Genomic DNA, 121,896 nt, shown 5'->3' with positions numbered 1-121,896 from the left:
AATCCAAGATTCAGCCACCAGCTACACAAAATCCAGTTTTGAAGAAAGAGTGACTAAAGCAGCACGTGAGCTCATTTCAAGTCATACTGGAGTAAGATGAACAAGTAAGTGCAGTTGTGTCATCTGCCACGCACAGAGAAAGAGGAACTTGAAACAGAGTCAAGTAGAAACACCATCCATCAAGATAAAGCCCCAATTATCCCTTTTAAATCCAGCAATAAAACAGAGTGCATTTTTTCCAGGAAACAGAGTGTACAGTACCCGTGTGCAGCATAAAAACATTTCACAAATAATGAAAACATCCCTTTTGAAAATCTCAACAAAAATAGATCCCATTGGGACCAGACTGTCAGTGCCTCCCAAAACAAGGCAGAAAAATCCAGCCTATAAAACATGCCAAAGGTGACCAGTGAGCATCCCACTAAGGGCTGAAACTGCTGACTGCTTTATTTACTGAGAAAAGGAGTATGACATTTGTATTTAAAACCCCAGGCACCATGTTAACAGGTTCAGCTCTGTTCTCTCCTGACAGCTACTTAAAAAGACATCTATCTGTCCATGGGGAAAGGTGGAAGCAACATCTCCTGGCTATGCAGGGCAATCCTGCTGGGCACCAGGACAACAGAACTCCGGGAATTCTACTGCACTGACCCAAAAGCATCATCTTGCAGCCCAGAAGTTCTCTGCTGGTCAAATTTCTCAAGACAAGTTGCTGACAGCAAAGCAGCAGTGTTTCTTTAGAAATTTTTTCAAGCCTAATGGCTTATGAATGAGTTTGTCCTAAGGGACTGGTGTACAGGCAAATGATCTAAGCACAATATGAAGAGCCAAATCATCCATTTATTGGCCACATATCTGGTGTAAGGAGGAAAAAGGGACACTTTGATTTCTATTTAATTGTGTCTTCACACTCTGCTTACAATATGGGAGAAAAATTGTCCTAGCTACACACTGCCCTCCCTCAGCAATATTCAGCTTTTAAATAATCTGACATTTTGATTCTGGAATGAAAAAAAATCTGATTTTAAGAATTGTGTGAATAGTTCTGCCTTGACTAGGCAGTTACTCTAGGGGCAAAAGCAACCAGCCCCAGTTACTGAGCTCTGCTTTTCACTGGAGGCAGCTCCCCCTCAGCACCAAGGGGGCAGGTGAAGTCACAGGCTGTGCCAACTCAGCTCTCAGCCTACAGAGCACATCCTGCTGAATCCTGCAGCTCACAGCTTTGGAATGGGCAGTCACACTGGGCCGAAGGGACACTCCAATAATTCCATTTAAGCAGAGTCATCCCTGTTCATCAGAACCCAATAACTGCATCCTTCCTAAAGCCATTCCTGCAGCAAGCACCTTCCTTACTCACATGCATTCATGGGCCAGGAGCTTCCTGCAGATGGATTTGAACAGGACATAAAGGAGCAGAGCTGCACACATCCAGCTCCTGCCTGTGCTCCTCCAAACACAAACACTCTGAGAACAGGCAGAGTGAATGAATGCAAGCCAGCTGAAACTCAGCACTGATGTGATGCAGATCTTGAGCCTGATGTGAGTTTCCCCACACCTTTAATGGAAAGTAACATAAGCCCTGCTACTCAAAGTGTAAAGCACTGGCCTACAGCAAGTGGCTGATTGGGTTTTATTACCATGGAAAATTAAAATCAGCAGTTCATCCTACTGTGAGTCTACTGATGGAACTAAGATGCCCCACTGGTCCTTTTCCTTTTCTGTAATAAAAGCACACAAATCCCTTGCCAACTCACCAAATTTTCATAATGTCTCATCCTGAGCATCTGTAGATAGTTAAAAATACAAAGTCAAGCTCATAAGAGTTTCCAGAATGCAAACACTGGCAGAGCTATGTTGCAGTCCTCTATTGATTGCAGTTTCCTTAGTGTGTTCTCTAAATAGATGTTCAGGTAGCAAAGCAAAAGTCTGCTGACAGGCTCTATGTACATGGCCCAATTGTTTGCTAGAAGAAAAAGGAAATAACTTCATACAATAAAGAAAAAAATAAAAATCTGACAACCCAAATATAGAAAATGCAGAGGCACTTTCTCTTTCCTTCCTTATGTCCTATAGCCTGCCTGTAAGAGAAGTGCAAAATAATTCAGTTTTCTGACATCTGAAAAAAGGAAGCATCCAGGTTATGCCTACAGAAGTTTCAGCTAAAGCTTTGGAACAGAAGCTGACATTGGTTTGCACTCTGGACATGCCCACAGAAGCCAGACTGCTGTGCAGCCACGGACCACGTGTCCAGAAAGAGCAGTTCCCTCCCTTTTTAGTTCATCACTTCTACTGTTCAGGCTACAGAGGTAGTAAAAACAAAAGCAAAACCAACAACAGTGAAACAAACCAAAATAAACAAACAAAAACTTCAAAAGGAACCACACTCTTGCTATACTGTACATTCAGAACCCTGTGGCCACATTGTTGTCCTAACAATGAACAAATTCATTAAAAATCTCAACATTAACACACGAATGTGCAAAGAACACATTCCAAAGTCAGTGCTGTGGTAAAGCAAGTGTTCATCCACAGGGAGGGCAGGGGATTCTGTGAAACATCAGGAACAGAAAGGTTATTTCTGGCAGCCTACATGCGAACGTAAACAGGATCCGTTTCTCCTTTTAAAGTTCCGTGCCAACAGAACTATTGAAATGTCATTTCCCACAAGAGGAGACTTTTCTGTCATCATTAAAAAATACATTAAAAAAAGGGAACCATAGAGCAAGAGACTATTGTGTTCCCAAGCTGGCAGCTGGTAAAGTAGCCCCTGTGTTTGCATTGGCATTTTGCTCCAGATGTTGTCTTCCTTCTGTTGAAATAGAAAAAATTGAGGCTGACACACACTTTTAGGTCACCAGGGCCTCAGTTTAAGTTCATTTGGCTTTACTTGCTAGAGAAGAAGGAGCATGGTTTTGTAGTTGTGCTTCAAAGGTCCACTTCAACTTGGCTGCTCCTCAGTTTGCAAACTGCTGGTAGAAGGCAAGTTTGACCCTCTCAATGTGATGGCAGAGTTTAATAGCTGGTCCAAGCTTCAAGTCCATGCACTCCTGAACAGTGGGCAGGGTCAGCAGCAGCAGTGCCTGGCCATCGATTTCCTGTCACAAGACAAAAATTCCAGAGTGACTTTGTTGTTATTCTCCCTGCTCCTTCAGGTTTGACTCGCTGTAATTTCAGATTTGTGACCGTTTGTGAATTAGATGTTCCCCAGGCAGCTTAAAAATCTCTCTCACACACAACAAATTAACTCCTTTCTTAAAATGCCAGCTCAAATCCACCAAGGCACAGACTCTCAGGAGATTCTACTGTAAAAAATACAACCCAACAAAAAAAACCAAGGGAATTTCATGCAGAAAGTAATTTTAACCAAACACTGCATCTTTCTAAATAAAAAATAGAAATAGAAGTTCCACAAGGTAAAGTACATCTGCAACATCCACCACTACAAACCATCCCAACCATTAATTCTAATAGTACAGTTTTAATAGACACTGTTTTTATGGCTAAGTTTAACACCAAGATGCAAATAAAATGTTGACTTTTGTCACGGTGCATTGTTGTAGGCATTATTTGTAGTTTTAAGATTCAGATGCTCTGCAGACCAAAATATCCTCCCCCCCAGTAGTGAGAAACCTGAAAAATTCTGGTCATTCCCTCAACTCTCATCTCTCAAACTGCCACAAATTGCCCAAGTTGTTTATTTCCTCAGAACCCTATTAAAAAAATTCTTTTTCAGACTCCTTAGGGGATAAGAAGTCAAGTGACAGATTCAACATTCAGCAGCCAGAAAATGATACCTGATCAAGGAAAATCCTTGCCAGGGGAGCACAGTCAGTGGATTTGAGGAATCGTACCACATCAGCCACGCTCCATTCCAGAGGGTTACTGTCCAGCTGCAGCTTTTCAGCAACTTCCATCTTTATGTCCTAGACAAGCCAAAAGAATTCCAAAATATCACATATGCTTGGTCTTTATTACAGTCCTATGAATCAATCATTGTTGCCACATTTCTCTTCACAGAGAAAAGCAAGGCACAATTCTTCCCAACAAGATATCTGGGTTTCACATTCTCGGAACCTCAGAGAAAGAAAAAACAATTCTTATCTTATTTGCTGTGGCTGTATTGTGCTAAAGTAGATGCAGTATGGAGATTGTTTACCCAAAGTGATGGTGTTTTGTGTCCTAGGCCTATCAGGGCCAAGAGTGTGTGTGTGTGTGTGTGTGTCGGAACTATTGGGTGACAGTCACGAGATTCTGGACAGTGTGTGCAGAGTTGAGTGCATAGCAGATTCAATTTAGATGTAATGTAACATAGTGTAATATAATATAGAATAATATAGTATAATAAGGTAATTAATTAGCCTTCTGATAAGATGGAGTTGTCCTCGTCATTCCTCCCTGCCACGGGGATCCCTGCAAATAATATAAACCATAACAAACATCATGGATTTTAATTATTCTGTAGAGTTTTCACAACACCCTTCACAGGGAAACAGAGAACACACACATTGTGGTTAATACCCCCAGGATTTTGGTGCTTGCTCAGCAGGGAGTAAGCCAGAGCAGAAATCCACATTCCAAGTTACCTTTGGCGAAGGAGGTTTGTTTTCATCATCAGAAAAGGAGAAGGTCCTGAGCTTCCTCTTCCTCTTGTCTCGGTCCTGAGCCAGGGAATGAGACAGTTCACTCTGGGTGGGAGAGGATGACAGGGATTTCTTCTCTGACACCTCTGATTCTTCAAGCAGCTCATCTTGGTGCTCTGAGGTGCTGTCCTCAGTCAGAGACTCTTCATCCACCTCATCCTGGTCATCCTCCTCTTCTGCCCCACTGCCCTGAAGAGTTAGGAGAAAAGAAAAAAGGCAGCTGTAACCCTGAAGTTACAAGGTTTGCTGTTTCAAATGAAGCAGTCAAAGATCACATCCCAGATCCATGAGCACTGTCCTACCTGGGGAGATCCAGCTGGAGTGTTATCCACAGACGTGGAAGAACGTTTTTTCTTATGAACAAAGAAATGTTTTCGTCTCTTCCGTCTTTTATTTGGTTTCTTCATGGCGACTTCCAGGTTGCTGTGGCCGCCCGGGGGCCGACCTATCCGCTTGTTTTTCCGCTTGCCATAATAGTGTGCTGCCAGGACAGAGGGAAGGAGCACACTGCTGAAATGCACCTTCAGGGTGTCACTAGTTATGCCTGCCCCTCATCAGGACTGGAATATCAGTAGAAGGACACTTCCCAATAGGAATTCCAGTTCTGCAAATCTTCAAAATCACTATGTCTGTATTTTCTACTTCAATTTGGTTTAAGGAACGAGAGTTACTGATCAATTTTGTTTGCCCTGTGAAGATTTACTTCCTCCATCTCTGGGAAGCCTCCAAATGATTCTGTTTTATACAAAACTTATCAAAGATTTGGTCCAATTTAACAGCGCTTTTTATGATGATTTGTAGTTTTTAAACATGGCCTTAATGCACTGCTTGTTCTCACAGTGTCAAATGGTTAAAGCCAGCCTACAAAACCCCAAAAAACTAAGAAAATAGCTTGAAGGTGTTGCATTTTTTTCCCACAACAAATCAATAAAAGTAATTATAATGCTACTTAAATTACAACATTAGTCAGTTCTTGTCCCAAAAGTTGTTTTAAAAAGACAAAGTTTTAATCACACAACAGAAGTTAAGCCATGGTTCTACCACTCAATTCAGAATTAATTTTTTCTCCCCTACACACTGGAACACAAATATTTTGTAGGCCTCTCTATGCAGTGCTTGAGCTGCTCCTTCTGGTGTAAAGCCAACTAAAATACAACACTCCAAACTCCACCTTGGTGTGGATCAGGGATCTACTCACTGTATTTTGTCTTTGTCAGGACAGAGCAATTCTCTGAACACTTATCCAGCACCATCTGAGGGCCAAAGAGGTTTGGGCAACATTCCAGCTTGATGCAGGTTTTCCTGCAGAAGTCTGCCACCCGATCTGCCGTCCTCACAACCTCCACGGTGGCACGGTAGCTCTTGCCTTTGTACCTAGCAGTGAAAATACAGGCATAATTAGGAATCTCCTAATTACCAGGATAAGAGGATTTCATTGAAAGGTGTACAAAAATACTGAGATGAAACTGAGAAAAAATATGAGGAATTATGAACTTTATGGACTGCCAAGTCCAGGAAACAGGAGCTCATGTCTCTTCTGTCAGATCCCCAAATAAAGAAAATCCACCACAGAGGTGGCTACAGTACCAAACACAGCAACACTGCCCCATCAACAACTACAAAACACCATCTGAGGGGACTGCCCCAGAGTTCAGATATTTTGTTTTCTTTGTTCACAGATGGTTTGCTGTCTCTTTGCTTTTATGGGACTGCAGAAATGCCCACTGTGGCATGGATGGCTGGTTCCTCAAACCAAGGCTGAAAGCAGCCACTGAGCTCATTCAGGTAACTGCAGACAGCTTTTGGCGAGCCTTTCTGTGCTCATCCTATGGAGACAAGGGGACCACTGCCACATTTCCTATCAGCTTTTGTCCAACTGCTGAACAATTCCCTGGGACAGTCACCTGCATGACTCCACATACTGCTCCTGTTTGATTTAAATGAAGAAATTGTTCCTTTTTGTTCACCAAACTTGCCATTACACTGAAAGAGCTGCACTGTACAATATCTACCAGAGCTGCTCAGCATTTCTGCTTTGCCCTCCCAGCACAGCTACAAGCATGTGCTGATATCTACCAGATATGTTTCAGGCCTGCAAGTACCTAGGTAATACCTTGAAAAAACCAACTGTATCATAATAGTCCATCACAGATACCCCTAGTGTTACTACTATGGCAAAAGAAAGCAAACAGCAACTTCAGCTAGACTAAACAAATATTTTTTTTCTTTATTCCTCAGCTATACCTTCTATTTACACTAACCTTTGTCATCTTCCTATTGCCCAATTCAGAGCAGTCCTCCAATATATGGAAAGATGTCTTTTTGTACATGAAACTGATCCAACAAAAGAATTACTGACATGTTCATAATTATCTAAGGAAGTGTGCAGTGGCACATTGGGAAAATCTAATCTCTAATATGCAAACACAGTGACCTAATTACAAAACCATCCCTAGACTATAAAGGAGTATCTGGACTTATCAAATATATGCAAATATGTTCACTGCTCTTTTCCTAGCTGTAAAAGTAATCTTGCAAAGAAGCTTCAACCCAAAAAGCTCAGCAGGAAAACTGGGAGTGCTTTAGGGTAGACTGCTCTAGAAAGCCATCCATGTGAGGCCATTTCAAAGCTTCTAACTTTATTTCTGAAGAATCTTTTTCAACTAAGAAATTTGTGTGATAATGCCTGAGAAGCTTCCCAAGCAGTACATGGTTTTGCTTTAAAACACTGATAATTATCTTCAGGTGAATTAAATAATCTTAAATCTTAAAATAATCACCCAGAGGTCTGTCAGTACAATGTTGTACCAGTGCCACACCAGTCTCTAGCTGCTCACAAGCCTGTAGCAGAGTACACTGCCATATTATGGAGCATTAAAATCACACGCACTCCACCAGAACTCATAAAGACATTTATAAAGAATTCAACACTTAATGGCTGCTGGCATCTTGATGTGCTCTAAGCGATTTTTCCTTCCCTGAAATGTAAGCTAAAGCACAGCCTGCAGAGAACAGCTACTGGGCCTGAGGAGCCAGGGAACAGGACAAGAATTTACTTGGCTTTTAGGGTCTCTCCATGGCCATGCCAGGCAGCCTCTTCATCCAGCTGCAGCTCTCTCAGGACACGGCTGGGTTTGTAGGCAGCGTTGATCAATAAAGTGAGAACCTACAGCACGGGAGGGAAGAGCAGGAAACATGTGTAAGTTATTTGTACAATAAATCTGTTTTAAAGTGCCAGGGCAGAATAGGAAATTACTCCTATTCATCCAAATTATCTAGCATCAAAGCACTCATTCACAGCAGGATTACAGACACCTCCTGACAGTGCCAAAACGAGCACTGAGAGCAGCCGACACTTTGGGCCTTCCCAGCCCTCAGAATTCGTCTGCAGAGTCACGAGTGTATCCAGCAATTTCCAAGTCATTGCCCTTGAATTACACATCACTAAATTAATGCCTGGGGCTGAGAACTCCCAAACTTGCATAACCTTGGCTAAATCTGAGCGATTATCTTAAAGATTGTGTGTCATGTGAAGTTGTGCCGAAAAACGCTGCAGGATTTTGCTGCCTACTAACAACAAAACCATAGTGCAGAATCCTAAACTCTCCTGTCTTGCTTCCATGAACCATGATAAGGTCTCTATTTTAATAAAATGATAATTTCTTGAGTACTGTAAAGTAACTTGAAGTTGTGAATAACCTGAAGTTAGTGGGGGACAGTACAAAATGTGCACTCTAATTGTACTTTTTACGCTCACTGTGTGCTTATTCCAAATCATTCCCAACTGGTTGCATAACAACCTTGACATTACAAATTTGCAGTTTTATTGCTGCTAATGCAGCAGTCCAGAAATCAAAGAGAACTATTAGGTATAATGTAAGCACCAAACTCTAGGATCCCTACAATGAGCAAGACTCACAACTGAAATGTATACAACTGAACATACTGACTGAACTTTCAGCACTACTCAGCACCTGCACATCAGCAGGATTTGTGCACACTTTCTGCTTTCAGGCAATGAAGCAGAATAAACCTTCAAGATTAAATGAAGCTGCCACAGAATTTCACATTTGCTCTTTTGCAGTTCTTTCAATAAAATACTGAAATAGGCAGAAAGGATAGGGTACTTTTCTGCATGCAAAATTGGCCCTTTTTCAATAGTCTGCTTGATTCTTGACAACCAGACTCTTGTTTTACAGCATGTCTGCCAGAAAATCTTAAAGCTCTCTCCCCATTAAGATACTTGGTAGGGAAGGTAAAATTCCAGGTATGTTAAGCCAATTCTTATATATAAAGTAATCATTTCATGACAGCTCAAGTGTGCATATCCAGTTATATTCCAGTCTTGGGAAATTTCCAGCCTCTCAGGTCAGATAATAACCACCTCATGATCTTTTTTGAAATTTCAGAAAAATAATTATTACATTAAAGTATCTGTAAATTTGCTGTGAAAAACATTCTGGAGAAGAAGCTCTCTGGCATTAAAGAATGGCTTCCTCCTCCCTCAGTTACATTAAGAAGCCAAACTGTAATTTCACCTGATCTATGCAAATTGTATCCAACTTATAAAGCACAGATAACTCTTTTCATTTCCCAATTACTGAATGTAGTTTGCCATTTTGACTAAGAAAATCTGTATTTCCTCTGTTTTACCATCAACAGTGCAAACCGTAAAGGAATCTTGGGATTATCTCCAGCTAATTTCTGTTAATTAAAATGGAAACATTTATTACAGCTATAAAAAGACACTAACTCCTTTGATTGTGGTAATTACAGGTTATACTGTTTTAACAGAAAATAAAATTCAGCAGTAGAAGGCTGAGTGTTACTTAGATAAATGAGAGGCTTTTACTTTTATCAGCCATTCATAAAACCATTCATGATTTATACTTTATTATATGCAAAAAGACACTCCTTACTTATCATCAGCTTAAATTTCTGAATTACCCATCTGTAATTAGACAGATACTCTGGTGTTTAAGATACTCTGCTATTTGTAGGCCTCTCTATGCAGTGCTTGAGCAGCTCCTTCTGGAGTCAATCACAAAAGAAACTAAAATATAAAATAAAAGATGTCCATCAGCTCACCTCCTTCAGCACCAGCACACAGTTCCCAGGTCCCACGGACTGGGGCAGCTCTGCAATCCTGCCTTTGTTCAGGTAAGGCCCCGAGAAGCACCGGTGGTTGAAGTAGATCTTTGGGCAGCAGTACTTGCCGTTAATTACCACTGAGAAGTGAGAAAATGAGAAAACAAACATTGAAATCACACGCTGCAAATGCCCCAGGAAAGAATCTCGCAGTAGGTAACAGTTTATCTGCTGTAAAAAAAGGAGGGGAAAAGTTTTGAATGACAGGGATTTGAGGTACTTTCTGTGTCACGTTTGCAATGGCACCATTAGTTATTCCCCGTTGTCAAAACATTTTTCATACTTCACACCCGTGCTTGCAAATTGTCAAGCTGCAGTAAATAAAGATGGTCATGTATCAGAAAGGAAACATTCCCTCCTGGCTAGTCTGCTGCTTCATGGTACCACACCATGAAGAACAGCAAAGACAAAGAAAATCCCAATTTTTTGGTAGCAGAAGCAGTTCCTACACAGCAATTACAGATAAATTTTCTCTCCCCCAAACTTCTGCCATCAGAGAAACTGGCAGTTATTCTCCACTGTTTATCCTAAATTGCAGCATCACATTGTTTTGAATTTTAAATCCTTTTCCTTTGATTAGCAAACAAAAGATTCAGCAACTGATAAACTGACCTTTAATGAAGTGACATCAAGCTCTCTGAATCTATTTAATGGTTCAGCATTGCTCAAAATTCAAGTATTAATATATATTGCAATACAATTATGTACAAAACCAATATTGTTTTACCCAGTAGTGTTCTAGTTTTTCTTAGCTGAGCAACACTACCACTTAAAGACTTTAAATTCAGCAGTTGAAAACTGGCAGATAAATAAATGAAGTCAAATTTACATTATGACTCTATTAAAAGCCGATTAAAATGATAAACAAGGACACATCATTTTTATCTCGCTTTCAGGGAAGCTTCAGATGTGCACTTCACTGTACAGAAAACAGCAGAGGAGGAGGCACTGTGTTGCCAAATGGATGGATCTGTGTGACTTTCACCAGCAGATGTACTTATTCATCACATTCCTTCTTGCAACAGTTGAGAAAATTATTAGATTTTGCCATCTGGCACACAAAGCAGTTTGTTGTTTGAATTGGTTTTGTTTATCACCATGATGAAGTTAACAATAAAACTAGAGAGATCTGCTTCCCAAAGCCAGAATCCAACAACTCTGAGCACAAATACAGCACACCTGCTTCTCCCACATTATCAAACTGAACAGGTGACAACAGAAGGTCACCTGCATGGTCCCAATGAACATTCAGCTTCACAGATCCTCTGCTGGATGGGCAATGTTCTGGTTCTTACAGGATATTGCCTTTGTTAGCCTGACCTGTGATCCAATACCTGAGTCAGAAGAGTTCAGTTCCTGGTTCTTTAGTCCATCATGAACTGTCCTTGAAGATAAAATTCTGAAATTGAAAGAAGGAGGTTGGGAAAACTGACAGATAGTCATGACAGTCACCTCTCTGTTACTAAAGCACCACAACACTTTTTTTCCTCAGCTCCAGCCTTATTAACCTGCTTTTTAGACCTCCCCTGTTTCACAATGACATACAGAAACTACCAAATTCCATTTGGAAAGGACTTCTGTCCTGCTACAGCCAGCAGCAATCCTCCCTTGCTTGAAGTCCCTGGGCCACCATGGTGACAGACACCTCCCAAAGCTGCCCACAGGAGTTTGCATCCCCTGACTCCTCCTAACTTCACATTTCACAGCACAGGCAGAGCACCCTCACCTTATGCATTCTGAAAAAGCTGGCTTTGAAACAAAACACAACCAAAATGACTCCAGTACTCTGGTAAGGATCCCAACTGCAAAACATGGGGGAACAGACTGCTCAGTATTTTAGGAGCAATGCAAACACTGGCAGGACTACTGACAGCTCTGGTGTTTGTAAAGCTGTAAGAGTCAATAAAGCCAACTGTGAGCATTCCGTGGAGCATTTCTGAGCAGGCTCACGAGACTGAGCTCCATGTGCACGACACAGTTTCTAGACTCATTGTAGATATTAGCAGAACTCTTCTTTCTGCCTGCTTTGGGCCAAATTTAATCTGGGAAGGAGCAATTCCAAAAAAACAAATTCCAGGCTTTCTATCTCTTTACTGTAGTGCAAAAGGTCTTTCTGAACATCAGCAGAATCTACCAGCATTAACACAAATGGAGTGTGGAATCTCTCAACCCTCAGTACAGCACTTTTGCAAATCTACATCTTCCCTAACACAGCATATTTTCCAGTTGAAAAATAAAGAGAAAAAACTCAACAAAAAACAACAGCCAATAACCTGTTACTTACTGTTTCTCTGGTTGAACTACTGCAATTTTTTTCTGCTTGTTTACTGAAAGAAAAAAAAAGAACAAAATATGAGAAGAAATCAAATGAAGCATCTAGACTAAGATATATACATACATATATATATATATATATATACACATATATATAAATATATACACATATATATATTGGACTCATTTCTTTAAGTTATAGAGCAAAAAGGATCTATGTTCCCATCACTGCAGTGTCAGACAACTGACCCAGCTGCACGAGAAGTACCCTGGTCCAAGTAATTTGAAGAGAACCAGAAGGTTTACTTCAACTTCTATTAAAAATTCTTTAAATCAAGCATGCACATGCCCAGTTTTCTATGAAATTTTACTTTCTGTGCCTCTTTATTTGCATCAGAGCCTCTAAACCACCTGTACTACTAGCCAAAAAAGGAATGCCATGCTTTCTTTTGCAGCACCCAAAGGTTATGTTCTTTGGCCCAACATGTCACTTTACTGGCACAGTAACTTCAGCACTTTAACTTTGAAATGGAATGAAATCAGCTGGTTAGAAACACCAATGACTTCAGCCAGCTGCTGTTCAAGAACACAGTGCAGCAACCAAATCAGTCATTTAGGTGATGGGTCCACTTGCTAATTCTGGCTTTCACAACCAGGTAGTAAAATAAAACAAGGTAATGCAACATATTATGCCTCATCAGCAATTTCATGCTTTGGCCCCAACAAACTTCTGGATTTTTTTTTCAAATCATCTTTTATCTAATTAGGATCCCCCCCTCTTCTTCCTCATCTGTCCTTGGCAGTGCAAGTGGATTAATTTCTCTTGCTTTGACTTGCAGAAAATAACAGCTCATTTCAATATAAAGATTTTCTTATTAATGAACACTGAAGAAGTTCTTCAGTTTCTCCAATCCCATGAAACTTTAATAAACATGCCTCACTAAGCAGTTGAGAGAAGACACTTATTCTACCTACTAGTGTAGTTAAAAAGGTAGGGTTTACTCTTCAGCACTTTGTCACTAGGGACCATCACCACGTGGCCCATTGAGAAAATCAGTTTCCTTTATTTTGACTCCAAATGTGCACACAATCCACACTGTTTTGTTGTGGCATTAACATTTGCACAAGTGCACAAGTAAAATCAGCATCAGGGTCAGACACATGGCAAGAACAGCTCAGACAGAGGTAAATGCAGAGCAGGGGAGGTGTTCATACACAGACAGGATTTCTTTGTTAGGCCAGTGGATTGTCCCCACAGTGTGCAGGGGCCTCAAGCCAGCACTGTGGGGTTTGAAGTTGTAGGGCTTCCAACTGGTCCCAACAGCCAGGGGAAGAGTTGTGCAACACACAGATCCTCAGTGCATGATGAATGTTTCCAAACTCAGCAATGCCAGCAGTAATTCTGCAGCAATTTGCTCTGGCAGGTCTCAGCAGCTCCACCCCAGCACTGCAAACAGAAGAGAACTGGTACCTATTGCTTTGCGAGGAGGCCTGAGCTGATATCCATTCGTCTCACACCAACCCACTGGAAATATATTCATTGATTCCACACTCACTATACACTCAGGGACAGGTTTCTTGGAGCCTGTTCAGTTCAGAAAAGGAAAAATTGAAACAAGTCATAAAACCTCTAATTTGGTTAACACTTGCTGCCCGTTTGTTAGTGAAGCTGCTTTGATTTATGGTGTATCTGGAACACAATAACAATCATTTATTCATCCCCTTTTACTGACCAGATTCTTTCCTGACCTTATTTACTTCCTCCTAAAGGCTGGAGATGGGAATTTTCCTTCCACAGTTTAGCAGAGATGCACAGTGCATAGCAAGTGAATGCTGATGTACTTCCAATCAAGAAATGGGATTATATGGAGAACAGCTGACACAGGCTTACTCTACCTTAATGAAGAAACTTTCCTTCCCTAGGTCTGGCCAAGCCTTGCTCAGAATGCAAGTCACTCATCTGTGAAACTGTCACAAGGCCCCTGCTTCCCACAAGGCCCTGCTCAGCACTTTGCATGGTGCATGAGCCCAGCTCTGACACTGCAATGCACAAATGACATTTTGGGCTTAAATAAGCAGTGCCAGCCAAGGCAAACTGGAAACAGACAATGCAAGTGGGTTTTGACTATGATTTCATTGAGGAATCAGTGCCTTGCTGCCCATATTCTGCACACAGTGAGTTTGCTCCAAATACTCCTCAGGTTTGGGGATGGCACTAGAAGCAAGTGCAGTGATGGGCAAGCACTCCTCTCTCCCCCAAACCAGCTTACCCTCCAGCTGAAGCCAGAGGTATGAATCTTTTAACTTGGTGACTGTAGCAATGCAAACTTCTTCAGGATCAACTGGGTTCACAGCCTCAAGCTTCATGTTCTCTTTAAATCCATGGTCAGAAGTTAACTAGGAAAAAGCCAGAATACTTCAGTAAGGCACCAGTTGTGTATCCAGGACAGGATATGAATATCCATGAACAGGAGCAACACAAAGCCCTCAGAGCCTGAATAACACAGAGATACTCAGACAGAGGAGATTTCAGATAATTAGCACAGTGTAAACAAGTAAGATATATCAGGAACTACAACGAATTTAAGTTACAAAAGGCTCTACAGACCTAGCAAATCTGTCCTCAAAAAATAAGGATGCTCAGGCTCACTGAAAGGATTGAGTGCATTCTCAGCAATCAGAATTTCTCTGCTGCTTGCCACCTGAGTGATAAGTCCGACAAATAGTCTGACCAGGTTCTCTATTCTATCATGTTAACTTGGAAATCCACTTTACGTATGCAAATAACATTCCTGCCTCATCTGAGCTCTGGCAGGCAGAATAGGAAGCTTTCTTTTCATTTTACATTTTTTGGATAAGTAGGGTCTTACTTTATTCACCAATACAGTTTGCATTTATTTATATATTTATAAAAATCCCTAAAACATAAGAATAGGTATTTATCCAGCTCTGGAGCTCTTGAATTAAAGATAAGAAGTACCAGCCAGACAGAGGACTCTTCTTCCCAGAGCCACTCTGCAATGTAATTACAGGATCAATACATTATGAATTCTGGAACTAGCCTCCAGTGATCAACTCTTCTCAGAAAGGGATAATAAATTCAGTGACCTGCTCGAAGATGCTATAGTTTACAAGACAGAACAAGGGCAACAAGAATTCATAGCCAGCAACACTGTCTTCAAAAACTGGTAATTACTCATTCTAATTTCTCCCTCTAAGCACTGCAATAGCCCAAGTATGGTAAATGGAACTGGAAGGCAGGTGTTAATAGTACCCTTTCCTGCTTGACAAGGTATTGTGCTTTGGGGGACAGCATTACTGTCACTGAACCAACAAAAGCCCAAAATCTTGCACGTCCTTCAGGCACTGGTTAATGCAAAATGATTATTTGGTACTAATCTAAGATGACTTTGTATTGATTAATACAATAGAATTAATTCAAGCTGAAAGGATGGAAGATTGAAAGAGCACCCTTAGTAAATGAAAATAAGGTCTATTAAAAGGCTCTGTTTCCACAGTTACAGGAGTGACAATGACTGATGCTGTTCTATGTCTCTTCCACGGACTCTTACACATCTCAATTTCACAAAACAAACATTTATTTTCAGTCTGCTTTACCATAACTGAAACATTTGGTCCACTGCTTCCCTATCTAGGAAGCTGGCATGCAACTATTTCAGTTCACTCTCATTTATGCTGTCTTATCTCTTCTGCCTCCTGAGTTATCACAGGTAAAGTGTTAAGGTGCTCAGATGTGTCCAGAGGAGGGCAACAAAGCTGGTGAAAAGCTGGAAGGAATGCCCTGTGAGGAACAGCTCAGGACTCTGGGTTTGTCCAGTTTGTTTGTCCAGGAGGATGAGGAGTGACCTCACTGCTCCCTGCAGCTCCCAGAGGAGGGGATGTGCAGAGGGAGGTGCTGATCTCCAGGGACAGGATGTGTGGGAATGGTTCTGAGGGCACCTTCAGATGGACACTGGGCAGCACCTCTTTACTGAGAGGGTGGTCAAACACTGGAACAGGCTTCCCAGAGAGGGGCTCAAAGCTCCATCCCTGGCAGTGTTTGGACAACACCCTTAACAGCACATTTTAACTTATGCTTAGCCCAGAAGAGGGTCAGGCATTGGATTGGATAATTGATCACTGCAGGTCTCTTCCAGCTCAAACATTCTATTCTACTTGGAAAAGCAATTAAAGTAAGAAACAAAAATGTTCCTGTCCCTGGAATCAGGGTGTCACTGAGGCAGCAGAGGAGATTTTCAGCAGGAGAACCTTACCAGAGGGAAGCAGCTCTGGGGAGCTGCCTCGGCCCCGCACTGTTTGAGGTAGTCAGCCCAGTCGAAGTCCTGCCCAGGGTAACCTAGGACAGCAAAGAGCCAAGGGTTAGAGTTTAACAGCTGAGACTCATTTCAAACCCACCTGATACAGAGCCTGAGATCTGCTTGAGTCACTCAGGTTTGTGAACTGACTTAGGGCTTCAGGGAGCCATGTGAGGGCAGACCACTCCAACCTGAATCATGAATCTGCCAAGGAGACAAGGGCAGCAACTGAAACACGGGAAAGCAGTTTCACCCCTAACAGTTTCACAGAGTACAGATGAAATTCAGGAACGATTTCTGCAACTGCTCTTGTGTCAGCTCTGAAGCTATTTTTTTAAAACAGAGCACTCAAAACGTGCACAATATCAACACACTGCTCTCTCAAAGACATGTTAAATGCTAAGTCATTAAAGAGAGCAGTAAGATGTGCCAAGTGCCTCATCAAGTCTGATAACAGCTGTAGATCTGCAGACATCTGAAGGTAAGTGTCTTAACAAGGAGTCCATCAGGAGACAGAGAATCCTTCCAAGAAAAAATATATTCTTCTTGGGGGAAATACTTGGCTTCCCTGTGATCTAACAAAAAGCAAATAACTGAAGGGAATGGGGCCCAAAAGCGTGCTGCCGTGTCAGTTTGAGGCTGGCAGTAAATTAGCAAGGACACAAGTGCTGCACTTATTCCATTCCCCTTAAAGGAACACGTTAAGAAATCAAACAAAATTTGAAACCCAGTGTATGAATATAGCATTAACATGATGATCTAAATTGCAGAGATCCAAAATTTCCCCCAGAGCCTCCTTTTCTCCAGGTATCCCCTGCTCCCTCAGCTGCTCCTCACAGGGCTTGGCCTCCAGCCCCTTTCCCAGATCCATTCCCTTCCCTGTACATGCTCCAGTCCCTTAATGTCTGTCTTGTAGTGAGAGGCCCAAAACTGAAGCCAGGGTTTGAGGAGAGACCTCACCAGTCCAACCTAACTTATTCTGTGACTCTTCCTCAGAAAGGGCTGAACCACGGAAAGACTTAATTATTCATTTTTCTCAGTTTTACCAGTGCCAGTAGAGCTCTTGAGACCTCACACAATTCAGAATGACCACTATGTCCAGAGAAATGAGAACAGAAACTTAAAATATTTGTCAGTTCCAGTCACATGCCTATAAAGTGAAGATTTCACTTTTCACATGCAAAATTTTAGGAAATGCTGGTCAGGCAGAGTCACTTTTCACATCTTATCCAAGCAAAGGCAGGAGACAAACATCCTACAGTCTCTGCTCCCCTGATGTAAGGAGCAGCTGAAACAAAACAAAACTCTGAATTGTGAGGTGCCAAGTAAGAGAGCAGACGACCAGGTTTTACAGTACCACTGACATTTCTAGTTTGAGAAAATGAATAAATATTTCAGCAGTGCAGGAAGACTACCCTGTTCCCTTATGTCCTGAAGCAATGTTTCAACAATCTGCAACAGTGTCTGATGGGCCATTGGTCAAAAAAATAGTTCATTAACTTCTGAGTGATAAGATAGCCTAAAAATATTACAAAATGTTGGATAACAATGTTCCATTCTGACCAGAAGCAAAAATCCAATGCAAATGACTACAGGCTTCTGATAGCATGTAAATTAAATCTGAAATCAACATTTCTTTCAGGTCTGGAACATTCACTCCATCCATTCCAGCATTCAGGCTGTTATGCATGACATCCTCAGCCTCTCTCATCCTCCCAAATCCATGCTCATGCCCTGGAAACCTCAGTTCCCCAAACTCAAACCTCCTGATTTTCAGAGCTGGATTGTCATATTCGTATTTATTGAAAAATCCCCTTCACCCAGGTTTTTTCTCCTGGGAAGCTTAGAAGCCTCAGAGAAAAAGGGAAACAATCCCATTTGCTTCTCCTGCGTTTTGCTCCTTCAGAATGTGTTTGGAGATTGTTTCATTGGATTCTGGTGTGAGTTGTTTTGATTCTTTGCCCAATCAGTGCCAAGCTGTGTCAGGACTCTGGAGAGAGTCACAAGTTTTCATTATTATCTTTTTAGCATTCTGTAAGTATCCTTTCTGTATTCTTTAGTATAGTATAGTTTAGTATTCTTTAATATAATATAGTATAATAAAATAATAAACGAGCCTTCTGAGAACATGGAGTCAGATTCATCATTCCTCCCTTTGTCTGGGGGCAACGCAAACACAACACTGGATCTTTGCTGTGCTGCTCTGTCCATGGCTTTGCCAGGAGCTGTGAGGAGCAGAGGTGAGCAGGAGGAGGCTGCACAGACATACCTGGAGGGGGGCTGAGGTGCAGCCCGTTCTTCAGGCTCCACTGCACCGGGAAGATGCCGGCGCTGTTGAGGTGACAAACGTAGCGCTGGCTGCTCGCGCGCTCCGCCCGCAAGTCATCGATTTCTATCATGAAATATTTGTCATTGAACACCTGCAGTCAGCCAAAAGAGAACCATGGGCTCTTGTGAGATGCAGATTCTGATAACTTTAATAAACAGCAGTATTGCCTGATGGAAACCCTTTACCTTGAAATACCAGGAGGGTTATGAAAAAATAAAAGAATCTTTGGGTTTCATAAACCAGCAGACTCATCTGCGTTATCCAGAAACTTAACAAATATGAATAATAAAACAATGTCTGAGCACTTAAAAGATAAGGTGACCTAGCGCTTTAGGGAATTTTCTCATGAAAAATGCACAGAAATTAGCATCTGTGGTCTTCCTACTATTCTATAACAAACTGCTTATTTCAACAAGGCTGAACTGCATCCCAGGATGGACTATCACAAATAAAACCACTACACTCTTGAAGCAAATAGAAGCAGGACAAGCAAATAGCAAGAAAAGGAATGCCTGATCATGTTGGAGAGTTTTCATTTCAACTTTGAAACCCCTCGTTTGGAAATCAGGCCATCTAAATGTCATGTGTAATGTAAGGTTATGTCACAGTAATGACATAACCTTCACAAAATCAAAACCTCAAAAAACTATCTCCAGGTGGATACTCAGATTGTGAGGGTATATACCCTATTTTAAAAATATGGGTTTGACAATTTTCATCGTTTGATATTTTGAGCTTGTATCTTTATGGAACTTTTCCCCTCCACTGAAATCCAGTGGCTTCAGCACCAGCAGCTGTTTGATCAGGCAGCCTGTCCCCTGAGGGAGACATACAAAACACTTCATTTGGAAACTAGCTCAAGATTTTAAGATAACCAGTTAATGAGAATTCCCTGAGCACTTAAGAACAGAAGTAGCAGTAGAAGTGAATCTCAGCAGGACTGGTTTAAGAACTCTGGTACCTTGAGAACTGTAGCAGGAGAGATAACAAAGGGAGCCATTGGGTCCACAGCTTCCAGCTTCATGCCTTCAGAGAATGAGTGCACTCCAATCACAGGTTTATCCTGGAAAATGATGTGTTGCTCTGATTACCTGCCCTCCTCCATCAAAAAAGAGACATACCTCACATATATTAACTGAAGAGGATGAGTTTTTAAGGAGTTTTTATCAGTTCATTCCAAGAAATCAACATGTCTCAGTATCAGCAACTTCTCTGAATGACAAGCCCAATGATGCCCTGAGACTGACAGTTTTTGATGAGTTTTAGGGAATTGAGTCCCTGTGACTTCTTCCTCTGCCATTCTCCACAAAGAAGCAAGATTTGATAATACAGAGGGGTCTCAAAGGTCGATATAAATGTTTGGAGGTTTTCCCTGTAACCTTTAGCACCCATCATGAGCTACACTAAATGAAACTATACAGGCCTCCATTTTCAGACTAACAGAAACCTGCAGAACAGGGCTCTTGCTCCAGAATTATCCATATCTCTGTACCTCACCCAACAAATTCAAGAGCATCAGCACCTCTACTTCTACTTATGGGTCCAAACAAAGCTGAGAAAAATGGACTAAGAACCAGGACAACTAATGACTCACATAAATGTGATGGGTGCATTGTCTAACTTACCAAGAATTTATACCAGTATGATTATTTTCCCTTATAAATACATTTTTAAACCAGAGAGAAAAAGGGAATAAATTTTAAAAACCAACAAAACAAAACAAGGAAAGAATTCTGGGTGGCTGACTTCCCTGAATCATTGATCAGGAATATACCATTTCCCATGCTATCATCCACAGCATGAAACTACCTTAAAAAGATCTGTAGGAACAGATGACTCCTCTTCCTCCTCTTTCACCTTCTTCAGGATCTCTTGCCAATCTGCTTCACTCCTCAAGGACCTAATGGCTTGAGGAAAAAGAAGGAAAGAGTGAGTAGTCATTTTTCTTCTTTTCTCTCAGAACACATAGCAATAAAGTTTGATTTGTGCCCCTCTAAACTGCCAAATTCTTTATCCCAAGGTTTCCCCCCACCAGGAAACATGTTACTGGCAAGCTCACAAGCCATCCCTTTGTGTTTCTGCCACTTTTTGCCTCCCTTCTCTGATGATCTGCCCTGACATGGACACGCCTGAAAGATGTGTCAACTTCTGCCTCTGCTTCCATGCACTTGTTCCTTCTTTTAAGAAAGATTTTCATATTTTTAAATGGTATCTAAATCAGTCCAGTAGGCTTGAGGGTCTCAACTGCAAAAGCTCCTGCTGAGTAGTACTCCAAAACCGTAAGACTTTTAACACCCCAGGAAGATAAACATACCAAAAGTAAGCAAAATCATGAAGGCAATCCCTTCCTCACTTCTTTCCTTTGCACACACATGAGGAAAGTTTTGACAGGCCAAAAAGCATTTAGAAGAAGTGGGTGCAAAGTCTCATAGGAGTATTTGTGCCGTCACCTACATTTTATTAGGTACAGGACTTGTCAGATCACACAGATTATGTGGGCACCATGTGCACCCAGAAGGACAATTCAAAGCACTGAAGCAGCAGCCTCTACCCTCTGACCACAACATACAAGATCTGTGTTTTCAAGTACCTGAAGGTGGCTGCAGGCTGTATCCATGCTGAGCTGCCCAACCCACTTGGTGAAGGAAAGGGTCCAAATAGAAGAGCCACTGGTCAAATTTGTCCAAGTCCTCCAGGCCCTCATAGCGCAGCTTGAGCCTCCCGCCGACGTTTTCCACCACGGTGACGATCCAGGCTTCCAGGGAGTCCCGGGGGTTCTGCAGCTCCAGGCGCGAGCCGGGCGCGATGAGATCCAGTGGATTTTTCCCTCTGTGAAGCTACAGAAAGAATACAAATTATTCTGTACAAGAGAACAAAACAAATGCCATACTTCCACCTCCTTACACACATTCTGTCTGCATAAATAAAGTATGAGCACAGAAGCACAGAAATCCATGTCCCTTCCTAACACAAGCCAGAAGTGACAACGTTCAGAATTGCTGGTGTTTGTGTCAGAGCTTCTGCACTGCCTGTAGACACAGTCACACATTTCACTGAAGTCCTCATTATCATTTGCAGAGACATTATCATTTATATATTCCAGGTTTGAAGGAAACATGAATAACCTCTTTCTACAACTGAGTCATCCAGAATACAAAGATGACTAGACAGAAACATACAGACAGAATTGTTAGCTGTTATGAAGGTGTCAAAGGCATTTTCCAAAAACCATTATGCTCTGTGCTTTACAACCAGACACTGATATAAGGTGCCGATATTGTTTTAAGTGCAGAGCGGGGGATATAAAAAAATTGGTTCTTCCCTTGCAAAGATGTAATTAAGTGAAACAATAATATGACTGTTAGTGAAAAATTCCCAAACAAACAATTCAGAGTGAAAGAAGTTAATTGAGAAAGGAGACAACATGAAAGCCAGATAAATAAAGCATTATTTTTTTAGAGCTGTATGGAGGAGGAACAAAACAGGAAGAAGACTGAAACCCTAGGGAGCTGAAAAAGGTCTTTCTTTTACCAGGATAAATGAACAACCCAAACCTGCAGCAGCAGATATGTTTCAGAACAACACTATAAAAATTAAATACTGTAAATAGGAAACACTAGAGAGTGGAACTCTAGGGTCAACAGCATATTACAATGATTCCTAAACTTAAAAAGCGAATTGAACTGACAATTCAAATAAGGTCCCCTTAATGATGAAGGGCAAAGCCAAGACAAAACCCAGCATGCAGCCCCTTGCAGCACTTACCCCCTCCAGCAGGTTAGCAGGGGCACTGCAGGCCCCCTTCAGCACCCGCTGAAGGAACTCCTCCTGGTCAGGTATCTTGTCCTTGATACCTAAGCAAACAGTGAAAGAGAAAGACAGTGATTTTTCCTGCCAGATAAAGATTATTCAGACACAACCTTGCACTGCCTAATTCAAGAGAATCTGCCACACACCAGTAACAACTTAAAACAAAGAAATAAAACAAAATAAAACTTAAAGGAAATGTCAAAGCAGTAGATTTTGGTGGTGATGATTAAGATAACCACAAGCCTCTGTCACAGGATTTCAGGAAAACACAGCACATAACCTCAGCTTGTCCCCACAGCAACAGCCCCTGCACACCACAGCACCCACACAGGCTGCCTGCCCGGCTGACACAGGCCAACAGCACCTCTTGGTGTGCTCCCTGTGTCTGCACACAGAGCTGGTACCTTCAGGCACTTTGAGAATCTTCTTGTTCTGCTGACACCAGCCGATGGGGTGCAGGTCAGCAGTCAGGATGTCGCACCAGAAGTCGGCCTTGCGGTCCTCGCCGTAGCCGTCGTAGCGCAGCAGCAGCAGCTGCCCGCACGTGGTGATGATGGTGGCAACCCAGTACGTGTTCTGGTCAGACTTGACAGCGACTTCCAGCTTCATGCCAGGGGCAAAACCATTCTGCAAACTTGTATCTACCTGAAGAGGAAGAAGATCATCACATCTGAGCACCTCTCAGAAAGATTGCTGAATAACAGAGGGAACAATTTAGACAAATTCATTAGCAAAAAAACTCAAGCCAAATGCCACCCAGCCTCTTCAGAGAAACAGCCTTAGCACATTATGGGACCCAAACTGCAATGCACACAGAAACATTATTAATGAAATCTTCATTGCATTTCAAAGTATCTTTTCAAGCTTAAAGAAACACTGAGCCTCTCATTTTCTGCCCTGGACAATATCTTCCCCCATCACTGAAAGACTTTCCCACTCACAGCTGGGCTGGCAATCTGAGCAAAACTAAAGGTCAAACTCAGCACCACAACTTTGACTCATTGTGTTAAATTGTGTCATTCAAGGTCTTTGGACTAAAAGCCTATTTGAAGTACATAAACATGCCTTAGGTAACAGTATCTGTCTCTTCCACCATGCTCATCTAAGAAGTCACAAACCTGCACAAAGTGCAGAATAAGAATTTTTAGCCTCTCTATGCAAGAACCTAAACAATTCTATATGCAGCACTGTTACATAAATTGCATGGAACATAATCAGTCTGTATTCTTCATACTTTGACAACAATAAAGCACCAGACACTGGGAGTGCTCTGTTTGTATGTGGGTGTGCTGTGTGCAGGTGACCAATCTGACTGCACAGAACTGAGACACTGGAATGGAAGACTTAAAAGAGAAGACAACACCTTAAGTTTCTCACATTCCTCATTTCTCCCAAACCCCAAAACAATCCCAAAAGAGCAGATGGACCCTGTTCTGCTCTCTCTAAAGAATGGTCTGATCTACACTTAATTCCAGGACCTCAGTCCTAACTAAAACTCTGACATGTCAATTCCCCATTCTCAGTTGTCTGTAACTCATGTTTTCTTTCTTTATTAAAAGATCCCTCTTTCCTCTTTGAAACTACTAAAAGAAAGGCTTTCAGCATGATGTAGATGGAGCAGATATTTTCTGGGGTATTTATTCCCAGTTCTGTGCTGACAGTTCAGTAACTGCCATAGCTATTATAGTCTCATCAGCCAGCACATACTGGTTTGCTAAAAATAAAACTAAGAGAACTACACCAGAAAGAAAAGCATATGCCTGTGTTAACCGTTCATATCCTTTGGGTTAATACCCTTCACTTAGAGAAATTTCTTCTTAAAAACCTAATCAGCAGGACCCAATACCTGCAGGCATTTTGAAGTGGTATTATAGAGGGTGTCTCTTCAAAAAGACAGTTGTCTTGCTGACAAAAAACTTCATGTTCTGATTCCTGAGAGAAAAGCCTCGAGCTCAACGCATCATTTGAAGAATTGGGAAATCTGTGCTGCTCCCTTTAGCTGATCTTTCAGCACAGCGTCCCGGCAGGCAGAGCAGGTTCCAGCAGAAGCAAGAACAGCAGGAGGAGCGCTCCCCGCAGCCAGAGCCTTTGCGGAGCCCCGCGGCCCTTCCCAGAGCTGCGTGCACAGAGCGGTGCCCGCAGCCGGAGCCTTTGCTGAGCTCCACGGCCCTTCCTGGAGCTCCGCGCACGGAGCGCTGCCCGCAGCCGGAGCCTTTGCGGAGCTCCCCGGCCCTTCCCAGAGCTCCGCACACACGGAGCCTTTGCGGAGCTCCACGGCCCTTCCCAAAGCTCCGTACACAGAGCGCTCCCCGCAGCCGGAGCCTTTGCTGAGCTCCGCGGCCCTTCCCGGAGCTCCGCACACACGGAGCGCTGCCCGCGCCCTCTCCCGGCAGCGCCGCTGGGCTGGGGGAGCACCACAAACTCCTCCAAGGAGCCTCCCGGGCCAGCCAGGGCGGGATGGGCACCCTCCAGAGCATCTCCTCTGGAGCAGGCGGTCCGACAGGGCAGCTGAGCGGGCCAGGAGCTGTGACTCCAACCCCTGTCCCCGCTTCCCATCAGGAGCTGTCACCAGGCTGTGCCACAGCACAAGCCAGAGCCAGGGATGCAGCTCAGTTCAGGGGAGATGATGATAAGGAACAGATAAAAAGGATTAAGAGCGTGCAAGAACACGCAGCAAACAAATGTGTTCAGATGATACTGAAGACCAACTTGTTTTTCATGGTCACATAAGTGTTATAAAGGGCAGAAAGGAATTTAAAAAGAGCATTTGGTTCTAGAGGAAGGGTATTTAGACCTGGGGGGATAACACCACTGGCATTCATTACAGCTCATTACAGTTCTTTTTTCTGCTACATTTTATGCCAGTCACTTTGATCTTGATATTGTTTAATTTTTAAAATGCTAACAAATTAAACATTAGAACACACTTAATTTGAGAAATAGCTTAAATTCTTCAATGCGTCTTACTCATAGCAAGGCAAAACTCTCAGAATTAATAAAAAACATACAAATACAGAAAGTCACCTCTCCCATAAGCAAGTTCAGTGCTTTGCTAACAGGCTGTGTAAGCATGGATTACACTCCCTTAACCTGTCCATGTATTCTCCTACAACATGAGTTAGGTATTTTTCACCCACAACTCACAATGGGAGCTCGCTATTTCAGTATTTAAAAACAATCAAACTAAAACCATACATTTCCATTTAAAAATGCATTCATATTAATTAATTTATCATACATGTTCGTTTGCTCTTGTGCCAATACTATTTTTCAGCTCAGAATTTTTCACTCTGTTTCTTTGAGAGTAAAGCTTGCTAGCTTTCCTGATGTTGGATTACAAATATATGTCATTCCTAAAGTCAAGAAACTAGGACCACGGATTTGAGCTGGAGGGAACACAATCAGCAGCACAGGCACACCAGTACCAGTACTTGCCACTGACAGCCACTCACCTGATGCACCCTGAATCACACTAACCCTGTCTCAGGGCTGCCACTCTCCACTGGGAGGCAGTGAGGCTCTCTACTCCACCTTTTCCAGCACATTACCTTCCAATGGACCACAGAAACCCCCAGCATGTGCCCTTGCACTCCTGCACTTCTTTTAACAGCAGGACTATGATATAAATATGCTCCTCCCTCTGCCTGTCAATTCAGTGTCAGCAATAAAGAATGTTATGCCAGGCTTATTACAGAGAAAATCAACACTGGTCTCTGGACAAATTCTAAGGAGCTCTGGTAGAAAATACCCAAGAGTTTCATTCTGAATGTGCAGGCATCTATTTCCATGCTCACTGATGACCTCCTTGCAGAGGTCCAGGCCCCCTGACCCTCAGGGCTTTGCCCAGACCTACTCACCACTCTCCATCACAATGTCACCTCACCAGCACACTTGCACTCAGTGTTATTATTATTATTAGTGAGTGTTCCTCACTAATAATAATAACAGTACAAAATGTGGAGGTTTTTTAAAACCTAATCGTATTTTTATCAACCATGGCCACAGCCACCAGACCTCACACTTGACGCCCCTGAGCTGGTGCAAGTGCAGTGAGTCTTTCAAAGTGTGTCTGCTGCTAATTAACCAAATCCAGCTACAATATTAATTCAGTTGGCCACTGCTGTAAAGCTGGCATTACAATTAGTTATACAGTGTCCAAGTTATGATAGCAGACCTCTTTAAGAGAGATCCAATGAGGTAAACCACACCAGAGGAGACAGACCATTCCCTGGATTACTGCAAAATGCCATTGCTCTGGCTCCATGCTGTGCCCTCAGTGTGAGCTGCATGGACACCACCACTCTAAGCTGGCTCTAGCCACAGTCTCAGTACACCCAGGAAAAATGAAACAAGCACAGTCCCTTTCCCTTCAGAAATTAATTTTTACTTTGAACAAAAAACTTACAATTACATCCCAGTGTTCTAACAGCCTCTGTGAAGTCTATATTTTCTGTGTATCTTTACTGCTAACACAACTGACACATTTTAACAGACTATTTAATAATCTTAATTTCTCCAGGTTACCCTTGAACTCAAAATGCTTTGTGATCCTTCACAAACAGACCTCAGGCTGTTTTCCTGCTGATTTAAGTTTCCTCATACTGAAAGTCATGGTGTTGGACCCAAAAGCCAGAGCACCACAGGGTGTCTTCCAAGCAATGTGTCACACACAGCCACCAGTCTGGCAGTCTGGAAGGTGCTTTAATTGTTGGAAGAGAACCAACAGGTTTGGACACCAGCTCTGTACAGCTCACCTTCACTGACAGCCCTGTACAAGGAGGCAGATTTCACAATCAGGTCTCCCCCAATGGGACAGTACTCTCCAGGACTTCACCAGCAGACATTTAAGATGTCCAAGGGCAAAGACAAGGGCTTATCAAGACTTCATCCTATTCATTAAGCCTGTGATCAACAATTATCCTAATCAGTTTTCTAACTACTACAGTCAGGTGTTTGGCAGAGCTGTTATTTTCTCCTTGCCTCCCTGAGGTCTGCCTTTAAAGCTTTCTCTAAGAGCACATTTGAATTCTGCTGCTCAAGAACTAATTCTGCCACCAGCTTTCTAAAGCTACTCCTCCAAAACAGTTGTCCAGGAGCAATCACCAAAAGAAGAAAGAGACTGGATATTTTGAGCTTCTTGAGAAAAATCAAGCTTATCTTCTGGTGCAGAAAAGACCTTAACTCGTTAGATTTCAGCATTTCTGGGTGGGGTCACCTTGTGCTATGTACAGGGGATGAAGACAAGAAACAGTAATAAAAAGGTTAAATTCTACATTTCTCTATAAAAAACATGATTCTAGTTAGTCTTCCAAGTTTGAGAGCAGTAACTCATTCAAAGAAACCCTAAACACTTCATGTATCAAAGAAACAATTCAGGAGATGCCAAGCACACACACGCTCCCTTACTCACATGTTTAAAAGATCCATGGGGGGCTGCAGTTGCTCCTGTGTCTTCTAGATACTCATCCCAGTTGAATTCCATTTCTTCCACACTGGAACCAGCATCTGGAAGAGAAGCCAAACACTTCTGTGGCTTTAGGCTACTACAAACCACAGCAAAACCCACTTTGATTCCAAATGACTGAGTACACAAGTGTGCAGTGATCACATTTCAAGGAATGAACAACATTACTTGGCCTTTGTTGCCTGTGAACAGAACTTATAAGCTGGACTTTGTGTGGAAAACAGTGAAATCTTGGGGATTTTGATTTAGCACAAATTTGCTTATGATTTGTGAGAGGGAAACGAAGGCAGAAGAGCTCTGTATTTATATCAACAAATATGAGAGACTCACAACTCCAGGCACACTGGACTGTTGGTGTTTTAAATTAAGAACCACCCAGGAAAAAGCAGTACCACTAGTAAGAGATTTGAAAAGAAAGTCTAAAAAAACCTTTGAAATATGACTGTGCTCTTTTTAAAGTCAGATAGTACACATTTAGCTGTTCTAAAACACCAAAAGCAAAGAGAGGGATTCAGGGTAGTTCTAAAGAAAACAACTTGAGACATAACTGAAAAAAAGTCCTTTCAACTTGGTCACTTTGAAAGCCCAGCTTGTAAGGTGTAACAGCTTCTTTAGACCAAGAAAACCTCATTATGGGATGCATTTAAAACATAAATGTGCTAAAACCACTCAAACCACAGTTCAAAGCTCACTCAGGCTGTTAGGGAAGCAAGCACCTGTAACAAGCCACACTACAGATTAGTCAAATTTTCCATTATTATTGTCAAGCTTGTACTCCAGCCCTGGTCTCCCCTTCAGTTACAGCTTGGTCCCCTTCCCTGCTGCTTTCCTATTCCTATTTTCTCCAGCACACACATGTACCTACTTTGCTAAAAAGACACCAAGCCAGCCCAGGGTGGATTTCAGGTCCCCTATTTGGTTCATTTTTCCTGCAGGAACACAGTGGGATGGCCAGTGAGGGTCCCAGCCTATGCAAGCAGCATTTTTAACCTCAACACACCAGGTTCAGGTTCAGCAGCAAAATGGGGTTGCAGTGACAGCACACGAGAGCAGAGCTTTCATTTTCATTTTCAGGCTTGGTTCCACCATCTGCCCCAGAGCTGTGAATGAACAGAGCTTTTCCCCCCCTCAGGACCAGGAAACCTGATACCTTGTTTATATTTGAAAACAGAGAAATCTCTGTGTATCACAAGCCCAAGGAGAGCTCAGCAAAGGTTACAGGACACTGGCATTTCCTACACCCCGTGCCTTTCCTAGGGCAGGCAGTAACTGATCTTCCCAGCAGCAATTGAGTAGGAAACATTACACATAAAAAAATAAATTAATTACCACCACGTGTCCTTATCAGCCCCCTGGACACGCTAACAAGCTAAGTCAGCTCTGGGACAATTCCCAGTCTTCCAATAGAAAGGAGCAAATATTTGTCCAAAAGTCTGAGATACAATAAATAGACTAAAAACCTACAGGTCTTGAGTTTAATAGGTTCTTTTAACCTTCAGACTGATGGTTAAGCTCATCTTTGACTTTTCATTGTGACTCTGGGTGTTATCACTTCCCAAAATTTAAAAATGTACATTCAGTTAGCTGTTGTTTGCTGATGACATTATCTATCTTAAAGAGGCTCTTATCTCTCCAGAACCCAACTTTGTCTGTTTTTAACCAACCACAGCTGGTTATTTTGGCCTTTCATAGCTCAAAAGGTTCACAGCTTGAATAACATCACCACTTTTAAAGGATAATTTTTAACTTACTGAAGAAATTACCTGAAGAAATAAATAAGAAGTTTTATTTTGGAATTTTTTTAGGAAATAAAAAGTTAAGACGCAGACCACAGTTTTTTGCAAATTAGGGTGGAGCCGATCAAAGCTTTGGCTGCAAGCCATTCTAAGAAAAACAATTTCATTACAAAATGTTGTTTAAATAGATTAAGATTTCTCAACTAATTTAAACAGAATTTTAGTTTTATACAACCATAAAAACGCTGAACATCAGAGCTCCAGAATCAAAAGGCAACAAGAGTTGTCAAAAGGCAGCTCTGGTCAGTCAGGCGCAGGAGCGAATTCTCATTTTGCTCCCACCCAAAGAAAACCATTTCACCCTTTGCATCAAAAACCCCCCTGCAGCAAGAACCCTACTCCCCTCGAGCCCCAAAAGCCAGTCCTACATGGGGTGACACTGCTCGAAGGGAAGGGGAGCAGAGCAGAGCAGGCAGAGGCACCGGGCGGGCGCTCGGAGCGGCAGCGCCCCGGGAGCGCCGCAGGAGCCGCGGCTGCTCCGGCCCCGCACGGCGAGGCCCCAGCCCCGTTATCATCAGATAACCGCCCAGGGGCACTTAAGCTCCTTAAATGAGCCACAGGTCACTTCACACACTGAAAGGGTCAATTAGTAACTTCTGTTGCCACTTAATTGCTACAAGGAGCTCCCAGGAAAGCCGGCTCGCCTGCAGCTGCTCAGCGAGCCCCGCCTTGAGCTGCGGCTGAAGCAGATCCCGGCTGGGCAGCCACGGCAGCTCCTCCTGGGCCCTGCCGGCTGTCCCACACCCACAGGGTCTCTCCGTGCCACGGCAGCTCCTCCTGGGCCCTGCAGGCTGTCCCACACCCACAGGGGCTCTCTGTGCCACGGCAGCTCATCCTGGGCCCTGCCGGCTGTCCCACACCCACAGGGGCTCTCTGTGCCACGGCAGCTCATCCTGGGCCCTGCCGGCTGTCCCACACCCACAGGGGCTCTCTGTGCCACGGCAGCTCATCCTGGGCCCTGCAGGCTGTCCCACACCCACAGGGGCTCTCTGTGCCAGGGCAGCTCATCCTGGGCCCTGCAGGCTGTCCCACACCCGCAGGGGCTCTCCGTGCCACGGCAGCTCATCCTGGGCCCTGCCGGCTGTCCCTCTGTCCGTGCTCATCCTGGGCCCTGCCGGCTGTCCCACACCCACAGGGTCTCTCCGTGCCACGGCAGCTCCTCCTGGGCCCTGCCGGCTGTCCCACACCCGCAGGGGCTCTCCGTGCCAGGGCAGCTCCTCTGTCCGTGCTCATCCTGGGCCCTTCAGCCCGTCCCACACACCCACAGGGGCTCATTCCGTGCCACCGTAGCTCCTCTGTCCCTGCTTATCCTGGGCCCTGCAGCCTGTCCCACACACCCAACGGGAGAGGTAAAACCAGCGACAACTGCTAACTCTTGTATCTGAGTGTAAAACCTCAGCCTCCTTACTTTCAAAGGATAATAGTAATCCAATGGTTTTAGGAGCCGCTCATCTTGGTGCAAATCGAAGTGAAAGTAATGGACCTCTCACTAGTCCTAAACACATTCATACTCTTAACCCTATCAGCCCTCTCCCCACCATCCTATTTCCCACTTTTATCCAACAACCTCAAGAACAACCCCAACACAATTACAAACACAGTCAAAACCTCCTTAATCAGCCTAATCCCAATAACAATCTACATCCACTCCAGAACAGGAAGCTTCACCTCTTTCTGAGAATGAAAATTCATCATAAACTTCAAAATCCCCATCAGCATAAAAATAGACTTCTACTCCCTTACCTTTGCACTGTTCTTCCCCATTGCACTGCTTGTATCATGACCTATCCTACAATTTGAAACATGATATATGGCCTCAGACCCCTACATTACGAAATTTTCCACCTACCTGCTATTCTTCCTAATGGCCGTACTCATCCTAATAATCACCAACAACCTATTTGTCCTATTCACTGGCTGAGAGGGAGTCGGAATCATGTCCTTCCTTCCAGTGGAGCTCTCTCCGTGCCAGGGCAGCTCCTCTGCCACCCACCTGCTCATCCTGGGCCCCGCAGCCTGTCCCCCTCCCAGAGTGGCTCCCTCTGTGCAGTGCTGGCCTGTGGTGAGAAGGGCTCAGCTTGCTCCATCCTGCACAGCACCCACAGCTCATCAGCACAGCCAAAAGCTCACTTGGAAACCAGCTTTTCACAGGAAAAACAAATAAAACCCTCCAACAAACCAAACCCAACCAACTCAAAAACCAAAGCCCCCTACCCCCCCAAAAAAAAACCCCAACAAAAGACAAATCCCTATCCAACACTAATGGCAAATTTAATACTCTTACCATTTTCTTTTAGGGAGTTTCCTTCAGTCAGAGGGATTTTTAGAAACTTCTCCAAAAAGCACCCACAACTTTTTCTGTTCATTTATTCATAAAGCTGAACTCAGCTTGTGTTCACACTTCACCAAGGTTTTATAGCTGAGGTGATCAGCCTCTCACTTCCACCACTGGGTACAGAGTTGGGGAATTTTCCTCCCTTTTGGAGGCTGCCCCAGCTGAGGTTTGTGCTTAGCCAGGGTTTGAACCATCCTGTTTGCTGCTTCTCACAAACCTGCCCCAGCACCCCAGGTTATTGAGCACAGCTCCTTCTGGAGCAATGTGGAGCAGGAAAAGCTCACAGAGTAAAGCTCCAAGTGAAAATGTTGTATGAGGATTCACAATGAGAGCAGTAAATCAGCTTTTTAACTGTGGCATGTGGTAGGACTACACAAAAAAAGGAAAACCCCCCCCAAATAAATCTCTCTTGTTCAACATCGGAATGCAGAAGCACTCCAAAGGTGCAGCAAAGGACCATCTCTCTGCTAAGGCTTTCAGAGCCAGAATCCAATCACTTTTCTGATTTTATTGGCAGGACAGGGGCAGCAGAACAGGCCCTGCTTAAATCAAGCCTTTGAACTGTTTTGCTGGCAGTTTTTGCAAGACCCCACTGCACAGCTCCATCCTCACAGGTTGGCAGAGCCCTGGACACTCAGGACCAGTTTAATGAAGCCACACTCCTGAGGGGCCATAACTCTGCATTAAACACCCTGATCAGTCTGAGTTCAGAATGTTCCATAAGACCTCAGACATTTTCAGCAGAGGTTCTTGCTACTGTGAGAAAACTTGCAAATCAGTGTGACAGATGACAACAAGCAAAACCATATTTAATGCATTTGATTCCAAAGCACAATTTATTCATCTAATTCTGCAAGGGTGTACATATTTATGCTCTCTCTTTCTCCCCATATCCTTAATTGCTACAAGCCCTAAATAAATTCAGCTTTCTGCTATGTGGAGACTTATTTCTCTGTATTAGACAAGATGACTGAGCAGCACATTAGCCCAGAGGCAAAGCACAACTTTGGCAAAGGCAGGGGAAGGAACCTGACACAATTCCCATTTCTCTGGCATTGCAATGCAACCAGTTTGTGTCAGAAGAACTTTCAAATCAAGCTAACATTTTCTTAAATAAAATCAGAGAAGTGTCCTACAGAGAATATTCATCCACTTTGGAGGTGAGAAAATTCTTCATATGAATATCAGTTTTTCCTAAGCAGGTGCATCACTTCCCATTTGTCCCTATTTCTACTGGCCTTAGTGGGAACACTCACTCTTCCTGAATTTTATCACAAATTACACCCTGCTGCTCTCTGATACATACAGGTAGAGAAAGAATATGGAATTATACCATTTGGACTGGAGAATGTAGTGAAATATTAAGGAAGTTAGCCCTTAAAAATATCTGAAATGGAAAGAGTCTACACTAGGCTGTTCTCATCTTTGGATTTGAGCTAAATTCTCACTGCAAATAACTTCCATGCATTTTTAATGTCATTTAGTTGAAGACTGTCACATTGGACATTTAAGTACATCACAATTGAAGGTCTTGCAGACTTCAGTAAGGCTAACCCAAAGGTTTCTCATCCTGAAATGTAGATATAGTTCAATCTGATTTTAATAACAGTTAATCTTTTTCATCTTCACCAGCTGCGAGGCCATGAATAAATAAAGACAGGTTGGAATTTCAGGAGTTGAAAAAGACTGTGACATGAATAAAAGTTGTCTTTTCCTCTCATAGCACAAGGGAGCATCACAACCAGCAACCCTGAGCTCTGCCTGGGTTCTTGGAGCCAGAGAGCCTGGATGTAAAACCAGAAAAGCAGAGGAGAACCTCCAGAAGCTGCAGCAAATTATCAAGCGGAAGAAAATTACACCAGTCAAAGAATATGAAAGCAATGTTCCAGCAGTGGTTTGGACTAGTGTAACTCAAAAGCACTTCAGAAAACAATATCAGAGGGCACAACAAAACCAATGTGCTTATGCTTACACAGGTATTTGCTGGGAACTATCTCTGAATGCAAGTAGAGCTCTCATCATTTATTGTTTGCTCTTCAGCCTCCTGTACTCAAACCTGGCACAAAAAGATGCTCAGGGAAATAGCTGCTGAGTAATTTCAAGCCAGTATCAAACCTTTCCTCAGCTACTCAAAAGCACACAGTGAGAGAGGACTCTCTGACCTGCTACTTTTTGAGGAAGATGGAAAAATGTCAATAAAGGTTTTTAAGACTGAGGGATGTGCTATCACAGCCTGTGGACACACCACTGCTGACCATGCAAGCAACTCCTCACTCCTCCTCTCCCTTCCTTACACTCTGTGACAGAAGCCTGCAGTATCCACCAGGCAAGTATGTGCATGTGCCAGGAAAAATTCTACATCCACACCCATGATGCCTTTTCTGGACTATTTGAGGATTTAACATTGACAACAACTCGACTGACTTGCTTAATTAATAATCAAAATGCACATTCCAGCATCATAAAGCAGATGATACCATTCTCCTAAAAAGCACAATAGATTAAAATTATGTTTAACATTTCTTCAGCAACACTGACAATTAGATTTCCATAAAGAAAAGGCAGTAAAATTACCAATAGTGAATTATCCTATGAGAAGAGGAGCTTATTGGACAAGTACCAAAGGAAAATAATACTCAGATAAAATCTTGATCCAATTGTTTACACTGATAATCACAAATTAAAATTTGCTTTATATAAAAACTGTGATAGGTAGGGACCTTCTCAAAGAAAAGGGACAAGCCATGGCAGGCAAGACACAGCAAATGCATGGTCCCAACCCCACATTTCAGAACTGTTTCAGAAAGCTGCTGGTATTCTCAGCCATCCCAGACTAACACTCTTCTGGCCTGGTGTTCCAAGGTGATCCAAAACCTGAGCTGATTTGTCATAACACATCACTCTGCAGGAGTTTTGGTATTGATATCACAAGCCTATCAAAGGGGACACAGCAAGGCAGTTCAGAAAAACGGGACTACAGAAAACCAGATTACAATTGTAGCAAACAGCTTCAGTTTTGTGACTTTTCCAACCAGCACCAAAAGCTTGCCAAAATATTAAGAAAATGATGAACACTAGGATAGAACTAGGTATTAACCACTCTGAAAGAGAAATGCTTTAAAATAATAAATGTTAACACCACCAAGCTTTTCACAAGCCCATCTCACAGTGGTACCACAGAAAGGAAAGTCGCAGCTTCTTGAAAACACAACCACCAAGGTGGGCCAGATTTTGTTTCCCTTTTAGCCAGTGGTACACCCTGCTCTGATGCAGAGCAGTAACAAACACAGCCATGACAGCCCCAGAGCACAATCCAGAGTCTGTGAACCTGGAGCCTCTCCCTGTGAACAGCACCAGGCACCGAGGGACACTCGCTGTGCTCATCTTTCTCCCACATTGCTCATGTTTTCAGAGAAGCTGGCCAGGACTGTTACCTGCATCATACTGCTGTTCTCCATTCATCTCCACAGGAGCCCAGAGGCTGTTCCCAGCAGCCAGAAGCAGGGGGGTCCGAGGCTGTCACTGTTGGGTGGTCATGAGTCACCTCCTGCCTTCCACAGCAGACGGGACATTCAGGAAGGGAGCCTGGAAAACACCTGAAAGGAACAGCTGGGTAAGGAAACCTTCATGGGACCTTTAGCTACTTTTAAGATAGAATCCTAGAGTGGTTTGGGTTAGAAGAGAACTTGAAGATCATCTCCTTCCAACCCCCTGCCATGGGCAGGGACACCTTCCATTCCCCAGGCTGCCCAGGTCCCATCCCACCTGGCCTTGGACCTCACCACCCTCACAGGAAACATTTCTTCCTAATATCCAATTTACAAACCTATTCCTGTTAGCAATTAAATAATTGTTTCATTATGAATGCTCAAAAGTAAGTAAAAACAGGACTAAAGCAAGCCCACCAATTCATTAGGAGTGAACCACAAGTTTTGTTTCTTTACAAAATTCTCCACAAAAGCAAAGTTGCACGGTAAATAAGAGTCTAGGTAACAAGTTTCTTTAGAAATAACACAATTTGACTGACATCTTTATAAGAATCAAAGAGATGAGTGGTCACAAAACCAAGATTGTGGGCTTGAAAATTCTTGTAAGAAAAAGGTAATCTTAAAAACTCTTTGCATTCTTGTTGAATGTCTGTGAAGCACTGGTTTTATTTAAGTGATATACCTGAAATAATAGAGAAGACTAAAAATCAGGTTCTAAAAACATAGGGTGTGCTTCTGAAATGAACACATTTTGAATAACAATGCTTTATAAAAAGGAAGTCCTACACATTTGAAAAGTCTCTGATTTTGAGTTTTGTACAGCTATAGTGTCTATGCAGGCTACCTGATAAGCCTTAGAGGTACACAACACTGGTAGCTTCCTTCACACACAAATAAATCAGCAAACTTGAATGGAATAAAATATCCAGCAGCAGTGCTCAGTCATGTAGGAAGTTCAAGTACAATCAAAACTACAGGCAACTTCAAAAATTTTCATTAGAGGTGAAAAAAAAATTTAAGAGTAGCAAGAGTTATCATTAAGAGCTCCTATTGAATGGCAGCTTAATGCCACAAAAATCTACTGTGCAGAAGATCCTAATAACTTTTATTCATTACAGCTTCACAGGAATGCGTCTGGAATGGAACCCAGCTGCCAATTTCTGCTCTATGCCTCTAACCTGCTCCACTCCAGCTCAGAAAGTCTGTGCTCAGCATGCAACTACAAGGTCACACATTAACTCCCACCCAGCTCTGCCTCTGTGAGAAAGGCACTGAGGAATTTAGCACAGGCTCCACTCTCACTCTGCACTGGCTCCCCACAGTTGTTGCAACCCAGAGGACAAAGCAGAGCAGGGCAAGGTAACTCAAGCATGTGTCCCCAGCCTATCCTCTCCCTGCACAGACTGAGCTTCCATCTATTCCATCTTTTATAAAGGGATGCTGGAAGTGGATGTCACTGGCACGATGCTCAGCACACAGAGAAGAACGAACCAACAAAACACTTTTTAATCATTAATCAAAACATGTCTTGGTAATGGCCTGTCCCAAGTCTATCAGCTGTCACAGTGCTAAGCCAAAACAAAGGCAATGCTGTGAGCAAAGCACATATTCACAAGTCTGAGGATATGCCACTGCTTTAGAATAGTGTAGCCCTGGCAAAATATACTCAGAATTAATTGCAATTAAGCTATTTTCAGTTTATGGGATACAGTTCTCAATTAGCTTTGACAACTACACTATGTGACGCAACTACACTTTTTTTTTAAACATGAGAATATTTAGGACACCAGCCTCCCTACCAAACCCCAAAACAAACCCACAAAACCAAACCCCAAGCACCAAAGAAGCTGTTGATTTAGAGGATGCCAAACACTGGCAGCTCCTGTCGAAGCTGATTGATATTCTGCCCGAGTCAAGTTGGGTTGTTACTCAGGATTTCATAAGCAGTTGTGGTGTTTTATGTACACAAAATTGAGAGCACTTGCAATTAGCACCCACCATGGCTGTTGCTTACAGTCTGGCACCCCAAAGATTATCTTTTGATAAACCTTGAGGGAAGTGGAGCACAAGTGCTGCTGGAACAGAGCTGCTTTGGAAATACTTTGGACTCTTCAGCCTCACTTCTGCATTTCAAATCTCCTTTCAGCACATGAAATATTCAGATGTTAGCAACTGGAGGCAGCATTAAAAACAGTTACAGTTCATTAAAGCCAGATGGCTCACTTGAATATGAAAAGAAATCAAACATAAGTTGGCTGTTGAATTAAAGTAAATCAGCTGGTGTCTGAGGCTTCATATCATTTTAAAACAAAGGCGCACCAGACAATGAGGACAGGAGCTTAGGACGGAGCTCCAGCAAGGATCGGGTTTCAGTGAATTCCTTCATGCCGAGGCACCCGGTAAAAGCTATTTCAAACCGTGTCCAGCATGGAGCTGCTCCCGGCCGGGCAGCGGGAAAGCTGTGCGGGACAGGGCAGGGCAGGGCAGGGCAGGGCTGGGCTCCTGCAGCACCCAGAGCCTGCTCTGCTCCAGGGCAGCGCGGGTCCCTGCCTTTGGTACTCTGGGAAAGAGGGCAGGGCAGGGCACGGCTCCTGCACTACCCACAGCCTGCTCTGCTCCGAGGGCAGCGCGGGTCCTGCCTTTGGTACTCTGGGAAAGAGGGCAGGGCAGGGCAGGGCTCCTGCAGCACCCAGAGCCTGCTCTGCTCCAGGGCAGCGCGGGTCCTGCCTTTGGTACTCTGGGAAAGAGGGCAGGGCAGGGCTGGGCAGGGCTCCTGCACTACCCACAGCCTGCTCTGCTCCGAGGGCAGCGCGGGTCCTGCCTTTGGTACTCTGGGAAAGAGGGCAGGGCAGGGCAGAGCAGGGCAGGGCAGGGCAGGGCTCCTGCAGCACCCAGAGCCTGCTCTGCTGCGAGGGCAGCGCGGGTCCTGCCTCTGGTACTCTGGGGGGCGGCAGGAGAGGGCTCAATGTCCTCTGGGTCCCTGTGCCCATTCACCCAGGCTTTTTCACCTCTAGAAACAGCTATCATGCGTTTCCTTGGACGGGAAACAACAAGTGCACTTTTTCTAAAGACATTTGTAACTCATTTTTCTCTAGGACTCACGGTGGGCCCGATCCTGGCGCTGCACAGGACGGGGCTCCAACCACAGAGCACAGATTCCCCTCAATCCTAATTCCTGATGCTGCCGTGCAAAACCCACACTTCAATTGCTCTGCTTCTATTATTGCTGCAGAAACCAGCCATTCCCACAGCCTCCAAAAAGCCCACCACTCCAACCAGCTTTTTTAAAGCTTTTTTCTACTCTAACACCACTACAGTCAATAATGAATTTAGGTCTCAGCCGGCCCTTTTACTACACAAAGATGAGATAGCGGCTCCAGGGGAAAGGGGAGCGTGTTGGAATTGAGATTTGTGTGTGACTGGGTACTCACAGGCCACACAGCTTATCAATGCATGAGCAGAGCTAAGGCAGAAATGCAGCTGCATGGAATCCTCTGCCCTAGGAGATAAGCCAGGCCCAAAACATCAGCCCTTTGGAGAGCACATCTGCACCTGCTCAGAGGGCACAGACTCCAGCCAGCCTGACTGAGACTCTGCCACTCCTCGCTGGCACAACAAAGTCAAAAATGGAAAGGACCTTCTTGGATGACAACTGAGTGTTGTATTTAAAAAAAAAATAAAATTTACAGCACAAAAAGAATCTAATGCAATAAACTATTCGGGTAGGAGCCAATTTAGTTTTAGGTTAAACTTAAAACGTGTAGCACTTGATTCATAAACATTTTGGAAATGCATTCCAGCTATACTGGCGAGTTTCATATCACTCTCAGTTAAGTGTCTTCAGCACAAAACAAGATATATTGTGCAAATTTCTCAACCAGAACCAAAATCAACAGTGCTGGAGAAAATTATTTTTCAAGCTATTTAGTGTGAGTTTCATTCACCATTTTGTAGCAGTACACTTGCAGTCACAGAAATACCCAAACTCCCACCTTAGGGTCAGTACATTTCCTTAAAACAGCCCCATCCTTTTGGGGAAAAAGCCAGAGACTCTGGCTAAGCACTGCTGCCAGCTCTGTGGAAGGACACAGCTGATTACCTGCCACAGCACATCAGCAACCAACTCCATCAGGCACAATGGCAGATTTCTGCCTCCTTAGAACAAAAACCTCACCCTTGAAATCAGGGCTGAGAGAGGCAAAAGCAAACAAACATTCAGAAGAGCATCTGGTGCAGGAGATCTTTAATACCTGTGAAAGAACAGGAACAGTTTAAGATTCCCAGATCAGGTGTCTGCAGGATCACTGCTGCTGCACTTGGATGGGCAGCTCACCAAACCCCAGAGCTGCAGGCTGTGGGAGACACCAGCACAGGGGTGTTCAAAGCCACCAAGGCTTTGCCCATCTCCTCTCCCTCACCTGAGGGATTTTAACTCCAGTGACACATTGCAGGAGCAGGGTGGGCACAAACGCAGCCACATGGAACACGACTCATGTTTTCTCATTCAACAACCGCATCAACTCTTTTGTCAGACAGGACATGAAAAATATTTTCTTGGGAAGTAAAATATTATTGCACACACTATGTATCTATGCCCTTCCCTCTTGCTCCATCCTGCTGCCATTCTCTCTGCTGGAGCCCTTGGCAGAGGTCCTACTTCTCCAAGAAAGGGTCTCCCGAGTCCCATACTTCATGCAAGCTCCTAGTTCTCCAAGCTGTTTAAAGTCAAAATAGGGTTTAAGGCTTTCCTTATAATTTTGTCTTCTCTTCTTTAGTCCCTACCAGCTGGAAGCCTGGATAACATTTCAGATATTTTCCAACTTTCAGTTGTATAAACAAAATAAGCATTTCACAAGCCTTCCTAATACCTGATGTCCCACAAAAAAAAGACAGAGTGGAAGACTTCTTACAATGTCCAATTTATGCTGAAATTCCAAATTTTCAAGCCATTGTAATTGCTATTCTGTGACAAGAAGCAAAAAAATCAGTTTGGTTGTTTCTGTAGGGAAGAAAACTACCTGTCACAGAAGCCTTGACTCAGCATTGTTAGCACACTCCAGATCCTTCCAAGACCTGCAAGGTCCAGTAAGCAGACTACGGATAGGCAAAATAAAGTTTGATGCCTCTATAACAAAGTAATAAAAATACTACCAACTTCATTAGTCACAGCTGCTGAAGGAATTATCCCACCCAATGTGGAGAACAGAAACCTTTGGCTGACTTGCAGTTTTTAAGGCATTATTTTTACACACACAAATGAAACAGCTGGTCTGTGAGAAGCAGCTTATTTGCTTGATACTGTAAGGATTTATTAAATACAAACAAACTACTGAATCACCTTTTATGCAGGTAGAACCACCATCTACCACCAAGGTAGAACATTTCCTTTAAGTTGTCTTATCTGAACAGCAATATTCTGCTGGTAGCTTTGGGCATGAAGATTATATATGTATATAAATGCAAATAGGAACTATCACCAGAGTTAATTCACTATTAAAACTTGCTATAATTTCTCTCCGACCTGCACTGAAATCTCTACTCACAGACCAGTAGCCCTGACAACTCCCTGCTGCTCCCATTAAATCTGTTTTAGCAGAACTCAGGTTTATCCATTCCATTGCAACAGCAATGCTGAGACTCCTCAAAGAGAAGTGCATTTAAAGAACACACCTTCTGTTCTTACCCTCCCAAAGCAATTCTTGTAAGATGTGAAAGGGGCAAAGAATCTGCAGAGGAGGATGCAGGCCATCGCCAACATCAGCAGGCAGGCTTACAGAGCAGTGTGGCTCTGAACATGCCTCACACCTTCCACATGGAGATAACCACAAACAAGCACCCTGCAGAGGATGCAGCCTGCACTGCACCACTGCACTGCAATAGGAAAGGGATTAGTTCTATTCCAAGGGTTTATTCAAAATAAAAGGCCTGTGTTTGTGACAGCTGCCCTGCACTGACCCAGTGTGACCCATCAAGGTGGGCAGAGCCAGCAGAGGCTGCTCTGCGCACACGGAACCAGCAGAGCCCACAGTTATTGACAGGGCTGAACACTGCTGTCCTCCGTGCACAGACACACCCAGGGCTCAGACAGGAGTCCCAGCTGTGCCCCTGCCCCTCCTTAGCACACAGGACAGGGTGGCTGTGTCACCAGGACAGGGCACGGGGAGGCTGCACCAGGGAACCAGAGCCCCTCAGGTCAGGTTAAACACAGCAAGTGCTGGCATTACACAGTCAGATAAACAGAACCTCACAGCAGACTGAAAGGTTACAGCCTGGCAGTCCTTTCTGCCTTGAACATGTGGAGGAATGTACATTTTACTAGCATAAATATATTTACCAGAGAAAGGAGTATCTATATGGCCATGAAATGGAACCAGTGCTCCCGCCTTTAACTCCATTTTCATTAGATCTATTGTACATCACAGAAAAAAATAACAAACCCATTTAACAAAATTTTGCTGATACCACACGTGATGTTTATCTTTTCCACTTATATTAGGTCAATTAATATCTGTTTTCCGACCCTGACCCCTGTCTGAAGTTCAGTGGCTTCCAGGATTTGACTCAGAGCCTGGATCTGCCTGACCATCCAGGTAACACACCTAGAACTGGGAAGGCTGGTTAATAAATCCTGAAACACACAGGTCCAGCTCAACAAATTACAGGATCTGACTTTCCAACCTGTGCTGTGCTACCCAGCCAGTAAAGCAATTTCCATTGGATTGCAGGTTAAGTGCAGGTGGGAATGAAACAGTCACAGCTCTATTCCCAGCTAATTTAATGCCACTGGACAGAGAGAGCACTGACTTGACAGGGGAATAACACACAACAGGGTGTCCCAAAAAGTTCCCTCATGTTTCTAAGTGGTTGCAAATAGGAGCTGCTAAATACAGTTTGCCTCTAACGTTTAAGATAGTCAGGAGTTCTGTTTCTTTTTTAAATGCAAAAATCTTCAGCATTATTCTGTTCTCTTCATCTACTTTCATGGCATGCAGATTACAAGCACGTTGGGGGTTATGGGCCAAATAAAGAAACCACACAGAACAGATTGCTCTGTTTTCATTGTTGATTTTTTAAATTCATGTCCTATTGCATGAATATAACTGCCTGAAGTTACAAGTTGGAAGAGAAGATGAAGGAAAAAAGTGAAGTTCCTGCTGCTACCAAGTCCCAGACAACAGCCTGGCAGCTTCTCATCCTCCTTACGAAGACAAGCAGCATGAACAAGCAAATATTCTACCAGTAAAATGTAGTATGATTCATGGTGAGATAAAATAGAGTGCTCAAATGGAAAGAAACTGACTTCTACCTCTGGATCTGAATCCCTGGTGCATGTAAGCATGGAATCCCATGGGATACAGTGATGGGGAAAGGGATGCTGCCTGTGAGGGAGCCATAGGCAAGAGTTATCTGCCAGCGGAGGAAGGAACCCTTTACAATCCCTTTGAGGAGCCTATCTACTATGTGAGAGAAAAGAGTTTTAAATCAAAAAGTACCTTCACTGCACATACATCGGGGCAATTAACAATGATACAAATAAATCTCTAAGTACCCAAAATATGAGGATTACTGGAAAAACCTCAGAACACCAAGTTTGGAAACTAATTTCAGCCTACAAAGGATGTCAGGCCTGCAGACAACATAAGGTCAATGCAATCTTCACAAAGTTACAATAAATGGTTCCCTAACACTGCCATGAGATTGATTTGTTCAAACAAGTCTTTGCTGCCGACTCATATTCTGTGCATGTGTTACAGGAAAATCTTGGAATAAAATCTGAACAGGACACTCAGCTTGGCTCAGCACCCAAGTCACATGAAGGGAAAAAAACTCAGCCAAACTCCCAAATTCTTCCTTGAAAATGAACTCCTGTTTCAGAGAACCAACTAATGGATGTCACCACTGCAGACAATACAACAATTACAGGAGAAGACTGGTGGGGGAAGGAAGGTATCTTGCAAGTAAGACATTTAAGAAAAAAATCCATGACATAAAATGCCTTTGGCATGTAAAAGCACACTCCCACTCGTTTCCTTCTTTTGTCATGCCATTGAAATGGCACGATACAGAAAAAAGTAATATATTACACTAATTTCTCATCCACGAGCTACACTCTGAAAGGGCAACGCTCCCATGAGTGATAACCACAACCACGGGACAACTCAGATTTGGGTTTAGAAATTGACTCAGTTGTTGAACTTTATATTCCTGTTTTTAAAATACTGGCACTAGGGGAAAACAAAGGGAGTTGAATTTCATTTATATTTCTTTGCATACACGGATCATCAGGCCTTGTTCCTTGGACAAACAATCCATTAGTCAAATTGTCAGTGGCAGGCTGGAGTGAAAATTAAGACAGAAAATAACTTATTTCAAAGTTTGCAGTTTTGGTATCATATAATTTCAATCTAAGTAATTTAACCTTAAATAATTTCAATTTAAAAGCCCTTAATCACAGCATCTTTATTTGTTTTTATGCCCACTAGTGATATTTGAACATAAGGTCTGTACAAACAGATGCAACTGCAAATCAAACTGTCCAAGAGACAGAAAACCTATTTTAACAAGCAGTGGCACTAAAAAAAACTGTCCATGATTGCAAATAAAAGCTGCAGAAGCAAATAGGACACAGTTTTAGCAAAAGCAGTCATCACAACAAATCAAGTTGGATCAAAACAGACTAAGAAGTCACAATTTTCCTTACAAAGAAATTAACTTACTCCTGCATGGCCAGAACAGGGCACTGAATAGGCAAATAAACAGGGAAAGCCTGTGGTGCAAAGTGCTCTTTGGAAAGTAACATCCGAGGTCACTTTTCCTAACAAGGATGCTGTGGCACCTACTAGCAAGAAGATGAACAGGAAAGAGGACTCTAAAAGGACTCTAAAATGTGACAGACAGCCACACCCAACACACACTGACCCCACTCTACAAAGCCACCTCATCACCAAGCCCATCAGTGCTCAGGCTTTGCTCTCAAATGCTGAGAAGCTGCTCTTCATTTCAGATGAAACCCAAATAAATGGCACTACAGATTTTGAAGAGTCAGGTCTGGGGGCCTGCCCTGTCATTTTCCTCACAAACCCACGTTTCTGAGCCCAGCATCACTCCTGGACTTGAGGTTTTTACTCAGGTTTTCACTGTCACAGCTCAATCTCACGGGTTCATTACTGTGCAAGGCGGGTCTGGTGACCAGAGCAGCCCTGGAATGTTCCCAAGGGCTCTGCAGGCAGCAGGGGCCAGCACCAGCACAGATAGCACAGATCTGCACAGGGACACAGAGCCCTGCTCTGCCAGCCTGGGGACAGGAGTGAGGACACCCCTTCCTCATCCTCCTCCTCCTCCTCACAGCTCCTGCAGCCTGGCACTGACCCACCCTTCCCAAAGCCCTCCCCCAGCACTGCACAGAAACAGCAGCAGCACAGACAATTAAACAGCAGCAGGTCTCACTCCTTCTGCAAGGATTTGTTCTCTTCTCCTCCTCCCCAGCAGAGCTCAATTCAATGCATGTTGCCCACACACCATCCAGATGTTAATCCTTGCCAGGACTGCAGTGGTTTCCTGCTCACAGGCACTCCTCAGCTTGAAAGTCAAAACATGACTGTCAATTATCACCCTAAAACTGAGGGGAAGCCAAAAACAAAACCACAATTCTACCATGCATGGGTACCACTGGGGAACGTACCTCAAAGCCTGTGTCCCTCTGCTCAAGCCTCCAAATGTGACTATAAGAACTTCTAATTCCATTTTTATTAAATAGACTCACTTTCCACGTCAACCACTGAGTAAAAATTATCACCTCAAGTCAGAAATTCTAGATGAGGCAAAATTCAACTTCCTACAATGCATAATGAAAGATCCCTTATAAAAACATGGGCTGAGAGCAGGTTATCCTATATCCTAAATTTCACCTAAATTTCTTTCTGTACAAGAAGAAGCCCTCTGGAGCCTGGGTTCAACAGATCTTTTCTTTGATCCCCAGCCTGTTTCATAGGTCTCCCGTGCACTCTTGAACACCCCCTGTGCTGTTAGCAGGAGATGCATCCTGACCTGAGCTGCTCCATATCCTCCAAAGATAGCATCACTGATGAGGAAGCCTTGAGCATAATCACCTCCAACTAATCTAATCTGAGTTACTTTAGGACTGATAGGACAAGATTCCCCATTCCAGGGCAGGATCTATCACTCCCAGGTGAGACATGATAAAACTGCAAAGGAAGTTATATGATTTCCCTGCAGGTGCAGGAAAGCCCAAGGTATGCCTGTGTGAGCATCTGGCAGATAATGCTGGGGTTTCAGAGTGTAACAGCAAAAAATGAGTGTATTTTCCCTGATGGTGACAAATATGAGTTTACTGACACAGCTCAAATGCTAAAAGCAAAGCCAGTGATACTGAGTAACTAGACAAAAATATCTGAATTATTTAGTAGACAGTGCAGAAGCACCAAACAAGCCAAAGTAGGATCTGACCAAGAAAAGAACAAGGAAAAAAAAAAAAAAACAACAAAAACCCAACAGCTATTAGTTTCCTGCTGGAGAGCAGAAACAGCTGACTGCAGGATTAAGACAGCAGCCATGGCAGAGAGGAGGGTGAGACTGCATGGCCAGGGATGGTGACAGGCAGCACTGCTGCTTTCTGATTGCCAAATACTACACTGGCTAAGCTGCAACATGAGATAACATCCCCAGACTTTGTTTTTTTCCTCTTGGACAATCTTTCTGAAACACTATCTGAAACCCCGAAGTATTCCTTGGCTAGTATCAGAAAGGAATGGAAAATCCACATTTCAACCACTCCTTTTAATAATCCTGCAGAGAAAATCCTGACCAACTGATCACAGCTAATATTTCTTCCTCATTTAACTTCCAAAACTCTGTCTCCTGCAAATGGCATTTTATTTATAGCAGTGGTATTTGCTGTATAACTGATTGGGGAAGGCTGCAAATGAGCATCATTGCATATATATGGAAAACAATGATAAAGCAGTCATCAAAAAGCTACAGAACATTTAAATATTCAAATAAGGCAATTTGCATAACCCCCCACCTGAATTTTAATTTTACAAAACCTATTTCATACCTTTGTGCCATAGGTGATCTGTGCAAGCTACTTCTTTTCCACAGAAAAATGGCACCTCTCACTTTGAGATGTGTCCAAGTGCTATTAATTTTAATTCTCAGGGTGAAGGGTAAAGGAGGCTTTGCCATAGGAAGAGAGGTTATTTTTAAACTCTAAGTGCTCAAGGCAAGAAGGCAAAGGTGAGGATGCTGATGAGCCCCAGTAAGGCTGCAGTGGCACTGAACTGCATCCTCACCCACCCAGCAAAACCAGGTTACAACCTGCAGCTCTCTAAAGTGGGAGCTACCAAAATGGGAAGGAGAGAAAAACAGTGCTGTGAGGTAAGGGAGACAGACATCCCAGCAAATCTGCCTTTGCAGTGAGGCAAGGACTTCCAAGGGAAAAAGAGGATCAACTTGTGGGGGACCCCATAAAGAAGCAGCTTTTACCAAGCAGGTCAAAAATACGTCATCATGAGCTGGAAGGCTAAATTAACACCTGGCAGCTCTGGAGCTGGGATCACTCAGAAAGCATTTAAAAAACACAAACACAATGCTCTTGCAGCCTTGCAATGCTGAAGTCATTCAATGTTCTCATTGAAAAACTCTACCTTTGCACTTCAGATGCTGCAAATGCAACAGGTAAGGGAGATCAGGAGCTTTTCTCATTCAAACCTTACTCTAAAATCTGCCTCATTCAAGATTTCAAACACTTTTTCTTTCCATGCACTTTTAAACATTATCTCACATGTGTTCACTCAGTGGCATCAGTTATTTTTTAGCATTTTTGAGTGTGGAGATTCACTACTGCCTTAGAAACAGCTCTGCTCCATCCTTAGTGCTGCTTGGATTATAAAGAGCAAACACCAGAATATTTCTCAGACAACAAGATCACTTTTAGCACCACTCAATTCCCTGACCACAGACACATTAGGTCATAAATATTTAAAGTAGTATCATGCCTGAAAAACTTAGATTTGATAAGAAAAGCCTCAAGAAGGAAAGGGTGTTAGGCTCTTCCTCCTGGTACACACACAGCTGGGGAGAGAGGGAGCGAGAGAAAGAAGAGGGAAAAGAGGGGGTCAGTGAAGGAATCACTGCAGTTTTGCCCTCAGGATCAGAGAAACTAAGGAGAAAAGGAAGAGCAAACACCTAGAAAACAGTCAGTCGCTTCAGAAACCAAACTTCCTTCTTTAAACATTAACCAATTAGTCCAGAGATTTTCATGAAGAAGTTGGGGACCAAGCCCACCAACCCTTCAGCATTAGACTTGGTAATTTATTTTACCGCTTTCACAAACAAGTGAACAACAATGAAGAGAGCAAAAATCAAAGTGCTAACAGTGAATGTCCAAGTAAGTTCTTGCCTCAACATGTGCTATGAGAACCTTTGATGTTAAAGAGGAGGAACCTGAAAGAAGAGGTCAGGCTTTTCTTGAGAATAACAGCTCCTCAGGGCTCAGCCTCAGCATGGAACAAGGAAATGTACCTCAAAATGTTTGTTCCCAGACTTCACCACTTCCATGCTCTTAAAAGACTTGTGAACATTCTTTGTAACTTGGCTGTAGTTCTGCTCATAACTTAAGCAAAATAAGGCAGCACCACTCTGAAGAAGGCAGTTCCACACCCACTCATTCATCCCTACCCCACACTAAACTTTCCATGGGGCAAACCCACACAGCAAAGCCAAAGAGAAGACTGTGTCTAGGCTAAATCTTTATTTATAAGATTTATAAACAACTACTACCCCCTTCATCTCCCTGATCAGGCACAGTATTCAATTCTAACAGCAGAGATGGATGAAGCTTCCAGCCTTCAGTTATTTATAAGCCTGTCAGTGTCCCATCACCCTGGCTGTCACACACTGTGCTTTGCTCCACAGGATGATGGAGCATGGGAAATATCCAAGCACAGACCAGAAACTGTGGAGCTCAAGTAAGAAAATGTTGACTTTGCACATTCACCTGAACTGCCCCAAGGTCTCGAGCAGGCATTAACTGGCAATGCCAGCACTGGCAGCACCCAGCTCACAGGTCAGTGAGGGCTTTTCCTGAGAAGGGATGTGCAGCAGAGCTCAAGCACGAGCCTGTCCTGCAGCACAGCAGCCTGGCACTGTTCTGTGGCTCTCACATTTTGGAGATCTCCCCAGGCACCACGCCATGAGAAGCCATGGGAAGACAGCTCTGTCATCCAGGCTGATCAATGCAACCTGGCTTTGGAGTACACAGCAGCTTTCAGTGAGTTATGGAGTGCAAAACAGGAGTTTGGATCATACTTGCACGTTACCTGCACTTACAGCAACAGCTGATTTCTTTGGGTATCAGTCCCAAGTAATGTTTGGGAAGCCTTGAAACCCTTTTCCCCCTTCTAGCTGTTTGCTCTCCATGCTTTCCACCCACCAGAGCATCACCCACTCGCTCCAGAGGTTCTGTGCTGTGAACAGAAGAGCAGAGCTCCTACAGCTCTAGGAGATCTACACAGCACAGTCCTCAAAAATACCAGTTCACAACCAGCACGAGGGAATTCAGCCTTGTTACATAAGCTAAATGTAGGTATTTAACAAGCTCCACGTATTCAGTGGTTGCACACATAAAGTCGACCTGTTTTATTTAAATTATATTTTAGTTACCCTAAGGACAAAATTCCACACTGCACTTTCACTTGTTTAAACCAAGAACTTGCAGAACTGAGACAATTCCATGGGATCAGTGTCATTAAAGCTGGTTCTGATGAGAGAACCATTATGCCCAGACTGTCTGTAATAAGCACAGCCATGCAGAGATTCTCATTTATCAGCTAGGCTGTATCACTATGCCATTTCACTATGCATTAAAGAAGCTGTCCTCTATAAACTAAAAAATAATAATTAAAAAACCACCTTCTCTCAGTCAGAAAAAGTGCCACAGGAAACCCAAGCATACAGTGACCAAAAAAAAAATCAAGAAAGAAAATAAAAATCAGGATTTCTATATAGATGGTTGTTACCTCTGCTTCACTGACACCAGCAGTATTGCCAAGGACTTGGAGGGGCCACATCCATCAGCATTCACCAGCACTTGATTAATTGCTCCTGATCAGTTTCCCAGCCAGTGATGAACAGGAGATGACCTTATCTGTGCTGATATTTGGAGTACACACAACAGCAAGTGGCATTCATGCATGTTATATAAACTAACTTAACCAGCATAAGTAACATGGTTTGCACATCATTACATGGATTTTTCCAACACAACAATCTGAGGAAGGAATTCCCCCTCTCTCCAGTCCTTTGGGTGACCAGGAGATGCAGATTTTCCCAGGGAAGCTCCAGCCTTACTCTCCTTTATCAGGTAATGGAAGGCCAAGCCCATGGTTTCAGTCTGCCAGGGAAGTCCACAGGCAGACTAACAGTTAATGAAATAAGCATCTATTATTGCACTAACACTGAACTTGTATACTTTAGAGAAGACTGAAGCTATTTTACTCAACAGCAGCTGTGTTTACACTATAGCACAGTCTGGTACCTCTGAAACTCAAGTGAACTTATATCCCACAGTAACTGTGCTGGTTCCAAGGGAAAAAAACCTGTTAAGACAAGGAAACATGCTTCAGCTTCTCATTTCAAATGAAAATCTTTACTTTAGCAGCTGCTTTTAAAGTAAAGATTAGTCTAAGCTTAGTCTGCTTTTGTATTCCTGATCAATTATATCATTTATGATAGATCAGGAATACAAACTGAACCCCAAATATAGGGAAAAGAGATGTTTCATTTATCCTCTTCAGTATGTTTCATTTACTTATATGTAAAAATTCATCTGTGCTCACCAGACCAAACTTTTAAGGTACACAAATACATTTTTATCAATATAAAAGCCAGCTTACAGTTTAGACTCTGAGCTGCATCTATCAGTCACTGTCAAGAACACAGCACCTGTACTCCAGCTTCCTTCACAGGAAAAAAATGTCCATTGTCAAGAGAATTCAGTGACACTTATTAATGATTTAGGTGAGTGGGATCTTCCTTTCTCCTCTTAGCACTCACTGAACAGTGGGAAATAACACTTTTATTTTATGGGAAATAACACTTTTATCCAGAACTACCAAAAGCCTCAGACATCTATCCTGCACCATGCAGTCACCTGGACCAGACCTGTGAAACTCATTGCTCAGAAAAGGAAATATCTCCTTGCTTTCACCTGAAAACCACTGTTTGTGCTACAATGATGATGCCAGATCCATCACAAGAGTCACAGAGCTAAGTCCCCAGGTAGGGAATGCCATCAAGTCTTTGAGCATCATCTGTGCTCTGGCTAAGCAGAAAAACCATTTGGCACAGCACTGGCACAGCCACAGCCACCAGTGCTCTGAACCTGGCACAAACAGCAGCAGCTGTTCAGCCTTGGAAAATCCACCCTTCAGCCTGGTCATTTCACTCCTTGCTCAGGATAATACAATGTCATTTTGTGACTTTTACTTAATAGTTCTTCTCAGGCAATCACTCTTTAATTTTAATTGAGGCTTACTCAATTTGCCTTTGGTTTGTGGTGCCAGATCTGTTTTGGACCGGTGAATAAAAATGATTTCCCCTGAGCTTAGAGTAACACAGGTAGAATAGATCTAAAGAGCAGAAAATTCTAAGTTCAGAGGTCTCTGCTGCCCAACACCTCACGTTACCCTGCTGCCTCTAGAGTGCAGCAAGAGGACAGCTGCCTGCTGCTGCAGCTGAGCTCTGGAGAAGGGAATGTGACATTCCAACTTTGCAGTGTGCCCTGCATCCCTGGCACTCTTCTCTAAAAGCAAGGCAATGACCCCCAGTCAGTTTGTCCACCTAGTCCTGGCTTTCTTCTAAGCCAGCAGAGAAGACAAAGTAACAGAAACCAGAAAGATCTGAAACTGCTACATCAAAATACAGAAGGATGCAATCCTCCCACACAGGTAGGGGAAAACACAGTGAGAAAAATGAGGAAATACGGAATTTATGGCTGGCTTTTTCCTCAGGCTGGCTGTTTCCAGCTCCTTCCAGTGCTGTAAGGCTGATCAGAAAAGCTTTCCCAAAAGACCACTGCCTTCCTAGAGGCAGCTGGGGATTAAAGATGCTAAAGCCAAATGCAGAGCAAATGCTCTGCTCAGGAGTTGAAGATAAAATTCAGAGCTGCTCCTGCTCTCCCTGCTCCAGAGCCAGTTCATTATTGTCACCACAAACACAAGTAAAACCAAGAGGTGGCAGTGCCACCTCGGCAGCAGCACCAGTGCTGACCTGTGAGCAGCTGCCACTGAACCCATCCCTGAGGCAGGGACACCAGCAGCACTCAGGGGGTGGCAGCCAGCACTGCCACACAGCTGCTCAGGCAACACACAACCTCCTCATTCTCCTAATCAAAATTACTACAAGTGTAAAAGTTCTGGTTTTAGTTGTCACTGAACACAGACAAGGTGCATTAGCTCAGCAATGCCGTGTGACGTTGGTGTGCTTTGGATTTGAGAGACTCACACTGGCTCTCTGCCTCTGCTCTCACTACCTTCTCATTTAATGCAAAACCCCAAGTTTATTTTGTCATAGCTGATGCATTTATAGTCAGTTCAGACAGGAATCACATCATTAACATCTATTACCAAGAATTTGTAACTACCCAAAAGGCACATAAATGACAGCATCTTTAGAAACATCCTGATCTTAAACAGATGTCTACCAAAAAAAAACCCAAAACAATTCTGTTATAGTGATTCTTAGTCATCACTGTAGCACAACCTATAATACCGTGCTATGAAGAAATTGTGGGCAGAGGACATTCAAAATTAGCTTCCACAATTTATGGCAGCACTGACGTTAAAAACAATAATGGTAACAGGAATAAATAAAGTAGGAGTTAAGTTAAATGCCATGAGGGCTTATTAATTAATAATGTAACCAAATTAATCTACTATCAGTATCTAAAGAAAAACTACAGAAATCCAGTGCTCTTGGGGAGTTTTTAAAAGGAAATGAGAAATTTCGTTTAGACTTCACTGCCACTTGACTCATTAAACAATATGGGATTCCAGGCTCACACTCCAGATCCCCCATTTTAAACAGCAAAACTGAAAATAACCTCCTACTTTACCAGCATGTGCTTTTTGTTCTCTGATACACCAAACTAAAGACTTAATATGGGAGTGTTGTCTGCAGGCAGGAAAACAACATCTGGCATCTTTCCTAGGATGCTGCCTGAAGTGACTCCTCACTGCAAACTGCACAGGAAATCTGCTGCCAGAGCTGGGGAGCGCCCCAGCCACCAGCCAAGCCTTCACTTCACACTTCTGCTTACCTGGGATTCAGACTCCTACTCTAAACTGCTGAACTACTGGATCAGGTGTGCCAGGAGGGGACAGGTGCCTCCCCCTGGTTTGTATTGTACCTGTGCCTCACAACAGCTTCTCCCTGTAGCACAACCAGAGCTGGAGAACTCGGGCATTGTGTGTAACACCTGAAGTGATGCTGCTGTACAAACACCGCTGTGCCCTGCAGTGCCAGCCTCTGAGTAAAACAAAGACATTCTTGCAAAGAGACAGTACTTAGGGTGATTTGTAAAAGGGAAAGATAATAAAGATTAAAGTATGAAAGCCCCAGAGCCCCAAAGCTAAACCAGACAGGTCACTTCTGCCACTGAGTGAATGAGGCCATGCAGAAGGAGTCCCAGTGGCATGACATCCTGATGATGTGATGTCACACAGGAAATCAAAATTTAATCAAAACGTGAAGGAATTGCAGATCTTGGGTTGGTCAAAACAACCACATTTCAGCACAGCTTAAAACATGTGGAACATGTCAGCACTTCCTAGAAATCCACTACAGTTATTCACATCACACCTTCCTTATTCGAAGTTTCTACCCAATTTTTCTACATAAGCTCCAGGGAGCACTTACTCCAACAGCAAGCTCAGACTGTCACCTCAGCTATTCAAAAGTTTTAAGTTATAAATCTTAAAATGTTTACTAAATTATTAAAACATATTTATCAACAACTTTGCCTTAGCTATCAGATTAAACAAGACCTAATATCTAGCTTTTCACCTGCTCAGTGAAATACCTTTCAGCTTTATACACACAATAAAATGACAACATCAGAGAAACAGATGATGTAAATTTAGGAGAACCATACATCATCAAAAGAACAGGAAAATCCACGGTTAGGGAGAAACTGAAATCAAGTAAAGGGGAGACAGAAATTTTGCACAGCACACCAGCTTCCCCACACTCTTAATTTGTCATGGCCAAGCAGCTGAAAAGCACTGACACATTGATGTGGAGGGAGCTGCAGAGCTCAGGGGATTTGGCAGACATTAAAGCTCACCTAGGAGTGCTCCCCACTTTGAGCAGTGCCAGGATGTCCATGGGCACTCAGGGCAGTGTGGGAGCTCTCCCTGCTCTCTGTGAGCTGGGCTGGGTACAGATAAGGTGAGAGCAAAGCTGGCACTGAAGCAGCTCTGACAGAGCCCTGCACACCAGGCAGCCCCAGGCTGGGAGGGCAAGAGCCACTGATGGTGTCTGTACAATAACACAAAGCAAGGCAGGTACCACAGGGCAGGCACAACAGCCCATGTGCTCCCTGCACCCTTCATGCTGGCCAGAAATGGGCTGAACTGACAGCAACACTAACCCATTTCTGCTCTAACTAGAAAAGACAAATGGGTTTGCTGCAGTTACATACGCAGAGCAATCCCTGAAAAGCTGCAACAATCAAAACCAGGAATTTTTTAAAACATTTTTTTCTTGTCTGGTCTCTCAAAGAAAAGATTGTTATGGAAGATCTTCAAGCAACAAAGGACAGGCAGGTATCAAAAATGGATCATTACATTTTGTGTATTCCAAGCAAATTAAACCAAGGCCAGCCCATTCCAGGCTCTCCCTCTGGCAGCCTGTTATTTCTGAGACCCACTGTTAACTCCAGTCCTTCCATGCACTGGTACCTCCCCTTCCCTGATCAAGACTCAAACTCTCCTCCAGCCACAGTATTCACTGTAACATTCTTTATCTTGTGCCCAAAATCATACTGATAACATGAACTAGCAAACATGAATTCTCTATTTTCCTCATGTCACTTTGTATAATTTTTAAGGGTTTCTTGTATTTGGGTAGATAAAATCTTGTTTCTATTCTAACACAATATTCTATTTTAGTTCTTAAAACCTGATAGGGAACCCACAAAAAAATACAGAAGGCACATTAAATCTCTTATCTGCTGCAACTCTGAACTAATGTTACTAAAGTTACTGCAAACTTTGTGCTATTTTCATGACAGAACAAATGGTTTCAGCCTTTTAATTTATATAAAGACTACAAGGGCTTTGTCATTCTGCAGGGGAGAGTGTGGTAAGAGGAGAAAGTGGTAAATTAGTAAATGCTAACGTTGGTTTTCCAATGTTAATCTATCTAGCATGATTATAGTGTCCACATGGATGAGAAGAGCTTTAGTCTAAGTTCAGTCTGCTTTTCAAATACTTAAATATATACTTTCCAAAACCAGTTAAATATACAATGAAAAATATCAGCCAACATTAGTTATCAGTATAGTTTCCTACAGAGGACTGTCAAAACTTTTAGGCTTACAACAATTTATAAAACTGATTATTGTGATAAAAATCAGGCTAATGAACAGCCACATATGAAGCCTTATTGACCAATACAAGGGAATAACAATACAGAGAAATTTAAATAAAGTTCAGGTTAAAAGAATCTTGCCACAAGTTCCTGGTTTACAATTGATTAGTTATTGAAAGACACAGGACATAGTCATAAAGATCAACTGTGTATTAGCTACAGCACAGTTAAAGCTATGCCTTTGTAGTTTATATATATTTTTTTCTTTGATTTTCTAAATCCTTCCTCAAGTTTTTCAGGGGGATGAACACTAGGCTCACTTTCCATTAACTTCCACTTGCTTCCCTGAAGCAAACTTTAGGCAAGGGAGAAAGAAAAACATCCCACAAATCTCGGGACCCTCCTAACTTTGTATTTGTAGCATGGAAATGATTCAGCCTGTTGGCAGAGAAGGTATTTTATGACCAAGTCAGCAAAGGTAGCCCTCATCTGCAAGAGCATCCACAGCCTGCAAGCACACAGGAATGCCTCATCATCTCCTTGTACATGGCTTGTGATGAATAAGAAAACAAAACCAAACCACTGCTGAAAGCGAGTGCTGGCAGAAGTGTATCCCCAGCACTGCAGTGACAATAACAATCAGACTTCAGAATTAACAACCACCCATCAAAACTGGGAAGATAAAATGTGTGTGAGAGGTATGACAGAGTGTGGGTGACTTATTAAAAAAAACCCAAAAAACCAAAAAAAAAAACAAAAAGCCAAAAACACCTACTCGTGTAAAAGTGGCAGTGGTAAAAAAGGCAAATTCCTGCTGTTGGGGAAGGGAGCCACCTGTGGGCATGCACACTGCCCTGTATTTAATCTGCTCTGTAAATCACTCTCTACACTTCTTTGGCACCTGCAGCAGGTGAAAACTGCTGAGCCCTGTAACTCTGCATGAGGAAGCATCAGAAACATCTAGAATATATTCACTCAGTAGTATGCTACAGCAACTCTAAAAACAATCCACAAAGCCTTTAACATTCACAGTAAACTACACAAGACCTGCTTAAAGCACAAAAGTTTGTTTTTTTATTTTATTTTTAGAAATCTCTACCTTTCCCTTGATGTGGTTTTCTACCAATACTCAAACTTCTCCCCAAGATATTTCATTAAATACTTGAAAGTCACTGTTACAATCTCCAAGTCCCAAATATCCACACTGCAGTTGCATCATTAATTCAATCCATCCCAAAAGTGGGTTCAGACACCATCAAGACCTTCCCTACAATCCCAGCTCCATTCCCCAGCAACACCAGCCCACTGCCAGCAGCTAATTACCAAACCCATCACAGATGAGGCTCCTCCAAGGACCAGAGCCACTTAAAGGCATTTAAAAGCTGCTGTGAAACTTTTAATGCAAGACACGTTTGGCACAGGCCAGTTGCAGACTGAAGCCCAGAACTTCTCAGTCTGACAGAGCTGCCAGGAAACACGTCCTGAGGGAAGGATCCCAGTCACACACAGGGCTTCAGTCCATGAAAAGCACTACAAGCATGCTGAGGTTCCTCCATTTCTATCTCCCAGCAGATCAGGAGAAAACAAGCAAGCTCGTCTCTTGCAGAAACAGGTTTTCCACTGAAAGGATTGTGATTTTTTTAATAGATTCAAAATGCACTGGTTGCAACCCGAATTCAGGAACCTGTTCTCTGAGCAGTGACTTGCTCTCTCCAGCTGGAAAGCATAGCTGCTTTTAGTTTCTGATTGCATATCTTCTAATTATTAGTTTTATCAAAGGAACTGAATTGATGGCACAAATTATTTTTACAAAAGCAGACAAACAGGACGTAATGTATTCCAGGTAAAAGATGAATTAGAGGCAAGAATGTTTTTTGACTAAGAAACCTCATGACTAAAGTTCACTCAAGCAATTTTTCTTTAGGCTTGCACACAATATTTACGCAGATAACAAGATATGCACATCAACTGCTATAAGAAATTAATACTTTCTTTACAATAATTCAAAATATTCCATAACAGAGAATTTTTTTGCACAAAATAATGTATGAAATAATACCACTAATATTTTATCAAGCTATCAGCCTAAAATATTAAATAATCCAAGGAATTTGTAATACTAATCTCTAGAATGCTGGGAAAGAGATGAGTTTCTGAATGGTATTAAGAGCAGAGCATTCAAAAGACATTCTGAAACCTCTTGACTGTCAAGTTCATGTTCAACCCTCATCTCTATACTCATCCTCATTTTTCTTTTGCCACTTCCCTCCCACATTTCCTTCCTCACAGCTTCTTCCTCTCCATCAAATCAGGCATCACCCCTGCTTGTGAAACCAAACCAGCTGCAGCTCCTGAAGGAACGAGCTCTGAAGATGGACAGCCTGTCACCTTCAATCACTCATGAACACCTACAGGCTCCTTTCTGACCCAGCTGCAGAGCAGGCCCGTGTGTGCCACTGCCTCACCCTGCTGTGGACAGGATCTCAATATTTCTAACATAAAAGCCAGTCCTGATTAAAGAAATGCTGTAACTCCAGCCAGGGATTGCCTCACTACCAAGGAGATAGGTGGTCTAACCCAGCTCCTGCCATTAGCATAAGACAAAGCTGCTAATTAGCAGAGGAGCAGCAGAGCAGATGTGTATTTACTGCAGCACCCATTAGCACAGAGCTCCAGAGAGGTTTCTCCAGCTCCCAGACTAATGGGACCGCGGGCTGTACATCCCATCCAAGGCTTTAGGCACCTCTGTGGATCACTTCAGCGGGAGCTGGACTCCAAATGCTCTGAAAATCCAGGTGCAAACTGCTGAGCTTTGGGAACCAAGTGCTGGATTGGATGTGAGAGGGAGAATGAGCTGTCCCCGTGCTGCCTCTGGTTCCTCCTCCTGCCTGCAGCGCTCGGGCTGGCAGGACAACTGCTGCTAGCGTGAGAAAAAGGAGAAGCAGCACTTCATTTCAGGCCTTTTTTTTTTTTTTTTTGTCAAAGGAAGATTAGCAAGCAGAGAAGGAAAACTCTCCAGCAAACTGCCTTAAGTAGAATGCCCGTGTGAAATCACAGCAACAGACGTCATCCTTTTCGCATCCTCTCAAAAGTGTTTCCCCCAGGAAACTAAATCAATAATCTTAAGCAATAGCAACTGCACACACAAAGCAGGCTGCTTTAAATATAACATGAAAAAGCACTGTTCATGTTGTTTTTAGGATTATGTGTTTTAATTACACCCCTTCGCTCTCCTTCTTGCTTTGTAATTGAATTTTCTTTTATCTTTAGAAGGCTAACTTTATTCATAAGAGGCTGTGGATGGCAGAGTTCAATCCTTTCACTGTAGAGTCCTGAGGTCTCCCACTGCTTTCCAAGATTTTATTCACATTTTGTTTTAAAAGGGTTCCAGCTCAGATTAGCAAATGGGTTTTTAATGTAAATGCATGCATATCTAGACGAGGTGCATTATAAGGATAACATAAAGAATTTCCCTCTTTATATGAAGGCAACCCAAGTTCCATCACAAATCTCTTAGAACAAGTCTGCTCAAGCAGCAGATATTTACAGGACATACAATTCTGTGTGAAATTACAGATCTGGGTACCATAACAAATTTTTCATTCTACCTGTGAGATCCAACAAATCTCACAAAGACCAGCTGGCTTGAATACCCTGCCATTGTGTCAGCAATACCTGCTCCTGGCTGCCTGATGCCCTGACACAACTTCTTGTGTGTGAAAAGAAAATCCCTCTCCAGCTATCAGTACTGACCCAGCAGAACACAGCCACTATTTCAGTTCCACTGCCAGCACATCTCTTAACATTGTGTCCAAGCAGAAATAACAAGAGGCTAAAAGCACAGAAATATGGCTCCTTCTCACAGCCTGGATGACTTCGTACACTTTAGGTGCTAAAGCAGTACCCAAGCCTTTCAAGTGAAGTAAGTGAAGTTTCATAACAGGCTGAGAAAACATCTCAGAGTAACAAGGCTTTAAACGTGGCACTTTAACTGCAGAAAACTGAGAAAAACATACACACTTGGCTGGCTATAATGCCAGTATAGGTCTTCTTGGATTGATTAATTCCAAGAGACTTCAGGCATCAACATAAATAATCATCATAAGTCCCCTCATACGATCTTGGAACATCTTCAACCAAACATGATCTTCAAACCCTCTGACAGAGAGCCAAACAGGCACCTAATTCCACTGCAGCTCCTGAGCTGTGCCTGCACTACCCACTGAAACCATCCATGCACTGTCCAAGCTGTTTTCACTTGCTGAAGCTCCCTTTGAGTCACCTATCACTCCTTGCACATGCAAACTGTGATGGCAGAACACAGCTTTCCCCTGGATCTTCTCCCTAAATAGAATTACAGTATTATGAGCTGTGCTAAACCATGGAATTCTCTCTCTCTAGGCAATGCCACAAAAATATGGCCTTGCCTTTTTTTATTGCTCATTAACTGATGTGCTCCCTTCTCATTACTCCCTTTGAAAAGTACTGAAAGCTTAAAAAGGAAGGAAAAAAAAAACCAAAAAAAAAAGGACAACAGCTTTCAACTACACATTTTGAATCACAAGAACATTAACAGGCCTACAGGCCCAAGAACAGTTAAAGCACAGGGTTTTAGTAAAGAGCTCACAGTAAGGGATGATGCTCTTATTACCCCAACATCAGGAATGGTAAAATTACAAGAAAATCTGTTCTCATTTTAAGATTTTTTTTCTTCATGTCTGTTCATACAGAGAGAAAAACAAGACTTGAGCCTAAGGGCTCAAAAGGCAGTGCAACTGAAAAAGATATCTCTATTTTTAGGAGTACAATTTCAAAGCTTGATCCTGACAACACTGGAACATTTACACTGTCATAAAAAGTGTTTTCAAATTCATACTTTTTTTCCCCCCTGAATTATTTTTGCAGCCTTTTCCCTGTAAAGTTCAGCATGTATTTTTTCAGACATCACCGTGCTGTCACATGCAACCTTCTTTCATTAATACATACAAAAGAGAGATAATATTCTTCTATTCAAGTTCCACTTCAAATTTTGAATCATTAGTTGTGATCATTAAAATAGAAATTTAATACTGTAGCAGGATGTAAAAAAAAAACCAGTGCCTCAGAAAAACCAAAGGACACCTTTGTCCTGAAAACACTACCTTAAGAAGTTATTTTATGAAGTCTCCTGCATTTCCTTCCACCATGTCAGTATTCTGCATCTAAGTGTAGCCCATGGAAGTTCTTTAGAGCTAACCCCACTAGAAATACCTGTATATGTTATAATCACATGCTTCTGCTGTGACATTCAATTTTAAATATACTCTTGATTAAATGGAAAAGAAAACCGTTCGTCTGGTTGTGTTTAAAAAACACATCTCTGCTGACAGCCCAAGTCTGTTTTGATTTGCTCCCTATAGAAATGGAGCTGCTAGAAAACATTAAGTGGCAAGTGCAGCCCTGGATGTAAATTACACCATCTCCACTTAAGTGCTGCCCTCAGCAGCAACCGGAAATTGCTCAGCCCAGCTCTGCCACAATCGCTCCAGGAGCAACAGGGATGTAAAAAAAAATGAATTATCAGATCTCTATGCAAAGCAAGAACATCAATTGAGTGAAGAACTGGCCTGGAAAAATACTCCCTAAAAGCTTTGCAAAGCTGAGGTCAACATCTCTGCAACATCTTAACTTTAATTCTCGGTAAGGTACTTTGTTAGCCTTTATGGTTATAAAAAGGGTCTTCTAAACACAAAAGATTAAAAGCTCCTTCCCTTATATGAGGGCTGGGCACACCCAGAAGTAGTGAATGGCCACAAAATGAACAGAAAACTGCTGAGGTACAGACAAAGAGTGAAAGGATTTTTCTAAAGGGCGACAGAAAAACACTCATTAACAGCAAAATGAAATCACTTTTCTTAGTTCAACAATCTCCAACACACTTATTACCTTACAGCAAAGTAAATCATGTGGAATGTAAACCTTTTGGATTGTGGCACATTCCCATCCAATAGGGATTAATGTAAAATGCATTTTCTCCTGTACCCATCACACAGGTGTGGCCACCACAAGGAGACTGATTTGATCCTGTTTTCCAGACCAGGGATGCCCATTTTGACCTTTTCCAAATTGAAGCACCCACAGATCCATTCACACCACAGCATGGAGGCCTGGTGTCTGGGAACACATATCTGAATTACCAGCATTTCAAAAGCTTCACAACCTGGGAACTTCAGGATAATATTTTTTAAATGTTGAAAATATCAGTGTTAAATTCCATACCATATGCTGCACAGCAGATCTAGTCAAAGCGCACTAAATGGTAATACTTCATTAAATGAAGGTAATTTATCAATCTATTTGTCAAGAAGTAAGAGTTTTAGAAAGCAGATAAAACAATCTGGGCATTAAGGCCAAACCCAAACCCAAGTGATCACTTCAGGTTAGAGGGTGCTCTCATCCAATGAGACTTGAAATACTGTGGAGCTTCTTCTAGTACATCTCATACTTAACAGGCTGATTACAAAGACATGAAATAATGACAGAAAGAAAAAGCAGTTGTTCACAATACAAGGACTAATGGCTGTACTGTGTCCTGCTTTTCAAGGGAAGCACACAAACATTAAATGAGTTTTAGGACAATACAGAACCATTCAAGAGATGTAAAATAAATGCTGTTTGCTAAGAACAGCAGAAGGATAATAGCAGATGAAATTAAAGGCAAGATAATAAGACACAGAAAAAAATAACCTCACCTATACAATGTGATCTAAATTAGCTACTGCAACTCGGAATTTTGAAACTGTTACAACTAATTCTCTTGGAACATCAATTTCATACTCATTAAGAGCCCCAAGGAATGAAGCAGAAAACAACAAACACTGTACTACAACTCTAGAAATCCAGAGCCCCTTGAGACAGCCTGTAGTTCTGGTGTCAAAGAGCCATGGAAATAATAAAAGATGCACAAAAAAAAGGTAAGAAAGAGCATTGGAGGCTTGAAATACTTCTATATTAATAGGGATGGATGTGTAACTTGGTTTTATAGCAAAGACAAGAAACACCCACAACCAGAAAGAGCATCCCTGTCCAGCACTGCACACACAAGCTCCAGATGGGCTCCAGCATCTTCTGTACAACACACGAGGTTCCTTCTTTGAGTGGAACAGGGCAACTATGGGAGAGCACAAGAGCTGTGCAAAACCAAAATCAGGATCAAAAAGAAGTATAAAGAAAGGTTATTCCCTATTTCTCCTACCACAAGGAGCAGAAAGCACAGACTGAGCACCTTTTGACACGGCACAGAATAAACTGCAGAGCCATGACCAGGTGTGGGTTCAGAGAACAGCTCCAGTCCCCGGCTCCTGCATCATCTCGGCACAGAGCGTGCTGAGCTCTACCTCACTGCCCTCCATCCTCATCCCAAGGGATTGCTGAGGCACAGGACTGGGGGGCTGATCTGACACATCATGGCAATTTTTATGATCATGCCAATTTCAGCTAGGCTTGAAGCCACTCTTGCTCCAGCAAGGCAATGAAATTTCTCAGCCACGCCCAAGAGCCACCACAGTGGATTTTTGTTTCAAATCTCACTGCTAAGGCAGAATCTCAGAAGGGTTAATTTAAAACACTGAAGTGGATTTTGCCATGCTGTTTGTCAGATGCATTAAGGTAAGGCAGATAATGAAGAAATCATACACTGTTAGTCTTTGAAACCCCCAAAAACCTGCTTTGTTCAGAGACTCATCCAGCCTGCCCACTGTAACCACTGTCACCCAGCTTTCTAAACCTGTACCTCTCCAGAAACAACAATGCTGCCATTTTTCTATAAAGATACTTTCAGTAATTGATAGAAAGTTGTTATTTTTTTCTGCAATATTATCTACATTCACATTTGTGTGTAAGAATGATCAAGACCAAAGTGTATTTTGATGTCATTACCTACATCACAGCACAAAAGGAAAGCATTTACATAAATTGCCTTAAATAAAAGCATACTAAACTATGCAATACTGCTATTTCTCAATAACCTAAAAATAGTTCCCAGTAAGATGCAACCACTGTTTTGAAACAAAATATAAATGCAAAAGATTAAATCTGACTATAGAAATAGAAACTTAGATTTACTATGAAAAGATAATTTCAGCACTTCTTATTGGATAATCATAAGAATCATAATTTTTGTCAAGTTGATTTTAGATGGAAATTGAACTTCAATTAGAAATAAAACTACACTTTAATTGGATAATGAGTATTCTTACCTTAAAAGCATATACAGAGAAGGCAGAAACAAAAAAACCCCAAAATTCTGGTAATATAAGAACATAAGATTTAAACCAAGGAACATTAGCATCAGTTTAAAAATTAGTGGCTTTTATTGTCACCTTGCCCTTCCAGCTGTTACTCTGCCTTTTTTTAATTTTTATTTATTTATTTTTTTTTTTGTATGAAGACCAGAAGAAGAAACAACCATCCCTGATTCTTCAGTTTCCAGTCATTATCTCTTTCTTACATAAGATGAGCCAGTAAAAAAAGTCAAAACCAGACAAAGCAGCTGTTGGACACACTCCCTCCACACTTGCAGTGAGGCTAGAATTATCTAGAACTGGCTTATTATCAAAACAAACTGGACTCATGTGCTTCAACCAAACCACTTCCCTAAATACACTGGTTTTCATTAAGGGGAGTGACAAAATACATGTTTAGATTTGCTAAGGAGTAAGTTCAAAATGTAAGATTTGCCCACAAGAAAGAGGAGAATTCAAAATTAAGCTCCTTCTCCCTCCCCAAAATCTATAAAAAAAGCATAACAAATAACTTGTGAAAAAAAAGACTTTTGCTCATGGCCACTGGACTAAGAAGCCTCACAGCTAAACTGATTGGATGTTGTTATGCAAAAAGAAGAGGAAAAACCTCCCTGGAAGAAGGAAAGATTTCCCCATGCTCGTGCCCATGGTCACATCCATTTAAAAGGAGTTGATTAGCTCGGTTCAATTGGCCAATTAGTGCTATATCTGTAACACTTGTGACTGATCCTGGGCTTGCATTATTTCTCAGGGCCATTAGTTTAACCCTCATGGCAACACTTTAAAGAGCAATGAGTGGAGTTAATCCTGGAAGGAATCACTGCCTCCTTCAATAATTTCTTTTTTAGGCTGTGCATCCTGTGAGTTTTGCTGCCCCAACTGCAGGGAAGCATCTCCACCTTCTCCCCCTGACTGCCTGCTTGGCATTCCCTACCTGGACATTTCTTTAGGAACCTAATGACAGGCCCTGTAATTTACTTAAAAACACAATTTCAACAATTCAGTGCTAAACACATTAACGGGGGAATGCTTGGAAAGTGACATTAGGAAAAAATAAACACTAATATTTATATATGTGAGGGAAAGCCTATAACACACACCCCTGTCAGGCTTCACTAGCATTTTTCCATACTGCTGTGAAACACCACAGCTTTTTCAGCACCAGGTCCTCATTCAAAGTTACTAAAGTCAGCATTGGCCTCCTTTCAAAAGTTGCTTTGACACCAAAGATACTCTCAAAAACCCACAGTGGTTTCAGACAAAGCTTTACAGTATAATGGAGTTTCACAGTCCTTAGATTTAAAATTTTAAAATTTTTTTTATGATTTCAAGACAAATAAGTTTCTTTTTTTAAACCAGAGGCCACGGCTCCCTGTGCAGAGAGCAAAGTGCATGCTTGAGCTGCAAACGTGCACATTACTACAGCTCCCAAGGAGGTGGGGAATCCTAAAGGGATTTCATTCAGTCAGGCAACAAAAAGAAAAAATACACCATATAATAAAAAAATAAATTGCACAATTGTATGTATTTTCCCAGGTCAAGATAAAAGATAAGAAATGCCAGAGCATCACCTGCTCCAGCACAGAGAGGTGAGACACCCACAGTGCCATTTGTAATAAATGTGCACCCAGCATCAGAGGGGAAGTGCCTTCACTTCCTGACTTGATTGGTTTCTTCTGGAAACAATGACAAATCTGAAGGTGCTATTTATGGCTTTCTGTCACCCATTGCCAGAAGAAATAGAGACTACAGCCTCTCAATACATCAAGACAGAGTTCATCTTCTCTCATCCACTTGATATCTACCTCAGGATCACTGCTGCCGTCCCTCACAGCCTTGAAAAGGATTAAGTGACAAACAGCAAAACCTTGCAGGGTTCCCCCACCACCATTATTTTCAACCAATGACCCAATTCTGCAAGACAGAGCACCTCTTGAGATATGCTGAGAGCCCTCAACTCCAATCAGCCAAAATGGAAGAGGAGGTCACTCAGCCCTGCATCATTTACTCTCAGAGAAAAAATAATCCAAGATGCATCTCTTCTCCCACTGATCAGTACTCTCAGAGAATCTCAAAGCTGGTTTAATAGCTGCATCGTTTTTAGATAACATCACATTCCACTAATCTCCTTCCCAACTCATCTGTTTGAAGAAAGAGATCATTTCTGTAGTGAACAGAAGTGTCCTCAAGTGTAACAGCAAATAAACCAGTGTAAATGAAGTGCCACAGCAATATAAACAATGACCTTGAACACCAGCAAACTGCTGCTCAGGATGACTCTAGGGACAATAATCACATTTTAAACGTCCACATAATCTGAACAAATTGCTGAGATTACCTTTGTAGCTACAACTCACCTGCACTGTAGGTAAAAGGATCTGCGCCCTGTCCATGTGCCACATCCCAATGGGTGGAAAAACCCAAAACAAAATATGTGGCTCCCACCAACTTTAAGTGAAGGGAAATCTCTTAGTTGTGCATTATTTACCACAAGTAATCCATGCAGCAAAAAGCTTGTGTCACTTAAGGCTGCTCTGTCTCATAAAAAAACACACTTGAAAGGGCAGAAATCCCAGTGCCAGAGCAAGGCATTGCAGAAGAGATGATTGTGCTACTGCAAACCTCACTGAAGCCCCTCCTGCTTCAGGTTTTAACATTATTGATTGCTTACCTGGTTATCCCAGCAAACAGACTCATTAGATCAACATGGAACCCCTGCACGTGTGCAGTTTTTTGCCTCTCCTCTCAGGACTCTTCCCCAAACCAAGTCAACAAAACAAGACTGAGGGTCTGGGGTGTCTGTGACACCAAGATCCAACAGGTGTTGTACTAGGATGATTATTTTCACAGGGAAGATAAACCTAAACATCACTGTCTCCATGGAAAGATGAATGAAGACATCCCAGAGAATCCACAAGATATAAAGAAAGGGAACAAGAGGAGGGGCAGACAGGTGAAGAGAGAGACTTTGGGACCTGGGATTCCTCAGCTGTGTGGGGCACAGGCCTTCTTTATTTGCACAGCTCCCAGCTGAACACTCCTCAGTGGTGTCTGTGGGTGACAACCCAACACTCCCAAGCCAAACAAAGCAGAAAAGTACCCCAAAGACTTATGGCTTTCCACCTTCAAAGGTTATTAAAGCATTCCCCCACCACTCAGGAGCCACAATGCAGCTCTGCATTAGTTAAAATTCACTGATTTCCCAGAGATGTGGAGAGTCACCTGGAGAGTCCCAACTGATAGGCACAATATCTTGTTCCAGCCTAAGTTCACACCCTCCTTTCTCACAGGGGAACATTTAAACTATTCAAACATGTAATTCCCCTAAGAGATGTCTTATTAAGGATGCAGAGAAAAATTCATGTTGTAATGCTTTAATTCTACAGACCAGACTTTACCAGGAACACTTAAAAAACCACAATCTCACCCATAAATAGGGGCAAAACAATGATGATAATTGTTACTATGATGATGATTATTACTATTATTACTATTGCTACTATTATTATCTTATGAACACCACCAATCCACAAAGATTGTCAGCAAAGTCTGGGAAAAAGGAGGAAAAATCAACACAGAAAACATGTGTCTCACATGCACTAAATCCAACTTAAAAAAATGTATTTATATTCTGGACCCTGGGAACCAAAACTATTTTAAAATCAAAAGAGCATTAATTAGCATCTCAATGCTTCTTTCATAGGTTTTATCAATATAAAGAAAGTGGAAAGAATGATGGATTAAAGTCAGAAAAATATATAATTACAATAAAGTATCATTGTACTGATGACATGGCTTTCAAAATCATAAGATGCTAATATAAATTTAGGACAAAAATTTACTCTCATTTTTTACTTTTTCTGAACTTCAATAATGCAAACTGCTAAACATCACATTCAGGACATTTCCAGGATCTCACACATTGACAGTGTTTGCCTTCAGCACCATTTCAACAAGCATTTGAATCAAAACAAACAAACAAACAAAAAAACTCCTTCCCCTTTATTGTATCCCTGGACTTTTCAAGTAAGAAAGTAATCCTGAGAGGGAGAACCCCCCATGACCTTAAAATCTTTAAATAACATCCACTTCAAGTTTAAACACCTAAAACTTGGCAGCCACTTCCCAAAAGCAGAAGGAAAGGAGCACCAAGTCCAGTCCACCACCAGCAGCCACGCTGATGCTCCAAGAGACCAAAACAAAGATGACACATGAAATCTGCTAATCATCAAGCAAGATTAGTCAGATGAACAACACAAAAGAAAGCTGTTATAGGTCCAGAAAACATTTGTAACTTGCACAGGCTACACTGTTTCAAGTCAATGACCAATCTATAAAACACAGAATTGCACACTTAAAAAAGTCAAGAAACCAAATCCCAAGACAATTCTGTAGCATTAAGGCTGCCGTGTCATTATAGGAACAATGGATGTAATGCAAGCCCTGTGGTTTTAGACACTGGAAGCTCTCTCCCCAAAATGCCCCTTGCTAAGCACCTCCAGGTTTAATTTTCCCATGCCCTTAAAGGACACTGCAGTGGGTTTAACATGAATCATTTCACTGTCAGTGTCTTTGTGTAATTAAGTTGCCACGTGCATCACTTGTAGGACAATTACTTAAGCCAAGCCAGCACCAAATGAGTGTATTGATGTCTGCATCACTGCATGATGATCATGCCACGGCCAAACTTCACCACTGGAAGCACAGCAGTGATGTTAAGGTGAATTCCAAACACGGTGGATTCAAAGGGCAGCCACAGAAAGGTTGTGGTCGACAGTTGTCACTGGTCTGCCATGAAATGACAAAAAATCCCCTGGAAATTGTTAGCAAAACATACCATGGCACATGTTGTTTTTGCAGTGCTCATTAACATCTTCCCCATGAGGCAGAGAAAGGGCTCCCAGAATATAAAGATCACACCATGCAAACTCTATCAGTCATTAACATGTCAGCTTACACTTAATCCACCTTTTCTACATAGCAGCAATCGCTCAGGAGATTTGCCAGGTTTAAGAATCAGATAAGATAACTCAATACTGGCAAATTAATAGTACAGGGGGAAAAACCAGCAAAGGAAAACCCATAAAGATCAATAATGACAGAGATTTGCCACTGTTCCTGTGTGTCCCGTGAGGAGCGTGTCAGCTCTAACAAAACAGGATCCTGAGGTGTCCCAGGGTAAGTGCCCGCCACAGACACACCAAACAATGGCAAAGCCATTCTCCCAGCACTCCCGTGCCATCTCCTAACTCTAACTCATTGAAAAAGGCAGTGAGAGCAGCTTTATTTGGTTGTCCATCTTGTCTATAAGCATCTTCCCAACACAGGTTCTGGCAAGAACCAGATTTCATTCTCATCCCTCAATCACAGCAACAATTCACAAACCAAATGCAAAAGAGGAAGTGGCTGAATGGAAGGCAGGAAGGCCACTAAGTGTTTTCCCTAGAGATGATCTTTTAGATAGACAAATAGTTTTAAAGTTTTTTTAAATTGTAAAATCCATGTCAGTACCACCTACTACACAAGAAACCTAGGCTTTCAGTTAATTGATCTATTTTTATCTTCACATTGATTTACTTAGTCCTAACAGTTGGCTTTTTTGAAACAGTCATCACAGACCGCAGGCAGACCAGGAATCCATCCTGCTGGATGCTGTAGATGCTACAAGTTACAGCCCCACTCCTGAAGGAGCAAGACTTCTTGCCACTAACAACTTCTCCTCTTACAAATCAGACCTTTCTGACCAGTTCACACACATCACAAACCTTATGTAGGTGGCAACAATGGTATTTCTGAAGTTACAAGGTGGACTATCATTTTTTCCAGTGTGAGTTTTGGTGGTGCACCTTATATTCTGCCTCACAGAACTGTTTGCTATGGTAACCTCCTGGGCTACTGACAGCAGCCAGCTACCATGAAGGAAGGAAGGTACAGCAAAGAAGCAGCAAGTTAGGCCTTTTCTTCTGCTGCAAAACATCTTCCACCAGAATTCTGCTGTCAGAGTGGGTGAAACTGACAGACACGAGGGTTACCATGTACAACCTTTTCATAATAGCAACAAGTTTCTCCAAAGTAGATATAATTGCTTCGCTAAAGCACGCATGTGACTGTGAAACAGACATCACTGGCCTCTTTCTCAATAAATAAGGGCCTTGCAGAACTGCAGCAGCGAGCGTAGTTACAAATTCACAATTAACTGCCCGCGCTATTTTTCGTCTCTTTTCATTATTTCCACTGTGTAGGGGGTGGGGGTGGGGGGGGGGCTGGTAGCAAGTTCGCAAAAGCCACAGACGGAAAACTTGCTCAGTCCCTCCGATGCGGGCATTCCGCCCCGCCGCTAACAGCGGGCGCTGCCCGGGCGGGAGCCCTCCCGCAGCCGCTGTCCCGGCGCCGCTCCCTCCCCGGCCCGAAGTTGGCGTCCCGGGGCATCCCCGGCGGCCGCCCGGGCAGTGTCACCGGCGCCCGATTTACGACTTCAGGTGCAGGAGCGGCGGGCAGCGCAGACCGACTCCCCGAGAGACAAAGGCTGCGTGTCGCTCGCCGGAGCGCCGCCGGGCGCGGAGCCGCCGGAGGAGCGGAGCGGCGGCGGCGGGCGCGGCGCGCACACAATGCCCGGCCCCGCGGCAGCGCAGGCCCCGCAGCGCGGGCGGCGGCGCTGCGGGAGAGCCGGCGGCGCGGCCGCGGAGGCGGCGCCCGCCCCTCTCCCCCCACACCCACCCACCCAGCCCGACCGTGAGGCGAGAGCCGCTCGCTGACGGGCCACTTGACGGGGACCGACGCCGGCCGCTGCCCCGGGCGGGACGCGCGCCGCGCCGAGCGGAGCGCGGCCGCGCCCGGCGGGGGTGCGGAGCGGAGCGGCGCGGGGTTTAAAGGTCCCCTTCCACCGCCATTTTGAGGGGGAGGGGGGCGAGCGAGAGGCGCTCGGTGGGCTCGGCCCCCCGCGGGCGCGGGCAGGGACCGGCTCCGCCGGGGCGGTGGCGCGGCGCGCACAAAGTTCCCGCGGGGGCCGGGCGCGTCCTCGGGCGGGCGCGGGGCCGGCCGGGAGGGCAACTTCGGCCGAGCGCGCCGCGGGACGCCGCGGGCCCCTGGCGGGAGCGCGCAGAGTTGCGCGCGGGCAGTTGCGCGGCGGCGCCCGGCCAGCCCCGCGCATCGCTCCTCGGCGCGGCCGAAGGCGCGTCCCCCCCGCGCTGCCGCTGCCGCCTCCCCGCCGCGCTCCGCCTGCCTCTTCCCTCCTCCTCCTCCTGCCTCGCCGCCTTTTTCCCGCATCCAAACTTCGTGAGCCCGGAAAAACCCTCCGGGCCCCGCGCCTCGCCGGCAAAACGCCCCCAGCAGCTGCGCCCGGGGCCGCTCCGCCCGTGCGCGGGCACCGCCGCCGCCCGCCTCACCTGCGGGGAGTTTTTCCAGCCCTGCGCCGCTGCCGGGGCTCGGGCTCCCCGGCGCTCCGCTCACTGCCTCATTCCAATATGGCACGGCCCGCCAGAGCGCATGCGCCCGCCGCCCGCCCGCCTGCCTCCCCCCTCCCGCCCCTCCGCCCTCCCCTCCCCTCACGGCTTTTCGGGCGCTCCGGCTCCCTCCTGCCGCGGGCGCGCCGAGCCCGCCGCCGCCGCCGCCCGCCCGGCCCCGCGGGGCCCGGCCCCGACCCCGCCCCCGCCGCGCTGCCCCGGGCTGCTGCCCCCGGACACCTGCTCCCGCCGCGCCGGGGGCAGCGCGGGCTCGGCCGCCGGTAACGGGACGCGCCGCCGCCGCGACTCTGCCGGGGCGGGGCGGGCGCCCACGCCCTGCCCGGGCGCCGCGGGAAGGGATACGGCCCGGCGGGCGAGCGGGCGGTCGGTGCCTGCCGCGGGATGCGCGGTCCCGACTCCATCCCCCCCGCCCCGGCGAGGATTTAGTCCCCTTCCCCTCGGAGAGAACCGGCCCCCTCGGTCGGGGCGCGGGGACCGGCCGTGCCCCCCCTCCCCAGCCCCCGCGGGGCCGCGCAGCCGGCGGGGCCGCGCCAGCGCCGCAGTTGGCGGGGAGCGAGCGGGCGGCACCGGCCGTGTCGTTCCCCCCACCCAGGGCGGAGACCGGCGCCCCGCGCACTCGCCGCCGCTGCCCGCGGCGCAGCGAAGCGAAAGAAAAAGGAAGCGGGTTGTGCAACACCGCGCTCCTGCCCGTGCGGCGGGGACGGAGGGGCGGAAAGGGAGAGCCCCCCGCTCCGATCCGCGCAGCCGGCCCGCACCGAGGCGGTGGCCGACAACGAGCCCGCCGGTCGGCGGAGGACAGCGGGAGCAGAGCGCGAAAAGCCTTTGCGCTCCCCGGGAGCGCATCCGCCCGCCGGCGGCCGGAGACGGCGGCGGGAGCGCTGCGGCCGCGCTCCGGTCCGCTCGCCGCCGGGAGGGACGCGCTCCCGGGCCGCGGGCTCTCGGCCGGCTCGCCCAGCCCGCGGGCACCGGGGCTTATCCGTGCGTACGTGCCCTCGCGGCGTGCCGGACACTAGTTGCTACCGACCCGAAATGAGTGTTCGAGGCGAAGAGCGGGCGGATGGAGCGAGCTGTATGGTTTGTCTCTGGAGCAAAGAAGTGCCAACAAATAACCAGAGCGGCAGTGCCGGAACAGCGGGCAGGAAGAACGAATGGAACCATGAAGTTGCTCATTACGCATCCAGCGGGCAGATCGCTCACACCGCTCTGCGCGCCGCGGCACCGCCGAGACGCGCCGGGCTCCCATTGCTGCTGAGCGATGCGCTGCGATGCCAGGCAGGACGGAGCCGGCCACGCAGCTCCTCTCGCAGGAGAGATGCTGCTCTCCACGAGGCTAAGAAAGCTCCGTTTCCCACTGGCTTGAAGTAAAAAAGCGACGACGTTTGCCGTGGCGCTCGGGAGGGAGCACAGCGCGCCCGCCGCCCGGGACAGCGGGGCCCGCGCCCGGCGGAGCCGCCCCGGGGCTCGCAGCGGCCGCGGCGCTGCCCAAGGCCGGGCCCCGCGGGGCTGGAGCGCTTCTTGCCCGCGGTTCCGTTTCCCGGAGCGCCGGCCCGCCCGCTCCCGCTGCCGTTCCCGCCGAGGGGCGGGCGAGGCCCGGGCCCTCCGCTAGAGGGGGGTCTCGCCATGCCGATCCGCAGGGCCCCGCCGAGCGCTCCCGGCCCGGCGCCGCGCTATTCACTATTCAAACGAAAGCGCTGCCGCACCGCCTAATTGAGTCCCAGCAGACACCGCCTGCATAACCGAGCGCCGCTCCAGGCAGCCCCGGGCCAGCCCAGCCGGGCTCCGTGAGTCCCCCGGAACACCTCCGCGGCCACCGCCAGGCACGGCAGCCACCCCCTCCCCTAAGCACAGCCGCTAAGAAACTGAGGACTTGTTCTGCAAAAGCCCCAAACTGGTGTGCAACAGGAAGAAAACCTCAAAAGTCAAGTATCACAAACTTCCCAGACTGGCAAGAGCAAGAAGCACGCCCTTTCAGACTGCTCTGCGATCCTGGAAATGAGTCCTTGCTACACACAACTGCGTAGAGAAAGAAACGTGACCCACCAGTCTGATCCGTGAAACATCTAAACGATCTTCTATGTCCTATGAATCGTCACTCACAGAAGGACAGCTGTTTACAGAACCTTCGCCTGGCCAGCTCTGTGACACGTTAACTTTGTGTCATCTCTGGTGATTTGGAGGTTAAAAAGGCACGGAAAGGAAGTGGAATCTTGCTGGCACATTAGCAAACTCCTGGAACATGGGGCTAACACACTGCAAATACACATTTCATCACACGGGGGTTAAATCTCCTTATATCCTCTTTGCAGGAATGGCAATTTGTGAGAAACCCAATACCATTTTATTATCCAGTTTGGAGGATGAACTGGGTAACTAAGCTGCCATCAGACAGCCAAGGTGCCTTAGTTTTATCTTCAAGGCTTTTCTAGCATCCACTCTTCTGAAACTAGAAACTTTCTAATTTCCAGTGTAAATGTATTCACTACCAATTTATATCCATTAGGTCTTTACCATTTTGCCCTTTGAATTAAATAACTTTGCTTCTCTGATACTTACCTAAAATGTCCCTATAAATAGCAATTAGATCATTCATTCTCAGTCTTTCTGCTTTGCTTTTAATCTTCTCTCCAAATAGGTTTTCCACTCCTCCTGTGTCCTTTTATACCATCTACCCTGTGTGCAGTGTTCTAAACAAGGTCTTAACAACTGCCTTGTACCACGATATTAATATCTCACCGTCTCCTGAAAATACCTCACTTAGTGCATCCCAGAATACATTAGCATTTTTAAGACCACATTACAGTGGCATCATAGTTATCCTACGACCAATAACATACCTGGATTCCTCCTCTTGTAATCTCCTATTTGATGAACCTCTGAGCTCACTTGCAGTTACTCTAATTAATCTTTAAGTGCATGACTTCTTGCTATCACATTCCAACCCATTTCTGGTACTCCAGGCAATCGATCAATTGTGCTAGAGCAGTTTAAGATTCTATGCCTTAAAAATATGCATCTTGTCCTATTTTTTAAGATTATTTACCATTCAGCCTGCTCAGAGGTTTCACCTTTTCCAGCAGCTCACTTTGCAACCTGTCCACACTTTTGGCCACATAGGAAGTTGGCAAATGTTGTCCCTGTAAAGCAGCCTGCTCCTGGGTTTCTGTGAAATGCCTAGAAATTCCTCAGTATGTCCCATTTCTTCAACCAAAGCTGTCCCTGGTAACACATGAATCTCCAAGAACCACAATGGTTCACCTGTTTTCCTACAATCTCTCACTGTTTTGGCACTTGTTTCTGTTTTGGTGCAGGCTGTAGTAGGCCATTTCTTCTACAAAATTAAACTGGAATGCTTAATGCAAAATAAGCCATGTGTCTTTAGGAACCTCCTGATCATGAAAAACCAATTCTCCTTGTTTACATTAAGTGATTAATGATGAATTCCAAATTTTCCCTGAATTGATCCACAAAGTCACATATATTGTTAGCATTACACCACCTTTTCCTTCAGTTGTTCTCTCACACTAGGGAAGACCTGTTTTGAAGCTGAAGTGTTCAAGCTGTGTGAACAGCATTAGAAATCAGTGCCCAGGTTCAAGTGCAGCCAGTTTCTCTGAGCAGGGCTTTCTGCTCCTTTCACTAAAACACTCAGTTTGCCTTTGTTTTGCTACATTAATTAGCACCACACTCCTATGGGCTGCAAGTGCCAGGAAGTCCCTCTGAATGTTTTTGTGCACAGACAGCAGGCTCAAGCTGTACATCCCTGCACTGAGAACAGCACTGGTGTGGGTTTGCAGCTCTGTGCTTGTACTCAAATGAAACTCCTGGAACAGAGCATCCCCTTCAGTGAAGTGGGGATAATTACTTTAAAGGAGCACTGTCTGCTTTGAGTTACAGATATATTCATTCAAATTAGTAACAGGTTGGTTAAAGGCTTTTGTCCTTACTTATAGGGTAGATTTGGTTGACTAAAGGTTGTGAGGTGTATGCAGAACATGTATTTGTCTTACTGGAATTACTATTTGTGTCATACATTGGAAATCCAAGAGTGTTTCTGAAATCCTTGGATGCCTTGTGACCTTCATCTGCAGCCCAGCCCATTAACGGGGCAGAAGTTGGTGTTTGTGGAGGAAACAGGGCCCTTACAAGAGCTGCAGGGCAAAGCAGCATTGCCCAGGATGCCCAAGGCTGAGCTGAGACCAAGCCCAGTCAGTGACTCTCCACAGACAGCAGGACACAGTGGCTTGAACTCATGAACTTTTCCATAACTACAGGGGCTTCCTCAGCAAATGCTGTTAGCTAAGAACTCCATGTCTTCTTCCAAAATGTATATTATTCTACTGCAGTGTTAAAGGACATTTGCCAAGGGCTCTTTAACCTTCAGTGCTCTCCACAGTTTGTACTTCTGGGATAACAACCAGAGATGTACAGTTTCCATTTCTGTGGCCAGTAGATCAGACTAAGGCTAACCCAAAGGATAACCTGTGGGTTACTGAGTGACATCCCTGGACTTCTCCTTTGCTCTTCCTGTTTTCAGACTTTGTTTGGCCTGAAAATTGTGGCAGTTGTAGTGCAGGTGAAAGGCTCAGCTGCCAGCCCTGTGAAGGACAATCAGTTCATCCTCAGAGGAACCCTAATGCAGGCACAAAAGAAGAGCCACTTGGACTCTTCCCTTTGCTGTTGCTGGGGCACATGAGGTGGTGCCGATCAGACCATCCAGCCCCTTCAGAGGCCTGGTTAAAGATGCCCCTGCCATTAGCAGCAGGTGCCAGGTGTGCCAGCAGGGCATGGTGTGGACACTGGGGGTGTTAATAGTTCTGAGGCAACACCTTCTTTCAAATATTAGAGACAGTTCTCTTTCAAAGGCATTTTGTTGGCATACAGATAAGCTCGAGCAGGTTCAGGATGAGGGGAAGAAACAGATCCAAGTGATGTGCTCCATACCTTCCCTTCCCCAGCTGCCTGCTTTGTGGTTTACAGACTTTAGACTTGGCTCAAGAAGGCTTCAGTGCACACCATTTTAGTGATTTTAGGTAGGTGACAAAAAAAGAGGCTACTGGGCCTTTAGTTAGACATTCAGCTGGCAGCAGCAGCAAGGCTTCTGTAGCCTGGTCTCTGCAGCACGGACACCCATCTTCCACCTTCTCTCTGTTCATCTTCTGAGCATCTTTTATGTTTGAATGCTTTTTCCACCTGCATTTTTGCTTCTTTCTCATTTCTCCTGACTGCTGTACATCCTATTTTATTATTATTATTAGCATCTATTGCACCTCACTTGGGTTGTTTGGTTCATTTTACATTTCACATTAATTCTCAAAATTGTAAGAAGAATAAATTCATGGAAGAAAACTGATCTTTAGCAGCCATGGTGCTGTTCATTTTACATATGTAATTTTCCCCTGCCCTTTGTTTAGTCTATTCAGACTTAGCTTTTCAGAGAGTTTTAATTTCTACTTGTGCAACAGCTCCCTGTATATGAGGTCCAGCATTAGCTCTGTTCCCCAGGTTCATGTCAGTAATTAAGATATTAGGATAGCTTCCATACTACGAAAATCCTCATAATTTTAAAATTTTTAACACAGCTGAAGATTTTGCATCTGTAAGGCACATCACACAGGTCACAACAGAGAGGGATAAATTTCTCAGGCTAAAGCCTGGGAGAGATGACGGGAGAAACTATGAGTAATCTTGCACTTTTCCTAAATTATAGGCAGAAGTGCTCGATGCCCTTTCCCCAGCTCAGTGAATACCAAATAGGAAATTACTGCTAACTCTGAAGATCTGTGATGCCTGGTAAAAATACAAGAAGTTCTGTTCCTCCCTAATCTAGTTCCTTCCAGTCTTCTTTTTCTTTTTTGGTAAAAAAGACCTTTTCCTCGGTCTCTGTGCATCTCCTGTTGCCTCTGGAAGGTCTGTGAGATGGCACAAGAGAAACACCCCAGCCTATAAGAAACAGTGAAACAATCCCAAAGAGACCTTAACAATGACCTTACAAAAAGCCATTACCCAGCTCTGAAGGTAAAGCTGGACTGGGAGCACTTCTGTTACTGCTTAAACACATTTCTTTTTTCCTTGGCATCAAGAGGATGAGAACGTTCCAGAGGAGAAAAAGGAATTTTCTGTCCCCTTCTTCTAGTACAATTTTAGTAGCAGGCACCTGTATAACTGTCATAGAGGACTGAAATATTGTTTGTGCTTGTGGCAGGCAGAACACATGAACATTTAGGCACCACTTGCTTTTTCATGTGCCCATGGTTTTATATCTTTGCAGTGTGGGCTGTCCCTGTGGGCACATCACTGCAACAGAACCAAGGTGGGCTGCAAAACAAGGAGAGCCGGGCCCAGGAAATTCAGAATAAAAGTGAAGCAGAGGGAAAGTTGTAGTCACACAACTGAGAAAAGCTGAGTATAGGAATGCTCCATAAAGAAGATACTATGAGAACTAGAATATTCACCTTTAGAGAAAAACAAAGCTCCTCTGTTGACGTGATATTAACTGTGCTCTTTTATGGCTGTCCTCTTAACATTCCTACCACTTCCCAGCTTCTCATACAATTAAAATTAACCTCTGTAAAGATGGTTTACATCAACACCCACTGCTGAAGTACCCTGGACTTCATTCAGGCCATGCCCTTCCCACTGTTAATTTTCAAATACTGTCCAAATTGTCAATATTTCCACTGTATTTCACTATGATCTCATCAAGTGCTTAGTAAATATTTGCAGGAAGAGATATAGGGAATTCTTAGGGGGGGTTTAAAGTGATATAGATGGAAAAGAGAAGCAGACAAACATGCTTTTTAGTGATAAAATTCAGATACCACTAGGAGATTGTGCAAGAACAATATTATCATTTACCTGAGAACAAAAACTCAATTTACTGCTTTCAATTTACAGGCAAAGTGATTTTTTCCCCCCAGATTAAAAACATTTATGTAGTTTTGGAAAATCCTGATCAGCCTGAGCTAGGAAAACCATATTAGGAAGACCTATTATAAAGAGCAGTAAAGCAGCCCATCTTGTTTCATTATGCAAGCCAAATGAAACACAGAAATTAAGCCAAGAGCGGGAAAACAACTAAGACTTAAAACTGTGTTGGGAATACTCCAAAGACTCATTAACAGATGAAAAAGTATGATTATCTTATTAGGAGTACTACCACCCATACAGAAGCTCTGATCAAAACAATAATTAAACCACCAATAACAATCTCCCTGCATCATTAAATACTTTTGTACAAATAAATTAACTCTGCCAGCCAGAAACATCAAATGGAGATAATTTACCTCAACCAGTTAATAAGTCCAAATACTCAGAAAGCCTCTTGCATTCTTACCTGGGAATGTGCTATCATTTTTCTTCCAAAAAAAGCTTTTAAATAAATGATTTTGACAGCATTCCTATACATTTTTGTATTTACTCCACCACAGATAAATCAATGAACCATGTGGCTTGAGATAACAACCTGTCCCTTTGCCAGTGGTGAAAACTGATTCTCTTCCAACTAGCACATGCAGCTGGGCAGGAATATTTATTTCTGAGCAAAGTAAACGGACACTCAAGTGCAATTGTTGATATGCAGAATCTGGCAACAAATCAATACTGACTTTAAATGCCCAATTTATGCCATTACTTTTTAATACCCATGAATCTTGTTAAAATCCCATAGCATGATGTCCTGAAGTGACACAGCCTGCTTAATTTCTTTTCGTTTGTGGGTTTATCGAATTTGAGGCTTTAAGAATCCTGTTATTGGTGTCAGTTTCAGGCTTTTCCCTTTTATTGGCTTGCTTTGAAATATCTCTGGAGCTCTTATACCTTCAATTTGATTTTTTTCCCTGTGTCTGAGAAGGGTGCAGGTCTGAATTTGGCAGGTGTGTATTAATGCAATGACCTTACAGAGGCAGCCACTACTGATATCTGGGGTTTTAGGGGCAGATACACTGCCTTTATTTATGATCCTTTAAATAGTCTTAAGAAGTGTAAATATATTACACAATTTGCCCTATTATTCAAAACTGCATTCTTGAGCTACATGTATAGAAGTGCTCATGTATATGTACCATGTTGTAATATAATTATCAAAAATCCAAGATCGGGATGAATAAAATTGCCTAGATTTCCTAGATCAGACTCCAAATTTGGACAAATATGATGCAGAAGCCAGGAATAAAGCAAAAACTAACCTTTCAGATGCACTGCCAAGAATGGGTTGGGGCTAGGATTTATCAGCAAAGCAGCACTTGTGGGGATCTTCAGCCACTCCTGCCCATGCTGGACCTGCTTTGGGGAAAGCAGAGTGGTGCAGAATCAGGGATGTGTTATTCTGGAAGCTTTAACTAGCAGAAAGCTCAAGAGAGTGTAAAATTACTGTTTTGAAATAGATGGTATCCAAGAAACCTTGTGTTACCATGAAGGCTTAATATGTATTTTTAGGAGCACCCCACAAGACAAGTTCAGCCTGTTCATGGCAGTGAGGAGACAGGAAACCCCACTGGAAGAACAGAGGAGAAAGAGAACTTTGTTTTCTGGTGTGCTAGACTCAACACCATCTTTGCCTAACTACTGTTTTAGCCTTGATTTGTGAATATATTACGTGGCTGAACAGGTTTACATGTTTATTCATTTTCTCCCTTAATTTAAGAGGAAGTTGTACAACAAATCTAACTGTACTGCCCTAGGGAAAATCCAGGCTGTGTCCCACAAGAGATGCAGTGATCAGCACAGCCATGAGCTGATTGTGCCTGGGTTCCTTAGGAAATTCTAGCCAATTTCTGGAGCTTAATACAGTGAGAGTCAGACCCTTTGCTCACTGGTGTAACAATTACTGCTGCACTGTCAGAAAACAGGCCAGTCCCTGGAAGTGTCATTGAACATTTGACTAGTTTGGGCCTTATTTTGTGTTCTTTTGTGTCTTCTCTAAGGATCAGTCTCTGAGGGACAGTAAACCAGGAGGACTGGTCTGATCCATTCTAACAAACCCAATATTCCTAAATCATGCTCTTTAGTTTCCCAAATTAACTTACCTCACAGTTTCCCCTTTGTGCCTGGAAAGATTTATTGTTTTTATTCAACCTGAAAATCTGCTGGCATTAGATATATTAGGATACCCACAGGTGGTTCTTTTGTCATCCTATCACTGCAGTGGGAAGATAGCAAAATAAATCAATAAAAACAATGTCTTGGCTGATGCTTGGGGAAACCAATCTGTGGTGGAATATATAGCTCAGCAGCAGACTGCCCTGTGCACAGGCAGCACGAGGTACCTTGGCTTCCACTCACTGGAGATCTCAAACAAGGATTCTGGGTTTTATTCAGTGTTTTCCCACCACTCAAGTTTCTAATTCTGTGTCCTCTTTAAAATAACAGTGTCTTATCTTTTTTTGTTTGTGTCAGATACACACCAGAGTGAGGGTTATTTTGCCACAAGGTCAGCTTTTCTTTCTTTGACTTGAGCACTGTTGCAGCAAGAGCCTGGTATAAAGCTGGTTTTCAGTTGCCTCTATCTGAGGCTTGTTTTCAAAGACTGTATGCAAATCATGCCAATGCTGCCTTCTGCACTTCCTCCATTTTATTTTCTATTGAGACTGAATGTGAAGAGCTGCAGTCTATTTAGAACACCATGGCTCTCGCAGCAAAAAAACCAAAGCTATTTCCAAAAGTGGAATTTCTTAGAATCAGTGTATTTTCTTCTTCTTATAATAGAAATGAGTATGAGCATTCTGAGCCTTTAGTTATCCTCCCAGGTCTGAGAAGATGTGAGGAGAAGCAGAGCGGGTATGGAAAGAAAAGCAGTTGATTAGTAAATCCATTTAAGGATTTAATCCTTTGTTAAGGAAGCAGCATCGAGCCTGCTGGAGTGAAGTGAAATGCAGGAGAAACAAGTGGCAATTTACCCTAGAGCTGCATTCCCCAAGTGACTTTCCCCTGGGGATGGAGTGGACATCAGCAGGCACAGGAGCTCCTGGCTGAACTTGTACCCAACACCCCCAGCTCCAGGGCACACAGGTGGTGCTGTGTGGCTGTTTGGGTGAACTATTTACTGCTGGACAAGGGTGAGGCACTGCCCACCCTGGGCAAAACCATGGCACGTGCCCCACACAGGCCCTTGTGCTTGTTGCCCTGGACTGTGGGGGTCTTCTGGAGCCCAGATTAGCATGAGGAACATGGCTCAGAATTCCAGCTAAGCCAGGAAGGAATGCAGCAATGCCTGTCAGGATCTGTGCCCTCAGAAGAACAGTGCTTTGTCCTGCTTTTGCCACGGATTTCATACTTGAAGCCACAGAAAACTGGAAATTCATAAAGATGGAACTGAAACCATTTAACAATCAAAGCCATTGAATGGCCTCCACTGGGAAGCACAGCTTTGGTTTTCTGGTGTCCTGTTAAGGGAAGACTGGCACTGTGTGCTTTGCAGATCTGGGTGATGCATTACTATTTTTTAGCTTGAATACAGTGTGCAAGCACAGATCCAAAACGTGAAATACAGAAGGGGCAAACGGGGGCTATTTCCTTACACGCTCCCATACACAGAATATTTCTTACCTTGTCAATCAAATACAGGAGGTACTCAGTGGAGGTAATCACACAATAGAAACAGGCCTCCTGTTTCCCAGAGCTTCTAGGTTTGAATTCCCCTTCCTGCAGCGCCAGGTGTCCCATGTTTCTGTTGCAGGAGTGAAGCTCTGTGTGTCTCTGTCAAGGAAAGCATTTGTTAATTGCTACCAAAAAAACCTGGAGTGAATAAACATTTAACTAAATAGCTAAAACATGCATAAGGTGTCATAGGCAATTTTCAGCACTCTCAGCTGCAGCACAAGATGCTCGTGCAGCAAGAACAGCCATGCCAGATGTTAGGCAGGAACCTGCTTGTTTCTACTATGCTGGGGTGGCTTTGAGTTGCTGATAATTGTGCAGAGCCCTTGCTGAGGCAGAAAAAGCCTCCCTCAGCATATCTGAGACTCCTCCAGCATCAGCCTTTGTGCTGTATTTGCATCCAGCCTGAATGGTCAGGCAGCCTTGCAGTGGATTCAGGAGCCAAGACCTGGTCACCTCATTTATGTGAAACAGAGGCAATGCAATTATGCAATTACTATCAATTACTATTGTGAAGCAGGAAATTCCCCCCCCCCCCTTTTTTTTTTTTTGGTGGACATTCACTACTTGCTGCAGCAAGAAAGAGTGTGGGGGGGCTGATCACCAAAATTACTCCGTCAAGAGTTCGTTTTGCCCTTTTCCATCCCCGGGCGGCCCGCTTTCCGGGGTGTTCTGGGGTTTTTCGGACAGCAGAGGGTGCCAAACCCCCGGAGGGAGCGCGCCCAGGCCGGCAGCTCCCGGGCATCCCCCGCAGTCCCGGCCCCTCTGGCCGGCTTGTGCTGGGGTTTGCGATGTGCCAGCGCTCCCAGCCCCGCTCAGAACATTTTCCCCTGCGGATCAATCCAGCCTCTTGCGAGCCAAGTTATTTTCTCTCTGATGTGCAGTCGGCACTCAGCGTTATCTCAGCAATCTGAAGCCACGGTTTGTTATCAGGATGCTGCAGGGACGAGTCACTAAATTAAAAGCAAGCACTTGATCATAGAGAGCTGAGCACAAGCACTTCCCCACCTTTAACACGTGCTAGAAATACAACACAGCCATCGAGGAACTAAATCTGTTTAACTTGACATGGTTCATGCACGGCTTTTTACTTTGGACAAGGAAACATGAGATTAAAACATCAGCAGCTCTGAAATCCCATTCTCATCCTGCAGTGAATTATGAAATGAAGTGGCATTATATTAGCAGGCAGTTCTTCCTGTTCTAATAAAAGATATGCATTCTACATTTTCTGCAAACACTGCTCATGGGAATGAGATGGAAATTGGCCCTTGAGTAGTAACTAGTTACAATAGCTTCTAAACAAGGCTAAAAATTATTCTGATTGTATTTAGAAGCCAAATCTCGAAGCCTCTGTTGTATTCAGATTCCTGTTCTTTACTGGAGACAAAAATTGCTCTACTTTCTCCAGGCAACATTTCTTTTTTCACTTTCTTGCCAGTCCCTGTCCTGAGGATGAGCACTGTCAGATGGCCAATTTTACTGCTCACATACCTGATACACATCACCAGCCCATTATTTCTACACAGGAACAGAATCCATCATCCCTAACTCAAAACTGTGGAGATAACAATTGATAATTTGTAAACAGTTATTCCCTTTGAATGAGTTATGTAGGCTCTGTTTACTTAATCCAGCTATTTGTCAGCTTTATCAGTCACTTATCAACAGCAGCAGAAAGCAGGGCACACATAACCCATTCATCATCCCTCCTGTTGCTGCAACATGCACAATATATATTGCACATGCCACAGCACTGGTGAAATAGCTCACAACACTGCACTGCCAGCACAGCTCAGGGTAAGAGTTAGTTTCTCAATGCCAAAAACTTGTGGGATGCTTCAGAGAGGGGTAAAGTTCCCACTCAGCCCCAACCCTTGGGCCTAAAACACAAAGTGATGGCACAAGTGTGGCAGGAGGGGGGGTCTCAGCTGGGTTGGGAACACCCAACACTCTGCAGCAACGTAGGAGAATATTTTATAAATGGGAAAAGAGCAGAAGACTCAGCTGCAGAGGCCCTGTGGTTCCTCAGGGTACAAGGATGCACAATATTTATTTGTACTACACAAAGGTTTGTACAGTAAAGCACCCCCCTGTCCCTACCTCACACTTCACCCTGTGCATTTATTTTTACCTCTGAAATATCCACCCTTGTCCTCCCTGGCAGGGCCTGCCCTGGCTTCATCCAGCCCAGGTGCTTCTGTCACAGCCTCAATAAAAAAAAAAAAATAAATTGAAAACTTTGTGGAAAACCAAGTTTGAAAAGCCCCAGCTTGCCCTTGTCCAGCAGTAAATAGTTCACCTAAGAAGCCCCACACCACCAGCCTTCTGCAGACCCAGGGCACTGGGCACAGCACACAAACACCAGTAAAAGGCAGGCACAAACACCAGGAAAAAGGCTCTGGAGCTCTGTAACCTTTTAAATAAAGTCAGGGAGGGAGATGGAGATTTAGAAGAGCTTTGAAAAAATAAGCCCTTTCTCCCAGGTCTATACAGGGAAGGTGGAAAGCTGTTGTAATGTAATATGGCATGAAAACATTTTTGCTTGGGAAAAACCCTCAACAGCACATTTTAAAAAGCTATCATTTTGTAGTTCTCACAAATTTACTGTTGTGATATTTGCTCCTTATTCCCCTCCAAGATGTTCCTTTGTTTCACTTGGGGAGGAAAATTGTGTGGGTTACTACAGTGTCTGGCAATTTCCTTTTCAAGGGAAAACTTCTGCTATTTTTCAAACAAGAATCCACATGCCCCTTTTAACATGAAAAAAAAAATTAAAGCCTACAAATAATTCAATAATGTCTTCAAATTTAGATAAATAATTTAAAAATGAGCTGGTTATGGGCATGGAAGCTGACAGGCTGAATCGGTTCAGCTCATTTTTCACCAGTAGCCCCACACTGGGTTAGGAAAGGGGGAATCTTGCAGATCTCCTTGGGATTTGTGACTCCCAGGAACCCCACTTTGAGTGGCCAGAACCTCCTAAAAATGAAACTTCCAGGACACTGCCAAAGGGATTGTGGAACGACGTTAAAAACCAGTGAATGTGGCCATGCAGTCACTGATCCTTAGCTCAGCTCAGACACTTGTGAATTCTGCAGTGTAGATGAACCTTTGGAGAGCTTCATACATTAAGAGAATCCATTACTTTTTTGCTGATTTATTTTATAATGGCTCATTTACATGCACTAAGAAATGGTATTTTTATACTAGTTAGAAAGGCACAGATTGCCTCTCTGCAGTCATACAGGTTTTCAATTTTAGACAAGATCTTTAAAAAATTGACAGTATTATGAACTTCCAAGAGGCTTTTCAAAGTCACTTAGGTTTTTAAAATCTATTACAGTTATTTTTTCTGTCATATTCCAAAGGTTTATGTTTTTTGACTCATGGTACTAACAAATCCTGTTATAATATGTTGAGCAATATGAAAAATAGGGCACTAATATTTTAAAGTCTCTAAAACATTTCTCAAATTGACTGTAAAATGTGGCATTTCTACAATACACGATTGTTTGGCAGGATATAAAAGCTTACTGGTTCTCATTTGGGTGATTTGCATAACTTGTTCATGGCATCATTTGTAAATATTATGCCCATCCCAAGCTGCCAAAGATAAAAAGAGTAAGATTGCTTTTGCTAAAGCATGTCATAATATAGATGAGGAAAAAACCCTTCCTGTCTAAAAAGAAGGAAGTTATACAAAGTGAGTTAAAATTTTATACTGCATTAATCTCAGAAATCACTTTTCATATCTGTTAGAGAGCATAAAAGTGGAAAAAAAAAATCCTTTCTCTGTGCAAAGTGGTTCTACAAGTGTTGGACAAGCCAAGGAGCAGTGGCTGCTCCTGGGGAGGTGTTTGCAGGGGTCATCCAGCACCCAGAGAGCCCCTTTGCTGTGCAGAGAGCATGGGCTGGGCTCAGAACGTGGTTCTGCCTCCCCAGGCTCCTGGGGGTGAGCACAGGCGGAACAATTCTGTTCCAGGCACACAGATGACAATTCAGTTTGCCCACTGACCTGTGCTGACTCCTCAGCACTAACAAAACCAAACCACTGCAACAAATGTATTCCACCCAAAGAGACTCCATACAGAGGGAAAGCTCATTGCACTTAGCAAGGAGGGGCAACTTCCATACATTCATCTTAGAGCTTGATTTCATATTCATGACTGTTCTAGAAGGTGGCAATTTTGACTGATGTTACAGGGTTGCCTGTGCTTGCTTGGGAATGGCCCTTTGAGAGATGCTGCATTTCTTGTGGATGAAGGCTGGGGGGAATGGAGCTCTCTGTCTTTGGAGGCTCTGCCACAGTCACCAAACAGATGGATTTCTGGAAAGCACTTGTATTTTTTTGCCTTCACAACCAAGAATGTGCCATTGAGGCTGTTTTGTGACCACCCTGACAAAGAGCTCAGATGATTTTTTTTTTTTGTCTCTGAATCCATTTATTAGGAAGGAAGAAGAGTACCTGGGATGCAGAGGGTCACCATGTCTATTTCTCAGAGTTTCAAACCCACTGTTGGCAGCTGTGCCAGCATTCTTGTGCTAATCGTTATGCAATTAGCAGAACTGACTGTGGTAAACGTTAAGGTATCACACCAGGCCCTGAGAGATGGTGACATCTGTAGGGGTGAAGGTACCCCTGTAGCCAGGCACCATTTACACATGATCTGTAGCTGAGCTCTGAGTTACCACTGTGTGCTGAGCAGGGATTGTAATACACTGCTCAGCCCCACTAAACCTGACAGCTGGCCTAACTAAAGGGTTTGTCTCCTCCAAAATGGGCACAACACAGCAAATATCTCAAAAAGATGCTCTGGCTTCTGAAATCAGTGGAATTTAATGGCTTGCTTTGGATACTGCTTTCCCCCCACATCCTGCATTTTCAACTTCCTAAATTTAACAAACTACCAATAAATGACTTTTTTCAATCATACCTTAAAGCAGGAAAAAGAGATTGTAAGCCAGGAGCCAAGGCACAGGAGTCCCCAGGGAAGGCACTTGGGGTTATTTCCTGTCGTTAATCTTTGCCTGCCAGGTTGAATTTGGGACAAGAGATAGAAAAGAAAGTTAGAATTTGTCTTTATCATGAAAGATGAAAAACAAGGGTAGGTCACTAATTACATCTCTAAGGTGATACATACTCTGCTGCATTACTGTAGAGATGCCAGTAATAACCTCAGGTACAGAACACTTTAGTAGATACAGCAAATGAAAAGTATTACAGATTGTGTTCTTCCCATCTCAGCTGCAACAAGACTCCAACACAATTTCAAGCCCTTTAAAGCCACAGTGTTATGCCAAAGTGAGATTGGAAATGCTTCTAGGAATATAATACTGGTAGACTTTTTTCTTACTTGCTACACAGCAAGATTAACTCAGGTAATGAATTTATACTGATGAGTGGAGTTCAAGGTTAGGGATTTTTGAAAGCAATCTCACCATCTGGGCAATAAAGCTTAGAAGTACGTAAAAAAATCTACTTTTTAAATAAGTGTTCTAATCAATAATGCTACAGTGGAGTGTAGAAGGTGCAATTAACTTTTCAACCTGGTTCTTGGAGCTCTGTATGGCTGATTTTTAGGTCAAGCAAAGCTTTTCTTTAAAAGCTGTGGAAAGACGAGGCTTGGTTTGTGAGAGTATGAAATAAGGCAAGATAAGGATTTGTATTTTAGAATTTGCTTTGAATCCAAGCTCCTGGTCTGCTGATCTTAAAGAGGAAATTGAACCCAAGACTTTCACCTTAAATATCAGCAGCTGGTTATGCAGGAGGTTGATCCAGCTCTCTAGGTTTAATCAGAATCAGATCCACAAAATTATTCTTAAAAGTCTTCCCACAAACACTTTGCTTTGATGAGCCCATATTCTTAATAAAAAAGCAGGGTATAAAAATGCTTCTGAATATCGTTTCTCTAGATTATCCAAATGAAGTTACTTCATGATCCCTATTTAATTACTGCCACACATGCAGATCAGCACTGGGTCCAGAAGACTCACAGAACAGAATTAAAACAGGATGAGAGAATAAGCAGCTGAAGAATGGCTCTGTTGAGGGAACTTGAATAAAACCAAGCAGAAAAGCATGGAAAAGCTTTGTCTGTGCTGTGCCTTTCTGACCTGGCTGAACAGAGCTTGAGAGGCCACAGCAGCAGCCCCACAGAGCAGGGGGGATCCAGGCATGGGCATCTCCCAAAGGACACCTTTGTCACACACATCTTTTGTGAAAAATCCTTTCTTTAGGATTTTTTCCTCCTGAGAAGCTGAGAGGCCTCAGGAACAAAATGTAAACAATGATTATCTGCTGCTGTGGAATGCAACAGGTGGATCTGTGATTAGCTTATGTTAGTTGCTTGTAATTAATGGCCAGTCCCAGTCAGCTGGCTCGGACTCTCTGTCCAAGCCACAAGCCTTTGTTATCATTCTTTCTTATTCTATTCTTAGCTAGCCCTCTGATGAAATCCTTTCTTCTATTCTTTTAGTAAAATTTTAATGTAATATATATCATAAAATAATAAATCAAGCCTTCTGAAGCATGGAGTCAGATCCTCACCTCTTCCCTCATCCTAAGGTCCCTGTGAACACGGTCACACACCTTCTGTGTGCTGCAGCCAGCTCTGCTGAGAGCTTCTCCTTCAGACTCTGAGCCTCAGCAGGGATCAGTCCTTCCTCAAGCTTGGGAAGGGACCCAGCAGCAGAGAGGAATATCTACCTGAGCCTTCTCCAGCAGCTCAGGAGTGTGGAGCTTTCAGGAGAGCCCTGAGACTTGTCCCAGAGCCTCTGGAAAGAAAGACCTTGAAGAACTGACAGCACTGGCAGCAGAGCTTCTGTGTGTAGGTGCAAAGCCTGAGCTTAGACCACAACAAAATGCCAAGATTATTCACAGGGTTTGGCTGGAAACAGAGCAAGATAAAAGACAGTAAAGCCATTTGAAGCTGTTGGTGACCTGGAGTGGCTGACAGCACACAGCATTACCTAGGAAACAATTCCATGCCACAGAAATGAAGGGTCAATATTCAATAAAACTTGAAAAAATCTGGAGCTCATAGTGGTTAGCAGGCATTGCAGTGGCATACACACATATCCTAAAAAAGCCCCAAACACCACTCTGCACACAGTTTCTCCCCAGCAGAACTCACCCTAAACAGGCAGCTGGGGACAGATCCAGGCCAGAGCTCAGTGCCCAGTTTGCTGGGGGCTGCCACTGTCACTCAGTGTCCACAACAAGGCTGGCCAGGTGGAGTGAGTGATGAGATGATTGTGGCTCCAGCACAGACCCACAGTCCTGTGGCTGAGGGAATTTCAAGCACCTTGAGCCATTCCCAAGGATGCAGTGGGGACCTTGTGTTTGACTCAATCTCCCTCTGCAGCAAGGCTTAGGTAGAAAGGCAGCAGCTGGGAATCAATAGATGGGACCAGCAGCAGGAGGAAGATAAACATAAATTGCACCTGCAGAAAGATAGTGATGAGCATGTGTTAATCCTCCTCCAGTACATAAATCCAGGAGCTATTGCAATTATCATGCTGAGCAAGGAAAACCAAAGAATCTAATGGCAGAAGCAGCCTGAGAATCTGCTCTATGCTGCAACGAGATTTTTAAGGACTCCCTCACTTTCATTCTTTCTGAGCATAGAATTTTTTTTCTTATTTGAACTCCACTGGACAGAATGGAACCTTAAATTTAGGGAGGAGAAGGAAGCACAGCAAAAGAGCTGATGCCCTCCTATCTTAAATCAGCTGCAAACACTTTTTGTAATGCTCCTCAGTGCTCACTAACCTTTGGGCTGACTGAGGGACCCCATAAATTGGTGAGCTGTGCTGTGGATGAAAGGAGAGGGATTAATTCTTTGAGCAGGACTGGGGCTCCCTGCAGGCCTGTCATGACAGAGCATCTCAAAGCCCTGGGCACAACACTCTGTTGCAGGACAACACAATTTGATTTTTCTTTTTTTTAAACATTTCCTTCTTAGCATCAAAATAGTTTGAAACAACAAAAGAAACTATAAACATGTGAAAACCAGGCTGGAAGGTCTGATTTTAGTCCAGCAATAGTTTCTACCCTGACAGTTACAATGCCACGGGTTGTATTTTTATAATATTTGATTTTTCTATTCTTAAAGGACTGACCAGAAAATAAACCTTGACATAGCCAAAATTGGATGGTACTAATGAAGCACCCGAGAGGACACCACGCTGCTCCTCTGTGTGAGCAGCAAATGATTGGTAATTAAATAGCTGTCAGTGGGGGGTGCCTGGTGTATTTTTATTAACTTTTTGTGTCTGTTCCATGCATGCTCCTGAGTGACCAGCTAAGGTAGGTTAGGTGGCATTTGAAGCTGGATTTCCTGAGGTGAAACCCTAATAACCTGCCAGGGCACAGCACTAGAAGTGCCTTGACCTGCCCATTTTCTCATGGTGGGGGCACAATTAATTTCTGGTCTGGAAGGGCTGAATGGCATTTACAGACAGCACAGACTCCTGCTTTAGAGCAGGGATTTCTTTCTGTTCCTATAAAGTGCAAGGCACAGTTCAGCTAATATCAGGGAAATAAGGTCTGGAGAAAAGGTTGCAGCTGCTTAGTGGTTTCTCAAGATTTTTTTTTTCTTTGAGAGCAGAAAACGAATGTACCTGGTACAAAAAGGGTTTGGTCTAGGGATTTTCTCAAGTGAGAGTGTTGTGCAGTACAAATAATTTTTACAGATAAATGCCATAATATTTTACACTGAAATCCAGAGATTAACTGAGCCCAGCCCATAGGATGCACAGTTAAGGAGTGAATATTTAAAACAAAATCTTGTATTTCCAGTTTGTTTTATTACTGCTTAGCAGAAGGCATAGAATGATCCCAGAGAACAAAATGGGCACACACTGTTTTAAAGACTTTAAGCTGTTAAGCAACCTGATTTGAAGGGAAGACTGCAGAAGACAGGCTGCCTTTTAAAGGAAAATGCCAAATATGAACACAGTAGCAAGTAAGAAGAGATTTTGATAATTTGCCAAATATTCTCAACATGAATCCCAGAACGGCCTGGGTTGGAAGGGACCTTTTAAGACCCTCCAGTTCTGACCCCCTACCATGGACAGGGACACCTTTCACTAGACCAGGCTGCTGAAACAACAGCTCCTGTTGCACTCAAAGTAAATAACACTTGATGAACAAGGACCTGTAACCCCTCCAGGAATGGGAGCAGGAGCACAGGCAGGGGTGACACACGTCAGGAATGCCTTGGACACCGTGGCAAGTTCTGCTGGGCTTTGTTAGAAATGTCAAAGGGAATATTCAGCACATGGCCCTTGACACAAATGCTCCACTGATATCCTGTTTTTCCAACAAAAAGAGAAAAACACAAAGCACCTTAAATTCAGGTTTTGTCAGTACTTCTCCAAGGAATGGCAAACTAGGTTTGTTCTTTATCATGAGATGGGACACAGCTCCCATCTGTGTGACTGTTTTAATGGATTCAAGGGGTGTTTTTGCCCAGGTCCTCCTGCTGTGGCACCACTGGGGAGGGGCTGATGCTGTGAAGGATCTCCCTCGAGGAGTGGGCAGCTCTTTGGGATTGTTAAGTGGCACAGTGCAATCATTTGTGCATAAAGGAGCCTTTATTTAGGAGTTATACACACATTGCACTGTGCCATTTAACAATCTAATATTCAACTACTAAGCTGCCACATTTTCAACAAATCCTTGGAGAAAAGCAGGAATCCTATCAAAACTGCAGCCTTATCACTCCTTGGAAATTTTCTGATGTGTAAGAGTGCAGAGGGCATGCTTTATACTGAAAATAAGATCAGACATTTCCTTTGCCTGACAGCCAATTGTGCTTAATGGGATTCTAATTTAATCAGAGTCCAGAACAGGGCAGATGTAACACTGATCAATTAAAACAGGGATCAACAGGCAAGAGTGGTGGGGGTAGGACTTGTCTTGGAGAGTGACAGCTGGAGGGACACTGCAAACATCTAGGAAGGACTTTGCACACAGCTGTGGATGAGTCCCACAGCAGGACAAATGGAAGCACACCTGAATTTTAAAACTGCTCTGAGTGCTCCTATGCACTGTTCTCTGTCCAGCCCCACCTGAACAGTCACAGCATTTCTCAAAGGAGGCTCAGTTGTTTCTAACAGGACCATAAGAGCACCTACATTTTTAAAAGCATCCTAAGGCTGCAAACACACAGCAGAGAAAAAATGTGAGACTAGACCTCATCCAAAACCTTAATTTTTGCTTCCCAGCTACTCTTTGTTCACTGAACATGAGTTACTCCTGCTTGCAAGGCTTGGATGTGTGGACATGCCCTTTCTGCACTCCTGAAAGCAGCCCAAGGTGTTCCAGAAGACTTGCTCTACACCTTCCACCACATAAACCCTCTCCTGGAACTGGTGCTTCAGGCAGGCAAGCAGGATAAACTGGAAGAAGATCCTCGCCACGTGAGGTTGTAAATCCAATAATATAGGGAGATACAACTTCCTGGGCGGATTAATGGGAGAAAGGTTCTTCAAAACAAGCACAACCACGGGTTTAGGAATTATGCTGCAGAGGACTGCAGACTGGAGGGTGTTTTGGGCAGGATCACTGAATGCTTGCCCTGTCTCTGTGCGGTTCACAGCATTTGCTGCAGACCAGAGACGGATTATTGGAGTAAAATGAAGTATTTTCCTGCTTGATGGCTTATTATTTTCTGCAGGGATGGGAATTGTCCCTGTCCAAGGACTTGGTGCTTTACAGTAAACATGTGGATGTGTTTTCCTTGCAGGGGTGATTAGCTGACTCAGCTGCATCAATTAACCTCCCCAGGCAGCAAAGACAAGCTGAGTGCTGTGTGGGTACCTGAGAGCTTCAGTGCTGCTGGGCTGCTCAGGGAGGTCTAGTTGTTAAACTTTAGCAAGGCATCCTTAATATATGTAAATAGGCTTTTTACAATGAGTAATGTTGCCAAATTTTCCAGATTGCTAGCACTGTCCTCCATTAAACTTGGAGGACAAATTCACAAATACGTTATTAGGGGAGGCAGCAGTAATGTTAGTGAGTGAATCTGGTGATGTTCTTAATCTTGGAAAATAAAGAAAAGATATTCTTGCTTCTTAGCAAGGTCAGTGTTATATATTGTCAAACTGCTAGAAATAATCTATGGTATTTTTTCAGCAGATTTAGTCAGAATACACAAAATTAAATAAATCCCCAAAGAACACTATCATAAGGTCTAAAAGAAAGTATTCCTGACAATAAAACTGAAATTATGTTACTTACAGGATAATGCAAGTGATCCAAGTCAAAATTTCTCTCAAAATAAATCTTTAAGTATGAAATATTGCAAAGACACACCAAGACCTACAAAGAAAAGAAGAATACATTAAAATTGGCTCATTGCTAATGTAATTTATTCTAATCTGGAGACAAAATCTTTAACCATCTCAAACATGTACTATGTGACTTCACAGGGCAGAGTTAAATTTCTTTAAATGCTAGAATTATGTATCTGAGAAGCCATCCTCTATGGTCACTTCCTTTCAATTTCAAGTTGGTGAAAGATAATGTAGAAGAAACTTGTCTGTGACAGTGTAGATATTTGAATGGATGAAGCACTTTCAGTCAGCAGTGTGTGAAGAAAGCAGTTCTAGAAAATTAATGCTATGAGCATTAGCCAAAACAGATTTTGGATCTCCTTTCAACACTCCATTCATCTTTCTTAATCTATTTCATATTTTATTCATTATTTGAATTCAACCACAATACTTACCTAAATTGGAATGTTGCTGACAGACCTTTTAAAAATCCTCATGAGCTCCTTCTCAAGGTGGCATCAAGGAACATATTATTGAAAAACAGCTATTCTATAATCCTCAGGAAAGCTATTTAATAACTGCAATAACACAGTGCAATGTAATAACACACCCTATTGGTCTGATTATCACCAGACAAACACACCCCTTGTGTGCCAGGCATGATGCACACACTGCAAGGAGTGCTCTTTGCGACCTTGTTATCTCAGTGGCTGCAATGGGACAAATCTCCTCTAGGGATTGCCAAAATTTCCTCCCTCTGGAACCTTTCATGAGTAGCAGCAACAGGACAACCTTGAATGAGCACCAGAGCTGTCCCATTCAGGACATCTTTCACTTCAAAGAAATGCTGGTCAACAAACTGCCTACAATTCAAGCTGGGCCACATTGTGGTAGAGGATTGAATTTCTGGTTTGAGGATCTCTCATGCAGGCATTAGGCAGACAAAGTATTGTGGGATGGCAGAGCTGGAGGACCACCAAAGTCCACAGTGCAGAAGTGCCCACTAGAAATGGCAGGTAACTCATTCCTGCTGCAGGATCCTGCAGTCCTGCTCTCCACAGAGAGATGGGGAAAGACAAAGCCTTCAAGAAAGATCATGCTGATACAAATACTTAATGGAGAAGAAATTTATACTAAGTGTGAGCAAAAACTTTTACCTGACAAGTCAAAAGTCTGGTCTGGCCATATTCTTAACCCCACTGACCAGGGGATGCCAGGGTAGGCTGGTCCCAAGGAAGGAGTTTGGCAGAGTCCTCAAAGCAGACAGCTGTGGCAGCACAGAGAGATGGGCTTTGCTTTTACAGCTACCAGTAAATAAAGGAATATTTGTATTCTGGCAGATTGTGCCAGCTCAGTGCTCAGGGACAATCCAGATACTGGGATGTACCAGGAAAGGAACAGGGACATCCACAAAGCATCTGAATCCTGACAGCCATGAGCTGCTCTGGTCACCAACCCTCCCAGGAAGGATTCTCTAGAAGTGGAGACCACTAGGAGATGGGCAATAATCACAGTTATGGGATGGCTTCTGCTTGTTAAATGACTACAAATAATTGAACTAGGACTGCTGATGCTGGGAGAATATGCCTGCAGGGGGTTTGGTCACCCAGTGCACAGCTCAGCTCTGGAGCCTGTTGCTGAGCTCTTGCACAGGCTAAATTGGATGTGAGCTCAAACACAACCAGGCAAATTAATAGAAAAAAATTCACTAGGCAAATAAAGACACTGATACCATCTCTGACTCAGGAAAGCAGAGCTGCAGCTACTTGGGCACAGGGAGAGTATTTCCAAAGCTTCTGCATCCCTGTAATCCTCCCTGTGGACCCTGCTGTCAGTCTCCAGTTGTGACAGGTACTGGTCTGGAAGGGCTTTGTGTTACCTCTTCTGTCTGGGTTTATGTTCTCCCTGCAGCCTTTCTGCATAAAGCTCTACAGTCACATACTGAAATATCCCTTTACTCAGTTGCTTTACACCTGAGGAGTGGCACAAACCCCAACCACCAGGGAGGAAACGTCCCCCAGGCCCCTTGGCTGTACATCAAAATGCTGATGCTCCTCCTGCTCAAAACCCTGTCAGCCCAGAGCCAGAGCAGGGGCAGGCTGGTGTGTGCACCCAAATTCCCCAGCAGAGCCTGCTGCACCTGCTGGAGCCCAGCATGCCAGCCCTGCCAGAGAGCAGCACGTCTGAGCCCAGCAGAGCGGGGTGAGGATCAGGCAGCTGCAGCACATGGGCTGGTGTTCTGAATCTCTCCCACTAATTTGTACAGCAAACCTGCAATTTCTGTGGTAGCCATGGAAACAGAGGTACTGGAGCACAATGGAGCACATGTGTGAGCTCTGTTGCCACCACTGAGCGTGCATCACTCGGCTCTCCTCGACAGCCAGGGCAAACAGGGCACCTGAGCAAGCCCAGCCTGGTGTGGGCAGGGGCTGCACAGCCCAAGCAGGCACCAGAGCACAGCAGCTCTTCTCTGAGACCAGGGGGGAGCACACTTGCTGGAAGGCAAGGCCAGGAACACAACCCTGTGCCAAGGAACACAACCCTGTCCATGCCAGAAGGAAAGAAAAAGAAGGAACAGAGGGAAGAAATGCTGGAATAAAGCTGAGATGTACAAAAAAGAAAAATCTGCCTTGTTCTGTCTCCCTTCACACTGCTAGTAATGTCAACACCCCTAAATGTTTGGGTAGTTGGTTTCTCAATCAGTGAACTACAGAAGTAGTTCAATGGAGTCATCTTACCTGGAATAACAAGCAAAAAATTGGCCCCTGCCAATCAATTTTCTTGTGACAGAAGCATCTAAAGCTGGTGAAGGACTCTCACTCAATGTGCAGCTTAAAGCTGCAAAGAACTGCAAATTAGGGAGGCTCATCCTGTAAAATAAAATAAAAAAAACAACCCTAAGCATTATTTCCTTCAGACAAATTCTCTGTAGATCACTCTGCAGACCTTTTGCTTAACCACTGTTATACAGGCCAGTGTTATAATACTGTCCAGACTCATCAGGTGTGCTGGTGTGAGTGGGCTGTGCTGCTTAGGATTTTAAATCTGCACAGATGAGGTCAGTCTGGCCAAAGGGATGTGAGGCAGAGCTCAAAATGGAGATGGTGACTTCTCAGGGGGGTTTGCACCATAGAACTTGAGCTGTGCAGTCTGGATAAGAATTTCAAAAGGGAACAAACACTGACAACCCTTCAAACAAGTTGCAGTAAAGCAGAAAAGCCCCCAACCTGTATTGCTTAAATACTCAGGCTAAGTGACAAAGAGGCTTAAAAATAGGGCAAAGCACAAAAGATTCCTTGTAATTTTCATCAGTTGCTTGGCTTGTACCTGTAGGCAAGCTGACACAGAAGGTGTCTGGCAGAGGGTGATGCAGCCTGAAGTGCTGCTGGTTGAGCAGAGAGGTGAGCAGGGAGCCAGCTCCAGGGTCAGCCCAGCACAGGCAGCTGTGCTCAGCACTCCCACCCCAGTCTGCAGCACCTGCTGTCCAACACAGCAATTCAGATTTCTAACGTGAAGAGGTTCTTAACATTCATCAGGTGGAAGCTGAACACCATGGTGGGGATGTCATGTCCTTGGCAGGGAACATCTTCATCCTAACTCCTAATTAGGGACCCCTGAGTTCACCCTTTTAATGGACACAAGCCTGGTTACCTACTTAAATCCTAAAGATCAAAGCATGAGAAAGAAACTGCTACATGTTCAGTTTTCATTTTTACCTTTGAAAAGGAAAGATCTCTGGCCCCACTGCCCACCTGTAAAATCTAAACCCTGGAGTCTGGATGTGACATTTTCTCAAGCAGAGTCACTGCGCCCTGTGTCTGTTCTCCAGCCAGTGTGCATCTATACATTAACTGTCCCTACACCTGGCTGTGAGCTGAGGCCAGAGCAGAATGGGCTCCATTTCATGGGTTTTTTGTACTTTGGGATCCCCAGCTAGTTCACAGACACCTTGCAGGGTATCAGCCTCACCAGCTGCCTGTATCTGCAGTTTAAGAGTACAGACACTGTAATTTGGGATGCCAGATTTGCAAACACAACAGCAGCTCTGGGACTGGATGTCTCCAGCCCAGCCTGCAGTGTTGGCTCCTGAAGGGGCCTGGCTGGGCATTAATTTCACAGCCTTACCAAAGGGGTAAACTGGACACCAGGGGAGGAGGATGGATTACATGCATGAAGTATCACAGTATTCCATATGGGATCCTCTAAGTCACGACAGACTCCTCCAAACAACTTTACTTCTGCCAACACCAATATTCCTAAACAATGTGCAATTTCCAAGATTTAAGTTTATAAAAAAATAACTGAAGTGTTCCCTAAGTTTCAAATTCTGTGCACTTTACTTTTACCTTTCTTCCTCTCAAAACTCATTTAGCTGAACTTTGATGTCCCTGAGTACACTACTCACAAATTTTGGGAGGTTGTAGATTGTCCCATTTCCCCAGAAGCACTTTCCCCAGCAGCCCCTGTTTCCTGCCTGGCATTCCCAGAGACATGTAATATTAAACCACAGCAGAGAGGAGCAAAGCATTGCCATGGGTTACAAAAGAGACACTGAAATTGGATGAGCCAAACTCTCAGCTCTGCCAAAGGGACAAGGCTCTACAGGAAAAACTACAGCAAATATTCCCTGGCAGTTGAGGAAGAAAAATGGGCATTTAGTTCAGTGGTCACTGCAGAGCAGCAGAGGGAAGAATCACAGGTTAATTCTGCTCTGAACTTCAAAGTCACAGAAGCAAAAGAGATCATGGATCCCTTGTTAATCTTCTCCTTTACAGCTCCAGCTCTGTGGGGCTGTGGCAGGAGGGATGTGCTTATTGATAGCCAGGTTACTCACAAGAGCACTGGTGGGAGGGAATGACATGAAAACAAGCTCCTAATTGCTGTTCCTTTTCTGCTGAGGATCATGCAGTGCTCATGGGCAAATTAAAGTTCAGATTTTAGCAAATGCACAGCCCCATTTCATGTGCCCCGTAATTTCTAAAGTGGAATAAATAATTTCCAGTGAATAACTCAGTTGCATTCTGCCTATGAAGCTCATACAGATCACTGTCTTCAAATTATTCCTGGTCAATTAAACTTCACAAGTTCGACTTTACAAGCTGTGAATATTTGAAATTTGAGCTGCTGCTCAGGGGTGATATTGATTCTCTTCTCTCTTTGGTTGAGTGCACAGGCTTGTCTATGAACACTTACATTTAACAACTGAAAATTCATCTTTCGCAAATACACAGGTGTAACTGAAATTTGTTTCCTTCATAAAATTTGGCTACTAAAATTCAATTACTGGAGTTAGGGCTTCATTTGATTGTAGTTCTGTGTTACAGAAGCACCTAGAGTCAAGTCCAGCCAAGGTTAAGGTACTCTGGGTACTACTAAAGCAGTCTGTGTCTTGCAAATAAATGTCCTAGAGCCACATAAACATTTTAGAAATGGCAATGCGTTTATACACAAAAGAAATCTCAGAAATTTGGGGTAGTTGCATTTCTTCATATATTTTATGGCTACTGAATAGTCACAGAACAATTTTGCATACCTTGGGAGACTAATAAATTACAGCATATGACACAAACTCTCTACACAAAAGTCTGTTACACACTTTTCAGTAGTAATTCAAGCCTCTGCTTAAGCAGTCTCAGCCTTCACAAATGAGAGCAGTATTTTGTTATCTTAGGGAACCAATCAGGCATTTTTAGCAGAAAATATGAGCTCAAACAAACTGCAGCTGAGCAGACTGAGATATTCAGTGAGAACTTTTGTAGAGAGGCTGCCAAGGTGAGAAGCAGCTTAGCAAAGGGAAGGGGGAGAGGCCACCTGGCATTTGCAGTACCTGGATGCAGTTTGGGGTGCAGGTGAGCAGCTCAGCAGGGATTCCCTTCTGCCAGACACAGCTCCTGCTCCATCTCTTGTCCCAGCTGAAGGCAGGAGGTTTGCAGGGTCCCTTCCTGGCTTCTCTGGAGGAATGGTTGCCCCCTCTGGCACCAGGGATGCAGACGCAGCCAGGAGTGATGAGCAGTCCATGCTGTCCCTCCTTTGCTACCCCTGGAGTGTTCCTCAGCCTGGAACTTTCTGGTTTTGGAGACAAATTTGCAAATGGCATCATGGACAATGGCAATGTAAGGTGCAGACCCCCTTGGCATGTTTTCTCTGTTATACCCTTCCTCTAAACACAAGGTCTTTGTAAAACGCACCTTGTTTATTCAGAGTTAAGAGTTTTGGGGTTACTGAATGCAGCTGTTCCTGTCCCTCTCAGCTTTCTAAATGCCCTCAGAAATTTGCCACTTGGATAGACTACTTAATACAGACAGTTTATAAGCTTAAAAATGTGATTTTGAGAGGGACAAGCACTGAGTTTTGGACAAAGAAATGGAGTTGGAAGAGCATGAAATGCTTGTTTTTTCTTTCGATTCCTTCCCTAGATGGTGAGTGGAAGAGGCAAACAGGCCTGGAGGTACGCTAGGAAGGGGATGTCTTTAAAAAACAGAGTCCTCTCTGCTTGCTCAAGTGGCAGCTCAGCCATCATGCACTTGGTTGTGACAACAGTGACATTTTAAAGCACTGAGCCCTGACTTATTGGGAAAGCAAAGCCAGAAAGACCCCTGTGATGCACACAGGGCACATCCATGGCTGCAGTAACTGAGCTCTGCAGTTGTCTGGCTCCGATCACAGAACAGCTTCCCTGCCAGTGCCTCTGAGCCCATTTGGGCAGTGCTGGTGCCCCAGCCCATCCCTCAGAAGGGGATTCCTGCCCCAGCTGTGCTCTGCTGCTCCCCAGTGCCCACCTGATGGGCCCTGTCCTCACACAGCCCCCTCCTGCTCCTCTGAGTGAACTCAGACAGCCAAAACTCCTCTGCCCTTTGAGAGTTACTGCCTCCCAATAGCCTAACTGAAGAAACATCTGGAAACCTTTACAAGTTCAGGTGTGTCCTGTTTGATTTACTGCATGAAGGGGAGAGGATCAGGACTGAGACACTGGAAATAAATACATGGATCAAACTTGATAGCTGCAAAGCTCTGCTACTAACACTGTGTCTGAGCAGCTCTGGTGGTTCTAAATTAATGAGATTATTATAAATTTTGTATTCATTAGCATCTCCTCTCCCTTTTTCTCCAAGCTACATAGGCACTGCTCAGCACTCACAAAAACTGAGCAGCTCCTTTACTGTACAAAATCACTACATTCATTCAATGGTGCATCCAAATTTCTGGGTTCTGGCCTCTGCAGTGACTGAGCACAACAAGTTTATGGGAATTCTGGCCTGTTACAAACAAGACACCAGCTCAGAAGCGCTCCCTGCACCTGATGTGGAGGGTGAGCCCCTGACAGTGCCTTTTTCTGCAGAACTCTCCTTTGCAGCTGCATTCTGCTGCTGTTTGAGAACTGGATTAGGGACCACTGGGCCATTCAATCCAGTGTGCACACACCTCTGCTGGAAATACAGGCTCAGTTTCAAATACAAGGCTCTGTAGTTAGTGAAACCCTCTGCCTTTACCTCCTGATTTATTTCAATTATTTTTAATAGTTGTTAATAAGGAAAGCTTTACCAACAATTTTGGCCTTCAGTATTTTATAATTTTTCCCTAAATTCACTTGGTCCTGCAGTTACCACACACTCTAAAAGTCCATAAAAATCTTGCACAGGTTCCCAAAGGCCTGTGGTCTTTGTGATATTTCCCCCTCTGTCACAATACTGAAGGTGCTCAGCTTTTAAATATTTTCCCGGTTTGATTTGGGAGTTGTCAAGTTAACCTCCTCACTGCTTCATCCTTACTTGCTTATTTTTAGCTTCCCACTTGTATGAGAAGCTTTTGCACATACCAATGCAAGGAATGAAGATAGGAAAAGTAGTTATACTTGAATTTTAATAATATCATAGTGCATTGCCTGCAGTGGAGCTGCTCTTCAAACATAGCTGGGTGTGCAAAGCTGGGTGGCAAGGTGCCAGCAGATGCTCCATCTTCACACCTGGGCAGGAAAATGCTGTACTCAGAGATTCCCAGCTAAATTCCCAGCTTGAAGGACTCTTTTCCCTCTTGAATTCAAGTACAGCCTCCTAGTCTGCACTGTAGCAGATAGTGGTATTTGTTGTCATCAGGATTCAAATATGCCTGGATTTTTTCCTAATTCCAAAGCAGATGGTTTTTTCCTAATGTGAGGAACAAATAAAGCTGATAATACACATTCTCTGAACCACAGCAAGAGAGCTTTGGAAATAACTCGTGCAGCAATGAGGTTGGCAGCAGCAGTGGCTTTGCTGTGTTCATAGGTGAGTTGCTCTGATGTGTGCTAGAGATTCAGTTCAGAGAAAACCTGGCCTGGCATGAGCTAAGTAGAGCTCACACATCTCAGAAATTGAAATCACACCCTATTTTTGTACAAAAAGTAATTAACTTCTGGTACCCTCATTTTCAAATCCTGAGCTTGGAACCCCTGTGGGCCCAATTTTAAAGTGCTGAGCAACAGCCCATAGAAAAATCACTTCATTATAGGAACTTAGGAGATATTTTGGAGAAGGTAAACAATAAAGATATACCAGTCATTAGACCAAAAGGACATTATTCTAGCTGAGACATCAGTTTTTGTCTTTCTCCCCATGAAGAGTCAGCAATTTTATTTAAGTGCATCACGAAGAGAGAGATTCCCTGTAAGTGGAAGAAAGAGAGCTGGATTTTGTTACACTGGGATACATCTAAGAGGAACTCCTCTCAATTCACCAAATAAACTTTAGCCAGGGATTAATAATGAAACAGGAGATGTGGCAGATGGTGGAGCTCATGGGGTAACATGGTCCTATTTACATTTTCTCCCCCTGAAAGGAAGCATTCAATGATTTTAAAAAAGAAGGCTCCTGGCAATGGATTTGGAAACTTCTTAGAATAATCCATTTAATACAGGAGAAACAGAAAGAATTATTTCCAAACTGGGATTTGACATTTACACTAGCAAGAATAATATCTCTAATAATACTGGGGAGTTTGAAGACACAAGATCTGTTAATATTTCCATTTCAGTACACAAACTTGTCATCAACTGGGGGTAAAGAAATCACACCACAATTAAACGAATTAGGGAAAGGGTACAAGTGGAAAGAGAAAAGGGGAGGGGACAGGGAATGAATCATTCTTCTTTTCCCTGAGTCCATCCATCACTGGCTGCAGTTAGCAACAAAAAAATCAAATTAGTTGCACCAGTGGTCTGTTCAGACCTGACAATTTCTGTATTTCTAGTTTAAATTAGAGTAGAATCAATGGGAGTTCTACAAAGATAAGTTAAAGGCAAAGCTTACAAGGCACAGTGTTCAATCTGCCTGGCAAGACAAGGTTTAGCCTTCCAGGAGTCATTAAGGTTAATGCAATCTATACTGATGTGATGGGGAGACGCTCTGTTTTCATTACACCAAAAGCAGCTCTGATTCACTGTGCTCAGAGCTAATTGACAGTTTCCAAATCACATGGCAGTAATTGTTTACAGTTGTAGAAAGGGAGTATATTGTTTTCACTGCAGGTTTACTTGATACATTCATCCACTTAATCCCTCTCACTTAATTTTCTTTGATAGGTGGAAATAAAAAATAATTTAATTGTAGCATCCTTTGACACTTACTTTTCAGCTAAGAAACTGGTTTCTTTTTCAACCAGGAATTCAGGTCAGGGGAAGAGCTTGAACACAGCTGCCTCTTCTTTCTGGGAAGGAAGCCCTTTGATTTAGTTTGTGCAAATCAAAAGCATGTTCAGAAAACTGAAAGATGCATTCAGAGGGCCACAAGCTTTCTTACCAACAAAACCACAGTGCACACTCAGCCTCCTGCACATCTGACTCACCTCTTTGTGCTGCTCTTCAGACCCTGCTTACAGCAGCCTCTGCTTGGTGGAATCCCAACCCTGCTGTTCTTGCAGGAGCTGCACTGCTGAGCTTTAGAGGACCCTGCACACACAGCAAAGCCTGTCCAGAGCAGCCCTTTCAGCAAGGACAGGCTGGTGGGGCACCTGGAGGAGGCGGTGGGTGAAAAGCACCAAGCAGAGGCAGCCCCAAGGCCCTGTGTGGCTGAGGCGCCTGGGAGAAGATGGCGGGAACAGGCCCGGGGTCCATGGGATGGGAGCTGGGGTGAGCAGCAGGGTTTGTCCTGTCCCTCCTTGGGCAGCAGCTCCAGGAGAACACAGCCAGTGCTGCTCAGCAGGTCTGTGACCAGCTTCACACCCCACAGTTTGACACCATTCTCCTCAGAGCATTTCTCCCCCCAGCTCAGGCTGCACACTGTGCATGGTCCTGTCTGCAGCTCCCCACACAGAGCCCAGGAATGCTCCCAGCAGGCTGTGTCCTTTGGAAAGCCCTCCAGACAGCACATCCAGAGCTGGCTCTGCCTGGTCCTGCTCTGTTGTCCCATATATCAAAAGTTCTATTATCATTATAGTACAAGGATTCCATACCCTCAGAGTTTCCCGCCTCCTCAATGTTTCTCATAGGCAGCTCCTCTAAGCACTGACTGTTCCGGTCCTTGAAGCAGCCATCTGACTCCACTTCCCACCAACCCACTCTTTTATGCCACTGTTCTTATTGGCTGCAGGTGTGGCCTGTTAAGATCAGGCCTGTTCCTAATCTTTAGTAACTGGTCCAGCTGCAACTTGTTGGGGGATAAGATTACATTCTGTACCACCTTCCTTTACCCATACTGTGTCCCCCTACACTGCCCCTCAGAGCTTTGCTCCTGGCACTGGAGGTCCTGCTGGGGGAGTGCCTCATCAGGGTGCTCCCTTCCAGAGGCTTCCACAGGCACAGCACCTGATAAAGGGCATTTTCTGCAAGGCAAGCACAGGGCAGGCGTTCAGCACCAGGACAAATGGTCAGGTGATTACAGAAATGAGAAACAGGAAAAAAAGAAAGGAACGGAAGAGAGGAAGAAAAAAAGATCTATTTAAAGATATATATTTACATTAAAAAAATATCTATTTAAAATATGTATTTATAAAAATATCTATTAATAGCCCACAAGGCCTGGGTGACAGGGAAAGACTAAGCTAGTTTGGCAAGGCTATGGTAGTTATGTCAACATCCCCAACACAGAAAGGAACTTTTGAAAAATAGAGTCTATGGATTTAAAATAGACTATAAATTTAAAAATCTATAGAGTCAAGTATATTTATTTATTTAGTACAAAATAAATCTCCCCCTAGAAATATAATGAATTTTGCATGAACTAAATAGAGAGCAAACAGGCTGTAAGCTCCATGAGTAATCCTGACTGTTTTATGGTATGTAAAAGTGACCATTCTGATACTTGATGTCTTTTATAAACTTCAAAATGAATTCAGGGAACTTCTGCTAGTGAGGATGGCACCATGTGATGTTACCCCTGCTGAATCAGGTATTTCATGCTGTAATAAATCCCTTCCAGAGTCAGCTGTGTCTAAATTGAAAATCAAATGTGTAAAATCAAGTGCACACACTCAGGTCTGTCAGGTACTATCCTACAAGTCCAAGGTGAAATATTAAGAAAACAGTAAATTGTCAGAGACTGGAAGTTAAAGAAGAAGGTACCAGGGGCCAGGCACCAAATCCAATGAGAGCTGCTGGAGGAGATTCGTTTGGGGAAAATATTAGACTCAATTCTACAAAAAAGGCAGCCCAGAAGTGTTCCAGTAGCATCTGTGATGGCAGTGAAGCAGTTAAGAGAAGCAGTGCTGAAGAACAAAGTTAATTCTGCTTCTAAATCTGTGAGTTAAGGTGGTGTCTGTTTGCACAAGAGGTCTCTGAAGCATCTGTACACACTTCCTCTAGCTACTGCTTTATGAATCCTGCAATTTTCTCTCCACATGAGGCTGCAAACCTCTGTAATTCACTGCCTTTCCCTGCATGTGCGAGTTCAGCAACTTCTCTCTTAGAGTGAGTGATGGGATTTGCCAGGGAAATTTGGCACAGAATTGCTTCTTCCAAACACAGGTATTTTCAGACTCTGTTTTAAAGCAGTAATGGAGATGGTAGAGGGCTCAAATCATTTCAGGACTCTACAAAATCAATATATTGTGGCCACATTCCCACAGCTGCAGTCTGACTGTACATTCCTTGCCAACACTGTCCTTTAACATTGGGTTATTTGTCTGTTGTTTCAGGATCCCTGAATCAATGAATCTTCCAGAAGCCTGTAATGTATGAAACTTTTAAAAATGTAAACTCATTCAGTTTCAGTGCCCAGGACTGACAATAACTTCCTTCCTCTGACTGTGGTTCTCACATAGTCTTTTATCTGACTCACTTAGCAAAAAAAGGGTGATTAAACACATCCTCTGCATCTCCCACCACATCACATCTCCCAGCTGAGATTACTCAGTCAGGCATTATTATGCTGCCCTGAGCAAGCAGTACTGAAAGGTATTTCACACTGTCAGGTTGCTTCTTTTTTTATATCTAAAGTTTTATTGTTATGTAAATGGAGAATTTGTTTTCCCTTCCCTAACACATTTTCCTTCCTGCTGCCGTTTAGTTGAGTGCTGCCAATTTTATTTGTGGCTGGTTTTAGAATGCTGAAATATCTGGTATCTGTCAGCAAGACTCCCACTGGTTTCAGAAATCATTATTTGGTCTGGTTGAAATGGTGGTGTTGGGTCACAGGTTGGGCTCAATGATCTCAGAGGCCTTTTCCAGCCTAATTGATTCTGTGATTTCTGTGAGATTTCAATCAGTGCTGTTCTCTGCCTTCCCAAGGTTCCAGGTAGAACCTGTACATTTACAGAAGCTTTTGGGGTCTTTGATGGTGTCCTACACTAAAATACAGCCATCTGGTGGCAATTAGACCTGCCAATAATTACTGGAGCTGAGTGAAATGGGAAGATTTGACAGAGGTTTGTAACCACTTCCTCTGTTTGTCACAGCACAGCAGCATGAGGGGCAGTGCCCTCCTGCCAGGAATTTGCTCTTTCACTTGGTTTCATGGCTGGCTGAGCCCCAGAGCTGCAGAGGGCTCCCCAACAGGATGGATCCCCACAGGAGCAGTTCCAGATGTGTTAACACAGCTGTTTGCAAGTGCTGGAGCTCTGGAAGTGCTGCACACAGGAGGGAAAACTGGAATTCAGATTCTGCTCACGTGTGCCCTCACCATGGCTCTCCCAGTCACCAGTAGGGTTAACCTGAGTGTCCTAATTTCAGGTGGAAAGGTAAAAACAAGTCCAAATAATGGTTTATTGTCAACTGAAACACAGCTTTGAGCCAACTGCTCAAAGATTGATTAAAATTCAAATACTGAAGCTGTGGCCAGACCCTTCCCCTTTACTGGAGTGATTCTGTCAGGGGTTAAACAAACCTGCTGGAAAAGGAAATAACTGCAGGTTTTCATCCTCTTTTGCCAGCTACTCAGTGGTTTACTGAAGCTGTCCACTGTCCAGATACAAACAAGAAGCTTTGCATATTCTCCCTCAATGATTTCCCTCTCCCAGGCCCAAGATTTGTTAATCCTGTGTTGCTCAACACGAGTGAGATCTGCAGGGGCTGCTGAGCATTTCTGCAGCTCATTCTCCTCCCAAATCAGGTAAAGCTTTCCAAGCTTGAGCAACTTTCAAAATTCATCTCAGGTCTGGCTGAACACAACGTGCCACATTTTCATTCTGACACCAGTGGATGCCTGGCCCTGCTACACCACCAGATGAAACAGCTTTTCTGAGCAATATCACTCTGCATTTCCACAGGTGCACACCCAAGCTGATTCTTACAGTGCAAATAAGTAAGTTTAGAGTGTTTAGGGTGCATCTGTTGGATTTTGCACAGCTCCAGCAGGCTCTGATGTTTAATGCTTTCACTGTCATCACCCAAAAGAACTTGTGCTGCAAATTGCAGCTGATCCAATGCAAATGCAGAGTATGTGCATGGATCATCCCTCATGTTTGTAAGCAAATACTGACTGCAGGGGCTTCTGTAACCTTGGGCAAAAAATATGTGTATGAAATGCTACACCTGCCTTGTTGGAAATGGCCATGATCCAACTCAGCAATCTGAACTGGGCATGGTGAGCACTGTCTGTGTGTGGGAAAGAGCAAAACTCCTTTCTGTGTGAAGCTCTTCCATAAATCCTCTTCGATCTCATCCTCTGGGAAGGGAGCACCTCTGAGACAATTTGCTTACACTGCTCTGTCAGCAAGACTCTCTGTGTGGTTATGGAAATTTCAACTTTCAATCAATAAAATAGGAGTAGGACCTGCTTATCTTTGGAGAAGAAGGAACTAAAAAGCAAATTGTACTGTACTCAACTAAATAAAAGTGTTTGTGTTGGATCTCACGTAAATGCCAGCAGCAACAACAAATGGGCACAGAAATACAGGAGGTGAGCATTTTTATAATTTCTTAAACTATTTCTAATACACTGATACTTTTGTTGACAACTTCTCTAACTGGCTGAGAAAAAGAAGATGATAAAACCCCACAGTGACAGCTGAGACACCAGTGCTGGCACAATTTGGCTGAGGAAGCTTGCAAGGATTCATCATGCATCTAACACAGGCTCTGTAATCCTTCCTGTGCATGTGAGGAAATTCTCTGGGGCTTTCTCCCAGCACAGCTCACCTGTGCAGCCACAAAACACAGGAAGCAGTGACTCAAACTGGCACCACTTCTAGAGAGAAAGGTGTATGTACTGAAAAGACAATCAGATAATCAGTGTGAAAACTACTCCTGTAAGACTTTCAATCAATTATATCTACCCTTTTCCTCTAATCATGCTGGCCTTTATTCAAAACTCTTTCTTCCCAGAATTAGCTTCCACACAAGATAAATTTTTACCTTTCCCTGTATCCACCTTCTAAAATGCACTACACTGCTTAACAATGGGCCATTTGCCCCTCTAACCATGCAAAGAACAGTTTTATAGTAGCTTTAAGCCTAAAAGAGAAGTTTTGGAAAAAACCTGGAGGGTTTACACCAAATTCTGCAAAAAACCTCTCTATATACTTAGTCCTGCCTCTTGAACAGATCATCCACACCTGAAAGTGCAGGAAACTGGAGAATCTGCTCAGCCTGGAAAGCAGCAGCCACACTCTTGGAGGGCTCAGTCTCCTGCATGGTGGGGCTTGCACCAGCTTTGCTTGGGTTCACTGCTGAGCTCCAGTCAGGCAGGTCCCACGAGTGGTGGTTACTGTTGTGTTCCTGTCTCAAGGCTGGTTGAGATTTTTTTAAACAAGAAAACAATGAAGAGGACACATTTATATGCAAATACCTGCATTCTTACATACATTTACATGTTTGTACAAAAGCAGTTGTTTCCTGCATGAAATCAAAGCCTTGTAAACAGATATTGAATATTATAATGTGGAGAAATGCTTCAAAGGGAGCCTTACAAACACAGATGATCTCAGTTTAAAGTTATATTCAACACCTAAGAGACGTTATTTTTCATCTGGTGGTGAAAAAGAAATTTCATCTCCTTTAAACAAAAGGTTTAAACCACTCCTCATCAGCAAACCTGCACTAAAAACCATTCAGCCTGAGTATTTTTAAACCCAAGCACTTTCATTTTGACCCTCCCTACCCAACTGTTCCGTAATTCCTGTGGATTAATGGCCCCCAGAAATGAAAGAGTGCCATATAGGTCTGCAGGGAGCTGATGCTCCATATGTACTTTTTTCCCTCTCCTCTGTAGCCCTCTCTGCTTTGAACATGGTTTTTGTTATTGCTCTGTGAGCCTTTGGCACCAAAGCATTGTTGCACACTCGTTCTCTGAGCTTGGCGTGGCCACGCTGATCGTGTTAAACTTCTGACACTTTCCAAAGGGCTTGCACTCATTTGGTTTATCCATTTCTGCTGCCCAACAAAGGAGCTGATGAGAATGAATCAATTTTTAAAACAAATAGGACTTGGCAGCAGAGACCCAGATTTTTGTGAATGGCAAAAGGTGCCTAATTAAGAGCTCTAGGGATGATGAGCCTTTCATTTCTCTAATGAAAAGGAGCTCTGTCGCTTGCAAGTGTTATCCAGCTCCAGCAGAATGGATCTCTTCTCCAGGGAGAAAAAGACAATTAATTTTTCATTTTCACTTAGTTACTGTTACTCACTTTGCCTTCTGTGTGAAACTTGGGTCAAAGCTTTCAGGTGACAATAATTTCCAAATGCTCAAAGATACCTGGAATGGATGTTTTCAATTTCCAGGTAGCACAGAGTGACATTTCTAAAATAAAACTTGCTCACCATGTCCCCTACCTACTTGCCTCAAATACCTGGTATTTTTCTCAAAAAAGGCAAAAGATCCCAGTTTCTTACTGTGTTTGATGTTTACTTACTGTGTGTGTTCCAGTCATAATGACAACACCAGGGCTGGATATAAATAAACCTGATTAGCCAAGCATACTGGTTCCCCTACTCCCTTTCATAATAAAAATATACAGAACATAAAATAAAAAGTTAATAGGCAGGGTTGCATCAACTCCTGCCCTATGAGGAAACCAGCAAGGAGGTGGCTCCAGCCAACAACAAAGCTTGGTCTGAACGCTGCTGCTCACTGAACGTCCCCCAGGGGGAAAGGACAGGGTGTTTCCACATTTGATTGCTCCTTGTAGGATTAAACTGGGCTTGCTTAATCCTCACCCACACTGTGCCTCATGTGTCTGCCTACAAAGCCCATTTCAGTCATTTAGTGGATGCTAAAACTGAAGAAAGAGCCCTTAAAGCAACAACTTTACTTGTTTTGCTTTGTGGGGGTTTTGTTGTGTTTTTCATATAAAGAATCTGGCCCTGTGTAAGCTGGGGAGGGCTTGGGGCTGCTCTGGCCCCCAGTCCCAGCTCCTGAGTTTGGGGGGCTCAGGGCAGGCGCCAGGAGAACCCAAACTGCTGAGTTCCCACTGTCTTTGCAGTCCTTAAACTTTAAACTTTCTGGAAATTGCAATAACACCAGCATCCAAATCCAGCCCCTGGTCTGCAGAAAGGATTTTATTGTATTATTGCTTGAGCAGCAGAACCCTGGGGGCAATATTATTTACAGTTTCTGGATGAGGCTGGACTGTTTCTTAGCCCAAGAGAGCACTTTGATGTGCTTTCCTCGAGTTATTCACATCCTTTTTACAGGGGCTGCTCTTTAACCCTCCATCATTCCTTGTCATACTCTGTCCTCTCGATTATTTTGCTCTGAAATGAGATTAATGCATAACAGCAGGATCCCCCTTGTGTCCTGAGGGTTCCTTGGGATCAGAGAGGTGCCTCTGGCCCTGCTTCCCCAGGAACAGCCCTGCAGGAACCCACAGCAACACCTCCAGCGTGGCTGCACCCAGGCCAAACCAGATGTGGCCAAGGAAACCAGGAGCAGAGTTAAAAATGCTTTTACTCCTCAGAAAAGCCATGATTTAGTGACAATGTGGGACAAGTCCCAGATCTTTAGCAACATCTTGGTTTGACCTGCCTACAAGGAAAGGATCTTGTTCTGGTGTGGAGTAAATCCTTGTGAAAAAGCATCCCAAAGAGCCTGGGGTCCACCATGGCAGTGACCAGCCAGCCTCAGGCAGGGGACAAGCAGGGTGCAGAATATTTGTGTCCTGTGGACGCATCAGTCCATGCAGGTGATAACTCTGGGCATTTTGTCCCCTGCAGCCATGGGAAAGGTGCAAAACCCTCACCTACACCTCTACAGGCAGCAGGGCACCTGGCAGGGTCAGCGCAGCCCATGATGGTGCTTTTGTTTCACCTCATTCATGACCCAAGAGAGAAACATCTCAGTTGTGCCTAACACTGAGAAGCAAAGGATAAAAAAGCATTTCTGCTCTATTCTATTCAGCTGCTGAGGTAGCCAAGCACAGAGGGGGCACAAAGGGAAGCCCAGAGAGAGTCTGTGCTCAGTGCTGAGTGCTCTGTACCCAAACAGGAGCAGGATGGCAATTCCAGACAGCAATGCTCTCATCCCAGAGCCCAGGCCACAGAAAACAGAGCATAAACTATTACAGGTAATGAACTTAAACAAAGCATCTTGTTTTTCCTGGCAAACAAAAAGGAAAGTCATTTTAACTAAAGTGGCTTAAGTGAAACATGAGGAGCTGCTGCCAGCAATCCAATTTAGGACTTTGCTTTTTCCTTTCAGTTCATAACCTTTGCATGTACCCACTCACTGAGCAGAACTCTCTGCTCAGTGGGGCTGGTTATTTCAGCAGCAGCCTTTAAAGCTTAGTGGGGAGAGTTTCTCTTTCTTCCCATTTTCTCCAAGATAAAAATGGTCAGATGGGTGGAAATTTTAGAAAAAGGAAGAGGACAGGTTTGCTTATTCACCTAGATACTCACTCTCCAACCTGAGCTGTCACACACACACCATTGCTACCAAAAATTAAAGACAAAGGAACCTTCCTATAATTCTACTCAGCATTTAAATTAGTACTTGGATAGAAATAGTAACAAATTAACTATATGATCCCCAAATAATCACAAAGATTAAGAATTTGCCATTCTATGAGCTCAAAATAGAGTCACAGAATGATTTGGACTGGAAGGGGCCTTAAAGACCATCTATTTCCAATCCCTCTGCCATGGGCAGGGATCCCACCCACAGCATCTGCTTGGACTGAGGGTAAATAAAACACACAACTGTATTTCTAAAGCACAGCCTGACAGCTGATATTCCAAACCTTCCAGAAAAGGCTAATTTTGAGGATTACAGTAAATATGCACATTGTTAGAAATTTATTAGCAAGAAATAAACCAACCTGACTCTTCAGCCCAGGAATCCATTTCTTTCATGTCTTGGCTCTGAAATGTGGTCTGCAAAATAAAAACTAAAGCCAGATTTTAATCTATAAATGTAAATATTTGCACTTTTAAGTAGTGATTTGGAGTTTCTGTAAAAGCCTCCAAAGTAAAAAAGCTGGCAATCATTTTAAATACTTTTATTATATGAACTCCTCATGCTGCTCTCAGAATAGCAAAACCAAACTCAATTTGAAGTCCATCTTGAAAAATTTCAAAGTGGATTAAATGTTAAAAAAATTAAAATTTGAAAAGCTTGATTGTGCTGAAAAGGATTATACTTGAGAGCAACTAAAGCAATGGTCCATGGGGAAAATGAGGAGCAGCCTCAACTTCCTCCTTTCAGGTTTCAGTTTAAGTATTTATCTCCACTTGTGCTATCTGGAAGTATTGATAGGACCTGCCAGTTTTTCAGATCTGATGTTGGTTAATCCCTACTCTAACACAGAACAGACATTTTTGCATGCTTGGCAAACTGGTGACTCACATTTCAGTACTGATGACTCAATTCATGGCTTCTCAGGCTGATTTAAATTGAATTTCCCAAGTTCTTTTTTGATTTTCAAAGGATTTTTTTTCATTACTAAGTCCAGAGTTTGTAAGCCAACACCATTTTCAAACCATACAAATCACCCAGACCTTTTCTCCTTTAATTCCTGTGCATTCTGCCATCAAGCAAGCTCCTCCAAGGAACTTTATGGGGTGTCCTGGAACTTTTGAGCCTGAGGAGTTCTGGATGCATTCTGTGAACAATACACAGCAAGGTCTGACTTCTGTCTCTGAAGTAACCAGAACCTTTTTAACTCTGGAAAGAATGAGCTTTAAAAAAGCAAAAGAAATCCCGCAGCTCATAGGTCATACAGCCAGGGACTAGCAGATGCTCCCAGAAAAATCTAAAAAAGACAAAATTAAAAATAAAAATAATGAATGCAAAAAAAACCCCAAACAGCCTATTTGGTTTTTAGCAATACCATGGTGTTTACTTTAGGCTCAGCAGGAGTCTTGAGCCAAAATTAGAAGAGAAACCACTTAGAGCTTGTTTTTATCTTAAGCAGGTTACCTTTTCCTTCTGTATTCCCCCCACAGTCATTCATGGACTTAAGACCACAAAAAGCTCTCAAAAGGCTGCAGAGTAATGGTTACTATTTATTTTCTTCCAACTGAAACTAAGGACTATAGCCTTGCCTCCAAGGGCAGCCTTTTCTTTGGTTTTATATCCACACCCATTTGAACAATTGGCTTTCCAAACAATATTTCACTGAGTTACAGGCCCTGAGTAATGCTGGAATAAAATGAATGATTGTTAAACACTTGGCAGTGCTTCATTTTCTCCCTGGGCTGCAGACATTGCTCACATGAGGGGCTGTTCCAGATCTCCAGCTTCTCAGCCTGCCTGTCCCCTCTCACCCCTGACAGATAACACATCCCCTGTGTTTACTCTCCCAGTGAAAAACTTTGTGCAATACCATCAATTTGGGGATTTATCACTGTGCCAATTATTCACAAGGTCTGTGTTCAGTGTGGGGTGCTGTAATGGTAAAAAGGAGTTGTACTGCCGTATTTGTTTTGTGCAGACCTTTCATTATAGGCAGCCATATATACAGACCACTTGGAGTCTTGTTTCCTGAGTGAATAAAATCCAGGACGCCTCATCTCTCCAGACCTTTCTTTAGGATATTTGCAGACTGTGACACTCAACCTCACATTGGAAATTGGGCACCCAGAGGGTCTGAGCATCTCCTGTCTGTGGCTCAGGAGGTTGTGACACAGAACTGTCTTTCATCCACCACCTTTATTTCACTATTCAGGAGGAGGAACTGCTCTTAAAATGGAAAGCAAAAGTGCTTTTCCTTTTATTCTTTTCCCAGGCATGGTTACACTCACACACACACAGGGGGGTGCAGGCAGCCCAGAGCAGCAGCTGGAATTTCCCCCTGAACACATCAATGTAGAGATTGAGGAAGCAGCAGATTGTCAAGGGAAACAAATATTTTGGACGTTTCTAAAGCAGTTCCTCATTCTGCACAGTCCTTGATTGCTCCTCGTGCTTCTGTCCTGCTGTGTCAGAACATAAAACTTCCTCCAGCTCTCACCAAAACTTCAGCATCTTTATCAAAACCCAAACTTCCAATCCAAGGCTTTTTCCTTTTCTTGGGAGCTGTCATTTGTCATGAAAAGCAGAAAGCACCCACCAAAGTCTGCAGTTCTGTAGGAGCTCCCTTTCCCAGTGGAAAGAGCAGGTTTGAACTGATTTTAAGCAATGCTTTTCCCTTGGCAGGGATCTGATATGCTTACATTGCTGGGGCTGGTTTTCTGTCAGCAGGAAGATATGAGAAAATGTTTTTCAAGGCTATAGTTATCTTTTTGTGGGTAGAATTTCCAGCACTACAACCCCCTTTTGAGTGCTCATCTCTTTAATGGATGTAAAGGGTTGCCCCAAATCAGTTCAGCACAGTCCAATCTCTCCAATCTGAGAAATCAGTCAATTTTATGGTAAAATATAGAAGTGCAAAAATCCGAGGTTTTGGCATTTTGTGTCTCTTCATGCTCCACTACTGACAGACAGAAACAGCAAAGGCAAAAACTTTCTTTACAGATCACCCATCCTACAAATCAGGTGAGGCATCTACCTACAAAGGCCAGCAACACCAGTCTCCAAATGCATCTTGGTAACTAAGAAATGGAGTGTTTTTCTCCTTTTTGTGCTGTCTTTGTCTTCCAAGATGCAAAGGAGCTTCTGGCACTGTAACGAGCAATGAATGGATAAACAGAGTAGGAAACACCCCAAACACAACCTCGCTTCCACAAGCTTGGCAGCCCAGAGAGGATCTACAGGGACAATTTCATGCCTTGGTGTGATGATGAACCTTTGAATGTTGACAATTAGTAGCAAACCTCGTTAAAAATGGGCCTGTTCTTTGAGAACAGCAGGAAGGGCAGTGCCAGCTCCTGCCCCAGGGCTGGGCTGTGGATGCTCCCCGGTGTCCAGGACTGGCTGCTGTGCTCTCACTGCTTCTCTCACCCTTTGTAGGGACAGCAAAACTTCCAGAAAACTCAGAGCCTCTCCCTCAGCTCTGGGCTTGCTCAGCTCCTGCTGCAGCAGAATACAGCCCCAGCCCCAGACACCAGCATGGTGTGGAGACACAAACAAAACTTAGAGTCTTAGCAGTGCTCACCAGGATTCATATTTCTACTGCAGGAAGAATTATGGACTGCATTTTCTACAGCAGTTAATCTAACAATGCAATTCTGAATAACCTGATTTTGTATTTAAATAAACCAGCATTTTCCTGCCAGTGATTCCTTCTTCTCCAATATAATGTAAATAACACTTTATACATTTCATTTTTATGGTCTCTCTGATTGTATCTTACACTTCCCTTCAACAGCAAAAATTATTCATAAATAATAATACATTTGCCCAGTAAAAGGAGAACATTTAGATTATTTTTTCCTCCACTCTTTCAAACACCTTTACATTGTGTGACAATTACCTATTCACTGGACTCCTGCTGCTGGAACAATTTTATGATTTTATTTCCTTGCACCTCTCAGGCTCAGAGGGAAAGAAACCCAGTGCAAAAGTACAGAAATCTGTGAACTCACTTCTGCCAGTGGCCAGTAAGGGCAAGAGCCCTGTGAAAGGGAATTGTGCCAATAGAGGCTCCTTCCCAGGCAATGCTGAATGCACAGAGCAGCACAACTCCAGAAATTACTCTCCTGGCATTTCCACACAGCAACTATCTCCTGTCCATGGGCCATTATTGTAAATAATTATGAAACCTGAGGCAACTCTGAGCAGATCACACCTGGAACGGCTCTCTATCCCTTATATTCTATAAATGATCCCATTTATAAGGACAGTGACAAGAAAGGCTCAGAGACAGATGTCACGCAGGGGCCTGGAGTGTGGCAACATCAGGAAACATCAGGTGGCAGCTTCAGCACATCTAATTCTGTGTGAGCCAACATATTACAGTTGCACACAATTTTTTGTGCTAAAAAAGCATAAAATGAACACAAAATTAGAAAGCACTGTGCTGTGAGTCCCCACCCCAGCAATCATTAATTTTTTTTAAATGCTCTAACAGCAACAGGCAGCTTTCAATTTTAAGTGATCACACATTTTCCTATCAGGGTACATAATGTTTTAAGAAAGTGTTGTATTAGAGCATGATAATAAATAAATTGTGCTGAAAGCTCCTCTGATCACTGCACAGAAACTCTTTCATGGATGCAAAAAAGCCAGATTTGAAAGCCAATTCTTACAGACTTCTCCACTTCTGCAGGCAGGAGTGGAGAAGTCTGTAAGAATTCATAATAAAGAGGTGTGGGAGACTCCAGGGGAGCCCAGCCTCCCAGGCAAGATGGACAAATGGAATTTATCTGGCACTGGGACACGTGGTGACCCTACAAAACACTTTGCTGACTCTTGGTGAGCTTCAAGTGACACCAGTGCTCAGAGAGCTGGGTCCCCTCTGAGTGGTGGGACCCTGACAGCAGGAGCCAAACCCTCAAGACAAACAGCTTTTCTTCTTCTCCATCTCTTGCTGCAGCACTGCTCCAGCAGAAGAAAGCTGAAAAAAAAAAGGGGAAAAAAAGAGAACATGCTATGCTATGAGTGTAGCTACAGAGACATTTATAAACCAGCCCAGAAAAGGGAGCTGCTTTTGAAGCCTGTTGTCTCCTGCAGTACTTCCAGGAATTGGAATCAGAAGGTGCTGATCATGTTTTTTTCCACTAAGAAACCCCCATCCAGCCCAGGCTGAGTGTCTCTCAAGGAAACCAAAATTTTCTACTGCCAATAACAGAGCTTACAGCTAAAAATCAGAAGGGAACAAGAAAATGTCCGTGTGATGGAAAACCTGCACTTCCCAGCACAAGCCAAGTGCTTGTGGTAGCTCAGAACAGCCCAAAGGAAAAGCTGCTTTCATGGAAGGTCATCACTGCTCAGAAAAACCTGGGGCCAGCTTCAGGTGGTGTTCAGGAGCACAGAGGAACCCCTGCAGCCCTTCCAAGTGTGTTCCTGCATGGAGAAGCAGCAGCAGCTCCCTGCCCATCCTGCCTGGCCGTGCTGCTCCTTGTTCCTCCCTGTGCACCCAAAAAGGCAAAAGGAGCAGGGAGTTAAAACCACTGCAGCACAGCTGGATAAAAGCTGTGCAGTGTTGGATAAAAGCATGGAGGATGTTCTCACTTAGATCAGTGTAAATCAGCAAAGCCTGCCCTGACAAAGGCTCTGTCAGGGGGGACAGGGCTGGAATCAAGCTGACAGCCATTGGGACTCTCTGACTGTTCTTCTCCTCCGCTCCAGTTGTTTGTTCCTTGCCTGCTCCCTGCTTCTGACAAGGCAACAGAAATGTATTTGCTCTCAGTCTCATGAATCCTTCCTTCAGAGCTTTCCTTGAAATGTTCAGATTTCAGATGGTCACGGGGTGTTGCCTTTAGGCTTCAGGCTCCTTGGGGCAGAAACAATGTCAAATCAGTGTGAGCATGGTGAATGCTAATGAGGCCACAGGAGCAGTGCCTGCACATACAGCTAACACAGCTAATCCACATCCCTTCAGCACTTTGTAATCCCAGCTGCCAAGAATCAAGGGCAGAAGGAGCAGGGATGTCTTGCTCCTTCCATTAGATTTTACAGCTAGGAGAGCACCTTTCTGTGGGCTGCAGCACCTCCAGCTCATGCCCAGCCATACACTGTGCTCAGAAATCAAGAGAACTTTCTTCCCTTCTGCCACACATCTTAAATCACTGGGTTCAGTAATTTCCAATGTGCCACTCCCTGGAAAAAGTTAGTAAGACTCCATAAAAATGCTGTATTATTACAACTTCTGGCAGTGGCCCATCTATACCAATCACCTCAATACAGGATTTTTGGCAGGTATTTGCACTTAATTCTCTACTTAAACAACTCTTTTATTAAGAGTTCACACGTAGTTGCCTGGCATTTCACTTGAGCAAGGATGAACTTGGAACAGACACCTGCTGTGGCAGTGGGTGCTGGGCTCAGAGCAGACACAGGGGGTGGCAGCACCCAGAAATCCCATCCTCCCACTCCAGAGGATGGAGAGCAGGACATGGTCAGTGGAGCCCCATCCCAGCCTGACACCACAACTTCAGACAGGTGCAATGGGCAATCCTTCACTGAACACCCCAGGAAATTTGGGATGGGCAGCTGAGGATTGTGCTGTTCCTTCCAGCCTCCCCCAGGGCTGAAGCTGAGTGAGCTCCTGTGCTGCTGGGGTGACCTTTTCTGCTGCCCTGAGTTCATCCTCACAGCTCTGAATGTTATTACTTTAATACCAGAATCTAACACAAGCCAGCAGTTCAAAGGTGAAAAGCATTTTACAACAGAATGAAAATCATAACAGTGTTCAGGAGACTCAAAATGACTCACTTCCCAAGGGGAAATCACTGCCATTCCCTTTCCACCAACTCTGCTGGTATCAGTGTCATTAAAAAGAGGGAGTGAGAAGACAGATAAACAAAGTCTTAAAAAGCAAATATGTTCTAACTGGTGGTTATCACCACACTTAATAATTAGGGTACTAATTAAGAGGATAAGTAACACACTAGCTATTAGCTTCTAGTAATTAGTGTTTTTTTCCCTCTAGATAATAACAAGCTAAAAAGAAAATAAAAAGACCTGAATCCATTTCACCATTCACCCTGTCCACAGAGTGAGAACCTATTACACATATTAAGGATGGGCACTATGAAGCAATGCTGTCAGATTCTGCACATAACCCAGTGGCTTTTCACATGAACAGACTGGACCTTGATGATGTCTGATGGGGTTACCTTTAGCACAAGTCAACTCCTTAAACCACCCAGCCTTAACTCTGGCACACCAGAGATGCCCACACAGGTGATGCAGAGCTGCCCACACTCCTGCCACAGCAGGGAGAAAGCACAGAGAAATTCTGAGAGCAGGGCAAACACTTTGCAGGGCAGTGTTCTCACAGGTGGGAGAACTGGATTTAAATACCTGAAGCTGAATCAGGCAGGCTGAATTGTTCCATATCCCTGCCCGGTTATGCTCAGGGATAATTTAGCCCATGATTTACAGCCCTTCTGTCTGACACAGGATTTCCCTGTCTTCCTCCTCAAACCATGGCCCTGCAAGTGCTGTCAGAAGCAGAGAGCAGTGCCCAGGTCCAGCTGTGCCAAGGCTGGAAGAAGGGGGTGATTTCCTGGCAGGACACAGCAGAGGCTGCCCTGCCCCTGCCTTGTGGCTCTGTTTGTGCACTGGGAGCCTCAGTGGTGATCAGGTATCAAAAATTGCTCCAGAGCTGAGCTACTTTCTCTGTGTTGGCTTTTAACACAAATCTTTGTGTGAGTAGATTAATACTCTCAGATCAGCCCATGGATAAGGATATCCATGCAGCTCTATTAGCTACAACAAATCAATAATGTAAAACGTACTGCCTTGCTAAAGCACTGGTTTTTTCCAAACGATATGTCAAATTACTGTCTCTGGACTCCATGTAGTGGTGTGAGATACCACTGAAATAGTGTCCTGCCTGGGGTAAAAGAAAACCACTCTAGCTAAGTTACACAGCTGTGATCAAACACAATGAAGGAATCATTCCATCTCGTGCTGCTCTTAGATTTACCTCTTATGAAGATCTTCTCCCGCACTGCTGAAAGCCCAGGAATGGCTCATTCTCTTCTGTTCTCTGCAGTGAACTGGACTTTCCTTGACTTTTAGAAAAAACACAAGACTTGAAACAATGAAATCAAGAGTTATTGTCTGCTAAGCCACATTCCTATGCTCTCATACTTTTCAGTACCATTTTATGAGCAGACACACACACGTGCACACACACTGGTCCCACTGGGGAAATGGGATTATTTTAAAAACACACATAACTATGAGCATACATGAGCTTCTTAGAGGGTTTTTTTTTAATTGGTATTAAAATTGCATCAGTTGCTAAATTTAAAATTGTTGGTAAGTAAACAGTAGGTAACATTATAGAGAGCCACTTCATAAAATTCTAATTATCCCTTTCCTATTTGTTGTGACATGCCCTCACATGGATTATGGGCTTGGAGTGGTGCCCAGTCCTCTGCTTTGAAAATGCAAAGTAAGCAGGAGAGGTTTGTGTAACCTCCAGTTGGTTTCTGAGCGTGGTGAGGACATTTTGTGAGGCTGCTGCAAGTGAAGGGAGCTCGGGCTGTCTCACCTGCACCTCCTCACCCCGTGCTCACCCCAGGGCCATCAGTGTTTCCCCCACTGCTTGGGCGGCAGGGTGGAGCTTCTCCAGACCCTTACGGACAGGGCAGGGGTGATCCCCACAGAAATACAGTCCAAAACCATTCATAAAGGGTATTTCTCTCTAGATCCCCTCCAGGGACCCTGGCAGCATTCCCCACTCAGGCCTGTCCGCGCCAGGCTGTTGGGTCCATGCTGAGCTGTTCAGTGCCTGCCTTGCCCTCTCAGGGCACAGCAGCTCCTCTTGGTGCTCCCTTCCACTCCCTGGCATGGTGGAGATGAAATTCAAAACACCCCTCTCAAGTCTTTTAAGTTCCAAGCAGAAAGTAAAGAAAAGGAAAACCCCAGTGGGTTTGGGATCACCCAAGTCCCTGATGTTTCTTCCAGGTGAGCATTTAGTTTTTGTGCCTTTTGTTTTGTGTCCCAAAAGGATCCTTCCACAGGGCAGAAACCTTCCAAGCACGTTGCAGAGACAATTTCCCCTCAGCCCTGGGAGCTGGTGGTGGGTGCAGTGCCATGGGTGCATTGGGATGGGCAAGAGGGGCACCTGTGGCCACAGCCAGCTCTAACACAGTGCTGTGTACTTAACCTCAAGGCTATTACCATTATCCTGCTCAGCCAAATGAATGGAGTAGAAAAACATTTACAGTTGCCAGAGGATTAATCTTCTGAATGATGCATGGATTTTAGAGAAATGCCTTTGATTTATGTAATGCTATACTAGGGGATGTAATTTCAATTAGTAATTGCTAATTTTGATTTAGTGTGTTACATACTGGATACAGCAGGTTTATTATGGTTATATTATCTAATTTATTATGATTTATATTTACCTTAATGGGAATATATATTAATCAATAGATACTCTGATTAACTAGGGACTATTAACTATCCTGCAACACTGGAATAACATAATCAAGCCAGTAACAGACACAGAGTATTGTCAGATGCTGTGACAGATGCATCTAACTCTGAATTTTACTATGGAATAAATACAAAAAGTAGGTAATGATTATCAGATTCATAAATGAATATATCTGTTTTAACAGGCAGCATGTCAGATGCAGCAGCTAAGCTACTTGCCCACAGAGTCCAATTCTTCTCCAAGTGAATGATTTATATATTTTAATATGAAATGTATCACTCACCAAACAGCTTCTTTCACTCTGTGATATATAAATTCCACCTGTCAAGCACATTTTGATATTGTAATATATCCTGTTGTCTTGCTTCTTTCAGGGGAGTCTGTTTCTAATTCCTTACATGTTTCCTGTCTCAGACTGGTATCAGCAGCATCTCTCACAGCATTACTGTCACAATGGCTGCACAAAGCCTCTGCTCAGGGCTCTGAACAGAGGTTTGGAAGCAGCTGAGGTGCCCTGGGGAGATGGGACCTGGCAGGGATCCCTTTTGTGCTCTGCTCCTGGGCATGCCCCATGCTGCTGCCTGGCATAGGGAGTTTTACCTAAAACCACTCTTTGTCCCAGTCTCTGGTGAAAGCTGTGGAGAGCTGTAAGACTGAGAGAAGAGGAACAGGACCTCTGACCCTCACAAAGCCCTTAGGAAGGGCTGTTTGTGAGCCTGTTCCACTGTTTTGATTACAAAAACATGTAACAAGCTACTGGGTTCTCTTTGGATCTTTGGTTTGAAAATACCTGCAAGCTCCAGCTGTTTTCCAAAGTTTCAGCGGCACTGTGCTGCCTTGGTGGATGGTGCTGCTGAGAGCTGGGAAAGGACTCGTGAGATTAGGCAAGAACATTGCAGAGGCAGGACAAGCAGCCCTGGATGCTCCCTCTCCTTCCAGCCTGTGGATTATTTGACACATGTCAATCAAAGGAGCGGGACATTCCCAGTGCCAGATGGAAGGAAAGCAGCACCTGGCTGTGAGAGTCATCACAGCTCCAGTCACACCTGCAAGGGAATGGTCCCCTCCTTTTGCCATCCTTCCTCTAGGGACCTGCTTCCAGAGCTGCACTTCTCAGCCTCTGCTCTGCTCAGGACAACCCACACATCCTCCCATGGGAGCTGCAGCCCCCTGTGGGCCCTCCTTAACTGCAGTTCCCTGGATGGAACTTCCCTCAGTCTGCAATGGCTCAAACAACACCCTGTGGTTCCAAAATCTGCTTGTTCAACTGCTCCTCCAAAACCTCCA

General features: G+C 43.9%; 1 protein-coding gene across 1 annotated transcript; it reads right to left on the bottom strand.

Moving 5' to 3' along the window:
- Nucleotides 1–820: 820 nt before the first annotated feature.
- Nucleotides 821–70,981, bottom strand: SFMBT1 (Scm like with four mbt domains 1). The gene is made up of 21 exons (XM_063164535.1): nt 70,879–70,981; nt 35,547–35,708; nt 27,928–28,022; nt 22,922–23,162; nt 22,473–22,561; nt 21,298–21,544; nt 20,517–20,614; nt 19,669–19,770; nt 18,648–18,798; nt 16,337–16,419; nt 14,333–14,459; nt 13,534–13,647; nt 12,073–12,115; nt 11,123–11,187; nt 9,729–9,868; nt 7,697–7,806; nt 5,839–6,014; nt 4,943–5,121; nt 4,584–4,829; nt 3,795–3,923; nt 821–3,095 (listed from the first exon to the last, which is right to left on the bottom strand). Exons 2-21 carry the CDS (start codon nt 35,572–35,574, stop codon nt 2,955–2,957), a joined length of 2,604 nt encoding a protein of 867 aa, XP_063020605.1. The 5' UTR covers nt 35,575–35,708; nt 70,879–70,981; the 3' UTR covers nt 821–2,954.
- Between the last annotated feature and the right edge of the window lie 50,915 nt (nt 70,982–121,896).

The sequence above is a fragment of the Melospiza melodia genome, chromosome 10 (genome assembly GCF_035770615.1).
Source record: "Melospiza melodia melodia isolate bMelMel2 chromosome 10, bMelMel2.pri, whole genome shotgun sequence".
Lineage (NCBI taxonomy): Eukaryota > Metazoa > Chordata > Aves > Passeriformes > Passerellidae > Melospiza > Melospiza melodia.
This window is presented reverse-complemented; position numbering and strand designations above follow the sequence as displayed.

What these genes read in the sequence shown, in the direction of transcription:
- SFMBT1 (XM_063164535.1), bottom strand. Translation starts at nt 35,574, where the DNA reads ATGAATGGAGAACAGCAGTATGATGCAG. An exon ending in TTCCTACAGATCTTTTTAAG is followed by an intron (nt 19,771 to 20,516) that starts GTAGTTTCATGC and finishes ATCATTTTCCAG; the next exon opens with GATAAACCTGTGATTGGAGT. An exon ending in GGAGAGACCCTAAAAGCCAA is followed by an intron (nt 6,015 to 7,696) that starts GTAAATTCTTGT and finishes TTTCACTGCTAG; the next exon opens with GTACAAAGGCAAGAGCTACC.